Source organism: Mauremys reevesii, linkage group 22 (assembly GCF_016161935.1).
Source record: "Mauremys reevesii isolate NIE-2019 linkage group 22, ASM1616193v1, whole genome shotgun sequence".
In the NCBI taxonomy this organism is placed as follows: Eukaryota; Metazoa; Chordata; order Testudines; family Geoemydidae; genus Mauremys; species Mauremys reevesii.
This window is the reverse complement of record NC_052644.1, coordinates 9721104-9844275: the sequence shown is the minus strand read 5'-3', so window position 1 is coordinate 9844275 and position 123172 is coordinate 9721104. Positions and strand designations below refer to the sequence as shown.

At 51.4% G+C, this 123172-nt stretch overlaps 1 protein-coding gene across 6 annotated transcripts; it reads left to right on the top strand.

Moving 5' to 3' along the window:
• The first annotated feature begins 64693 nt into the window (after positions 1 to 64693).
• LOC120388075 (deleted in malignant brain tumors 1 protein-like) lies at positions 64694 to 111811 on the top strand. Of its 6 annotated transcripts, XM_039509632.1 has the most exons (15): positions 64694 to 64923; positions 72521 to 72547; positions 73543 to 73872; positions 74641 to 74970; positions 76124 to 76453; positions 77220 to 77549; positions 78257 to 78586; positions 81136 to 81465; positions 86369 to 86698; positions 87513 to 87842; positions 88696 to 89025; positions 89642 to 89971; positions 106641 to 106970; positions 108110 to 108223; positions 109194 to 111811. In XM_039509632.1, exons 1-15 carry the CDS (start codon positions 64803 to 64805, stop codon positions 109322 to 109324), a joined length of 4023 nt encoding a protein of 1340 aa, XP_039365566.1. In that variant the 5' UTR covers positions 64694 to 64802; the 3' UTR covers positions 109325 to 111811. The 6 variants fall into 6 exon arrangements, with proteins under 6 accessions (XP_039365566.1, XP_039365570.1, XP_039365567.1 ...); XM_039509636.1 differs by lacking the exon at positions 74641 to 74970 and having other exon boundaries at positions 73543 to 73722; XM_039509633.1 differs by lacking the exon at positions 74641 to 74970.
• The last annotated feature ends 11361 nt before the right edge of the window (positions 111812 to 123172 follow it).

Here is a 123172-nt window from a genome sequence, read left to right as displayed (position 1 = left end):
GCCCCAGTGAGGATGTGAGTGGTGAGGAGATGTCTGATCTTCCAGTTAGTCAGAGTGCAGGTGACCTGGCAGCTACTGCAGCATCCATGTCTCCATCTCAAATGGATGTAACCATGCACATTCCTGAAGAAAAGTGTAGATCAGAGAGGAGTGTGGTGGAGGCACAAGAAACAGCTGCTACTGAGTTTAGTTCCTTAAATCTAGATGATCCAGGACTGTGGACCCACTTGAGCAGTAGCCTGAGGGACTTCCTTGTACTGCATGGGCCACAGCAAGTGAAAAACGTCATCTTCCCCAAAGACAATGAAAATAGAAGTTTCCGTCCAACACATTCCTGGTGTGAAATCCTCAATGGTGACGAAGTGGAGAGGCCGTGGCTTAGGTACTCAAAAACCCAGAATGCTGCATACTGGTTTTGTTGCAAACTCCTCCAGTCTAATGTTCCAGCCACATTGCATTCTACAGGAACAAAGGACTGGAAACATCTGGCTAGAAATGTGGTATGCCACAGGAAGGCAGCAAATCACCAGAGAGCATTCCACAGGTGGAAAGAGCTTGAGATGAGCCTAAGGTTAAAGTCCACCAGAGATGATGAGCATCAAGAGAAGATTGCATCAGAGTTTTGAAAAGGCTCATTGCCATTGTGAGAGGCTTGCTACCCAAAACCCAGCACTGCGCGGCACTTCAGATCAGCTGCATGTGCCAAACAATGGAAACTTCTGCATAGAACCTCCTCACCACACAAGTTCCCCAATCCACCACCCTTTCTTCAATCATAATAATAATTCATAATAAATAAATGATGATTCATCAAAAGAAAGAAAGAACGTCCTAGTTCTTACATCTCCTGCTTTCTTTGTATATGTCAGTCTCCTTTAGATCATAGGGGCTTTGTATCAGGGAGTGTCCTTACTTTCTCTGTCTTGTAAAGCGCACACTAGTGACACTGACCAGATAAACAATGGAGACATCACGCACACACAAAAATAACCCAGCCTTCTGTCATAAAGACTGTTCTCCTCAGTAAAGCAAGCTATAAACATTAGGAAATGCACAGAGGACTAAAAGGCTGCAAAGTGAAGCTCTCTCAAGTTAGGGAATACCAGAATGAGCATTGCCTGTGCAACGTTAACTCTGCAGTAAATGAGGCAGGGATCCTACAGGCGACAGACTCCTTCAGTACACAGCCCCAGAGCAGAAAACCCTGTGCACTGAATAAGGCACAGGTCCTGTTGGGAAAAAAATACTATGGGATGGGGATGGAGGCTGGGAATAAGGTAGAACAGTGGGGGAAGACACAAGTAAAATTTCCACTTGTGAAGCTTGGTGGTGGCAGGAGATACATAACCCCAAGGCATAGGGAACCAGAGGTTGTAACAGGTGGCTATATTGTATAATGGGCACTAGGGTCAGCAGATGGTGAGGGGTGGGAAAGGGGTGTCTACGCGCTGAGGAGAAAATGATTATATGCTGATTACCTGTTACAGGAATCTGAAATCAAAGGCCCAATCTGCATAAAGAAACAGGCTGATCTGCCCAGTCTGGGTTCTGGTTATGAAACAGTTACAAATTGGTAACCTCAGGGAAAATCTAGTTGTGGGTTTGGAAGGACTGACACCTTCCGCAGCCTGAGGTGAACATCAGACCATAAGAATGGCCATAGTGGGTCAGAACAATGCTCCATCTAGCCCAGTGTCCTGTCTTCTGGCAGGGGTCAGTGCCAGGAGCCTCAGAAGGAGTGAACAGAGCAGGCAATTTGTGAGTGGTCCATCCCCTGCCGTCTACTCCAGGGGTCTCAAACTCAAATGACCACGAGGGCCACATTACTGACACCTCCCCCCTGCCGCCCTTGGCCCCGCCCCCACTCCACCCCTTCCATGCTCCCATTCCAACCCCTTCCCCGAAATCCCCACCCCAACTCCGCCCCCTCCCTGCCCCCGGGGGGGGCAGGAGGGGCGTGGGGTGCAGGAGCAATGAGGGGTGTGGCAGGGGGTCAGAGCAGGGGATCAGGCTGCAGGAGGGGTGCATCAGGGGGTTCAGGGCAGGGAGTTGGGGTGTGGGGTGCAGAAGGGGTACAGGGTGGGGCAGGGGGTCAGGGAAGGGGATCAGGCTGCAGGAGGGGTGCGGCAGGGGGCTCAGGGCAGTGGGTTGGGGTGCAGGAGGGGTGTGGTGGGGGGTCAGGGTGCAGGGTGCGGCAAGGGTCTCAGGGCAGGGAGTTCGACTGCAGGAGGAACTCGGGGTCCGGCTCTGACTCGGCACGCACTCGGGGCAGGGCAGGCAGGCAGGATCCTACCCTGCCCCTGCGTCGCTCCGGAAAGCAGCTGGAATGTAGGGGAAAAGAGACGCAGGGGTGTGTGTTGAAGTTGCTTCAGGCACCGCCCCCAGCATCTCCCACTGGCTGGGAATGGGGAACCGCGGCCAACGGGAGCTACTGGGTGTGGTGCCTGAAGCAACATCAACACACACCCCTGCGACTCTCTTCCCCCATGTTCTTTCTGTTTCCTGGAGCGGCGCTGGGGCAGGGCAGGCAGGCAGGGAGCCTGCCCTGCGCGCCCCCCTCCGGTGTGCGCCGGGCCAGAGCCTCTCTACGTATACACTTAGGGAGGGCGGGGGGGCTGCGAGGAACCGCATGGGGCCCGAGGGCCGCATGGGGCCCGTGGGCCGCGTGTTTGAGACCCCTGGTCAACTCCCAGCTGCTGGCAGTCAGAAGCTAGGGAGACACAGAGAATCAGGTTGCATTCCTGACCATCTTGGCTCATGTTGATAGACCAATCCTTCAGGAATTTATCTAAGGATTCTTTCAACGCCATTATACTTTGGCCTTCACAACACCCCCTACAATGAATTCCACTGACAGACTGTGTGCTGTGTGAAGAAGTACTTCCCTTCGTTTGTTTTAAACCTGTTGCCTATTAATTTCATTGAGTGGTCGCTGGTTCTGGTGCCATTGGAAGGAATAAATAACATTTCCTTATTCACGTTCTCCACACCAGTTATGATTTTATAGATCTTTATCATATATCTTCTTAGTCCTCTCTTTTCTAATCTGAAAAGTCCCAGTTTTACTAATCTGTCCCCATATGGAAGCTGTTCTACATGCTTAAGAATTTTTGTTGTCCTTTTTTTGTACTTTTTCCAATTCTAAAATATTTTTAAGAGATGGGATGACCAGAACTGCACACATTATTCAATATGTGATTGTACCATGGATTTATATACAGGCATTATGCTATTTTGCATTTGTTTCCTAGTGGTTCTCAACATTCTGTTAGCCTTTTTGACTGCTGCTGTACCCTGAGCGGATGTTTTCAGAGAACTATCCACAATGTCTCCAAGATCTTTTTCTTGAGTGCCAACAGCTAATTTAGACTCCATCATTTTGTATGTATAGTTGGGATTAGTTTTCCAGTTTTGTGAGATCCCTTTGTAACACCTTGCAGTCTGCTTTGGACTTAACTATCTGGAGTAATTTTGTACTGTCTGCAAATTATGCCACCTCACAGTTCACCCCCTTTTCTAGACAGGGCTGCCCAGAGGATTCTGGGGGCCCGGGGTCTTCGGAAGCGGGGGGCCCTTCCGTTCCGGGCCCCGCCGCCAAAGTGCCCCGAAGACCCATGGCGGGGTCTCCCCGCCGCCGAATTACCGCTGAAGCGGGACCCGCCGCCGAAGTGCAGCCCGGTCTTCAGCGGTAATTCTGCGGCGGGGGGGCCCCCCGCCGCGGGTCTTCGGGGCACTTCGGCAGCGGGTCACGGAACGGAAGGGCCCCCCGCCGCCGAATTACCGCCGAAGACCGGGCTGAACTTCGGCGGCGGTCCCGCTCCGTCTTCGGCGGTAATTCGCCAGTGGGGGGTCCGTGCGCCCCGGAGCGGAAGGACCCCCCCCCCGCCGGCGAAGACCGGGAGCGAAGAAGCTCCTGCGCCCGGCCCCGCAAGAGTTTTCTGGGGCCCCCCAGAGCGAGTGAAGGACCCCGCTCCAGGGGCCCCGAAAAACTCTGGTTGGGGCTCCTATGGGGCTCGGGGCCTGGGGCAAATTGCCCCTCTTGCCCCTCCCTTTGGGCGGCCCTGTTTCTAGATCATTGATGAATATGGTGAACAGCACTGGTCCCAGGACCAATCCCAGGGGAACGCCTCTATTTATGTCTCTCCATTCTGAAAACTGACCATTTATTCCTACCCTTTGTTTCCTATCTTTTCACCAGTTACTGATCCATGAGAGGACTTTCCCTCTTATCCCATGACTGCTCACTTTGCTTAAATACCTTTGCTGAGGGACCTTATCATAGGTTTTCTGAAACTCCAAGTACATTATATCCACTGGATCACCCTTGTACACATTTTTTATTGACCCCTCAAAGAATTCTAATAGACTAATGAGGCATGATTTCCCTTTGCAAAAGCCATGTTGGCTCTTCTCCAACAAATCTATTTGTCTGACAATTCTGTTCTTTACTGTAGTTTCAACCCTTTTCCCTGGTACTGAAATTAGGCTTACTTGCCTGTAATTGCCAGGATTGGCTCTGGAGCCTTTTTTTAAAAAAAAGAAATGGCATCATATTAGCTATCCTCTAGTCATCTGGTCCAGAAGCTGATTTAAATGATAGGTTACATATCACAGTTAGTAGTTCTGAAATTTCACATTTGAGTTCCTTCAGAACTCTTGGGTGAACCATCTGGTCCTGGTGATTTGTTACTGTTTAATTTCTCAGTTTGTTCCAATACCTCCTGTATAGACTCTCCAGTCTGGGACAGTCCCTCAGATTCATCCCCTAAAAGAATGGCTCAGATGTAGGAATCTAAATTGCTGCTAGTTTTTGAATCTTTGGTTAGTTGTTTTTCAGATGCTTTATTGGCCTATCTAATTATACTTGTACACTTGTCTTGCCAGTGTTTATGCTCCTTTCTATTTTCCTGAGCAGGATTTAACTTCCAATTTTTAAAGAATGCCTTCTTGCCTCTACCCATTTCTTTTACTTTGTTGTTTGGCCATGGTGGCACTTTTCTGGTGGTCTTACTATGTTTTTTTTTTGTTTTAATTTGCTGTATACATTTAATTTGAGCCTCTATTGTGGTGTTTTTAAATAGTTTCCATGCAGCCTGCAGTCATTTCGCATTTGTGACGGTATACTCATTTCACATAAAGGCTTTAGCTCTATAGGCAAGCCACTGGAGAGGACTTCAATAACTTGTAAACACAAGATTGTGTGGCTAATCCCACAGTGCAATGCCAATAAGAAATGCTGCCCAGGGTGTGGTATTTAAGCATAAGTGAGACTTTACTGAAGTTGAAGGGACACTGAATGTTTCTGCTGAGTTACAAAGAAAGGGCTTGATCTGACAGCTGCCAGTGATTGCTTGGCCCTGGATGCCAGTGGACGTTCTCACCAGAACAGACCCTCCCTAGTCTCTAGGTTTTGACAATTTTTGTCTAGCGGATGCCAGAAGGACTTTGCAGCTTTGGAGCGGATGCTATCTGAGTAACATCTTCTTAAATTCACTTCCAATTTCCCTCACAAACTCTACACCACTCCCTGACCTGATTTACCAATTTTCAGACCACTCTGACTTTTCATAGGGGTTTAAAGAAGGTGCCAAATTCAGCTTTAAGCAGGGACACATCTGCAACTTGAACTCTGGAGAGGTGACCGCCCAACTACCATTTCTCTCCTCTGTGACCCTGGCTTGGGTCTGATTTCAATGTTAAAACCACAATGTTCAGCGTAAGGCCTGTGACAGAAGAGCTGGGAGAGCAGCGTCCCTCTGGCCGCAGTGAGGCCGGTAGCAGACACGGCCCCGTCTCTCACAGGGGCTGTGGCTTTTCTTCTCTCTGAACCTTGGGGAGCACGTTGCAGATCAGAGAGCACCTGCAGCTTCTATGCTCCCTGCTCCCTGCAGACCAGAAGGGGAGAGGTCAGATCAGAGAGCCACGGAAACGTCTCTCCCTGAGAGGAGCAGAGACAGACAGGCCTTCCCTGCTGCCGAATCCCTGAGGGGCTGCTGCGATTCTCACCACTTCTCCCAATGGTCCTGCCACTGGGCCTCTGCCTGCTCTGTGAGTATGGACACAATTAGCTGGGTTTAGCTTGTCTTTAAGGGAAGACTTAGAACTGCTAATGAGTCACTTAATTATTTCTAGGACAATGGTTCTCAAACTTGTACTGGTGACCCCTTTCACATAGCAAGTCTCTGAGTGTGATCCCCCTTATAAATTAAAAACACTTTTAAATATATTTAATGCAATTATAAATGCTGGAGGCAAAGCGGGGTTTGAGGTGGAGGCTCGTGACCACCCATGTAATAAATTCATGACATCCTCAGGGGTCCCGACCCCCAGTTTGAGAACCTCTGTTCTAGGAGGTATGTTCAAGGTCTCCTCTTTTTAGCTTCCACAGCTCCACCAATTACCATTGGCATGCATTACCAAGGGTTGCAACAGATTCTCCATCACTGACAATTTTTAAGTCAAGACTGGGTGTTTTTCTAACAGGTCTGCTCTAGGAATTATTTCAGGGAAATTCTCTGGACTGTGCTAAGCATCAGACTAGATATTCACAATGTTTATCAACTGTAAAATGATTTCAACGCTTCATTCCAACTCATATTTCTGCTGCTGGCTTTGATTCAGACACAAACGCCACCAAATATGTTCTGTTTGCAGCCATGTAACCTATAAAGATGAGTTTTAGTATTGGCAGCAGGATTTATATTTTTATATTAACTTAGATTATTTTCTTTCTTTGTAAGTCTAGTTTGAGCAGAGCTAGCGTGTGTCCATCTCCCCGTGCTGGGAAGCTCTCACCCAGCTGCAGTGTAGATGGACCCAGTGAGATGACAGGGTCTCAGCTCACCTGCAGCCTCACCATTGTCAGGTCTGTTGTAGGCAGCGTGACAATAGAGAGCTTCACGGCAGGATCTGGAGGATACTGAGGTAGCTTTGTGGATGTTTATGGGGATTCCTCCCAAGTGTAGGGCCAAGAGATGGGTTATTGGGAGAGATTAACGAGTGTTTGTAGTGAGAGGGGAACGAGCCAGAAGAGAGTGAGAGACGAAGCAGAAGAGGGAGGGAGGGGATGAGCGTGGGCTCAAGGGCGATTAGGAGCAGGGATGAGAGGAGTAAATGAGAAACTTCTGTGTCTGTGATGGAGAAGAAGGAGAGAGCTGTAGGATGGGGAGAGGAAAGAAGCAGGGAGGGGGGAAGGTCACGTCATATTGTGCCAGCTTTCCCTCTAAATACCTTAGTGAGACCCTGTGCAGAGAGAAGAGGAGCGGGAGTGGGAAAGTCTGAGGAGGGTGAATAAAGGGCAGGGGTTGCTGGCGTTGCTATTGAGCCGAGGGGAGAGGAGCAGTTGCTTGACTAGGAGGATGGCAGAACTGATGAAGGACAGAACAAATGGGCGGTGGAGGAAACCAGCCTGGGGATGGGATTCCCACCAGAGACTCTCGGCAGCGCGAGACCGGGAGGTAGGGTGACCAGATTTGATAGGGACAGTCCCAATTTTGTGGTCTTTTTCTTATATAGGCTCCTATTACCCGCCACCCCCGTCCCAATTTTTCACACTTGCTGTCTGGTCACCCTACCAGGAGGATGCCCCCGTATGCTCATTGCCATACAAAAGCTCCATTTATTTTAAATTTGTGTAGCTCTGATGAGCTCCCAACTGACCTGGCTGCACTAACAATGGGAATTTATATTTCATTGCACAGGGGCGCTGGCTGCAAGCCAGGAAATCTGCAGCTCTCCCGGTGAGTGTTGATGCCGTGTAACAACGATAATTATAGAACAGAGGGGCCTGATCCTCGGGCACACTGAGGCCTGTTGAGGCCGTGTACAGATGCTAAAGGAGGGTGTAAATTCACACTCACTTTACCAGTGGACGGGGCTTTAGTGTAAATGAGAAGCAGGCCCTGTGTGTCCGGCGGGGAGAGAAGAGCACCGGGAATCGGGACTCATGGGGACATTTTGAATATCGCCACTGGCTGTAAAAAAAATCCCGATGCTGATTCATTGGGCCAGACTCCTTCTGACTTCAGGGGGAGCAGAGTCAGACCCATGGGATGAGTGCAGGGGGCCTTAATCCAATGTGAGTGTAAATGGGAGCATAGGTTACACAGGATCGGGTGTAAATTGGTCTGAAAATAGAGGAACGGTTGTAAGCTGCAAAGCAATGGAATTTGCACCAATTTGGCATCGGGTGAGGACCAAGTTCAGCCACTGGCATAATGGGAGCAATTCCCACTAAATTCAAGTGGAGTTCAACATGCTTCGGTAATGCCCTGCTTGGTGCATACATGTCCCACAGAGGGTGTGAGTATGTCACAGCCGCAACTACAGAGCCTCACTCACTCATGGGTTTAGCTCTGGAAGTCCCTGGCTTTGTCCCTGGGGTTCTGGCCATGATGACCTTAGTGTGTAAATGGGGGCTCAGCTGGGTTTCAGACCCAGGGTTCCTTGGAATGCAAGGCATGGGTTTTTGTATCTTGAGCTGATGCTCTCTCGCTGTACCTGTCCCAGACCCCCCCCCCCACCCTCCATGGAATGGCCCAGAGAGGACACACACACCCCAGAGGGTCCCACAATTCCTCTGATAAAAGCAAACTTCTCCTGAGCATCAGAGCCCTCAGCTTACATGATGGCCACCACCTTGGGCAACACACCAGGGGCTGAGCTCATCTCCCTCACCCTTTTTACAGATGGCAATCAGAGGTGTGACACACCTGGGCTAGTTCAGATAACAACATCAGTGAAGACACTGCAGCCTGAGATGCTGAGTTCCTCCTCGAGCAGCTACCCCATCCTGCCGTGGCTTCACTTCTATGGTTACTCAAGCTGGTGCAATCAAAGCCAACATGAGTCTGCTCCATGTACTGCAGCCACAACTTGGGATTGCAGTGTGGACGCACCCAAAGTGCCCGGCAGGGAGAACCAGCCCCTCGGGACATGGCTGCAGGTGGGGATAAATCATCAAGCGAAAGCTAGTGACTCCACCCAGCTGCTTCCCCAGGGCGTGTCCTGCCAGTCCCCTTCCCTAGGTGAAGCCTCTGGAGTAAACAGACGTAGCCCTGCTGGAGTCAGGGCAGCTTTGCTGATTTACCCCCACTGAGGAGCTGGCCCAAGGGGGATAAAAGCAGAGGAGCCAGTGGGAACAGATGGGGTGTAAAGCAAGAGGGGGCAGCTCCCGCTGAACTATGTGGAGCAGCTGGGTTTGAATTGACAAATCCCGCTGGTGAGAGGGAGACCCTTGTTCCCTGTCGCATAAAGTCCTAGGCCGAGGTGAGCCCGATGCAGGGTGACACTCAAGGGCCTGGTTATTCAAATGTCAGTTCCATGAGAGAGGAGCCGTTTCACCAGATAATGTTTCCTCCCTATCTAGGTGACCTCCCTGATCCGACACTGATCCTGAACAAGGGCCCTACCCCCCAAGAGAACACCATCATACTGATCTGCCTCCTTCCTATGGACACCTCGGCAACCCGTGTCATCTTCTGTAAGGATGGCAAGGAAATTTTAATGCTGCCCAAGGACAGAAACAAATTCATCGTTGAGTCAGCCCAGCCAGAGTCTCCAGAGAGTGCAGGGGAGTATTCCTGCCGCTACCAGCACAAGGACGACAGGAACCAGGAGAAGACTTCTCTCCCCAGTGCTTGCCGGTACCTGAGTGCGCCAGGTAACATGCTGAACGAACAGAGGGCTGCTTAGCATGCAGGGGGCAGGCATTAGGGGTGCAGTGGGAGCAACAAGTGGCAGCTAGAGTAAAAGTTTCAAAACTTCCATCTCTTGTGCTGATCTCTCCATTCCTGAACTCCAGCTCAACGCCAATTGTTTTGTTTTACTTTATTTAACGGTTGAACAAGATTCCACCAGCCCTTTCTGAGTTTCCCCAGATGAAAAGCAGGTTTAACCTGTTCAAAAAATTGATAAATCCTTAAATGATACATTTGTCAGGTGCATTGTCAGGAACGTCTATATGGACTTTGCTTGACAGAGCAGACGGAGGTAAACTAATTGGGTTGTGACCATTTGAAACCCCCCTGGGCACATGCACAGCAGGGAATGGTGATAAATTATAAACTACTTGTGGTTGCATATCTAAGTTCTGGACATCCATTACCCAGATCCATATTTTGCAGTTCTCCCCTATCTAACGAGCTTGGTCAAAGCCTGGGTTAAAAACCCTTCCATCTTTTCTTGGCACTGGGAAAGAGGACGTTCAAAATCCACCTCTGAATACTGCAGCTCTGGCCCATCTCTCTCGTTTATGTTCCATGGCTTATTTCATTAGAGACTCCATGGTAAAGAAACGGGTGCTCAGGCCAGGAACTTATTTAATATGTGGTGGCTTCTCCATGGCTTGAAGTCTCTAATGCAAGACTGGATGGGTCTTTCTAAAGGACATGTTCTAGCACAACAGAAGTTGTGAGCTTGAGATACAGAAATCGCTTCTGTTATGCAGGAGGTCAAATCATGAAAGTCCCTTCTGGCCTTAAAAGTCTATGAATCTATTAATAGATAGAGCTAAAATATTTTAGTCCTAGGACCAACTAGATCCTAATTCCTTTGAATGCAAGAGAAAAGCTTCCATTGAGTTCAGTGAGAGCAGAGTTAGCCCCTTATATCTATGTCTCTGCCCAGTATCACATGGAATAAATGTAGGTTTTGTATATTTTACTTTGTGAGCCCCGGCACAAGGTGAAAAAGGCATATCAATTACTCAGGGTCTGATCTGAAGCCCATTGAAGTCAATAGGAGTTTTGGGACCCAGTTTACTAGTGTTCTGACTAGCATCTGTTTTCTGGACAATGTATTCCTAATGTCCAGTTCACACCACCAGTTGCATAGCCTGTGAATTCAGCACATTAGAGTTTCTCAAATCGGCTTCAATGTTTCAGTGACTCCCTTAGTTTACCAGTGGTTTTCCTGGTCACATGCTTTAAAGCTTAAAGGACTAATCAAGCAAGGAGCTGAGCAGCTGCAAATCTCAGTAGGCCCATCTGGAGCTGAGGGCAGCCAGCACCTCGTGGGTATTTGGGCTCTGAGTTCATCTTTCCTTGCCTGGACTTTGGTGGAACTCTACTGATTCAGACCAACTGAGAAGCTGCTCCCTTTTCTACTTTCTGACTAACAGTAACGAGTTGTGAGCTGCTAGAGCCCTCTAGTCTGTATATGGCACAAGACGTTCTGTTATGTATTTGATCATTCATTTTCTTGGTGTCCCCATACAATGATTTCAAACAGTCACATGTGATGGCTCTACAATTTGTAGGATCCTGTGAGCAGGGCCAGCTCCAGGCACCAGCATTCCAAGCAGGTGCTTGGGGCGGCAATCTGCAAGGGGCGGCAGCCCATGTGTTTTTGCCACCTCAAGCAGCACGCCTAATTGCCATCGCAGACGGCGGGGACAGTCCATGTGCCATTAGGGTAGCACGCACGTTTCCGCGACATCGGCAATTCAGCAGCAGCTTCTATGTTCAGCTGCCTGCGGTGGCAATTCGGCGGCTTCTGTCTTGCGGCTGAAGACAGAAGCTGATGCCGAATTGCCGCCGCCGCAGAAACGTGCGTGCAGCCCTAACGGCACACGGACTGCCCCCGCCGTCCACAGCGGCAATTCGGCATGCTACTGGGGGCAGCAAAAACAGTAGAGCCGGCCCTGCCTGGGATAATTTAAAATCCCACCTTTGTGTTGAGATAAAGAAAACTCTTTTGCCTGTAAAAGTGGTGTTTTAACAACTATTATGATTTTTACTCAGGTCAGTGGAAAATAAGGGAAATTAAGTTACTGATTACAAAGAGATCTTTGCTTGCTTGCTTGCTTGCTTGCTTGCCCTAAACTAGAGGAAATAAACCTTTTTGGTGTAAAAAGTCCAATTGGGTGCTTGAATGTGTGTGTGTGAATAATTAAGCGCAGAATTCAGCTCCAGCTCTGAATTTTTTTACATATTTTTCGGTTTCAAATTTTAATAGATTTTTAGCTTAGACCTTTTATCAAGAGCCCAACAATTCTGTTGTTTAACCATTCACTCCGTTCATGATCAGAAGAGTTTATGATCATTTTCCTCAAAGTGACATGATCCATGTAGGCTGATTGATATTTTGTGACTTCCAGTAGACAGCCAGCAATGTACAGTTGTAGATTCATAGAATCATAGAATATTAGGGTTGGAAGAGACCTCAGGAGATGATCTAGTCCAATCCCCTGCTCAAAGCAGGACCAGCACCAACTAAATCATCCCAGCCAGGGCTTTGTCAAGCTTGGCCTTAAAAACCTCTAAGGATGGAAATTCCACCACCTCCCTAGGTAACCCATTCCGGTGCTTCACCACCCTCCTAGTGAAATAGTGTTTCCTAATATCCAACCTGGACCTCTCCCACTGCAACTTGAGACCATTGCTTCTTGTTCTGTTATCTGCCATCACTGAGAACAGCCAAGCTCCATCCTCTTTGGATCCCCCTTCAAGTAGTTGAAGGCTGCTATCAAATCCCCCCTCACTCTTCTCTTCTGCAGACTAAATAACCCCAGTTCCCTCATCCTCTCCTCATAAGTCATGTGCCCCAGCCCCCTACTCATTTTCATTGCCCTCCACTGGACTCTTTCCGATTTGTCCACATCCAGTCTGTAGTGTGGGACCCAAAACTGGATGCAATACTCCAGGTGTGGCCTCACCAATGCTGAATAGAGGGGAATAATCACTTCCCTCGATCTGCTGGCAATACTCCTACGAATGCAGCCCAATATGCCATTGGCCTTCTTGGTAACAAGGGCACACTGCTGACTCATATACAGTTTCTCATCCACTGTAATTCCCAAATCCTTTTCTGCAGAACTGCTGTTAGCCAGTCGGTCCCCAGCCTGTAGCAGTGCCTGGGATTCTTCCATCCTAAGTGCAGGACTCTGCACTTGTCCTTGTTTAACCTCATCAGATTTCTTTTGCCCTCCACTGGACTCTTTCCGATTTGTCCACATCCAGTCTGTAGTGTGGGACCCAAAACTGGATGCAATACTCCAGGTGTGGCCTCACCAATGCTGAATAGAGGGGAATAATCACTTCCCTCGATCTGCTGGCAATACTCCTACGAATGCAGCCCAATATGCCATTGGCCTTCTTGGTAACAAGGGCACACTGCTGACTCATATACAGTTTCTCATCCACTGTAATTCCCAAATCCTTTTCTGCAGAACTGCTGTTAGCCAGTCGGTCCCCAGCCTGTAGCAGTGCCTGGGATTCTTCCATCCTAAGTGCAGGACTCTGCACTTGTCCTTGTTTAACCTCCAATTTCTCTAGGTCACTCTGGACCCGATCCCTACCCTCCAGCGTGTCTACCTCTCCCCCCAGCTTAGTGTCATCTGTGAAATTGCTGAGAGTGCAATTCCTCCCATCATCCAGATAATTAATAAAGATGTTAAACAAAACCAGTCCCAGGACTGACCCCTGGGGCACTTCACTTGATACCAGCTGCCAACTGTACATCGAGTGGTTGATCACTACCCGTTGAGCCCAACAATTTAGCCAGCTTTCTATCCACCTTATAGTCCATCCAATCCATACTACTTTAACTTGCTGGCACGAATACTGTGGGAGACCATATCAAAAGCTTTGCTGAAGTCAAGATAGATCACATCCACCACTTTTCCCATATCCACAGAGCCAGTTTTCTCATCATAGAAGGCAATCAGGTTGGTCAGGCATGACTTGCCCTTGCTGAATCCATGTTGACTGTTCCTGATCACCTTCCTCTCCTCCAAGTGCTTCAAAATGGATTTCTTGAGGACCTCCTCCATGATTTTGCTGGGGACTGAAGTGAGGCTGGCCGGTCTGTAGTTCCCCGGGTTCTCTTTCTTCCCTCTTTTAAATCTGGGCACTATGGTTGCCTTTTTCCAGTCATCCTGGACCTCCCTTGATCACCATGAATTTTCAAAGGTAAAGGCCAGTGGCTCTGCAGTCACATCAGCCAACTCCTTCAGCACCCTGGGATGCATTAGATCTGGACCCATGGACTTATGCAAGTCCAGCTTTTCTAAATAGTCATAGAATCATAGAATATCAGGGTTGGAAGGGACCTCAGGAGGTCATCTAGTCCAACCCCCTGCTCAAAGCAGGACCAATCCTCAACTAAATCATCCCAGCCAGGGCTTTGTCAAGCCTGACCTTAAAAACCTCTAAGGAAGGAGATTCCACCACTCCTTAACCTATTTTTTCACCACTGAGGGCTGCCCACCTCCTCCCTGTACTGTGTTGCCCAGTGCAGCAGTCTGGGAGCTGACCTTGTCTGTGAAGACCAAGGCAAAAAAAGCATTAAGTACTTCAGCTTTTTCCACATCATGTGCCACTAGGTTGCCTCTGTAGAACTGATGAATGAAATTGTTTTTATTTGTTCACTTTATTAATGTAACTTCATAAGTAAAGTTTTATGAACCAAACAATATTCATTCATAAAACCAGGTTACCCCAATAACTGATTAATTGACAATTAAGCCGCTTGTTGTGCTCCCCCAGTTTGCACTCATTAGAAAAGTCCCCTGCTGCTCAGCTCAATTAAGCTGCTTGTTAAGAGCCACAGCCAGCTCCCCTTCTAAGTTTCACTTTCAATCCAATTGCTGCCTAAATCACTGAAACTTGCACTGTTTCAATATTGTAATTTCTGCTCACTGCTTGTCATTCCTTACACTTGTCCATATTGTAATTCAAACTCCATTTTACAACACTTATTCCATTTTGTGAAAGCCTGCTGCAACCTTCATTCTGCAAAGCCCTGCTGTAATCTTATTAGCTCAGTTTAGACTTGTGAATGAGGCATGTATGGATGATGGAATCAACCTCCTGATCCAGCCCATCCTGATGAAATAAAGTTCAAACACCAACGGCTGAAGATGCAGACAGCAGCCCTGACAAAGGAAGAAGAGTCCACCCTAAAAAGGAAAGAACAAAGGTACAACTGAAGAAAGATGAAAGCCAGATCCAAGGCTGAAAGTCAGGTCTTCAATTGGCGGGTGGTCAATCACAACGAACCCAGAGGCAGCGTGACACAGCAAGACCTATAGACTCTTGGTTCAAACTAAAAGCCTATAAAAAAAGACGGGTAAGATGGAAGACTTTGAGGGGTAACATTCTGCTGCCAACATGGAAGGGCATCGGTGCGTGCCCAACAGAGACCCAGCCCTTCCTCGTGCCTGGCTTTCCTGGCCAGTTAGCCACCATGAGCTATGATCCCAAGCTGCGAAATCAAGCCATGACCTCAAGCTACGTTCAGGACTGGTAACTATCCAGCAGCTGCAGAACATTTAGGGTGTGTGTATGTGTGTGTAAGTATTAGGTATTAGCTAGCAGTTATGGATCAAATTGTTATCATAATAAACATGGCATCTTTGCCTTGCCCTCTAAAACAATCTTGTGTAGTTTTGTCTGCATAACACCTCCCCCATTCAGTAAGGGTCCCACACTTTCCCTGACCTTCTTCTTGTTGCTAACATACCTTTAGAACCCTTTTTGTTATCCTTCACATCCCTTGCTAGCTGCAACTCCAGTTGTGCCTTGGCCTTCCTGATTACACCCCTGCATGCTCACCAATATTTTTATACTCTTCCCTAGTCATCTGTCCAAATTTCCACTTCTTGTAAGCTTCCTTTTTGAGTTTAAGCTAAGCAGAGATTTCACTGTTAAGCCAAGCTGGTCGCCTGCCATATTTGCTATTCTTTCTGCACTTTGGGATTGTTTGTTCCTGTGCCCTCAATAAGGCTTCCTTAAAATACAGCCAGCTCTCCTGGACTCCTTGCCCCCTCATATTAGCCTCCCAGAGGATCCTGCCCATCAGTTCCCTAAGGGAATGATTCTTCTGGATTTCTTCCAATTTCTTCATGACATTTACTATATTGGGTAAATAATCTGTCATAAAAAGATGACCTAATCAATCCTGATTGGATGAAACTCCACGGACAGTACTGTGGAATTGTCAAAGTACTTCAGAGGAAGCATGGCCATGAATCTTTAGAAGTGGAGGCAGATGGTGTCCCTGCCTAAACCATCAACTTCAGAAGCCATGTGACATCATGTCCTACGGCTACTCCCCTACAGCCTGGCCATCAAGTGGGTGATTGCCCTGTTATGTTACCAGCATATACTTAGAGAAGTTAGATAAAAACATCAGTACTCTTGTTGGAAGATTAAAGCATAATACAACTTTATTTCTTAGAATTCAGAATGATACCACCCAAACCAGAGAGAGACAAAGCAGGCTGCTCCCTAAGGCAGCAAGACACACCTCACACAACTTTACTCCGGGCTGGCTCTTACAATCTAGACTGACACAGATCACATGACTTCCCTCAGAGCCCACGAGCCTACAAGCAGTACTAGGAACTCCTTCACAAATTAAAGTGATAGCCCTCAATTCTGCCACCATTTTCAATACACCTCAGAACCCAGCATCTAAGACAAGTCATAGATAAGGCTGCAAGATTGTCATGGAGGTCACGGAAGTCATCTCCATGACTTCTGCAGAGACTGGTGCGGCTGGCTCCAGGACTGCCCAAGCACCTCAGGCAGCCCCTGGGCCAGCCTCACCGGCTGCTGCTGGGGCAGTCTTGGGTCACCACACCCTCCCTCCCACAGCAGCAGCAGGAGTTTGGGTGTGGAGAGGGCTCAGGGCTGGGGGTTGGGGCACACGAGGGGGTGAGGGCTCTAGGCTTACCTTGTGGGGGCTACCCAGAAGTGACAACATGTCCCTCCGTCTCTCAGCGCCTAGCTCTGTGTGCTTCCTTTGCGGGCAGGCACCGCCCCCACAGCTCCCATTAGCTGGAGTTCCCAGCCAATGGGAGCTGTGGAGCTGGCAGCGTGCAGAGCTAGGATCTTAGGGAGGGACATGTCACCACTTCCAAGAAGCTGGATAGGGAGTCTGCCACCCCAGGCAACTTCTCTCCCCCATCACCAGTGGGGGTCCCGGGTTCCTCCCACCTGTGGGTCCCCCGGACCACCCCCCAGCACTCGCAGTGCCCCCCAGGCCATCCCCCCGAGCACTTCCCCCCTACCGTGCACACCCGGGATGGCGGGGGGAATATGTTTATATATCATTATCTTAGTTGTTTGGTTTAATACATTGACATGACAAATCGTTTCAGTTTGTGTAGTGGGGTTGGGCATATACACCTGGAATTTTGTGTCATGTCAATGATCCTTAAGTCAGACATTGAGGAATAGAATCTAAGATTTATGGGGTGATTGTACAAAGCTGGTGTCTTAGAAAGAAACCCTGATCTATTGCTTTCATGCCCACGTAATACCATGGTAATTACTGACATTTTGCTTCTGATTTAAATACGGGTTTCAGATCATTGAAGGGAGCTATAATCTACTGTACGTCTACCCTACAGATATACCTGGGGCCAGCAACTCTGGAGGGGAAGCATCTGCCAAAGGTAACCAGTTTTCTTTAGCTCTGTGTGATTTCCCTGTAAGAAGGGGGAACCATGACACTGAGATTAGACAATTTTGGCGTGTCCTAATTGGGAGCAGCCCGAGGGTGACAGCCTAACCCACCGGTGAGAGTGTTACAAATTTCCCTCGCTGCCTAGCCACAGAGGCTGTAGCTTGTTACAGCCGATGACTTCAGAGCCTTGGTTCTTTAGTTCATGAAATAGCAGCTGATGTTTTCAGCTCTGGAGGTCCCCAGTTCAGTCCCAACATATCAACCCAGGTTCCAGTTGTCAGCACGTCTCAGAAAGGGCCCAAGGGTGCAGAGCAGGGAGCTGACCAGGGGCTAGGGTGGGACACTGGAGGTGAGGGGGCAAAGAGGCAGCAGTGAGGAAGATCCTTGCAGGAGCAGCCTCCCCCTGGCTTGTCCACAGGGCCGGCTCCAGGCACCAGATGAGAAAGCACATGCCTGGGGCGGCACCTTGAATGGGGCAGCATTCCGGCCAATCTTGGGGCAGCCAGCCCAGCCCTGCAGGAACACTGACCCTGGCTGGTGTGGGGGTAGGAACTAGCGATCCACGCTGCTCATCGTGCCGCCGGGCTCCCCCGGACGCGCCACTCCCTGCCGCCTGCACCGGCCTCCGCCTCCCGCGCCACTCTGAGCCCGGCCTGGCCAAGCAGCATTTAAAGGAGCAGCTGAGCCACCATCTTCTGCAGCCCCTGGGCACCGGAAGGAGGGAGGGGAGGGTTCTGCGGCAACCTGGTGGACACTGGAGGGAGGGAGGGTTCTGCGGCGGCCTGGCCGGCAGCGGAGGGGTAGGCCCCAATGATCCCGGCGCTGTATGCACTGTGCCGAGCCCCGCTGCAATGCCAGCCCCACGCGGAGGTCGCAGACCCCAGCCAGCGCTGCCTGTGTAGGCCCCTTCGGAGCCTGCCCGGCCGGGAGAGGCACCCCAAGGCCGGAGGGGGGATCCCCTCTCGCCCAGCTGCGAGCGGGCTGCAGCACCTGACTGCCCACGGGAGGGAGCGGGTGGGTGCTGCTTTTCACCCCCCTGCGAACCGCCATGACTGCCCTCCACGAGCTCCTTGCGGCTGCCGGTTTTTTGTTTTGGTTTTTTTTTTGCTTTGGCAGTCCGGCCACCTTTTTTTTTTTTTTCCCTGGGGCGGCAAAGAAGCTAGAGCTGGCCCTGCTTGTCCAGGATGTGTCATTGCTGGGTGAAATGCCCCCCAGCCAGGCAGGGAGTGGGACTTGTCTTGTGCATTTGCTCCCACACTCAGCCCCATGGCGCATGACCTCTCACCCTGCTCTCTCCCACGTTCCAGCACCTGCTGTTCTGCTCTGGGTCTGGATCCTGCGCTCCACCCTGGTCCTGCTCCTCCTGATGTCTGCCCCGATCTTCACCTGCATCATGGAGAAAAGAGCCATTGCTCAGCCTGACACGGAGCAACAGGAGAAGCCTGCTGAAAATGGCAGGGGAGAGCCCCCATATGCTGAGGGGAATGGCAGGGAAAAGGAGGCTGGAGGTTCTGGGGATCCGTGATGGTCCTTGAGGGCACCCAGGGCTGTGAGGCACTTCACTACCAGCTGCCCCTAGCATGGTCAAGCCTTGTCTGTGCCCACCAGGGATCAGCTCCCCGACTCCCCTGGCCACAGGCCACACAAGCCGTGCCCTCTAGCACTCGTGGGGTGGCCTCTCTCCGGGTGGCAATAGGCACACTCCAGCCCCAAGGCGTCCATATATTCCCCTGCAGCACCCAGCCCCTGTCCCACGGGGCACTCAGAGCAGTCACAGATCTGCTGCTTCCAAAGGAACAGGGCCCCCAGCTGACCAGCTTCACCTCCAGTCACCACCCTGATCAACACACAGCCCTAGATCCCTTCACAGTGACACCAAGGACAAGTGATTTCACAGAGTGTAGAGATTCGAGGGGTAGCAAGGAGACGGGTTGGAAAAAAATGGCTCCAAGGCAAATAAAATCGTACCACGCTGACTAGAGGCTGGACTCATTGAACGAGATACTTTTCTGTCTGGTAGAGCAACGCTCACCCCCCACAGTCCTTCCAGGGTTTTACTCCAGGCCTGGCTGTGATCTCCTGTTCCTGAGACAAACGCTGTCAGCTGCCTCCTGGGTGAAAGGGAGCTCTTGTCCCCTCTCCTCTTTCTTTGTAGGTACAGACCATTGTCTCTTCCCAGAAGAGGTCTCTCTTCAGAGACTTATCCTGGGGGTCCTTTGTCCTAGGCTTGGTCTACACTATCAGCGTACGTCAGTCTAACTACATCGATCGAGGGTGTGGAAAATCCACATTCCTGAGCTACGCAGTTATACTGACCTAACCCGCCGTGCAGACAGCGCTGTGCCGACAGGAGGGCTTCTCCCATTGGGCTAGCTACCGCCGCTCATGGAGGTGGAGTACCTACGCTGAGAAGCTCTCTCATAGGTAGCGTCTTCACTAAGCAGCGCGGTAAGTGTAGCCAAGCCCTTTGTAGATTCTCAGGCCCGCACCGGGCCCAGACAGTGAATACAGCCTGTCTCCACAGCTGTGCTTTTTCCTATGTGCTGATTGGCTCAGCCAAAGGGATTGCCATGGTGCAGGTGACAAGCTTCACTTCAGCACATCTGGAGTCTTATCTCTTACATTTCACATCTCTCTTAAGCTATGTCCCGTACAAACACCTTGCTACAATGATGGCACTCAGTGGGCTGCTGGCTCTTGATAGAGATCTCTCAGGCCACCCTTTGGTGAGCTATTGTGCAAACATCTGTCCCAGGGGACCCCGTAAAACGCTGTGCACCCATCTGCACCTGGTCAATTGGCACCCAGGAGTTCCTGGGTCACGGGGCAGACCAGAGCGTGGCTGGGATTAGAGAGGGATCAGTGGGCTGTGTAATTGTGCAGTGATGTGTCCATGGGACTCCAGTCACTAATGAGACTAGATGGGGGGAGTCACTGATAAACATGGGGCAACAAGGAGTAGCTCCAAGAAGCAGCCCCTAGGCACTCCTCAGTGATGAGATCTGAACTTTATCTGAGGGCACGTCTTCACTGACAACCTTAAAGCGCTCTAAAAACACCACCTCCACGAGGCGCATAGCTACCAGCACGGGGAGCACTGCTCCCACCTCCACGAGGTGCATAGCTACCAGCGCGGGGAGCACTGCTCCCACCTCCACAAGGCGCATAGCTACCAGCGCGGGGAGCACTGCTCCCAGAGCCAGAGCACTGTCTACACTGGCACTTTGCAGCGCTGAAATGTGCAGTGAATGGTGAGTGTGACTGAGTGCCTTTCTTAAAGATACAGTACACTGTTTCTGAGATTTCCCCAGCAGACAGCTCACATTGTCTGTCTCTCTCTCTCTCTCTCACACACACACACACAGTCTCTTTCACACTAACCTCCCAACACATACTCATATTATTGTTGTTGTTACTTCGTACTTCCTGCAGTGCACATATATTCTCTGTAATTTTATTCTTTCAAAGTATGTTATTTTAGTTTTTTGACTGGTCTATGCATTTCATATTTTTTATTTCTCTTACACTTAAATTTAATTCTTTGAGTAGTGAGTTCTGAAATGCCTAACCTGTCCTGGCTGGAGTGATTATCCCTATGGTAACTTTTTAAACATATATATTATATCTAGGTTATTTGTTTCTACTGGTGGCGCACACAGGCACATACCTCAGTGCACATAACAAAATTTATTCCGCACATGGATGGAAAAAATTAGAGGGAACATTGCTATGATAGCATCCGCTCTCTGTGCCCATGTTCTGGAGAGGTTGTGAGGAGACTGTGTAAAATAACCGTCTCCCCACCACCCTCCACTCCATGGTCTTCAGTCACACCGTTCTGTGTGTGTGTTTGTGTGTGTGTGTGTGTAAGTAAAAATACAGAGGAACTCCACGGCTTGCAGCAGTGTCATTCTGGGATCATGCTCTCATACCCAGGACAGAGTCCAGCCCCGTGTGTGAGTGACATATTCACTTAATAAGGGTTTAATTTTCATTCCTGCAGGGCCGGGCTTGGGGAGAAGGAGCCGGATCCAGCAGGAGAGAGCTGTGGGCCTTGCTCCCAGCCTGCTCTGAGCTGTTCTCTACCAGCTGTCCCAAAGGGTGCTGTTTGCCTGCCCTCCCTGGGGCTGGACCTGGGGTTATTCTCCCAGCTGCCCAGCCATGCCGAGAATGCAGCACAGTGACCACCCTTGAGACAGAAATGAGCACAGCACAGGAGTGACTGTGTCATGAGAGCAGCATCGCTCTGGGACTGTGTCTATAAATAGTGCCGTGGCTGAGGGGTTGGGGTTGGGGGAGGAGACGCGCCTGTGCTGGGAACAGCGACCACAACCTGTAACCACAGCCCAGTCTCCGTGCTTGTCTCACACACAGCACGGGGCTCTGTGTATAACTAGGCTTGGGTGGATGTGATTGTTATTGGTAAATATCAGTGAACATCAAGTTCCCTGCACCCACACAAACCCATGAGAAAATATTTCCATCGATAATAAACATTTGCAGATAAGCAAGTAAGAGAAATGCTGCTTCAGACATTGTTAGAGGTTGATTTGGGGATATTTACTGTGTATATTTTGACATGAGATGATGCCAATTTGTGTTTTAATGGTTATAAAGCTTTAACTTTTTGAATCTCAACATCTACTGTCATTAAATAATTATTGTCTGACTGCCCCCCCCCAGAATTTTCTCCACTGTGAAATATAAATCAATAAATATAAAAATGTTGCTGGAAACCCATGATTTTAGCCAATAGTGGGCATTTAAATTGATAACAAAAATTTAAAAACCCTTAAAAATCAACATTAACATTGTCAAGATTATAAAAAAAATAATTAAAATTGAATTCTACGAAGCCTATTTATAACCCAGGGCAGGGACCTGGGGGAGCCATCTGGAGGCATCCTCCAGAAACAGACACAGCACATGTTATGGGGTCAGTCATGTGACTCAGCCACACCCCCTCCCGAGTGATGTCCCAGCACCTCCATCGTGATCTGCCCATGTGATTTCAAACACCACATTTATCTTTGGCCTTTCCTCCTTGTTCTGGTGGCGGCAGGTAGGGAGCGATTGCCGTAGCATGTCTTTCACCCTCCAGGACTCACAGCCACCTCCCGAGAATGGGAATCCTGCAGGAGGCTTCCCCAACACTAGCATGATTACAGGCTCCAGCCGCTGTCTTCAGCAGATCAAAGGAAAGCTGGTGACACCAGAGCCCTTTTAACTGTTGGCCTTGCTGACTGGTTAAGACAATGGACTGCTAATCCGTTGTGCTCTGTATGGCTGCGTTCGAACCCCTCTTGTGGTCATTGGCCTTTGCTTCTTGTCTTGGCCATGGCCAGGTTTTTCCTCCGTTGCTCTTCTGGCCCTTCCTGCCAAAGCAACTCTTACAATAAACAGCAGAAGAAAAACTTCCAGCAAAAGGGATGCCATAGCATGGCTTGTGCTAACCGGGACTTGAATCCAGCTGGCAAGATGGGGACTCTTACTACATGTTTCTGCACCACCGCAGGCCTTAATGGCTATGTCTTCTATTCCTGACCTCCGCTGATCAAAGTGCAGCTGGTGGCAATGGGATCCTTTTGCATGATGATTTGGCCAAGTCATTAAGACAATGGACTGGTAATCCCTTGTGTTCTGAACATGTGAGTACAAATCTCACCTTTGCCCTTTGCTTTTACTCCTTGTTTTGGCTGTGATGGCTATTGGGGCCTTCCTCCATCCCTCTTCTGCCCCTTCCCGCCAAAGCAACTCTTACAGTGACCAAACGAAGAACAGCTCCTAACAAAGTGGTTGTGTTTTCTGTCAGTGGGGACTCTTGCATGAATCCTCTACACCCTGCCACATCTAGCAATGTGCATTCACCTCCCCCAGGTATTTCCCATGTAACTTTGTCTGGCGAGTTGTCTGAAATAGTCCTTTGAAGCTCATAATGCTTCTGAAGAGTTACACTGGCCACGCCTCCCCCTTAGAGAAATTTCATACAACCCCCAATAATACAGAAACTTTGCATTTTTAATACAATGGATTCCAATGTGACTTAAACTTTATTCAGGTAGGTTTGTCCAGGATATGCCAGGAAATTGCTGTATCTGTCCCCCACCCTAAATGCCTACAATTCCCAGAGAGGACTGCAAAAAGTCCACACAAGACAATGTGCCTGATGGCGGCATGAGGGATGCTGGGATGATGACCCCAGAGCCACACACCTCTTGATGATGCAGCTGTTGCTGTGAAAATGTGCAGCGCTGGCAAAGGCGGTTAAGTGTGCACATGCTCTAGTGCCCTGGCAGTGCTGGCGGCAGCAATGTTTCCATGAACACTTTTTTCAGAGCAGACGGCATGAAGTAAAATACAACTCACTGAAGATGAAGTGAGGATGAGGGAAGAGTTGGCTTGTTGTCTAGGATGGGTGTGTACAGTCCAAAGGATGTTCTGTTCCTTGTGCTTCTCCTGAGACGACCCCCTGCTCAAGAGGAGATGCTCCCCCACCGGCCTGTGCTAGCATCAGTGGGAGCTGAGTGACTACAGCTCCCCAGATGGGAAACGAGCCCCATCACTACATGTCTTTAATGCACTCTCTCAGAGGAGCCACACGTTCGCCCCTGCTCAATTCAGCTGCAGTGTAGCACTCCCAAGAAACCAGATAACGGTTGAAGGTCTGCCTTGCTGAGGGGCTCAATGGGGGTGGGTCTGGTTGCAGTAGCAGACTTGTAACAGGACTGAGCATCAATGGGACTTGTGCAAGCTGGGTATGTTTGTTTCGTGGATACTAAGTTTAACAAGACTCCACTATTCAAACCGCCCGTGCTCCAGGAGTATCAGATTTGGTGAGCCCCGACAGGAGAGGCTGAATTGCAATGAGCTGACCTCTCCGAGAGACGAACCCATCAAAGCTTCTGCAGACTGCTCCAGAGAAAGCTGCCAGGGAAGATTTCATTGTTTGTAAGAGCTATGGCTGGGACAGCATTACAGGACCTGTAGTGGAGGTAGGAGGACTCTGATACCAGCTAAAGAATGAGCATTTAAGAGAAGCCTGTGACTCCCTGGGCATTTCTGGGACAAATCACGGTGACACTGCAGCCAAAAGCTGCTTGACCTTACCCAAATATATGAGAATTAATTTCAACAGTGAAGAGCCAAAACCGCTGGAAGATCAGGGATTGTCTACACTGCTGGCATTAAGAGAGAAGATTCTACAAGCCATTGCTACAGCAAAAGAGGAGCAAAAGATCTGTCAGTCCCATCCCAGAAAATAAAACCAGTTTCAAAGAAAGACTTTACAATAACAGGACAGTTTGGGAGCTCCCTACAAAAAGGCAGGCTAAACCAAAGCAGTTTGGCTTATCAAATTGCAAATGGTGCTCCCAAGGGGAACACGGAGGCAGAGATAACGGAAACTGTCATCAGGGCAGTTTGCCCAGGAGTGAGCTTCAGGAGCTAGTTGGAGTGAAAAACTAATCCGAGACTGCCAAAACCGTGTCCCCCTTTCTCCAGATCATTGATGAATATGTTGAACAGCACCAGTCCCAGTACAGATCCCTGGGGGACCTTGCTATTTACCTCTCTCTGCTGGGAAAACTGACCATTGATTTATTTAGTAGACTAAATCCACTATACGCAATCCTTCACAGTTAACAGAGATAACAATGTGCTACCTACATCCCCACCACTGCCAGGCTGAACCCCATAGCACACCGGTGGGTTGCAGAATTAGCTGACTTTAACTTCATACAGTAGAAAACCTGAGTTTTCTCCGTGAGTACCAGCCTGTGCCGGGGGCAGGGGTCTGAGGCCTGAGCATGTGTCAGTGGGGCAGGATGTGAAATGAGGTTGAGTGTGGGGGTGGTGGGAATCTGAGACCAGGGCTTGTGGGACAGGGGCTCTCAGACCAGGGGCTGGGATTCCATTTGCAGAGATCTGGTCACTAATGCAGCTGTCTCCATTCTGAACTGCTGGCTGTTCAGGCAGAGTGGGGGCTGGGCCCTGAGTGCCAAAGAGGCCAGATGGCTGGGGGAATGTTTGCATTAATAATGGGGACCTGAATCAAGGAAAAGAGGAGGTGAGACCTGAACCTTCACCCCAAAACTGAAACAATATCCTGCATCCTGATCAGGTGCCCTGGGGGTCAAGCCAGAGTCACCCACTGCCTGCAAAGGCAACAGGGCCAGATTCTGATCTCAGCTCCCCTCAGCTCATTCTGAAGTCACTGACTGCCTGCAGTTAGATCAGGGGCTGCATTCGCATCTCTCTTCCCAGAGTAAATAAAAATAAATATTGCAACCTAGTCAAGGTAACTGGATATTAGACCTTGTTTTGGCTGAAAAAATGTGACTAGGGTTGCCAAGTGCCTGGTTTTCAACCAGAAAGTCCGGTCAAAAAGGGGACTTGGCAGTGTCCAGTCAGATGTACTGACCGGACACCAACAGTCTGGTTACCACAGACGGGAAGGGAGAGGTGCCGGGTCATCAACCCGAGCCAGCCCCCACTCAGCTGGGGCCGCCTCCTACATGCATCTTGTGGGCAGGTAGGAGACTTCATGTCAGGCTGCAGCTCCATAGTAGAGGGAGCCCAGTGGGAGTGGGAGAAGGGAAGTGGAGAGGAGAGGAGCCAGCTACAAGGAACGGGGAGAAGAGAGTGCAGCAAGCGGGAGGGGGGCAGGGGCGGAGAGGAACGAACAGGGGGAGGGGCTTGAGGGAAAGGATGGGGCAGGGGCGGGGCCTTGGGGAAAGAAGCTGGGCAGGGAGGTCCAGTTGTCTGCAAAGAGGAAGTTGGCAACCCTAAATGTGACCAATGCTGGGGGGTGGTTTAAGATGTATCAGATGCCTCCAAACACATTATTCAGCAAATTGTGAAAGTGGCTTCTTCAGTTAACCCCCATCCTGGTTATCAGGGGAAGTGAAAGTAGAAATAACAAATAATAATATTAAACAACCAGGAAATAGGGAACTTCATCTCAGTGGGTGCAATTGAGGAGTTAGGAATTGCAGACACTTGATAAGAAAAAACTAACAATATCAATGAAAAATCTGTGGCATTTTAGGATAAGGACAATAAGGAGTTCTTGAAACATATGGAGAACAAAATATCCTAGCAATCAGTTTTGGTGCAGCTGGAGATGAGGATGGTAAAATTGCAAATCATGATGCAAAAAAAGGAGAAATATTACAAATATTTCTGTTCTGCATTTGGGAAGAAGTGGAATGACGTATCCACATCCTCCAGTACTAGTGAAATACTTTCTATTCCAGCTGCACCTAGTGAGGATGTTAAACAGCAACTATTAGAATGAAACACTTTTTAAATGTATAACAAGATGCACTGGCTGAAACTTGAAGCCAAACAAATTCAGACTGAAAATGCAGCAAAAATTTGTTCAGAGAGAGAATAATTAACCACTGGAACAATGTACCAAAGGACATGCTGGATTCTCCAACCCTGGCAATTCTAAAATCAAGATTAGATTTTTTTTAAAAGATCTCATACAACCAAGAATAATTTTGAGGCAATTTTCAGGCCTGTGTTATACAGGAGGTCAGACTAGATGATCACAAAGGTCCCTTCTGGTGTTGGAATTTATGAATTTGTTAAATCAGCAGGACCATAACTGGAAATCACAGGTATTGAATGCACTGGCAAAGTAGCTATTTGTACCATTTATGCTGAGTTTTAACAAATCTTGGAACACTAGGGAAGTTCCAGAGAACTGAAAACAAACTCACGTTGTGCGGATATGTCTAAAGAATGGAATGCCCTGGTTATCCTGACAGTGATCCTGAGCAAAATCATGGAAAGGCTGATATGAGACCCAGTCAGTAACGAATTAAAAGGTGGTAGCATATTTCATGCCAGACACTATGGTTTAATGGAACATAGCTCTTGCCAAATGAACTTGAAATTGTTTTTTTTTAATGAGATTACCCAACTGGTAAGCGAGATTACCCGCTTCATCCCCCCACCCTCCATTGCTCACTCTCCCCCACCCTCACTCACTTTCACTGGGCTGGGATGGGGGTTGGGGTGCAGGAGGGGGTGAGGGCTCCAGCTGGGGGAGCGGCCTCTGGCTAAAGAAGCACTAACAGCCCCTCCCTCATCTTCTCACCTCATATCCCCAGCGGGGAGCAGGAGGAGCTGGGAATCCGGCAGGGAAGGGGTTATTTATTGAGGGGGCCCTATACAGCGCCCAGCCCCCCACACCCCACCCTGGGCTTCCCACAGACAAAGGCAGTACCTTCCCTGCACTGGGCCATGCTATGGCCCCATTTCCCCACCCCCTGGGGCCCTGGCAGGTGCTCCTTGAGCTGGTGCCACAGGGGCTGGTGTGCTCGGAGCCGGGGGTCGGGGGTTTTCTCCCAGGGGTCCGGCCGTCGAATTGGGAGCACCATGGAATAAATGTGAGATTCCCTGAAGCAGAGATTTCCTGGAGAAAGGGAGGGTGGGTTTTCTGCCCTGTGGAGCCCTCCAAGCAGATAGGGCTCTTCCCCTGAGGAGATCTTCGCCTCTGCGTGGCTGGATCCAGGCTCCCCTGTGAGCACAGAGAGACGGCAGGTTAGAGGGGCCAGTGTCACCCCAGTGGCCCAATCCCCCTCTCTGGGATGGGATTGGGGGGAGGGGAGGACAAGCCAGCTGGAATGTCCAGGCTAGGTAGGTTTCCAGGGGCTGGAGAGGTGGGAGCTGCTGGCCGGAAAGAGACCTAGTGTCTGTGTGCACTGCCCCCCCCACCCCCAACCTACCCACGTGGGGCAATCAGAATGGGGTAGGGGCAGGCATTGGGGTGGCTCCAGCTCACAGTGGGAAGGGGGATCTCTGGACATCACAGCTCTTTCATGGCAGCCCCAGCGTGGGCAGGGGTCACCCTGGTCTGAGGTACCCCCATGTTCATAGGGGCCTGGCAGACATGGGGGGGCTGTCCTGGGATGGGGGCAGGGATAAGAGATGGGGGGTCACATCACCTGGAATCTCCTTCCAGCAGTAACTAGCCGCAGCCATGATCAGCACCAGAGCCAGCAGGACGCAGGCGCCCAGGCCCAGACGGAGGATGTTGCCCCAGGTGAAATCCAGGCTCCTCGTTAGGACTGTGAAAGGACAGCACGGGGCTGTGGAGTTCTTGGAAGTATCAGGGCTGGATTCTGAACTCAGCTCCTCCAGGGTCAACCCAGAGTTACCCCCTGACAGCAATGGGGTGAGGGCCGGATTCTGATCCATTACCCCTGGATCTAGCTACCCATCTAGCTATTTAATGAAGGATAGATGGAAGAGGGCAGCTGGGCAGCCTCTGAGCCCAACTCCTCTGTGCATCCCCAGAACAGGAGCAGACCTGAAAGACCTCTCTGCTCTGCAGCTAACCCTCGGATCAGGGATCCCACCTCCGCCTCCCTCAAATCTAGAGTTCCCCTTTAATCTGTGATTCCACAGAGTCCCCATCCCATAAGAACATAAGAGTGGCCATACTATGTAAGACCAAAGGTCCATCTAGCCCAGTATCCTGTCTTCTGACAGTGGCCAATGCCAGGTGCCCCAGAGGGAATGAACAGAACAGAATCATCAAGTGATCCATCCTCTGTCACTCATTCCCAACTTCTGGCAAACAGAGGCTAGGGACACCATCCCTGCCCGTCTTGGCTAATAGCCATGGATGGACCTATCCTCCATGAATTTATCTAGTTCTTTTTTGAATCCTGATATAGTCTTGGCCTTCACAACATCCTCTGGCAAAGAGTTCCACAGGTTGACTGTGCATTGTGTGAAGAAACACTTCCTTTTGTTTGTTTTAAACCTTCCGCCTATTAATTTTGTTTGGTGACCCCCGGTTCTTGTGTTATGAGAAGGAATAAATAACACTTCCTTATTTACTTTTTCCACACCAGTCATGATTTTACAGACCTCTACCATAACCCCCCTTAGTTGTCTCTTTTCCAAGCTGAAAAAGTCCCAGTCTTATTAATCTTCCCTCATGTGGAAGCTGTTCCATGCTTCCTAATCATTTTTGTTGCTCTTTTCTGTACCTTTTCCAATTCCAACATATCTTTTTCGATATGGGGCAACCACATCTGCACGCAGTATTCAAGGTGTGGGCATACCATGGATTTATAGAGAGGCAATATGATATTTTATGTCTTATTATCTATCCCTTTCTTAATGATTCCCAACATTCTGTTCACATTTTTGACTGACGCTGCACATTGTGAGGATATTTTCAAAGAACTATCCACAACGACTCCACAATCTCTCTCTTGAATGGTAACAGCTAATTTAGACCTCACCATTTTATATGTACAGCTGGGATTATGTTTTCCAATGAGCATTACTTTGCATTTATCAACATTGAATTTCATCTGCCATTTTGTTGCCCTGTCACCCAGTTTTGTGAGATCCCAGTAACTCTTAATGGTCTGCTTGGGACTTACCTATCTTGAGTAGTTTTGTGTTGTCTGCAAATTTTGCCACCTCACTGTTTACCCCTTTTCCCAAATCTGTTATGAATATGCTTAATAATAATGGTCCCAGTACAGACCCCTGGGGGACATCACTATTTACATCTCTCCACTTATTCCTATCCTTTGTTTCCTATCTTTTAACCAGATACTGATCCAGGAGAGGACCTTCCTCTTATCCCATGAGAACTTACTTTGCTTAAGAGCCTTTGGTAAGGGAAATTGTGAAAAGGCTTTCTCAAAATCTAATTACACTATACCCACTGGATCACCCTTGGCCACATACTTGTGGATCCCCTCAAAGAATCCTAGTAGATTCGTGAGGCATGATTTCCCCACTCAGGTACCTGACTGTGTGGTCCCTAGGCTGATTGGATATGGTGATGTTTCAAGCCCAGTGAAGTCGTTTCCACCTGTAGGATTAGAATGAGAGCCTGTCAGGGCAGGGGGTGAAATAGGTGGAAAAAGTAACTCAGCAATTGCGCTCCTCCTCACTCGACGCAGCCTTTATGGTCACTGTAACCTCCAGGGGTTAGTGGATTTTATCAGCTGGGGAAGGGACTGGTTCTGGAGCTGCTGGCTGTGACATCTCTGGGCATCCTCTGATAGGGAGCATCCACCTATCACTGTTCCGCAGCTTGCCCTGGGGGCAGGGTTCTCCCTTCCTTCTGCCTTACATCAACAGCTGCTGCTGCTGTTTCCCCCGGCTGCATGACAAATCCACTGATTTCCTGATCCCTTGCTGGGCATCCCCTCTGTAAGGCCCCAGGGCAGATCCTGGCTCTGAGCATCCCCTTGGGGCATAGACTCTGTGAAGGCTGGACTGGGTGTGAGGCTGAGAGCGGGGACTCCAAACCAGGCCCCTCACCTCTCACCACCAGCTCCACAGGATCTCTGGGATCTAACCAGATGAAGGCTTGTGATGTGCTGCCATAAAAGCAGGTGTAGCTCCTGCTGTCATCCTGTGTAACATCGCAGATGAGAAACTTAGTCATGTCCCCAGTATTTTCTATGTGCTGCAGCATGGTGCGGTCTCCTCCTTTGTACAGAACAACCCCCAGCCCCTGGTACCTACACTCACACCGGATGGTCACAGTGCCCCCCATGGCCATTACTCCCCTGGGACTCACAGAGATGGAGGGTTTGGTATAGAGCTCTGCATGCACAAAGACACAGGACTTCTATGGGGGAGACATATACCCTTGCTCCTCAGTCTGTCTGTCATTTCAGAGAATCATAGAATATCAGGGTTGGAAGAGACCTCAGGAGGTTCTAGTGCAATCTCCTGCTCAAAGCAGGACCAACCCCAACTAAATTTAATCCCTCTGTGCCCAGCCCTAGGGCATTCAGCTGCCTCCCCTTGTCTAATGTTCCCTGCTTAATAAACCCAGGAACAGCACAGATCTGTGGAGTTCTTGGAAGTATCTGGGTTGGATTCTGATCTCAGTTCACCCAGGATAAATCTGGAGTTACTCTCTGATTGCAGTGGGGTCAGAGATGGATTCTGAATCATTGCCCTGGATCGATCGATCTATCCAGGAAAATCAATCAATCTATCGATCTATCCCCATCCACCCCCTCTATCGATCTATCTACTGAATGCAACTCTGACCAGGCAGGAGCTGGCTGGGCAGCCCCTAAGTCCCAACTCCTCTGTGCATCCCCAGATCAGGGGCAGCCGAGTAAAGCATCCCCCTATGAAAGGCCTCCCTGCTCTGCAGCTCTCCCTAGGGGCAGGGATCCTCCCTCTCCCCCCGAATCTGTAAGGTGCCCCATTAATCTGTGATTCCACAAAGTCCCCATCGAGGCCCCACTTTACCTGTGTGTGTGGTCCCTGGGCTGGCTGGAGTCGATGATGTTTCAAACCCACTGGAGTTATTTCCACCTGTGGGATTAGAAACCGAGTCTGTTGGGGAAGGGGGTGAAATGGGCACCCAGGGGGGAGTGATAAGGTAGAAGCAATGACTCAGCAACTGGAATTCTCCCTCTATAGCTCAGGATTTATGGTCACTGTAATATCATAGAATCATAGAATATCAGGGTTGGAAAGCACCTCAGGAGGTATCTAGTCCAACCCCCTGCTCAAAGCAGGACCAATCCCCAGATAAATCATCCCAGCCAGGGCTTTTGACAAGTCTGACCTTAAAAAACCTCTAAGGAAGGAAATTCCACCACCTCCCTAGGTAACCCATTCCAGTTCCTCACCACCCTCCTACTGAAAAAGTTTTTCCTAATATCCAACCTAAACCTCCCCCATTGCAACTTGAGACCATTACTCCTTGTTCTGACATCTGCTACCACTGAGAATAGTCTAGATCCATCCTCTTTGGAACCCCCTTTCAGGTAGTTGAAAACAACTATCAAATCACCCCCCCTCATTGTTCTCTTCTGCAAACTAAACAATCCCAATTCCCTCAGCCTTTCCTCATAAGTCATGTGCTCCAGACCCTTAATCATTTTTGTTGCCCGCCGCTGGACTCTTTCCAATTTTTCCACAACCTTCTTGTAGTGTGGGGCCCAAAGCTGGACACAGTACTCCAGATGAGGCCTCACCAATGTCGAATAGAAGGGAATAATCACGTCCCTCGATCTGCTGGCAATGCCCCTACTTATACAACCCAAAATGCCATTAGACTTCTTGGCAACAAGGACACACTGTCAACTCATATCCAGCTTCTTGTCCACTGTAACCCCTAGGTCCTCTTCTGCAGAACTGCTTCCTAGCCATTCGGTCCCTACTCTGTAAGAGTGAATGGGATTCTTTCGTCCTAAGTGCAGCACTCTGCACTTGTCCTTGTTGAACCTCATCAGGTTTCTTTTGGCCAATTCCTCTAATTTGTCTAGGTCCCTCTGTATCCTATCCCTACCCTCCAGTGTATCTACCACTCCTCCCAGTTTACTGTCATCCACAAACTTGATGAGAGTGCAATCCATGCCATCCTCCAGATCATCAATGAAGATCTTGAAAAAACTGGCCCCAGGACTAACCCTTGGGGCACTCCACTTGAAACGGGCTGCCAACTAGACATGGAGCCATTGATCACTACCCGTTGAGCTCAACAATCAAGCCAGCTTTCTATCCATCTTATAGTCCATTCATCCAGCCCATACTTCTTTAACTTGCTGGCAAGAATACTGTGGGAGACCATATCAAAAGCGTTACTAAAGTCAAGGAATAACACATCCACTGCTTTCCCCTCATCCACAGACCCAGTTATTTCATCATAGAAGGCAATTAGCTTAGTCAGGCATGACTTGCCCTTGGTGAATCCATGCTGACTGTTCCTGATCACTTTCCTCTCCTCTAAGTGCTTCAGAACTGATTCCTTGAGGACCTGTTCCATGATTTTTCCAGGGACTGAGGTGAGGCTGACTGGCCTGTAGTTCCCCAAATCCTCCTCCTTCCCTTTTTTAAAGATGGGCACTACATTAGCCTTTTTCCAGTCATCTGGAACCTCCCCCAATCGCCATAAGTTTTGAAAAATAATGGCCGATGGCTCTGAAATCACATCTGCTAACTCCTTTAGCACCCTTGGATGCAGTGCATCTGGCCCCATGGACTTGTGCTCATCCACGTTTTCTAAATAGTCCCAAACCACTTCTTTCTCCATAGAGGGCTGGTCACCTTCTCCCCATACTGTGCTGCCCAGTGCAGCAGTCTGGGAGCTGACCTTGTTTGTGAAGACAGAGTAAAAAAAAACATTGAGTACATTAGCTTTTTCCACATCCTCTGTCACTAGGTTGTCTCCCTCATTCAGTAAGGGGCCCACACTTTCCTTGACTTTATTCTTGTTGCTAACATGCCTGAAGAAACCCTTCTTGTTACTCTTAACATCTCTTGCTAGCTGCAACTGCAAGGGTGATTTGGCCTTCCTAATTTCACTCCTGCATGCCTGAGCAATATTCTTATACTCCTCCCTCTTCATTTGTCTAACCTTCCACTTCTTGTAAGCTTCTTTTTTGCGTTTAAGATCAGCAAGGGTTATACTGTTGGGCCAAGCTGGTATCCTGACGTATTTATTATTATTTCTACACATCGGGATGGTTTGTTCCTGCAATCTCAATAAGGATTCTTTAAAATACAGCCAGCTTTCCTCGACTCCTTTCCCCCTCATGTTATTCTCCCAGGGGATCCTGCCCATCAGTTCTCTGAGGGAGTCAAAGTCTGCTTTTCTGAAGTCCAGGGTCCGTATTTTGCTGCTCTCCTTTCTTCCTTGTGTCAGGATCCTGAACTCGACCATCTCAGGGTTCCCATCCACTTTTGCTTCCCCTACTAATTCTTCCTGGTTTGTGAGCAGCAGGTCTAGAAGAGCTCTGCCTCTAGTTGGTTCCTCCAGCACTTGGACCAGGAAATTGTCCCCTACACTTTCCAGAAACTTCCTGGATTGTCTGTGCACTGCTGCATTGCCCTCGCAGCAGATATCAGGGTGATTAAAGTCTCCCAGGAGAACCAGGGCCTGCAATCTAGTAACTTCTGATAGTTGCCAGAAGAAGGCCTCGTCCATCTCATCCCCCTGGTCCGGTGGTCTATAGCAGACTCCCACCACGACATCACCCTTGTTGCTCACACTTCTAAACTTAATCCAAAGACTCTCAGGTTTTTCTGCAGTTTCATACTGGAGCTCTGAGCAGTCATACTGCTCCCTTACATACAATGCAACTCCCCATCCTTTTCTGCCCTGCCTGTCCTTCCTAAACAGTTTATATCCATCCATGACAGTGCTCCAGTCATGTGAGTTATCCCACCAAGTCTCCAATCAGATCATAGTTCCTTCACTGTGCCACGACTTCCAGTTCTCCCTGCTTGTTTCCAAGGCTTCTTGCATTTGTGTATAGGCACTTAAGATAACTCGCTGATTTTCCCACTTTTTCAGTCTGAGACAGGAGTCCTCCCCTCCTCCACTCTCCTGCTCGTGCTTCCTCCTGGTATCCCATTTCTCCATTTACCTCAGGGCTTTGGTGTCCTTCCCCTGGTGAACCTAGTTTAAAGCCCTCCTCACTAGATTAGCCAGCCTGCTTGCGAAGATGCTCTTCCCTCTCTTCGTTAGGTGGAGCCCGTCTCTGCCTAGCACTCTTCCGTCTTGGAACACCATCCCGTGGTCGAAGAATCCAAAGTCTTCTCTCCGACACCACCTGCGTAGCCACTCGTTGACTTCCACAATTCGACGGTCTCTACCCAGGCCTTTTCCCTGCACAGGGAGGATGGACGAGAACACCCCTTGCCCCTCAAACTCCTTTATCCTTCTTCCCAGAGCCATGTAGTCTGCGGTCAAGGTCATTCTAGGCAGTATCATTGGTGCCCACGTGGAGGAACAGGAAGGGTGAGCGATGCGAGGGCTTGATGAGTCTCAGCAGCCTCTCCATCACATTGTGAATCCTAGCACCTGGCAAGCAGCAGATCTCTCAGTTTTCTCGGTCGGGACGGCAGATAGATGACTCGGTCCCTCTGAGGAGGGAGACCCCAAACACCACCACCCTCCTCCTTCTCTTGGGAGTGGTGGACGTGGAACCCCCATCCCTAGGACAGTGCATCTTATGCCTTCCAATCGGTGGAGTCTCCTTCTGCTCCCTTCCCTCAGATATATCATCTAGTCCACTCTCCACATTAGTACCTGTGGAGAGAACATGGAAATGGTTGCTCATCTGTATCTGCATTGCTGGTACATGGACGCTCCTCTTTCTTCTTCTGGAGGCCACATGCTGCCAAATTTCTTCACCACCCCTCTCTTCCCTCTGCACAGCCTGCTCGGATTCTTCAGAACATTGTCTCCGTAGAAGCATATCCTGACGTCTGTCCAGGGGAGTTAGTGGATATTATCAGCTGGGCAGGGTGCTGGTGCTGCAGTCACTGGGCCCTGACTTCTCTGTGTCCCCAGAGAAGGAGCATCCCCCTGGGAAGATCTGCAGCCCTCCTTGTGGGCAGGGATCCCCCTTCCCCCCCAATCTATAAGGTACCCCATTAATCTGTGATTCCACAGTCTCCATCGAGGCCCAACTTTACCTGCATCTGTGGTCCCCGGGCTGGCTGGAGTCAACGATATTTCAAACCCACTGGAGTTATTTCCACCTGTGGAATTAGAATCAGAGTCTGTTGGGGAAGGGGGTGAAATGGGCACCCAGTATGGAGTGACAAGGTAGAAACAAGACTCAGCAACTGGGATTTTCCTCCCACAGCTCAGGATTTATGGTCACTGTAATATCCATGGGAGGTAGTGGATATTATCAGCTGGGGAGGATGCTGGTGCTGCAGTCACTGGGCCCTGACTTCTCTGTGTGTCCCCAGAGAAGGACCATCCCCCTGGGAATCTCTGCAGCTCTCCCTGCGGGCAGGGATCCCCCTCTCCCTCCCAAATCTATAAGGTACCCCATTAATTTTTGATTCCACAAAGTCCCCATCAAGGCCCCACTTTACCTGTGTGTTTGGTCCCCGGGCTGGCTGGAGTCAATGATGTTTCAAACCCACTGGAGTTGTTTCCACCTGTGGGATTAGAATCAGAGTCTGTTGGGGAAGGGGGTGAAATGGGCACCCAGGGGGGAGTGACAAGGTAGAAACAATGACTCAGCAACTGGGATTTTCCTCCTACAGCTCAGGATTTATGGTCACTGTAATATCCAGGGGGGTTAGTGGATATTATCAGCTGAGGAGGGTGCTGGTGCTGCAGTCACTGGGCCCTGACTTCTCTGTGTGCCCCCAGAGAAGGACCATCCCCTTGGGAAGCTCTGCAGCTCCCCCATCAACTACCTCATGCCTGGCTGGGCATCCCCTGTGCGAGACACTAGGGCAGAGCCTGGCTTTGAGCATCCCACCAGCACACAGACCCCTGAGGGTCAGGCTAGCTGGGAGGCTAGGAGCAGGGATGCTAAACCGGGCCCTCACCTCTCACCAGCCACTCCCCCAGGGCCACTGGGATCTGACCGGATGAAGGGCTTTGATGTGCAGTCCTAACGGCAGGTGTAGTTCCCACTGTTGCCCTCTGGCACATTGCTGATGGGAAACTCCTCCATGTCCCCAGTGTTATCCTTGTTTGACCCTCTCCCCTGCCATTTATCCATGAACTGCAGGCTCCCCCCAGAGCCATCATCTCAGCAGGAGACCTTATTTGCATAGACACACCTACTTTGTCTAAGACATCAGCAGACAGACCTGTTTAGCCAAAGCAATCAGTTTGGTGTCTTTGGGGTTCAAATTCACTTTAGTCTTGGACACGGGGGTAAGGAAATGTTCGTAGCCTCACCGGATGTGTGATGCATTTGGATGCATTGAGCAGACGTTCAGTCTGTTTCTGTGAATTTGCAGTTATAGTTTCTTATGTGAGCAGGCTTTGAACGCGCTTTCCCAACACCTAGCAAGGAGCTGGGGAGAAGACCTCAGGAACTGACTGTGTTTGAACAGACACACCCACTCTGCCTAGGTGAGCAGCGCGATGGGGCTGCTGTCTCCAAATGATCACTTTTCTCTGGTGTTGGGTTGCAAATCACTTTGTTATTGAGGGGGCAGGGGTAATCAAGTGTCGTTATCCTTTTGTGAATCAAGGGGAGCAGAACTGGCCTTGTACGCCCTGAATGAGGGGGTCACTCTCAAGTTACTGTATTCAGTAAGCAGGAGGTAGGGGTGCCAAAGGTCAGTGGAGCTGAGAGAGGCTATTTGTGCCCATCTGGTCTTAGACTTTGTAGTGCTTAATAGCAGAGCTTATTAAGACCCAGTTGAGAGTCTCTTGGTTTGAATCACTAGAGCTGACATCACTGATAACCCGGTCTAAATATTAAGGGTACATTCAGACTACCCGCTGGATCGGTGGGTAGTGATTGATTTATCAGGGATTGATATATTGTGTCTCATCTAGATATGATATATCAATCCCTAAACGTGCTCCTGTCGACTCCGGAACTCCACCAGGGTGAGTGGCAGTAGCGGAGTCAATGGGGGGAGCCAGGGACGTCGATCCCACGTCGTGTGGATGGGAGGTCAGTCGAAATAAGATATGTTGACTTCAGCTACGCTATTCCTGTAGCTAAAGTTGCGTATCTTACATCGACCTGCCCCCCCCCCCCAGTGTAGACCAGGCCTAAGTCTTAGGCGTGTGGTGGGACAGTGTCTTTGGTGAAAGAGGTTGCCCAGCCTGCACTACCAATGAGGTTCCCCCACTAACTGCTGGAATCACTGGGGACTGAAATTGCTGAGAGCTGGAAGCTCAGAACATCCCAGAGGTTGCAGTAGAGAAGGCAGTGGCAGGGGGACTGACGGCAGAGCAGCTGAGAGTGGCAGAGGGAATGATGGTGGAGTGGCCGGCCATGTGAGTGAACAATGGCAGGCAGTGATGCAGCATGAACAGTGGCACAGCAACAGCTGCTGTAGCACTGCTCCATGCCCCCCCCCACCGCGCCCCCGAGGTGGGAGGTTAACTCACGCAAACACACTTCCTAACTCTGGGTCTTCGCTGACCAAGGACAACTGTGAGTGGGGTGCAGTGGAGGGAGAGGGCATTGACGTGTTAAAGGGACATTTGTTTGTCAGACTTTCACACTGCAAGGTGAGAGACTGAGGAAAAGGATGCAGCCAATGTACTCTGGGGTGGGTGTTTTATTCATGGTCAGATGTTTTCAAATCATGCTTGTGGTGTTTTTCCAAGTAGTGCCAGGTTCCTTTCCCCTTTTATTAAAAGTTTTCTCTTCTATACACTGACGCAGTGCTTGTGAGAGAAGTACTGTCTCTTAGAGGTACCAAGTGGTGGGGTGTAATTTTTTTCAGATTACTGGGTGGGGATTTGAGCTGGCTCTCTGTTCTGTTGTCAAAGGGAACCCAGCCCTGGTTGCTGCTGACTCCCCCTGGCAGAAGGGTTACACCTAAACAGTTTCTTATGTTGAATTTGAAATTATATAGGGATTACTTTTTTTTCTCGGTGCAGTGCAGAATCAGTCACTGTGTGCACGTTTGTGTTTCTAATCCGTGACTATGCTAGGCCCACAATACACAATGTGACTAAAGGCCAGTAGCACTGTATGTAATATTCCCTAGTCGATGTGGTCACCCTAAGATGAACCTCATTCACTCAGTCAGTGGGGTGGGGTGGGGTGATCCCTCCTTCTAGGGTTTTGGAAACTTGTGATTCTTTTCCTCTGGTGTTTTGGGAAACACTTGATAGTGATCAGTGGGGATTTTGGTTTTGAGCAGTGATTATTTGGTCTGAAAGAAACTAGATTAAGGGATGAGACATTGTTGTTGGACAGAATTGCTGTGCAGAAGTGGCAGCAGCAGCTGGAGCACTGCACTACCCAGTGAAATCACTCAGGGTTTAGCTACAGACTCAGGCTTGTGCTTCAGCACAACAATGGCCGTACAGACGTTCCTACTCAGGCTCTGAAACCTGGGATCCGAAACCTGGGATCTGGGTTTCAGACCCTGAGCTCTGGTCCCAGTAGGAACAACTACATGGCTATTTTTTGTACCATAATGAGAGCCCCAGTCTGTAGACCTGGGCTTTGAGATTCGTGGCTACTGGTATTTTTTACAATGTAGCCATAACCTAAGAGCTGAAATCACTTAGGGCTGGGCCCAGTGCAGAAACTTCAAAAGATGACAGGAGTGCGCAGAGGCATCATTCTATTTTCCCTGCATTCCTCCCATAAGGCTGGAGGTGAATGCACCTGAAGGCACCCCTAGACTCTAGGACTTCACTCATGGTGGACAACAAACCAAGAGTGTGGTGTCATGGCCAGAAAGGGGAGTGGTGTGTTAATGGGACATTTGTCCAATCGACGTTCACAAAGTGAGAAACTGAGGCAAAGCCACTACTCCAGGTACCGTGGGGTCCGGGATTCACTTATTGTTTGCATACGTTTGAGTCATTGTTGTCATGTTTTCTCAAATTAATGCCATTCTTCCTTCTCCCCTTAATAACTTTTTTTTTTGTCGCACACAGACTCAGTGCTTGCAAGCCAGGAAGTATTGCTTCTTAGAAACAACCAGGGATGCTGTTTACTTTTCCAAGATTTCTGGGTGGGAGCCCAATCCAATTTTGTGTTGTAATTTTGAGAGGAACCCCTATATATTGAAGCCAGAGCTTGCTGCACTCTGCAGCAGCTGGCAGAAGGGTTACGTATGTATAGCAGAGGACCTGAATCTCCTCCTTTGTACAGAACAATCCTTATGCCCTGGCACTGACTCTTTCAGAGGATGGTCACAGCTCCTCCCAGGGCCATCATTCCCCCTGGGGCTCACAGAGATGGTGAGTTTTGGATAGAGCTCTGCATGCACAAAGACACAGGACTTCAAAGGGGGAGACACAAACCCTGCCCCTCAGTCTATCATTCTGTCCTTCTGTGCCCACAGAGGGGTATTTTGGTACCTCCCCTTGTCTAATGTCCCCTGGGTAATAAATCCAGTGACAACACAGGTCTGTGGAGTTCTTGGAACTGGTGGTCCTGGTTTCTGATCTCATCTCCCGCAGGGTAAATTGAGAGAAACCCACTGAGTGCAATGGGGTGAGGGCCAGATTCTGATATATTACCCCTGAACCTATCTAGCTAGCTATGTAATGAACACAGTTCTGATAAGGCAGCTGCTGGCTGGGGACCCTTGTCTGTGCAGCCTCAGATCAGGGGAAACCTGGGGAACCATCCCCCTAGGAAAGACCTCCCTGCTCTGCAGCTAGCCCCTCCACCCCAAATCTAAAGGTGCTCCTTTAATCTGAGCTTCCCGGTACCTGTCCATGTGGTCCCTGGGCTGGATGGAGCTGGTGACGTTTCAAGCCCCGTGGGGTCATTTCGACCTGTGGGATTAGAAAGAGATTTTGTTGGGGAGGAGGGTGAAATGGGCATGCAGGGGGAGTGAATAGGTGGGGGAAATGACTCCGCGATTGGGCCACTCCCCCTTATCTCCCCCGTCAGGGCCGGCTCCAGACCCCAGCGCGCCAAGCATGCGCGTGGGGCGGCATTTTGCCGGCAGGGCAGTAGGCAGGTCCGGCGGACCTTCCGCAGTCATGCCTGCGAGAGGTCCCCCAGAGCCGCGGGACTGTGAACGGCAGCGTGAGCGGCGCGGCGCACCGCCCTGCTTGGGGCGGCGGAATTAGTAGAGCCGCCCCTGTCCCCCGTTTTATGGTCACTGTAACCTCAAGCAGGATTAGTGGATTTTATCAGCTCGGGAAGGTGCCACTTCTGCAGCTACTGGCCCCAACTCCTCTCTGCTCAGTTTGGGGAAAGAGATGTGACAAAGTGGGAATTTTCTGTAATATTTTTATGAGCGCTGTTTGTGTCTCAGTTTCTCCTGTGTGCTGCACTGTTGCCTGGTGGGTGGAAAGGGACTGCTTGCTCTGGGGCAGGCTAAGACACAGGTGTGAATGGTGCCTAGCTGCCTGGCACTACGTGGGTCACTGCAAAGGGCCTGGCTGAGGCTGACCCCATGGCAATGGAGAATGGAGAATCCATGACAAGTTCAATGACCGGGACTTTGGTGCCTAACAACCAAGGCTCATAGATTGTCCACGTCTCTGCAGGACGCTGAGCAGCATTTCCCCAGGTGGAGAATAAAGGATTGGGAGAGAGATGTGAGGTGGGGGTTTAAGTGCTGGCTGCTGGAGGCAGTTGGGGTACAGGTGGAGGCTGATGGATAGAGCCCTGGTGGATAAAGGTTTCTATCCATGGACAGAAATCAGTATCTGCTGAACCGCAGGACTCTCCCAGGAACAGCAGCGGCGAAAGGAGAACGTGGGCTGCAGCTCCCAGGAACCAGTGCCCCGCACTGGCAGCTTCTCCTGGTCGTGCAGCTGTACCACTCCCTGCCCCACCCCCAGTGGGGCTGTACGACCCCAGACAGGAGATGCAGCTATGTGGAAGGGCTGGGAGCGGGGCTGGAAGCAGGGCTGGGGGTGGTACAGCCACACGGCCAGGAGGAGCTGCCGGCCTGGGGCACTGGCTCCTGGGAGAGGTGGCCCCACATTCTTCTCCTTTTGCTGCTTTGGTTCCCGGAGAGCCCTGTGGTTCAGCGGATACGGATTTCTATCTACAGATATCCGCATCCACAGATAGAAACTTGTGTCCGTGCAGGGCTCTGCTGAGGGAGGAGGTCAGACTGAGTGACACAGGGACGGAGCTTTGAGCTCTGACTACCTAGAATGGGCTCTGCTGTAACCGTCATTTCTCTGTGCTCGCCAAGGGCATCCTGCACTGGGGGCCAGTTGACTGATAAACCCGCCCGTGTGACCACGCTGGCTGTGTGTCCCTGCACAGGCTGGTGGAGGGGTGTGTTGCTCCCTAAGATTGTACAAGTCTCCCTCAGGGGTTTGCCTCAGTGGGACTCCCTGAATGGAGCTCACAGAGAGGTGCAGGGGGGCTGACATCCCAGAGGTCCAGCCTAAGGAGGCGGTGAAGCCACAGGGTTTCCCCTGGAGGGGTCTGGCACACTGATGGGGTCCTCCCAGGAACTGTTCCATAGCTGGGACTGTAGCCCTGATCCTGTGGCTCCGTGACAAGGGAATGAGCCTTTCATATGGTTGGGGGACAGAGCTGCTGTGCAGGCAATGCAGGAGAGACAGTGGCAGTTGTCGTTGCCCACTCCCCGGTCCAATCACTACAGGCATGTCCACTGCACTAAAACCCCCACAGCAACACGCTGCAGAGACCAAGGCTGTAGACTCAGGCTCTTGCTTTGGCACTAAAAATAGCTGTGTGGACATTCCTGTTCGGGCTCTGATCTCGGCATGAGTGGGGACCTCTAGCAGGAATATTTACCCTCCCCCAACATATCACAAAAAGCAAAAGGGGGCGGGGGGGACTTGAGCTGCTCCAGGCCTAAGCAATTGCTTAGTCTGCTTATGCCTAGCGCTGCCTCTGCCCAGAAGCAATCCAGAGTCACCCCCTGACAGAAGGGGGGTCTGAGCTGGATTCCAGGCTGACTCTGATGTCAGATCCATTTCTCCTGTCATGGCAGTGGGTGGGTGAGGATCTTTCTCCTCTCTGCTCAGCAGGGCTCCCAACTGGGATAGCACGTTGAGTTTGGAATTTTGGGCTGAATTCAGTTTTCAGGGAGAAGATTTCTGGTTTAACCTTAACATTAATGTTCCCTCAGCTCTCCCCTGCCCAGCCCTGTCCCACCTCACGGATACTCACGGCCCGACACCCCGTCCTGCCAGAAGAGCCAGCACTCTGCAATGGAGACGGCTTGTTAGTGATCAGACCCCAGAGCAAAGGAGACACTTTCCCTCCTGAATTCTCAGGGTCCCCAGTGAGATGTGACACCAGCCCTGCCTTTGTCTCCTTTTACTCCCTGGTCTAAGTCTGACCCCCACACCATGGCCTCATGCCCTGGTCTCAGATTCCCCGACCCCCTGGGATCACGTCCTGCCCATCTCCAATACTCACGGAGGAAGAGGATGGTGAGATCACACCACATGATGGGGGCAGCGAGGGACCCGTTAGCACTGCCACCAATGTCCCTGCTTCACAGAGCCTGACACCCAAGTGAGTCCGAGTGAGGAACTGAGCCTCAGGGAGCCTGTGATGTCCTCGACCCATTTCTTCCTTTTTGTGTGGTTTCTCTGCAACATCCAGGGGACATCTACTGCAGTCGGAGCAAACGCAGGTCCCTGTGGTGCACAGCAAACCACATCCCCTCTCCAGGCTGACCACAGCCCCTGCTCCCAGCACCTCGGGAGCAGAGGACAGGGGCTCCCACAAGCCCACACCTGAGCTCACAGGAGTGAGAAGTCTCTCAGAAGATGTCAAGAGATGCCTGAGTATTGACAGCCTGCTCCCGACCTTCTCCACTGCATGGTCTAGCCAGGGTTCCCCCTCCTCTCCTTGTGTGCTGAATCAGAGCAATGAATCCAGCTAGACCAGAACCCCTGCCTCCCTGGTGCAGCATATCAGACCAGAGGAGGGTGACAATCCCCCAGAATGAACCTCACTGAGAGATGCTCTCCCGTGGGGCAGAGAAGAGGTCCTTTTCTGATCTGCAGCTGGGGCCCAGCTCCTACCACGGAGCAGGAGGGTTGAGGGGGCTGGTAAATTCCATTCTCAGGCAGCGTCTCTGCAGATGCTTTTCTTAGCTGAGTCTATCTCTGGGAGCTGGAGCTGGGGCCAGGGGGCGGGTGGCTGTAGATTCCAGCCCCTGCGTGGTAGGGGGCACAGTTTCCGAAAAGGAGAAGTGAGGAGATTCAGAAAAAGGATAAGCCACCCCAGAGCTGACTATTGATCTCAGACTGAGTTTATTTCCTGTGAAACGGACTGAAACCTGTTCCAGCAACGGTGAAATGGCTCTCGGATCATATAGGAGACAGGCTGGAGCTGTAGGAGCTGGGAGCGAGGATTCCTGGAGTCCATCCATGGCCCTAGTCAGGAGGAGTGGGGTCCAGTGGGTTAGAGCAGGGATGCTGGAAGCCAGGACTCCTGGGTTCTGTCCCCAGCTCTGGGAGGAGAGTGGGGACTCAGCACCAGCCTTTCTTTCATGTTAATCACAATTCCCTGTTTTCTCCACCTCAGCGCAGTAATTTGTGGGGGGAGAATGCCCTGGCAAGGGCAGGTGGTGCTGGAACCGGGACCCGTGGGCTCATCCAAGCCAGGGGAGTCCGTGGTCTCTCTTAGCCCTGTCCCTCCCCCACACCTCTCTCCCCTGAGCTGCTTTCCTGGGGTCTCAGTGCCACTGGAGTGAGGGGCATGACCCTGCAGAGGGAAGGACGGCTGGACAGGCACAGACAGATGGGGGGATCTGTGGCGATGGACAGACAGATTGTCCTGTCTCACAGCTGGGGACACTGAGGTTCCAAAAGGGAATTATCCCCCCTCCATGCAGAGCAGGGATCCCAGTTTTTCTCCCCTCCAGTCCCATGTCTCCCTGTCCAGCTCCTCCTGCAGTCACTGCCCTGACCCCCTGGGTCTCTGCTCTGAGCACCCAGCTGGGCAGTCTCTCTGGAGAGAGCCCTGAGCTGAGCACTGGGCCCTGGTGTGTGGGGGGGTCTCCCCAGTGCTGTATGGAGGGGAGACTCCCACCCCCCCGATCAGGAGACCTTGGCCTGCACCACCAACACAGCCCCCCTGGCCTGTTCTGCAGCCATGGCCCATTGCAAACTCCTGCCCCATGGCTGCCCCCTGGTCTCTATGGGTCAGGGCCTTGCATGGGGGTCTCTGGAGCTGGTCCCTGTCTCTGGCATGGTGCCGCAGCCCCAGGCTGAGGAGGATCTCTGGGTCTCCCCTCAGGGCTGTTGCAGTAGGTGGGTGAGGGGTAGCTGGAGCTGCTGAATGTGGGTCTTAGCTGGGCAGTTTTCTTGTGGGGATTAACTGGGCATGGGGCTGCCCTGGAGAATGGCACAGACCCACCCCACCCCCTACCCTGAATAAGGGCATCCCCATCCCCCAGTTACAGGGCCGTGGCTGTTTCCAGACCCCAGATCTGCCCCACACAGCCCTGCTCCTCCCCCATTCATCCCACTCAATTCACCACCCCTCAGACACTGACTTGGGGACAGGATGGGTTATTCCTGGGACAGCCCCTTGCAGCTCCTGTTGGGTCCCCCGCTCTGGTCCCAGAGCCCCAGGGAGCAGTTCTCAGGCCACCCCATCCATGGGGCTACATCTGCAAAGGCTGCTGGGGAAGCCTGGCCTAGAGGATGGCTGCAAGGGGGCCTGAGAGCTTCAGTGGGGTCTCTATCAAAGACCCTACCCCCCCAAAAAGAGGAAGGGATTGAGTCTCTGTTTTCGGGCTGGGACCCCCATAGGATTGTCTAACAGGGACCTCTCCCCAGAGTCCAGAGGGAGGTCTCACTCTCCAGCCAGAGCTGTGGGGCTCCCCACAAGGCAGGATGGGGCTTGGCCCACAGGGTCTCACCCCTCACTGCAGCGGGAATGTTCCTTCCCCGAATCAGGGTGTTTGGGTCAGTTGGGGACACGGAGCCTCGTGCTGCCATGGGGGAACGTCCAAGATGAGCAATGTCCCCACCCCACCTTCCAGGGACAGGGGGAGTCCCTTCTCATGCAGGCCAGGGTGATGGGGTGTCTCCTTCCTGGGGTGTCTCTCTAACCCCAGAAATTCCCCATTCCCCAGAGCCCTTCTGAAGGACCTCACCCGACACTGGGACCCAGGCTGGGGATCCCCACGACACAGCCTTGGGCCTAGGCAGGGCAGCCGGGAGGGGAACACCAGGACCCTGGTTGGGGAGCCACCTCCGACACCACGACACCAGAATCCAAGCCAGGGAGCCTCCCACCTCCCCATGACACCAAGATTCAGGCCAGGGAGCCTCTACACACAACTACAGAATCCAAGTCGGGTAGCACCCCTCCCCCCCCCCCCAATGCACACACATATTGCCAGGCCCAGGACGGAGGCTGGGAAGCCCTTTCCTCTCCCTCTGCCATCACCAGGAGACACGCCAGAAAGGTCCCCACCAGGATGCAGGCTGGAGAGCCCCCTCCACCCCCTAGTGCCAGGACCCAGGGGAGGAAGCCCACACCCACACACATGACACCAGGACTCAGACAGCAAGTTTGAAAAATCCGGACAGGGGGTCGTGGCAATAGGTGCCTATATAAGACAAAGCCCTAAATATCGAGACTGTCCCTATAAAATCAGGACATCTGGACACCCTGCTGGGGAGACCCCACTCACACACAACAGGACCCAGATGGGGAACCCCCCTACACACACACAGAGGAAGCGAGAACTCAGGTGGAGGACCTCTCCACACACACACACATGATGTCAGGACTCAGGCAGGGGAACACCCTCCAAACACACAAACTAGGGTGAACAGATGTCCCGATAAAATCGGGACTGTCCCAATATTCAGTTGTTAGTTGTTTGTCCCACGTCCTGACGGATGAATGGTTGGGACACCATTTGTCCCGATATTCTGGCTTGGTTTTTTTTGTTTGTTTGGGGTTTTTTTGGTGCTTCGGCGGCACTCTGGACCTGCCCCGCCCCCCAATGCATCCCGATATTTTGTTCACGTAATCTGGTCACCCTAACACACACACACAGAGGAAGCCAGGACTCAGGTCAGGGAACACCTCCCCCCCACACACAAACACACATGAAGCCAGGACTCAGGCAGAGGAACACACACACACACACACACACAGAATGCCAGGACTCAGGGGGATAAGCCCCACCCCACAGGATGCCAGGATCCAGCCAGAGATTCCCACACACCATGCTGGGACCCAGGCTGGAGAATCTCCCTGCCCACCCAGTGTGCCAAGATGCAAGCTGGGAGCCTGCCCCCCATGATGTCAGGACCCAGGCCAGGGACACCTCCACACACACACACACACACACACACATGGTGCCAGGACCCAGGCTTGGGGGACCCAGGGAAGCCCCAGAGCCTCAGGAGAGAAGGTATTTACCCTCCCTGATATCAGTTTGTGCATCTGTGTCACTATGTGCTGAAACTGGGGGCACTGGGAGGCAGGACTCCTGGGTTTCCTTCCCGGCTCTTAGGAACCTCAGAGTGACAGGTTTAATGAAGGGCAAATTCTTAGTATTTATTTAATGTTTCTGCTTCCGCCCCACCCCCGCCCAGTTTCTCCCCTCCCCAGGGAGCCCTGGTGTTTGGTCTGGGTCAGGACAGGAGCTGGGTATTCCCTTGCCCCGGCTGTGAGCCCCTCCCCCGCCCATGCTGCTGCCTCCATGCTCCCTGAGTCTGGGAGGAGGCGGGGGGGTCTGGCAGGGAGCCCAGAGCAAATCCCTGGCTGGGTGAGGTGGCTGGTGAAGGAGAGGGGCAGGCTGGGATACGGTTTCTGGGGGTGGGGAAGGGAATGACCCCACTGATGGGAGTCTCTGCTTCCCAGCCCTGGCAGTCCAGGGCAGGCTGGCTGAAGAAATGGGGCAGGTGGAGGGCAGCAAGGGCTCCACTCCCCTTTCCCCACTCCTGGCAATGGAGCAGGGTCCCTTTCCCAGCGGGGGACAGGGGAAGGTATAGCATTTGCAGGGCCCTGAGAATAGTGGGGGGGGGCATACCCTGCCCTTCTCCCCATAGCTGGGTCACTCCAGTTCCTTATGCCCATGACCTGCCCTACATTTCCTATGTGAGGCCCCAGCGCCCCCGCTAAACCTCTCCGCCCAGCATGGGTCTGAGGTGCCTCTTCCCAGGCAGTTATGGGTTTTGTCTCCTAGCACCAGAGGCAGCCACCCCACATATGGAGAGAGAATGGCCCTGCTGAGTCATGTGTCACAGTCCCTGTACTGCTCCCATCTGGGGAGATTCTCCTTTAGCCCCATTGCTGGATCCCGCACATGTGGCAGAGGGACTGAGATCCACCCCAACTGCCCACCCAACACCGGTACCTTCTGCCCCCTGCACTGAGATCTGATTCTGCCCCTTTGCCTCCAAATTCTTCTTCAGCTACTGGCCCCAGGAATAATTACCCCTGTACCCCCCATAATCTCCCCATCCCCCATCCCTCAAAAGCCCCCATCTCACAGCCTCCCCAGCTCACGCTCCTGACCCACAAACAGTCCTTGTCCTCAGGCCCACTGCTCCCCCATCACATCGGGCCCTCAATGTGCCCCTCATCCACAAATCCCTCCTAGCCCCTCCCAGAATGTGCCCCCCCCCCCCCGCCCCAAATCTCCAACGGCCTTCATCATTGTCCATTTCCCCCATGACCCCTAGGTCCTCACTGTGATAACCCCCCCCAGATTGCCCTTCTCCCCCATCCCAGCGCCTGCCCCCACCTCCAACTCACTCACAAAATCAGGTGTTTTGTCTCAGGTGTTTTATTCCTCACAAGGGGTTTGGATGAGCATTTGGGGCCAGCTCACAGTGACGGGGGACTCCCAGCCCCACACACCCCATGGGGGCAGCATGGCTCCTGCCAGAGCGGCCGTAGGTGCTGGAACTAGGGATGCTGGATGGAGGGGCTGCTGCACCCCCTGGCTTGAAGTGGTTTCCATTATATGCAGGATTTACAGTTTGATTCAATGGCTCTCAGCACACACACACCCCCAATACAAATTGTTCCAGCATCCTTGCTGGTGATGTGTCCATTGAAGGGCCAGAGGCCTGGGGCCAGCCAGTCTTGGTAGCCCAGCCACCTCAGCTGAGAAGGGGAGAGGAGGTCCCTAGGAAGAGCTGCAGCAGAGAAGCTTTGGAAAGTGCAGCAGCTCCATGCTGGGACTCGGGAGATGGGCCAGAAGTAGGGAGAGCAGGGTGGCGGATGGTGGAGACTCAGCATCAAGAGGAAAGCCCACAGGAGCCACTGTCCTTTGTCAGGGGAAAGAAGTGAGGCTGCAGAAAGCCATGGGGTTGCAGAGTGAACATTTCGCTGTGAGTGCTGGGGGGAAGGCAGGCCTGGGGTTGCTCTATGGCCACTGTCCCATATGAGGGGCAAGGAGCAGAGAAGGAACCCAGGAGGGGCAGGAGATAGGTGGACACTATTTATGGTGTTGCTTTGTTTGAAGGAAGACCGGGGATTGAAGAGGACTCAGGAGTGACAAAAGGCAGCAGTGTCTGAGGTGTTCGTACTTAGTGCGGGACTACAGTTCATATCTTTGAGACCTGTAATAATAAATTATCCCATGATCAGGGGTCCTCAGCCCAAAAGAGTGTCCAAGGAGTGTCTGGAGTGAACCTGAGGGGGGAAAACTGAAGCTGGGCACCTGCAGGGCCACTCCATGCCATGAAGGGTTGTACCAAGAGGACAACTCTAGGTCATCTCATTTTGGAAGTGGTCTGCTGTATAAACCCCATCTCTCTGCTGTGTCCATGGTCAGGGTCAGGGTGCTGGGTTTGTAACACTTAGGGTGACCAAATGACAAGAACAAAATATCGGGACACATGGGGGGGGCAGGGCCCAAGCACACACACACACAAAACAAAAAATGAAACAAAAAATGAACGCTGCCGAAGCCAAAAAAAAAAAAAAAAAAGAAAGAAAAAGAAATGCCCCGAGCCAAAATATTGGGACAAATGGGGTCCCAACCACTCATCCGTCGGGACATGGGACAAGCAACTAACAACTGAATATTGGGACAGTTGGTCACCCTAGTAACACTTATCTTGGTGTGGGCTGCGGCAGCTGAAAGCATTGGGCTGTACCACTGGAATGACACCCTAAAGGGGAAAGGCCTTGTGTCCCACTCCCCAGCCCCTGAAACAGCCAGTCCCCCACCTGAGGTGGGATCAGAGCCAGCGCCCCCTAGAAGGGAAAGGCCCCATGTCCCAGGGCAAGGGCTATATGGAATAGCTATGACTGGAATGATTAATAACTATGGATTCCTTCTGGGCCTCTAAAATGAGAGCGGCTGCACAGCTCTGGTTATCACAAAACTGGATCCACCTATGACAACAATAATAGAATTGTTCATATCAGGTGAGATGCTTTGTCTAAGGCCTCACGGATCAGCCTCAGAACAGAAACTAGGGCCAGGCTACACGACAGACGTCGTGTGAAACCCCCTGAGCGACATAGTTATACGGACCTAACCCCCTGTGTGGACAGCGCTGTGTGAATGGGAGAAGCTCACAGAAGGGGATTAACTAGACCAACAGGAGAAGCTCTCCAGTCAGCATAGTAGCATTTTCATTAGCGCTACTGTGAGGCAGCTGTGCCACTGTAGCACGGTATGTGAAAACAAGCCCTAAAGCGGCTAAATGAGAGTATTGTTAATCCCCTGGGCCAGAATATCTCCTAATTAGTGTATGGATAAAACCTCTCTCCCTCTCAACCTAGCTAACAAGAACTCCAAGTTAGCAATGCTTTCCTATGCAAAGGGTCCCACTGCACATTGTGAGTGGATCAAGTGATGGGTGGGGAGGCTGCCAGTTAAACAAACTCAACATGCGACTGTAAAATTGAAGGTCAAATAGGGCAAACTACCTGTTCTCCTAGAAATCAAAGCCACATGTTCCCACCCCAAATTATAAACTATACATAAATTCACCAGGGACCATGATCATAGAATATCAGGGCTAGAAGGGACCTCATCTAGTCCAACCCCCTGCTCAAAGCAGGACCAATCTTCAGACAGATTTTTGCCCCATATCCCTAAGTGGCCCTCTCAAGGATTGAACTCAAAAGCCTGGGTTGAGTAGGCCAATGCTCAAACCTCTAAGCTGTCCCTCCACCTGCTGAACTAGCCATCATCTTTCACCCCAAATTTGAAGCTTCACTTTTGTTTGCCAAGTGAGTCAGAGCAACATCCCTCGATATGTGGAAAAAGTCTCTTGTGCTGTTATAAATCCTAAATAATGTGAAATGCTTATGTATAATCAAAGAACACAGGGAGTCTGTCCTCCAGATTTAGAAGATTATAAGGATTTTCATTGATTTTCATTGTAAATAATTGTTGCAGTCTAGAAGTAATAGGAATGGCCTGGCCCAAGTGAGAAAAAATATTAAATGATATAAACCAGAGTGTAACTTTGGGATACTAAGATAAAATGCTTTAAAGGGGGGATCCCAACTGATAGTGAGTAAATAATAAAATACAGTCCTTGAAATTATTCAAATTTAAAAAGCCTTCAATGCGAAAAATATTGAAGAAATTTGTTATATGCCATCACCACCTCCTGGATACCAGTGGAAGCAGCAAAGAAACTGAAAGAACTAAAAACTAAGTACTCACTTGGCAAGTGTTCCAGAGGAATCAGAGGGGGCCCCCTTCTACATGCCCTGAAACAAAGTCACTACGTGTTCAAGAGAATTGACTGAATGCAACACAAGAAGCTGCAGAATCCTAAATGCAATTGATGCTCGGATTAGCCATGTGAAAAGGATTCAGCCCCATCCCAGCATTAAAAGAATAAGAAGAAGTGGTGAGATTTCATTGCAAAGTTTGTATTTCCCCTTCTGTTCTTTAATATAAATAACTATAGGTATCTTGCTGAGTCTACACTTACTAGAGAGACCTCAAGTAACCACATTTCTGATGTAAGTCCAAGCAAATTGAAAGAGACTGAAAAGAATTGTTTTAAGCAATTGCTTTTAATATGGCAAACTTGTCCCCTTTGGATAAGGATAAGTCCACTCAAAGAATAGTAGCCACCTTCTTAAAAGGTGTGTTAAAGACAAGTGCATCCTTGGAAGTGTGGTAAATGTATTAGGAATGGAAAATATATGATCATAAGTAAATGTAATAAGAAAACTTGGTAACTTGCATTGTTCCTTGATATAACTGCTGAGCCTCAGCTCTAGGGTGATGATTGCTTGCTCACAATTGGTTGTGTCTACGTTTGTGTGGTGAACAGTTGATTGTATACTAAGGTGGTTCTGGGTTAATGAATGAATTGTTGGTTGGTTAAGAATGAGCAAGAGTCCCGAGTAGAAAAATACTGTTCAAGTTAAATGTTGACCGGAAAATAACCCAGCATAAAATTAGTAAATTAATGCTCCCTGGACTCAAAAAAGGGGTGATCCTATTGGGTTCTGTTATATATTGGCAAACCTAGTTTGATTTCAGTTTGAAAATCAAACTGGCATGATGGCAAATTCATAAATTGACCCCTTTTCATGCGTACAAAATCCCCCCCCCCATCCAGCCTGTTCTCTACAAATTGGAGTGGATCAGAACTGGTGCTAGCTGCAGGGCAGGGGCAGAAACAGGCCTCAGCAGCTGGGCTCGGGTGACCAAATAGCAAGTGTGAAAAATCGTGGCAGAGGTGGGGGGTAATAGGCACCTATATAAGAAAAAGGCCCAAATATCAGGACTGTCCCTATAAAATGGGGCCATCTGGGCACCTCCATCCCCCGCCCCAAGGAAATCAGTAAAGGGGAAGTGATGTGTCAGTCGGGATCCAGCTCCCGTCTCCTTTGCTGGCTGCTCACAATGTGACTCTTCCCAGGGCTGTGATACCCCCTCACCCCCACTATATGGATGGGCTGTAACCACAGGAAGGGCTGTGACCCTCATGCCAGAGGCTGTGTGCCCCCATCCCCCCATGGCAGGGCCCCTATTCTCTCTCTACCCCCATGTCACCCCCTGTTCCTCTCTTGCCCCCCATCCCCTCATTTCCCCTCTCACCCATGCCATGGTGGCAGGGCTCAGTTAGTCTGTCTGTGCAATGGATGGATTCTGGGTTATTATGCAGGTGCTGTACCAGGGAAAGCCCCTCTGGATGAGCCTCCCCCATGAGCTGGGTCACGTCTCCACCAGACCAGGGGCAACAGGGGTCAGCAGGATGCAGTGCCCATCTATTGAAGAGAAATGGCCTGGGGACAGTGGGTTTGCTGGAGCAGAGAGAAGAGACTGTCTGAAGGGAAGGGGCCATGGAGAACAGTGAGATGTAACCAACACAGGAAGAAAAGATGGAGCAAAGCAAAGGGTTCTACAAGGATTCACAGGGGAAGACTCGCGAGAGCCACCAGGGAACAGGCAGCACTGGAGAGGAAAGAGGAAGGGACAGCTCAGGGCATAGCAGGCTGGCTGGGCTAGGGAAGGCCCTGTATTTCAGCTCACAAACCACACATGGTGGCAGAAGGACCCTGGGCAGCTTCAGGCAGCTGTAGTTTAAGCATTGGTCTCCTAAACCTCAGGTTGTGAGTTCAATGCTTGAGGGGGTCACTTAGGAATCTGGGGCAAAAATCTGTCTGGGGATTAGTCCTGCTTTGAGCAGGGGGTTGGACTAGATAACCTCCTGAGGTCCCTTCCAACTCTGTGATTTATCCTTATTGTTGCAGTCACAGCCACTCTCTGCCCAGCTGTCCTGACCCCAGCATCCCCTGGAGCATCCCACCCTTTAGGTCGGAGCCTCAGAAACGAGTGAAATGCATCACGGTGACCACCCCCAACCACAGTAAAATAGCAATAAAGCAAACAAAATACCCTGGAGCCAATCTCATGACTTTGGGCACCCAACTTGTGACACCTTAAAGGGGCAGTTGCTCAGCACTTTAAAAGAGCCTGATCTTCAACAAGCACTGAGAGTTAGGCCTCTCGAGAAGTCATCCAAAATCGGTCATCACTTTTGAGACTCTTGGCCAGGATTTTATCCTTGGCCACAAGAGCACTTGTAAAGTACTGGTGTCTCCAAACAACACTGAATTCTCTGGCTCTGCTTTAGGCTTAACACTTTCCTCCTGTGGGGACAAATTCTCCTCCAGTTTACACCAGGGCAGCACAATGAGAAGAACTTGTCTTTAGCATCAAAACCCTCTAATTGCTCTCCTAACTAAGCTCTCACCATGACGCTGGCCATTGTACCAGTAGGTGTTTCTGTCTCTCACAGATTCCAGCAGCGTCAACGGAAAAGTTACAAGTGCAAATGCTTCCCTGCTTCTAACTGTCCTCGATGATCTGCATGGCCCATTCTGGTGCTCCACTACTGACAGCTATGACCGGGACCACCAGTGGGTATTCTCTCCTGCCTGAGGCAGGTGAAGGAGGAGAAGAGGCAATGGGACTTTGGCACCACCTCAATGACTGCAATTGGATTCCACCCAGATTCTGATCCCAGTATTTATTATAAAGGCTAAGATTTTGTCATGCATATTTTTAATAAAAGTCACGGGCAATAAAGAAAAATTCATGGATGCCTGTGACCTATCCATGACTTTTACTAAAAAAATGCATGACAACATGGGGAGCTACACGCTCCCCACACCACCCGGGGGGGCCTGGCTCAGAGCTGCAGGGTCCCCTCACCGCCTGCGGTGACTCGGAGCTCTGGTGCACACTGGTGGCCCGCAGTGGCTGGGAGCTCTGGGGCACCCCTGCCACCCATGGTGGCTCCATGCTCCTGGGCACTCCTGCTTGCCCGCGGCGTCTGGGAGTTCCAGGGTTTCCCTGTTCCCGGCTGCCTGAAATGTGTTCTATTTGCTCCCCATGTGTTCTATTTGCTCCCCACTCCTGCCCCCCGCCCCAGCTCGGAGATGCGGGGCACCCCTGTAGCCCTCTGCAGCTGGGAGCTTGTCCCCACAGTTCCCAGCTGCCAGGGGTGGTGGGGGACCCTAAACTCCCAGGCATTGGGGGCTGAAGTCACTAATTCCATGACTTCTGTGACCAAATCGTAGCCTTATTTATTATTAGCATCACACTGAGATCAGGTCTCCATTGTACCAGGTGATCCACCACCCCAACCAAGATCAGGACCCCCTTTATGTCCAGTGCTGTGGAAAAAAGGAAAGTTATTTACTTATATTTATATATCATAAGAAAAGGGAACTATTAATAAAAAAAAGGTTTAAAGCAAAAAAAAAAAAAAAAAAAAAAGGAAGTTTTTCTTCACGCATGGAAAACCTTACAACAGAGGAGGTGAGAGGAGGGAGGAGCTAGACAATGTTTAATAGGGACTGGATAGGGGACTAATTCATGGTGGCTAAGTCCATAAATGGCTATAGGATGGATGGGGATGGAATGAATGGTGTCTGTGCCTCTGTTCAGATGAGGATGGGGATGGATGGAGAGAGGAGATTGCTTGATCATTGCCTGTCCTCCCTCTCCCTCAGGGGGCATTGGCATTGGCCACTGCCGGTAGACAGATACTGGGCTAGATGGACCTTTGGTCTGACCCGGTACGGCCTTTCTTATGTTCTTATGCTGCACAGACCCTGAATTAGATCAGGATCCCAGTGGGCCCCGTTGTGCCGGGTGCTGCCCAGACCCCTACTGAGATCCAGGCCCCATTGTGCCAGGCGCTGCCCAGACGCAGATTGAAAGACAGGTGATGGCTCAGAGAGCTCAAAGTTAAAATAGATGAACCAGATGAAGGACTGGAGGGGAAACTGAGGCACAGGGAAACAAAATGACTTACCCTGGTTTATAAAGCAAGTCATTACCTGAGATATGTAACCCCAGGTGTCCTTAATCCCAGACCAGAGCCCTAGTAACTGCCGCAAAGAAGGGACAGAAACTGGCAAAATTTAAAAATAAACCCTGAGGATCCTGACATTCTCCAGTCTCTGAAGATGTGACTCTTCCTCCGGCCCTGCCCCTCCCTGCTGCTAGAACAGGTTTATCAGCAGCCAGCTAAGGTTCTCTCTTGTCTTTTCCCCACTCCTCTTTTTTTGTCTCTTTTTACATTTTCTGTATTTTCACAGGGTTTGCTTTCTATTTTCCAATCACAAGCCTGTTTACTCTCCCCCACACGATTCCCCCACCCTACAGCCCCTCCCACATGCACCCCATCCAGTCTCACCTCTAAAATGTGTTCTTTCTATTTGCTTCCCATTAAATCTGCTGCAGATGGTATAACAGCACAACGATTTCACAGTTAATGATAGGAATGATTATACCTGCCTAGTCTGGGAGATTCAGAAATGCCTCTGTGACTGAGATGTTCATGTCCCATGGAAAGTCACCTACCCTTAATTATTACAAACTCTCTGAAACTTCCTAAATTACCTCCTACCCACTGTGTAGCATGTACCCGACACACAATGCGGGGGGTTGAAGCTTTTGTTGGCATAAATTTACAATGGAAAACGTTAACCTCTCCTTTTCCTTTCCGGAATAATGTAGCCAAATCAAACTCAGGTGCATAAAAACAAAATCTGTGTAGGTTCATAAATTTTAAGGTGCCAAAAGACCAGTTTGATTAGCCTGACCTCCTGCTTAATAGATTTACATTCAGGAATTCCTGCATCCAGCCAATAAATTGTAATAGCTAGTACAGATAAGAACATAAGAACAGCCATACCAGGTCAGACCAAAGGTCCATCTAGCCTAGTATCCTGTCTACCGACAGTGGCCAATGCCAGGTGCCCCAGAGGGAGTGGACCTAACAGGCAATGATCAAGTGATCTCTCTCCTGCCATCCAATCTCCACCCTCTGACAAACAGAGGCAAGGGACACCATTCCCTACCCAGACTGGCTAATAGCCACTAATAGACTTAACCTCCATGAATTTATCCAGTTCTCTTTTAAACGCTGTTATAGTCCTAGCCTTCACAACCTCCTCAGGTAAGTAGTTCCACAAGTTGACTGTGCGCTGTGTGAAGAAGAACTTCCTTTTATTTGTTTTAAACCTGCTGCCTATTAATTTCATTTGGTGACCCCTAGTTCTTGTATTATGGGAATAAGTAAATAACTTTTCCTTATCCACCTTCTCCACATCACTCATGATTTTATATATCTCTATCATATCCCCCCTTAGTCTCCTCTTTTCAAGCTGAACAGCCCTAGCCTCTTTAATCTTTCCTCATATGAGACCCTCTCCAAACCCCTAATCATTTTAGTTGCCCTTTTCTGAACCTTTTCTAGTGCCAGTATATCTTTTTTGAGATGAAGAGCCCACATCTGTACGCAGTATTCGAGATGTGGGCATACCATGGATTTATATAAGGGCAATAATATTTTCTCAGTCTTATTCTCTATCCCCTTTCTAATGATTCCTAACATCCTCTTTGCTTTTTTGACCGCCTCTGCACACTGCGTGGACATCTTCAGAGAACTAGCCACGATGACGCCAAGATTTTTTTCCTGACTCGTTGTAGCTAAATTAGCCCCCATCATATTGTATGTACAGTTGGGGTTATTTTTTCCAATGTGCATTACTTTACATTTATCCACATTCAATTTCATTTGCCATTTTTTTGCCCAATCACTTAGTTTTGTGAGATGTTTTTGAAGTTCTTCACAGTCTGCTTTGGTCTTAACTATCTTGAGCAGTTTAGTATCATCTGCAAACTTTGCCACCTCACTGTTTACCCCTTTCTCCAGATCATTTATGAATAAGTTGAATAGGATTGGTCCGAGGACTGACCCTTGGGGAACACCACTAGTTACCCCTCTCCATTCTGAGAATTTACCATTAATTCCTACCCTTTGTTCCCTGTCTTTTAACCAGTTCTCAATCCATGAGATCTTTTAGAAAGCTATCCAGTCACCATATCGAGACACCTAGGTATGTGCTGGATTCTCCATCATGTAAAAAATTGTTCCAGGAATTAATTATCTGCACCGTTACAAGTCTACATTTATGTTCCAGTCTACATTTGTCTAGCTTCAGCTTCCAGCCATTGCAGCTGGTTCTGCCTTTGTCTGCTAGTATTAATGCATGACACCGTCATGCATTCTCTCTCTCTCTCATTCCGCTCTTGTCTCTGCATACATGCACATGTACAGTTGGGACATTAGCGTATAAGACTGTGGGACCATTTTGCACATGAAGAAGAAAACATTCTTGCAAGTGGAAAGAGAGCAGGAGTGAGAAAGAGGGAAACAATTAACTAGAGTCCCAGAAAAGTTTGGCCAAAGGATTTGGCCCTGGGACTGTTTCCTGGCACCAAGTGGGGCTGCTTTCTAGGCATTGCTGCCCAGCAGAATGACTGCTGTGTGTTCCAGGTGAATGGAGCGGGAGGTGGACACTGCAATTACTCACCCTTGGGTGAGCAGAACTTCCACTGGCCATCATTGTCGTAGTTGGTGGTGGTCTTGGCTTCCCTCTCTAGTGCATGAAGAGTATGATTTCCCCTTGTAAATAAAAGAGAAGGAGCAGGTGGGAGAGGCTGAGTCTGAAAGTGAAACACAGAGAGATCAAAGTCAGACAAATTACAACCACAAGTGGCACAAAGCAGTGTTGCCTTATTGGAATCAATGGGCCAGATCCCCAGTTGGTGTAAAGCAGCACAGATGCAGTGAAACCCATGGAGGTATGCCAATTTACACCAGCTAAGGAGAGGAAGAGCAAATAAATCTGCAGTCAGCGACACAGGCACTTGCAGGAAGTTCTTCATTCTGATTTCAGAAGTGGTCTAATCCACAAATTCATCCTAGTCCTTTTTAGAAACTGGCTCTGGTAGTTTTTTTTATTGCAAATTATTTACACCAGAAATGCTGTGGGATTTAGCTGCATCATGGAACAAGGAATCAGATCTCAACCTCAGTTATTCCAGAGTCTCAGGGAAGGAGAACATCAAGCTGGAGCTGAGGGAAAGAATTTCTTAGTTGAGACCCTCCTTTCAGATCTCAATGTGTCCTCCCACACTAAGGATACCCCTCTGAGGGAAGGGGCCCTAGTTATTAGGAAGAGACAGACAATAGTAATGGGGGATTTGATTATTAGAAATACAGATACTTGGGTTTGTGACAACTGAGGGCTTGGCTACACTCGAGAGTTGCAGCGCTGGTGGAGGCTTTCCAGTGCTGCAGCTTAGTAACTGTCCAGACCTGCAAGGCACATCCAGCGCTGCAACTCCCTGGCTGCAGCGCTGGCTGTACACCTGGTCTGCTTGGGGTATAACGAGTGCAGCGCTGATGATGCAGTGCTGCTCGTCAGGTGTGGCCACACACCAGCGCTGTTATTGGCCTCCAGGGTATTAGGAGATATCCCAGAATGCTTTTAACTAAATTACTTTCTTTGTTTTGTTATGCTGCCTCTCTTTGTTTTGTTGTGAAATCGGGGCTCCTGGAGCTGCTTATCTAAAAAACAAACACAGCTCCTGTTTGCTGTGATCAATCTGTAACTGACTGTGAACAATCCATTGAGATAACCCCCTACCTTGCTGTGAATGAGGCAGGCAGGGGGATGAGTGTTTGCTTGAGGATAGAAACAGCGGGGGCAAGGGAGAGAAAGGGAGTCAGTTGGAGCAGCTGCTTATCTGGTCTGCAGGCTGTTTGCAGTTAAGAGTAAGGGGTCGGGAAAATTTTCTGATTTTGCAAGGCAGGGAGCTGATACACAGTGTCGGCTCCAAAAATCCACTCTCTCTCTCTCCCCTGTTCCCTGTCACACTCCACCCCACCCCCCTCTTTTGAAAAGCATGTTGCTGCCACTTGAACGCTGGGATAGCTGCCCATAATGCACCACTCCCAACAGCACTTCAAATGCTGCAAATGTGGCCACACTGCAGCGCTGGTAGCTGTGAGTGTGGCCACACACCAGCGCTTTCCCTACACAGCTGTACGACCAGCACTGTAACTCCCAGCGCTGCAACTCTCAAGTGTAGCCAGACCCAATTATGGGCCAAATGTGAAGGTTTTGAATGTACAAGACATTCAGAGAGAATTATTTGCAGTGCTGAGGAGGAGCTGCTGATGGTACATGTAACAACAATGACAAAATTAAATACATCAGAAAAAGAAGTCTGCCAAATAAGCATTGGGAACACTAAATGACTGAGGTGCTAAAGGAGCACTCAAGGAACACAAGGCCATTGTGGAGAAGCTAAATGAATTTGTTGCATCAGTGTTCACTGATAGCCGATAACAATGAAAGTTGATAGAAAGGGTAGGAAAAGGAGACGTATTGGAGCATGAGCTTTCGTGGGTGAATTCCCACTTTGTCGGATGCATGTAGTGGAAATTTCCCGAGGCAGGTATATATATGCAAGCAAGAATCAGGCTAGAGATAACGAGGTTAGTTCAATCAGGGAGGATGAGGCCCTCTTCTAGCAGTTGAGGTGTGGCAATATACAAAAACCTGTAGGAGAACACTTCAACCTCCCTGGCCACACAATAGCAGATCTTAAGGTGGCCATCCTGCAGCAAAAAATCTTCAGGACCAGACTTCAAAGAGAAACTACTGAGCTTCAGTTCATCTGCAAATTTGACACCATCAGCTCAGGATTAAACAAAGACTGTGAATGGCTTGCCAACTACAAAACCAGTTTCTCTTCCCTTGGTTTTCACACCTCAACTGCTAGAAGAGGGCCTCATCCTCCCTGATTGAACTAACCTCGTTATCTCCAGCCTGCTTCTTGCTTGCATATATATACCTGCCCCTGGAAATTTCCACTACATGCATCCGACGAAGTGGGTATTCACCCACGAAAGCTCATGCTCCAATACGTCTGTTAGTCTATAAGGTGCCACAAGACTCTTTGCTGCTTTTACAGATCCAGACTAACACGGCTACCCCTCTGAAACTTGAATATGTGTGAAGTGGGTTTCATAGCAGGCACATGACAGGCCTTTTGAAGCTGTGCTCTGAGGTGAAAAGACCACTATCTGCTGATTACCTGCACCTGGGAACCCCAGATCCAACTATCCAAGTGAACTGTAGAAAGGATGGTCTAAACTTTTCATGAGTGTGCTAGTTCTGAGCTGAGGCTGTTAGGAACTTGTGACCATGGAAGCGATTCCTTGTTGGGGTTTGAAGGACTAATCACGATCTGGAGCCCACTCTGGAGTTGGGATGATCTCAGGGAAGATGACTAGCATGCGTGTAGGTTCTGTTAGTGCTTTAACATGTTTTCTCTATAATGCTTTTACCCTGTGAGTTAATGTGCTTGCTTAGAAAGAGCTGGGTGCTAACTTATCAGTGTGCAATGACACTGCTGTTAGTCTCTGAAGAGAAGGCAAAAGGCAGCAAAGGCAGCCTGGAAACACCCCAGTCTGGAGGGCGGGAGACAAGGGAGATGACAGCTGGGGAGCTGGAGCCTAGACTGGGTGCCCTTGCTGGACAATAGAGAGGGGAATACAGGTGTAGTTGCCCTGAAGTGTGACAGGATTATTCCACCCTCTACTTCTGCCTGTTTGGAGTTTTAAAAAGGGAGATTTTCAGTATCAAAATGGCAGAGCAGACCCCTGGGATTCCCTGGGGAAAGGTTGACAGCTGCTGCTTCACTCCAGAGACTCTGACTTTGTTGGAGAGACTCACTCACTGGAATGTCCAGGCCAACATTCCAGTGGGGAAAACCATCCTCAAAGCTGGATCATAAAGACCCCAGCCTCGTGCACATGAGATCCTGCCCTGTCTTCCCTTCCCTCCTGTGCTCCTTTCCACCCTCACTATCTTCTTCCCATCCTCCCTCTCTCTCTCTCTCTGCTCTTTTCCTGATTCATTTTGCAAGAGTCACTTTCCTAGACTGCAAGGCCAGCAGGGACTCTTGTGACCACCCAGTCTGACCTCCTGCATAGCACAGGCCGGAGACCCTCCCCCGGCAAGCCCTGCATCTAACCCCTAGCTTGTGGCTGGGCTGGAGGCTGTCATAGAAACACATCCAAGATTACCCAGTCCCCTGCAGGAAGCCGCCTTCTTGTGTCTCTGCATGGCCCTTCCTCAGCTTCCTCCCCACTGAGACCCTCCATCACTTGTGTGACCCCAAACTGATACTGGCCATTCCTGGCCAGACAGACCCCAAACAGCCAATTCCATCCCCCCAGCTCCCAAACAGCCAATCACATTCCCCCAACTCCCAAACAGCCAATCCCATCCCCCCAGCTCCCAAACGGCCAATCACATTCTGGCCATCCCCACAGCTCAGAGAATGGACGGCTGCACGCCCCCAGTGGGAGGCAGTAAGCAGAGCTGGGCAGAGTGGGGCTGAGCCCATCTCCTGCATGCAGCAGAGGAGCAGCTCAGTCAGCGGGTGGCACTGCAAAACTGTGCAAGGTCTCCTGCTCCCCATGCTGGCTCCTCTCCATCCCCCATCTGCACAGGCTCCGGCTCTGTCCTATGCCTCCCCACTCCAGTTACCGCCTCCCTTGGTGGCGGGAGCCCACCCGCCATCACTGCCAGGAGTGGGAGTTGCCCAGAATGGGGCTGGCTCCCAGCTCCAAACACTCAGTCAGTGAGGAGGTGTAACTGGAGCAGGGGGGAGGGGAGCTGGAGCCTGTGTTGATGGGGCGGCGAAGCCTGGGGAGCCCTATGAGGCAGCAGCTTTGCAAGCAGCCTGCACCCCTTGCTGACCTGGCTCACACACACACACTGTGAGCTCGGAGCAGCACGGCCCTGGCTGGGGTCACATGCCTGGCACAGACCAGGAGGAAAGATGCCTCCTGAGGGGCTGAGCCAGCCAAACCAGCCTGGCCCATGTCACAGGGAGGGAAGAGAGAGAGTGGAGCGGCTCCCCCAGGCTGGGGTTTGGGACAGTCTGATTCAGCCCTCAGTACAGCTGCCCCCGCCTGACTCCTGGGTTATATGCAGGAGCCAGCTGGTTGCAGGGACCTAGGGTCAGTGTGGATCTCCCCTTCTCTGCCTCATGGGAAGCACATGAGCTCCCATTTCTGTCCCAGCCAATGCTGCGGGTCCCTCTGGCCCATCCCACAGACCTGTCCCCTCCCTACAGTAACCAGCCCCAGCTGTTCAGTCCTCCCACAGAAGAGCCCCCTCCCCCAGCTCTAACCATCCTCACCCACCGGCCCTGACCCCTCAGCTCTGCTGGAGACTATTGCAGATGGGAGCTCAGCACTATGGGGAGAGGGGGTGCCCCATGGCTCTATCCAAAGGCAGGGCAGGTTCTCACTGAGCCCCAGCCCGGCCTCGTGCACCCAGCGCTATGCCAGTGATCCTGCTACGCACTGAGCCCTGGTTTCCATGGAGCTGCCCATGGGCCTGTCCCTGTGCTGTGACAGTTCGTGCAGACTCAGAGGATGAGGGTGAGGGGTTCACACGGCTCCCCCCAGCCTCAGGGCACCTGACCATTTACCAGCCTCCTGGCTCCCCGCCATTGTGCTGCCCATCCCCCAGCCTGCTCCCATCCCTGGACTCCCTCAGTAGCTCTGTGTCATCTGCACCAGTCTCCCCCTCCCCCGCTCACCCTGCTCCCAGCAGGGGAATAAATGTGTGAAACACCCACCCCAGGGCAGGCCCAGCCCCGTATCTCCCTGCTGCCAGGGGCAGAGTCACCACTGGGGGCTCCTCTTTGGCCCTATCCACAGCAGGCCAGTAGCTGCGGTTGGAGGCTGGGCAGCTAAGACATTAACTAGCCTGGCTGTAAACCCTCGTGCAGGCCGTGCAGAGCCCTTTAAACGTGTGTGAGCTGGGCGAGGCCAGGCCCGGGGGCAGCACACGCGGTGCAGGGTGAGTTGTCAGAGCACTGCCTGCACCAGGCTTTGGAACGGGCTGGGTGGGGTGTCAGAGCGAACACCTCTGAACAGCCGCAGGCCCTGGCAGCCGCACGCCTCAGCTACACAGACGGGCACCGGCTCCATTCAGATTGGGGGTAAAGCTCATATTAGGCCTTGTCCCATGGGAACGGTCTCAGTTCTTGTCACTTTTGTCAGCTGCTCCATGTGTAGGGGTAAGACCATATCAGCAGTGAGGACCTTGGAAGCCGAACCCAGCGCCCGCTTCCATCAGCTCTCGGTTCAGTTTCAGGACAGGAGACCAATGAATTACAAAGCGTGTTTACCAATGAAATCTGCTAGGCAGACAGTGATCACCTAGATACCAAACACTTCCCTGTTCTGCTGAGATCACCAAGGATGGGCATAGACCAAACATCCACCCCGAGCCTTCAGGAGCTAGCCAGAGACTGAGCCGCGTAATGCTCGATCTGCAAGGAGGCAGCATCCTTTCGGGATTTGCTGAGATGATGACATGGGAATGTGGCTTGGGCATAATCTCAGGTGCGAATGGACCTGCTGTAGGTACACGGCGGTGACCCCACGGGGAGAGGCCAGTGCAGTGATGCCCCTTCTCTGGGCAGACAAGTGCTGTGTCTACTCCACAACTGCAGTAGTGGCACAGATCAGTGCTGCAGCTACGCCGCTGTGGTGTCGTGATGCAGATTCTACAGCAATGGAAGGGGCTTCGCCATTGCCATAGTTAATCCATCCCTCCAAGCTGGGTGAACCTAAGCTTTACGTGTCGACCAGACCAAGCCTCAGCCTCGTTCAACTGGAGTAAAGACGTTCACATGACCCTCAGCTCACTTTAACTGCATGGGCTCAAGCTCGCACGCTCAGTCCAACAAGTGCACCTGCCCTATGTCCACCAGGCCTCCATGGATCAGTTCTGCTGACTCCCTGTGAACCAGCTCCAGGAACAGCCCCTCCACCCCATGTGTCCCAGAACCAGCTATTCCGAGGGGGTTTGTTTGCTCATCATGTTCCAGGAACACGTATTTCACAATCCAATGATTTCAATAAAGCCACAGCGCAGGGCACAAAGGTCACTTCTCCTCTGTGGGCTCAGTTGCACACACCCACTGGGTCACTGCAGGGAAGCGAGGAGGGAGGGGTCTCTGCAGTGAGAGGCCCGTCACACATCCTGTCCCCTTGGGTCCCTGCCCCCTTGGGTGCCTGCCCCATCTCCCCAGCCTCCCAGCCTGTGACCATCATAGCTAGCTCAGCCTGCCACTCTCACAAGGACGATCGCCTGCCCTAACGCCTGGTCACACTGCCCCACAAGGACTGTGCTATGAACATGGCGTTTCCCGGGTGCCTCTTGCTCCCAGCAGGGCACCCCCTTGGCAGGAGCTCGGCTGCCTGCACGGGAGCTGGGAACACAAAGATCCCCATCCTCCTGGCCTGGCTTTGGGGTGAGTGGCCTTTTCCCTTTTCTCTGGTTTTGAATAGCCCTGGGGGCACCCTGTGATTCTCCAGCCCCACCCATCAGACACGGCATAGCTGTGTCCTGGGAGCCAGGACTCCTGGGGTCTAGTCTGTCTTGGGAAGTGGAACGGGGTCTAGTGGATAGACCAGAGGGGCTGGGAGCCAGGACATCTAGGGTATATTGCTGCCTTGGGAATGAGAGTGGGGTCTAGTGGATAGAGTGGGAGGTGGGGGGTGGTGATACCAGGATCTCTCTAGCTGGATGTACGATTTTACAATACAATTTATTTAACTTTTGTTAAGTGTTAAAAGAGTAAAAAGAAACTGGCATGTCTCTGAATCCTGGAGGTGTTTCCCAGCCACCCTGGGCTGGTCTCTTTAGGAACACGGGACACAGAGTGCGTCATATAATCCTAGTCACACACTTATCAAGCGCCATCTTCACATGAGTTAGCACATTCTCTCTTCACCCATTAGGAGGGGGTTCCTGAACCTTCTTCTCATTTCCAGCCTAACATGACTCCTGGCCAGTTTATCCCCATTTGTTCTTGTGCCAACAATTTCCTTTGGCTTTATTTGGAATTAATCCTGCTTTGAACAGGGGTCTGGACTAGATGACCTCCTGAGGTCTCTTCCAACCCTAATCTTCCATGTTTCTATGATTCCATGAGTAGCTCTTCTCACTCCCCGGGGTTCCCATGATGGATTCATACAGAGCAACCAGATCCCTGCTCAGCCTCTGCTGTGCCAGCTAAACTGGCCAAGCCCCTCTTGTCTGACCAGCCTCCATGCCCTGACCGTCCTAGCAGCCCTTCTCTGCACCTGGTCCCATCTGAATCCATCTGTCTTGCATGCAGGTGACCAGAACTGCACACAGGATTCCAGATGATCGCCCCAAATGACCTAACTCCTGCCCTGCTCTCACTGTGTTTGTTCAAAGTTTAAGGCACCATTTCTTAACTATTATTTATTATGCAAACACAAGAATTCACGTTATGGCAGCACTGTATGCCGAGCTCAAGGCCCTGTGGTGCTGGGCTCTGCACTGGCAGGGCAACAGGCCCCCAAGAGCTCAGTCTAAATAGAGAGGAAAGAGAGGGGCAGTAGGGACACACAGAGGGGCTGTGATAGCAGCTGTTGGGAACGGAGCCCTGGTCTCATCACTCCCAGCCCGGTGCCCCTCAGCACTGCCACTGTGCTTGGTGCTGTACAACGCACAACCAGAGACAGCCACTGGGCTAACAGTCAGCCATGAAATGTGCTGTCCCCAGACACAGCCCATCTCAGACTCAGGTAGGCACTGACAGAGCCTGTGGGACAAGCACAAGTTAATATTACAAATCTCAGCTCCCTCTCAGCATCCACCAGCATTTCCAGAGGGCCAGCAATCCACTTTGTAAGCCCCAATATAGAGACGATGGCTCTGTTGCCGGACACTAAAAGAAGAGCTCATCACTGAGAAAGTTTGCAGATGACACAATTGGGGGAGTGGTAAATAATGAAGAGGACAGGTCATTGGTTGAGAGATCTGGGCAATTTGTAAACTGAGTGCAAGCGAACAACATGCATTTCAATAGCGCTACATGCAAAGGTATAAATCTAGGGACCAAGAACATGGGCCATACTTACATGGTGAACTCTCTCCTGGGAAGCAATGACTGTGAAAAAGGTTTGGGGTCCCGGTGGATGAACATGAGCTCCCAAAAGATCTGCTGTGATCATAGGATGCATGACCAAGGGAATTTCTAGGACAAGCAGATAGCTTATTTTACCTCCACATTTGTCACTGGTGTGACCGATGCTGGAATCCTGTGTCCAGTTCTGGTGTCCCCAGTTCAAGAAAGAGGTTGAAGAATTGGAGAAGACTCAGAGAAGAGCCATGAGAATGAGGAGAGGACCAGAAAACCTGCTTTATAATGATGGATTCAAAGAGCTCGATCTTAACAAAGAGAAGGTTAAGGAGTGACTCTATCATAGTCTGTGAGTATCTACTCAGGGAACAAGTAGTTCATAATGGGTTCTTCAATCTAGCAGAGAAAGGGGGAACAGGATCCAATACCTGGAAGTTGAAGCTAGACAAATTGAGGCTGGAAATGACTCATTTATCAAGGGTTGTGGTGGATTCTCCATCACTGTCAGCTTTTAACTCACAATTGGATGTTTTTCTAAACAACCCGCTCTAGGAATGATTTCAGGGCAGGTCTCTGGCCTGTGCTATACAGGACTCAGACTAGATGATCACAGTGGTCCCTTTTGACCTTAGAATCTATGAATCTGTAAAACCCCCTGAGTCAGCCTGAAACTTTTTACCATCCTACCACACTGGGCTGGGTGTGGGGGGCTGGGGCAGGTTTTGTGGAGCCCATAGGATCTCACAAAAGTGCTGAAACACTTTGCATTCAAAGTTTCTCCCTTGATTTGAGAGGAGCGCTGCTGGGACCCCACTGGGATTACAAGTCTTGTAAAGAATTCATTCACTAGAATGAGCGTAGCACATCAGTTCATTACTTACTTATTAGCCATAATGGATCATAGAATCATAGAAGATTAGGGTTGTAAGAGAACGCAGGAGGTCCTGTAATCCAACCCTCTGCTCAAAGCAGGACCAACACCAACTAAATCATCCCAGCCAGGGCTTTGTGAAGCTGGGCTTTAAAAATCTCTAAGGATGGAGATTCCACCTCCTCCCTAGGTAACCCATTCCAGTGGTTCACCACCCTACTAGGAAAATATATTTCCTAATATCCAACCTAGACCTCCCACTGCAACTTGAGACCATTGCTCCTTGTTCTATCATCTGCTACCATTGAGAACAGCCGAGCTCCATCCTCTTTGGAACCCCCCTTCAGGTAGTTGAAGGCTGTTATCAAATCCCCCCACACACACTCTTCTCTTCTGCAGACTAAATAAGACCTGTTCCCTCAGCCTCTCCTCATAAATCATATGTCCCAGCCCCCAAGCATTTCCATTGACCTCCACTGGACTCTCTCCAATTTGTCCACATCCTTTCTGTAGTGGGGCCCCCAAAACTGGACACAATACTCCAGATGTGGCCTCACCAGTGCTGAAAAGAGGGGAATAATCACTTCCCTCAATAAAGGTAATAATAATTGGAGATATACCAATCTCCTAGAACTGGAAGAAGGGACCTTGGTGGGTCATTGATCCAGCCCCCACTAGCAGGACATTTTTTTTTTTTGATCCCTAAGTAGCCTCCTCCTCCAATTGAACAAACAACAAACCTTTTAGCAGGCCAAAATGCAAAACCACTGAGCTATCCCTCCCTGCAACCCTGGTAATTGGGTTGCAGCTTTAAACCCAATCCCAGGATGTTCTGGGCTCCCAGTGGGTAAATTGCTAGGTAACTTGGGGGAAGAAGGTCACCTGGAGTTACTAGTGTCCCTCCCCTTCCCAAAGACAGTGCATCATGCCTAGCCTGTTCCTCGGGGCAACAGTAGGGTTGGTGAGAGATGGGTTGCTTCTTAACAAGATAACTTAGGGTGGAGTAGGGTCCCATTTTACAATAACCCGCCCCTAATGACATTACAATAAGCTCAGTTTGTCCTTTTTATCCGATTTGGTGAATCTCTTCATGTCTGGCCCCTTCAGAGATAGGTTCTTTTCTAAATTTGGACTAGCCATCCTGAGTTGTTTTCCCATCAAGAGTTGTGCGGGACTATCTCCAGCAGCTGCTATCAGTGTTGATCTGTAACTCAGAAGAGCAAGGAATGGGTCTTCCTGCTGTAGGATTTTCTTGGCTGTCTGTACAGCTATTTCAGCTTCTCCGTTCACTTGGGGTTATGTGGGAGGCTCACGATAAGATCAAAATCATATTTAGTTTGGAATGACAAATTCTGCTGCAGTGAATTGTGGTCTGTTGTCTGTCACTAGTAGCTCTGGAATACCAAAGTGAGCAAAAGTGCACTTCAGTTTCTCCATAACACTGTGACATGTCTTTCAAGTACATTATCTCTATATACCTCGAAAAAAATAGTCCATGATGACCGGGTAATGACGGCCTCTGAATTTCCATAAATCTGCAGCTAGTCTCTTCAAGGTCTCTCTGGTAGAAATATTTGTACACTGTTCAGTTCAGCAATGTCTCTTAAGTTGATTTGTACTGGATCTCCTTTCAAAAGCCCAATATCATAAGAACAGAAGAACAGCCATACTAGATCAGAGCAATGGTCCATCTAGCCCAGTATCTTGTCTTCCAACAGTGGCCAGTGCCAGGTGCCCCAGAGAGAATGAACAGAACAGGTAATCATCAAGTGATCCTTCCCCTGTCACCAATTCCCAGCTTCTGGCAAAAAGAGGCTATGGATACCATCCCTGCCCATCCTGGCTAATAGTCTTTGGTGGACCTATCCTCCATGAAATTCTCTACCTCTCTTTTGAACCCTGTTATAGTTTGGGCCTTCACAACATCCCCTGGCAAAGAGTTCCGCAGGTTGATTTTGTGTTATATCATCAAATCCTCCAGTGAGTTCTTCCACCTTTCTCACTAGGCCCATCGTGGCTGACAGGCTGCTGCTGAGAAGGTTGATGGTCTGTGGTTCTTTGATCACATGCACTCTGAATGCAAAGCTTTTGTCTTAGTAAGTTGTTTCTGTGGTGAACTGTCCCAAGCACTGAAGAGTACCTCCAGGGCTAGTCACAGCCCTCAGGTGACTTCAGCTATGGGAGGATGTGAAAGGGTGCACTCACCCTGAACTGGCTGGGGAAGGGTTAATTCCTCACTGTGGGCAGAAGAGGCCACGGCCCCATGTCCCTACCAGACATGCACCAAGTGTAGCACTTCTATAAAAGGGAACATCACAGGTCAGTCAGGGCAGACCGCTGGAGAGGAAGGACTCACACCCCAGGCTCCAGCCTGGGAGCTCTCAAAGCTCCAGACTTTGGGACCCTGAGTCAGTTTTACAGTCAAGTGTCTTGCCATGAACATTCAGTTTCACTCTCCAGCTAGGCTCCATGTCATCACAAGTGATGGATCCCAGAAACAACGGCTCTGGGTTGTCTGTAATCTGAATCAGCTCCCTAACTGTTCTGGTGCTGCAAACAGCTGCAAAATGTCCATATTTCATGCAAATATTACCCTATGTGCCTCTGGCTGGACATGTATCAACTCTTGGGATAGGACCTTTTCCACATCTGATGTATGTAGTCTGTCCTTCTTAGCCTGGGTATTCTCTCTCCGTGCCTCAGGTGTTTTATGGTAATGACCTTTAATACTCAAGTATCTGTTTATAGCTTCTAAGAGCTACACCAGAGAGTTTACAGCAAGGTAAGGCAGCTGTGCCAAGCTCTCTAATGTAACCACTTTGAGCTGATGGGAGAGCTCTCCACTTGGCTTAACTACTCCAACCCCATGAGCGGCAGTAGCTACATCAGTGGGAGAGCTTCTTCTGCCCACATAGCGCTGTCCACACCGGTACTTAGGTCGGTGTAACTTACATCACTCGGGGGGGGGGCTTTTTACACCCCTAAGCGCCATAAGTTATACCACAGCAAGTGCTAGTGTAGACATTGCCTAAGCTAAGCCATAGCTAGTTTCAGGTTTATCAATTTGTTTCTGCCTTTGGTCCTGTTGTTTGACTAATTCAGACTGGTTTGCTATTTGAACAGCTGGGGCTAGAGTTAAATCTCTCTTCAGATGTAGCTGCTGTGAAATTTTTGTATCTGTTAGCCTACACAGGCAGGCTATTGGGTTATTTTCAACCTTTGCATCCCCAAAATCACAGTTTCACGCAATATATGTGGAGCTTTTATAAAACATTCCAAACTTGCCCCTGGTTCTTGAGTTCTCTGCTGGAAAGAAGCTTCCTCATAAGCCACATTTCTCCGAGGTATAAAGTATGAATCGAACATAGCCAGACCCTTTCATAGTCACTTTTGTGACCATCTTCAGTAAAGTCAAAGGATTTAAAGATATGCTCCGCCTCCTTCCTGTAGCCTACATTAAAGACAACACCTGCATGTCTCCAGTTTCCTTGTGCAGCTTGGCAGAAATGTGAATTCTTCTTTCCAGTGTGTCCATGGTGAAGTTTGTGAAAGCTGAAGTTCTCTGGGGCACTGAAGAGTGGCCTGGTGACGAGATCCTGCAACCTTTGTAGCTTTGTTCCTTCTGTTTATGTTCTTAATTTACTCCACACGCCATGTCCTGTTCCTCTGTAACAGACATGGACTGGTCACAGAGCTTGCTTTTACACACCACAATCCTTTAATGCTCTGCCAGGCATGGCTGATATCAGCTTAAAACAGGGGCAGACAAACTTTTTGGCCTGAGGGCCACATCGGGTGGCGGAAATTGTATGGCGGGCCGGTAAGCGGAGGCTGTGCCTCCTCAAACAGCCAGACATGGCCCAGCTCCCGCCCCTATCTGCCCCCCCACACTTCTCGCACCCTGACGGCCCCCCTGGGACCTCTGCCCCCTCCACACACACACCTGCTCCTTCTCCCCTGACTGCCCCCAGAACCCCCACCCCTGACTGCCCCCCGCTGTCACTTCCAACCCCTCCTCACATTCCTGACTGCCCCCCCGGCACCCCTGCCCCATCCAACCACCCCTTCTCCCTGTCCCCTGACTGCCCCTGGAACCCCTGCCCCTGACTGCCCCCGCCACCTCATCCAACCCCACCGCTCCTTCCTGACTGCCCTCCGGGACCCCTGTCCCCAAGCAACCCCCCTGTTCCCTGCTCTCTGACCGCACCGACCCCTATCCACACCCCTGCCCCCTGCCCACCAGCCTGAGCTCCCCTGCCCTCTATCCAACCCCCCCTGCTCCCTGCCCCCTTACCGTGCTGCCCGGAGCACTGGAGGCTGCTCACGCCACCGCGCAGCACAAAACACCGGGTCAGGCTGGGCTCTGCAGCTGCGCTGCCCCAGGAGCTCGCAGCCCCGCCACCCAGAGCATTGCGCTGCCGGCGGGGTGAGCTGAGGCTGCGGGGGAGGGGGAACAGCAGGGGATGGGCCGGGGCAGGAGCTCAGGGGCCGGCAGGAGGGTCCCATGGGCCGGATGTGGCCTGCAGGCCGTAGTTTTCCCACCACTGGCTTAACATAAGGTATTTTACACACATCACCACCTAGTGGCTGAGCAGCATAATACACTTTTGCATCCCATGGCAGGGCTTGTGGGGCTGACACACTCCAGGGTGTGGGGAGACTAGCCCCAGCCAGGCCTGAGGGGAGCAGGGTGTGTGGGCCCTTCAGCGATGCAGGCAGTGTGAAAGCAGGTGGCTCGGTTTGGAAGGGCTGGTGCAGTGTCACTGGTTCTCACGTCGCTCACCACGTCTTGTATTTTGCAGGCTACTTAGGGCTCATACGCACTGGAAACATTACAGTGTAGATGCTACCAATGCCGATGGGAGAGGTTCTCCCATTGGTGTAGGCAATCCAGCTCCCTGAGAGTCAGTAACTAGGGTGACTGAAATATGACCTGCAGCTGAGACCTTTTCTCCCAGTGCATCAACAGATGGCAGGGGAGAGCTCACTCAAGCCACTGCTTACGTCAGCCAGTGTTTGGAGATCCCTGAAGTGTCCAGTCATAGAGATAGAGACTTACCTCATTTCTTTGCTTTCTTTCAGCTTCCATGACAGGACTCCCCATGGCAGGTAAATACGAACATAGGCAGAGGGTGAGGGGTGTGTGCGGGGTGCACGTTGCAGGGTGCAGCTCTGTGTGCAGCTATCTCATAAATATGGGGTGGGGAAAGACAAAGTTAAGATTATTTAAACTAGTGGTTCAAATGTAGAACTAGAGACCTGGGTTCAAATCCTGCCTCTGCCAGACTCACCCTGTGGACTCAGCCTCACTCCGTGCCTCAGTTCTCCCCACCAGTGAATTGTTAGTAAGGCAGACTGTCACCACAGGACAGTGCTCAGTTCAGCACGGGGCCGGCCCTATCTGTGTGGACGCTGTGGAATACAGAGGAGCCGAGTCAGCCCCAGTCAGGACCAGTGGAGGCTTTGGGGGAGCAGAACTACAGCCCTGTGGGGCTGCTGCTGTTGGCTCTGGTCAGACAGGGGCATCGGAGTGCAGACAGGGAGGGAGCCCAGGCAGGGGCAAAGGGCAATTTGGTCTCCTGACCAGTTTTGCCCTTTGCCCCTTGGCTGGGAGCCGCTCATACTGAGGGCTGGCCTGCACACACCTGTCCTGTCATGGAGGGGAATTAATCCCAGCAGCTCATTTCAGATTTTGGGCATCAGAGAGCTGCAATGGCTGGGACTTCCACTCACTACCAGCTTGGACCCAGGGCCCCAGATGTGAAAGCCCAGTGCCTGTTACCCCATGCCAGCCACTGCCCCGGCCTGAGCTGGGGTCAAACAGGAACTGGTGCCCTCCAGGGGAAAAGCCAGTGTCCCCTCGGGGAAAGATCCTGTGTCCCATTCTCCATCCCATGAGTCAGCCATTCCCCCCTGCCTGGGGCTGGATCAGAGCTGCTGACCTCCCGAGAGGAACCCCACAGTGTCCCATTCCCAACCCCGCTGAGCCAGCCAGTCTGCCACACTGAAACTGAATGGGAGCCAGAGTAAATGGCAGGAGAAAAGCCCCATGTTCCTTTCCTCTAACCCATCCCTGAGTGTTTATTCCCTTGGGGTGTTTGCAGACTCAGGCATCCCAGAACTAACTCAGCTCCGACTGGTGAATGGCCCGAGTCGCTGCGCTGGGAGAGTCGAGGTGCTTCACAACCAGCAGTGGGGAACCGTGTGTGATGACAGCTGGGATTTAACTGAGGCCAGAGTCGTGTGCAGGCAGCTGGGCTGTGGGACGGCATTATCAGCCACACGTGAGTCTCGGTTTGGACAGGGAACTGACCATATCTGGCTGCATGAGGTAAACTGCACAGGGACAGAAACCGCCCTCTCCGAATGCAGAGCTAGGCCTTGGGGAGAGCATAAGTGTAATCACGTAGAAGATGCTGGTGTTGTGTGCTCAGGTAAGCCTCATGTCTTCTGTCACGGTAGGTGCTGCAGGGATTGGATTAGGAAGCTTTCAGCTCAGTCCCTGCTTCCCCGTCTGAGTTCCCGTGCCCCAGCATTGCGCTATGGGCCTGTACTGAAGGGAGCAGGTTGGGAACACAGTAGTGGGTGCAGTCTGGGCTCACCCCAGTCCTCCCGCTGGCTGACAAAAGGTCTGTGCTGCAGGGTATGGGGCTCTCTCCACACAGTCAGTGACACTCACAATTCCCCAGAGCTAAGCTAGGGAGCACGCGCTGCAGAGGGTAATGTGTGGGGTACAGTGAGAGGCCTTCTCCCCGCTCTGATCGCTCTGATCACCCACCCCTCCCTGGCACAATGGGGCGCTGGGTAAGCATGGATCCCAGCTGTGGGACTTGGTGTCAAACCGAGCTTGCAGCTGCTCCTGGGGACTACAAACCCAGGTCACTTTGTTGGGCTCCTAGCTCAACCATGCTGGATAATCTGCAACACAGATAATTACCCCTGAACCTGTAACGCCCCCCAAAGCTCTAACTGGATGAACATTTCCCCCTACTTCCTGTCATGCACGGTCACCATATTTCTGTGCCTCAGCTGCCCTGTCCCATCCCGAAGTGGCAGCATGTCAATGGTGGGGACTGAGCCCTTGGCATGCAGTGGCTGTGGGAGGAGGCCAGTCACACCCATCAGCAGTAGGTGATACAGTCATCAGCATCGCTTGTGATCAGCTGCACAGGAATCTTCTTGAGTGTTTAATGCATTTGCAGACTCAAACATTCCCGACCAAGGTCCTCTCCAGCTGGTGAACGGCCCGAATCGCTGCGCTGGGAGGGTCGAGGTGCTTCAAAACCATCAGTGGGGAACCGTGTGTGATGATGGCTGGGACTTAACTGATGCTGGAGTCGTGTGCAGGCAGCTGGGCTGTGGGACGGCGTTATTAGCCCAAGGGGGGGCTCACTTCGGAAGAGGTTCTGACACCATCTGGATGGATGATGTTAACTGCACAGGGACAGAAGCTGCCCTCACCGAATGCAGGGCTCGGCCTTGGGGAAAAAATAACTGTCACCATGGAGAAGATGCCGGTGTTGTGTGCTCAGGTAACCCTCCTCAGTCACATCACTGGGACTGCTGCCTGGAACAGGCTGGGAAGCTTTCAGGACAGTCCTTGCTTTCCTGTCTGAGCCAGTGCTGACTCCAGTGTCCCAGAGAGGTGCTGGGGGGCTGTGCTGCAGGGAGAGGTGTATGTGTCCCTGTGAGAGACCTTCCCCCATCTCTGCTTGCTCCAGTCCCAGTGCCAAGCTATGGCACAGTCTGGCACTCTGTGGCCATTGGTGCCACCAGTCACATTCAGTGTCAGCTGGAGCCTGTAGCTGTTCACTGGGAACCGTGGTCACTTTACCAAGCATCAGGCTCCTGACCCCAGTGTCCTGGGAAATTGGCAACTTAGCTATATGTTACCCTTGGCGTAGATGGGATTGGACACTGTCAGGGCCAGTAACACAGTGGTGTGGCCTAGTTGTCAAAGACAAGGTGGCATCAGGATCACGGTTGGAAATCACAGAAAATATGAAAGCCAGAAACAGAGTCTGAAGCCTTGTCCAAGTTCAAGCCACAGTCAGAGTTGGTCTCTGGAGTTAGGGTGAGGAGGCAGGAACAAGGGGCAGTAATGGGAGCAAGGAGCAGGCACAGGGCCAGGCAGCAGGAGCTAGGAACAAGGGGTGGTAACGGGAAGAAGGAGCAGGAACCGGGCGAGGAAACAGGAACCTGGTCCCTGGGGTCTGGCCAGCAGCAGCATTAACAACGAGTTGCTCAGACAAGGGGTAGGATGGGAACAGGAAGCTTTACACCTGGAGGTGTCCAATCAGCAGTTTGCTTCTAGTCATCTGCACATGGTGGGTGGGCCTCTGCTGCTGAGTCATTAGCTACTATTCCCTCATTTCACCGTGATGTGACAGGTAAGGCTGTAGTTCGGCAACCTCTCGTGGACCTGGGTTTGAGACCTGTAGTGCATGGGAGATGCCTAATTCTTTCCCATTTCCTGCATAAACAGCTGGGCCAACTTTGCCTACCATGTCTCTCAGCTGTCCTGATTCACCCCAGAGGTGTCAGCATGTCAGTGGTGAGGAGTGAGCCCTTGATGGGTATCTGTTGTGCGGACCTGTAAATGGGAAGCGCTACATTCTCCAGTGTCCATAGTGATCACATGCACAGGAACCTCCCTGAATGTTTATTCCCTTGGGGTGTTTGCAGACTCAGGCATTTCAGCAGTGGCTCAACTCCGACTTGTGAATGGCCCAAGTCGCTGCGCTGGGAGAGTCGAGGTGCTTCACAACCAGCAATGGGGAACCGTGTGTGATGACAGCTGGGATTTAACTGAGGCCAGAGTCGTCTGCAGGCAGCTGGGCTGTGGAACGGCGTTATCAGCCCCACATGGGTCTCGGTTTGGACAGGGAACTGACCGTATCTGGCTGCATGAGGTAAACTGCACAGGGACAGAAGCTGCCCTCTCCGAATGCAGAGCTAGGCCTTGGGGAGAGCATAAATGTAACCACGTAGAAGATGCTGGTGTTGTGTGCTCAGGTAAGCCTCATGTCTTCTGTCACGGTAGGTGCTGCAGGGAGTGGATTAGGAAGCTTTCAGCTCAGTCCCTGTTTCCCCATCTGAGTTCCCGTAACCCAGCATTGCGCCATGGGCCTGTACTGAAGGGAGCAGGTTGGGAACACAGTAGTGGGTGCAGTCTGGGCTCACCCCAGTCTTCCCGCTGGCTGACAAAAGGTCTGTGCTGCAGGGTATGGGGCTCTCTCCACACAGTCAGTGACACTCATAATTTCCCAGAGCTGAGCTAGGGAGCACACGCTGCAGAGGGTGATGTGTGGGGCACAGTGTGAGGCCCTCTCCCCGCTCTGATCCCCCACCCCTCCCTGGCACAATGGGGCGCTGGGTAAGCATGGATCCCAGCTGTGGGACTTGGTGTCAAACCGAGCTTGCAGCTGCTCCTGGGGACTACAAACCCAGGTCACTTTGTTGGGCTCCTACCTCAACCATGCTGGATAATCTGCAACACAGATAATTACCCCTGAACCTGTGATGTCCCCCACAGCTCTAACTGGATGAACATTTCCCCCTACTTCCTGTCATGCACAGTCACCATATTTCTGAGCTCTGATTCTCAGCTGCCCTGTCCCATCCCGAAGTGGCAGCATGTCAGTGGAGGGGACTGAGCCCTTGACATGCCGTGGCTGTGGGAGGAGGCCAGTCACTCCCATCAGTGGTTGGTGATACAGTCATCAGCATCGCTTGTGATCAGATGCACAGGAATCTTCTTGAGTGTTTATTGCATTTGCAGACTCCAACATTCCAGAGCCAGGTCCTCTCCAGCTGGTGAACGGCCCCAATCGCTGTGCTGGGAGGGTCGAGGTGCTTCACAACCATCAGTGGGGAACCGTGTGTGATGATGGCTGGGACTTAACTGATGCTGGAGTCGTGTGCAGGCAGCTGGGCTGTGGGACGGCGTTATCAGCCCTAGCGGGGGCTCACTTTGGAAGAGGATCTGACACTATCTGGCTGGATGACATTAACTGCACAGGGACAGAAGCTGCCCTTGCCGATTGCAGGGCTCGGCCTTGGGGAAACAATAACTGTCACCATGGAGAAGATGCCGGTGTTGTTTGCTCAGGTAAGCTGCCTCTCTCACGTATCTGGGGGTGCTGCCTGGAACAGGCTGGGAATCTTTCAGCACAGTTCCTGCTTTCCTGTTTGGGTCAGTGCTGACCCCAGTGTCCTAGTGAGGTGCTGGGGGGCTGTGCTGTTTCCCTGTGAGATATATAGCACTCCCTGGGCCAGGCAACAGGCGTCAGGAGCAAGGAACAGTAACTGGGCAAGGAAGCAGGAGTCAGGAACAAGAATCAGGAACTTGGGCAGGTCCCAGGGCTCTGGCCAGCAGCTGGCCTAGCAACTGGTTGTTCAGATAAGGGGTAAGACAGGACCAGGAATCTTTATACCTGGAGGTGTCCAATCAACAGTCTGCTGATAGTTACATGACCATGATGAGTCAGCAAGTGTGGCCTCTGGTGGTGGGCCATTGACGCTCTAGTTGGGCAATCTCGTAGGCCTAAGTTTCAGACCGGCAGTATCTGAGAGAGACATAATTCTTCCCCACTTCCTGCCTAAACTACTAGGCCCTCTTTCCGTAACCTGTCTCTCGGCTGCACTGTTCCACCCCAGAGGTAGTAGCATGTCTGCAGTAAGGAGTGAGCCCTTGATGGTCAGTCACTGTGTGCTGAGGCTGTTTAGACCTGTCAGTGGGAGGCGTTGCATTTCCCAGCATTGCTAGTGATAAGATGCACATGAATCTCTCTGTCTACTCCCTTGGGGTGTTTGCAGACTCAGCCCTTCCACATCTGGCTCAAGTGCGATTGCTGAACAGCCCAAGTCGCTGCGCTGGGAGAGTCGAGGTGATTCGTAACCAGCTGTGGGGAACCGTGTGTGATGACGGCTGGGACTTACAGGATGCTGGAGTTGTGTGCAGGCAGCTGGGCTGTGGGACGGCGTTATCAGCCCCAGGAGGGGCTCGATTTGGACAAGGATCTGGGCCAATTTTGCTGGATGAGATTAACTGCACAGGGACCGAAGCTGCCCTCTCCGAATGCAGGGCTAAGCCTTGGGGGGATCATAATTGTCACCACAGAGAAGATGCCGGTGTTGTGTGCTCAGGTAACTCTCCTTCACTATGCCCATGTGAAAAGCAGTTCGGGGATTCATTGGGGCACTCTCCCCTCACAGTGAGTCCTGATCCTAATGCACCATCTGATGCAAAAGGCTGTGCTGCAGGGAGTGGGGCTGGGCTCAGCGGAGGCTGCTGTCCCTGCAGATTTATGCGTAACCACAAGGCCCCAGGTCGCCTCTAAGGGCCTTGCTGCAGGGAGCAGGGTGGGGACCACAGGAGGGGGCTGCCCTCTCTCTGAGTCAGTGCTGATCCCAATGCAGGCTGAGATATATACGCCACCTCTGCTCACTCTGATCCCCCCACCCAACTACAGCACTGTGGGCGCTCTGTGACCAGTGAGTTCTAGTCAGACTCGCTTGGTGTCTTATTCTGATGAGATGGGAGGGAATAGCCTTGATGTGCTTAGACAGCTGCCAGTTTTGTATGCAGTGTAGTTGCAGCCATGTCGGTCCCAGGATACGAGAGAGACAAGGTGGGTGAGGAAATGTCTTTTATTGGACCAACTTCTGTTGGTGAGAGAGACAAGCTTCCAACCACACCGAGCCCTGATCTGAAGAAGAGCTCTGTGTGAGCTCCAAAGCTTGTCAGGAGAGGGGGTTGGGGTGCAGTTGGGGTGTGGGATTCAGCAGGGGGCTCAGCACAGGGGGTTGGGGTGCAGGATGCAGGAGGGGTTCGGAGTGCGGGCTCTGGCCCGGCACTGCTTACCTGGAGCAGCTTCGGAGTGCCAGCGGCGTGGCACCACTAAGGTAGGTTCCTTGCCTGCCCTGGGCCCACACCGCTCCCGGGAACGGGGAACTGTGGCCAATGGGAGCTTTGGGTGTGGAACCCACAGGCAAGGGCTGCTCACGGAGCCCTCAGACCCCCTACCCTCACCTGGCCGCTTCGAGGAGCAGCACGGTACCCACGGCGCCACTGGGGTGGCAATCCCACAGGCCGGATCCAAAGCCCTGAGGGGCCGGATCCTGCCTGCGGGCTGCAGTTTGCACACTACTGCTCTAGATTCCTGTAAGGCATTCAACTTGGCACTGCACAAGAACAATGCAAAATTGACATTGTACATGATAAATCAATTAAAAACTGGCCAACTTCCTGATCTCAAAATGTAATTGTGAATGGGGAATCATCATCAGGCAAATGTCTTTGATTGGGGTCCTGCAGGATCACTTCTTGCCTCTACACTATTTAACAATTTTATCAAGGGACTGGAGGAAAACATAAAAACATCACTTAGAAAGTTTGCAGATGACACAAAATTTGAGAGACTGGTAAATAGTGAAGAGGACCGGTCACTGACACAGAGTGATCTCAATCACTGGGTGATCTGGGTGCAAGCAAACAAGATGCCTTTTAACATGACTGAATGTAGAATTATACATCTAAAAACACAGAATGCAGGCCGTACTTACAGGAGGGGGGACTCTTTCCTGGGAAGCAGTAACTCTGAGAAAGATTTGGGGGTGGTGGGGTGGATAATCATCTGAACATGAGCTCCCAGTTTGACTCTGTGACCAAAATGGCTAATGTAGTCCTGGGATGCACACACAGGGGAATCTCAAGTAGCTGTAGAGAGGTTATTTTACCTCTGTAGTTGGTGCTGGTGCGAATGCTGCTGGAATCTTGTGTCCAGTTCTGGTGCCCACAATTCAATAAGGATGTTGATAAATTTAAGAAGGTTCAGCAAAGAGCCATGAGAATGATCAAAGGATTAGAAAACCTGCCTTGTGGTGATAGACCCAAACAGCTCAGTCTGTTTAGTTTAACAAAGAGAAGGTGAAGGGGTCACTTGAGCACAGTCTGTAATTACCATCATGGGGAACAGAAATGTGATAATAAAGGACACTTCAGTCTTACAGGCAAGTGATTAATAAGATCGAATGGCTGGAAGTTCAAGAGAGACAAATTTAGATGACAGATAAAGTGCAAATTTGTATCGATGAGGATTCATAGCTGTTGGAACATCTTATCAAGGGCTGTGGGGGATCCTCCCTCACTGGCAATTTTCAAATCAAGATTGGACATTTCTGAAAGATCTGCCCTAGGAATTACCCTGGGGCAGGTCTCTGGCCCATGCTACACAGGAGGTCAGATGAGGTGGTCACAGTGGGCACTTTGGGCCTTGGGACTCTATGAATCCCGCTGATCAGATTCAGTGTCAGATGGAGCCTGCAGCCATTCACAAGGAGTAGGGACCTTGGGTCACTTTGTCAAGCATCAGGCTCCTAAACCCATTGCCCCGGCCAATTAGCATCTTAGCTGATGAGCCATGAACCTTTAACATTTGGCACCGTTCTGACTGGCTGCAGAATTCTTCCCCCCATCCTGCCTAAATAACAGGGCCAGATTTCTCTTCCCTGTTTTTCAGCTGCACCCTAGTGGTGGCTGCATATCAGTGGTGGGGAGTGAGACCCTGAGAGGTGGTAGCTGTGTGAGGAGGCTGTTCAGACCCATCAGTGGGAGGTGCTACTTTCCCCAGCATCACCACTGATTAGCTGCACAGGAACCTCCCTGAGTGTTTATTCCCTTGGGGTGTTTGCAGGCTCAGGCATCTCACAAGTGGCTCAGCTCCGACTGGTGAACGGCCCGAGTCGCTGCGCTGGGAGAGTTGAGGTGCTTCACAACCAGCAGTGGGGAACCGTGTGTGATGACAGCTGGGACATAATTGATGCTGGAATCGTGTGCAGGCAGCTGGGCTGTGGGACGGCGTTATCAGCCCCAGGAGCGGGTCGATTTGGGCGAGGATCAGACCGTATCTGGCTGGACGATGTTCAGTGCAAAGGGACAGAAATTGGCCTTTCCGAATGCAGGGCTCGGCCTTGGGGAGACAATAACTGTCACCACGGAGAAGATGCCAGTGTTATTTGCACAGGTAACCCTCATCCATCACTGTGCCTGTTGCAGGGAGCAGTGTAGGAAGCTCATTACAGGGCATTGTCTCCTCACACCCATTACTAACCCCAGCATGGTGCTTAGGGCCTATGCTTCAGGGAGCTATATGGCGGTTCCAGTAGGGAGCGCTCTCCTCTCACAAGCCCTGGTGACCCTAATTCCCCTGTGCAGATCTATAGGCCTGTGCTGCAGGGAGCGGCATGGGGGCTCAGTAGGGGGCACTCTCCCCTTGAAGTCAATGCTGGCCCCTGCGCCCCAGTGTGGGGACGAGGGGCCTTTGCTGCAGGGAGGAGGGCTGGGTGTCAGTAGGGGGTGCTCTCCCCTTGCAGTTGTGCTGGTCCTAAGGCTCCAGTGCGGTGCCATAGGCCCCTAGTATGAGGAAGCCTTGTCTGTGCCCACTGGGGGGCAGTTCTCCAACTCCCTCGGCCACAGGCCACACAAGCCATTCCCTCTAGGCCTCGTGGGGTGGCCTCTCTCCAGGTGGGCAAGAGGCACACTCCAGCCCCCAGCCCTCCGAGTGTCCCCCTGCAGCTCCCAGCCCCTGTCCCACTGGGCATTCACAGCAGTCACAGATCTGCTGCTCCCAAAGGAACAGGGCCCTCAGCTGACCAGTTCCACCTCCCATCTCTGCCCCAATCGACACACATCCCTAGTTCACTTCATAGTGACAAGGACAAGTGATTTCACAGAGTGTAGAGATTCGAGGGGTAGCAAGGAGAAGGGTTGGAATGAAATGGTTCCATGGCCAATAAAATCGTACCACGCTGACTAGAGCCTAGACTCATTGAACGAGATACTTTTCTGTCTGGTAGAGCAACACTCACCCCACAGTCCTTCCAGGGTTTTACTCCAGGCTTGGCTGTGATCTCCTGTTCCTGAGACAAACGCTGTCAGCTGCCTCCTGGGTGAAAGGGAGCTCTTGTCCCCTCCCCTCTTTCTTTCTACGTACAGACCATTGTCTCTTCCCAGAGGAGGTCTCTCTTCAGAGACTTATCCTGGGGGTCTTTATCCTTGTAAATTCTCAGGCCCCCACAGGGCCCAGACAGTGAATACAGCCTGTCTCCACGGCTGGGCTTTGTTCTATGTGATGATTGGCCCAGCCGAAGGGATTGCCATGGCGCAGGTGACAAGCTTCACTTCAGCACTTCTGGAGCCTCATATTCCACATTTTACATCTCTCTTCAACTAGGTCCCATCCAAACATCTTGCTCCCATTAGATCGACCTCACATGCCACCTTTGGTGAGCTATTGTGCATATATCTCACCCAGGGGATCCCGGTATAACTCTAAGTATCCCTGTGCCCTCTGCCAATTGGCATTTAATTATCCCTGGGCCAGACCCCTCTGCAGCAGAAGGAGGGGCTGGGTAACTATAACTTCCATTAGTTGGATTTGGTGTCAATGGAGCCTGCAGCTGCTCACTCAAACTAAAAATCCAGGGCCAATTTCTCGAGTCCAGTTCCCAATCACCATGTTCCGGCGGATTTGCATCTCAGGAAATTAGCCCTGAACCTGTAACTTCCCCAACAGCTGGACATAGGACACTTCCTGTCTTACACCGCCTAAATATTTCCCTGTCCTGTTTCTCAGCTGCCCTGTCCTACCCCAGAAGTGGCTGCATCTCAATGGGAGGAGTCGTCTTCTTTTGAGTATTTCACAAGTTGATATCTAGGTAACCCTTCTGCCAGCTGGAGTCTGCAGTGACCAGGGCTGGATTCAATATCTAGGATTCTAGGGGTCCTTTTCAGCAATACCACAGAACTTGCTTGAGCACCCACCCAGTAACCTGGGACAATTACACACCACCCCTTTGGTGCTTCTACGAGGCAAAGCTTCCCTTCTTGGAAACACAGAGTCTCAGGGCAGAAAAGAAACTTTTTTAATAAAACCCAGCATTAGCTTGGGAAAACACCAGAAATAGATAAAACCATGAGCAAAACACCTATCCCAGAGTACACTGGGCAGTGTCTTGCCTCAGCTTCTAGAGTCCAGCAACCCAAAGTTCCTTTAAGGTGCCCCTCCCTTCTTTCTCCACCACATCCCACTCACAGTGGTTGTCCTTGGTTAGTGAAGACCCAGAGTTCAGAGGTGCACCTGTGTGAGTTCAGCTCCCACCATGGGGGCGGGGAGGAGAGCATCTGGCTGATCTGCTGTCTGGGTGCTTGCTCTGGTGGAGCTTCCCTGCCAGCCACTCACCACTCTGCTCACCCTCACCTTCTGCTGCCCCTGGCCTCTCCGCTGTGATCTCTGTAGGTCACTCTCTTGAGGCTCCATCCAGCTCTCAGTGACTGTCAGCTCCTAGTGGGGAAACCTCAGTGCTGAAGCAGGCTGGGCAGAAACACTGTCTCACAGCAGGTGATTTCAACTCTAGTGATCACTAAAACCAAAAAACCTCCTAATGGAACCTTAATTAACTGGGCAGATTGAACCATGGCTAGACCTCATACACAGAGCCCACACCCCCTCAGCAGGAACACCCATCTCCACCCCCTCTCACTCTTCATAGGAGTCTGGTGTCTGAGCCCCCTGGTCAGGGGCGGCTCTAGGCACCAGCAAACCAAGCTGTTGCCTAGGGCGGCCAAATCTAGGGGGCGGCAGGCTGGGCCGGTGGACCTGCCGCAGTCATGCCTGCGGGAGGTCCACCGGAGCCGCGGACGACCGGACCTGCCGCAGGCATGACTGCGGAGGGGGCGCTCGTCCCGCGGCTCGGCTGGACCTCCCGCAGGCATGACTGCGGCAGCTCAAGCGGAGCCGCCGGACCCGCGAACCGTCCGCAGCCGTGCCCGCGGGAGGTCCGCTGTTCCCGCGGCTCCGGTCGAGCTCCCGCAGTCATGCCTGTGGCAGGTCCGCTCGTCCCGGGGCTCCGGTGGACCTGCCGCGGGAGCTCAACCGGAGCCGCGGGAAGAGGGGACCCGCCGCGGGACCGAGGAAGGGCGGCGCAGCACACCGCGCTGCCTGGGGCAGCCTATTTTCTAGAGCCGCCCCTGCCCCTGGTTAGTGAGTTCAGTTCAGTTGTGGGTGACCCCCTCAGTCAGGGCAGGCTAAGCACAGTTCTGCTGCCCTTTACTCAGACAATCAGGACAACAACATTTCACTACCCCTGTATTCAGTACTACAGTGATTTGTAACCCAGCACCAGCCAACACAGCTCTGTCTGCTGGATACTGCTGGATACTAGGCAGAATGGGTGTGTTCATGTAAATAGTGTCTGGTCCTGAAGCCTTTTCCCCTCCCCAGCTCATCACTCGCTGTCAGGGGAGAGCTCATTCCAACCTTACTCACCTCTAGTTCAGGGATCGGCAACCTTTGGCACACGGCCCGTCAGGGAAATCCGCTGGTGGGCCTGGACGGTTTGTTTACCTGCAGTGTCCACAGGTTCGACCAATTGCAGCTCCCACTGGCCGCGGTTCACCACTCCAGGCCAATGGGGGCTGTGGGAAGCAGCGGCCAGCACATCCCTCAGTCCGTGCCACTTCCTGCAGCCCCCATATCAAAATCTTTGTTAAAGTCAAGGAATAACATGTTCACCGCTTTCCCTTCTTCCACACAGCCAGTTATCTTATCATAGAAGGCAATTAGGTTAGTCAGGCATGACTTGTCCTTGGTGAATCCATGCTGACTGTTCCTGACCACTTTCCTCTCCTCAAAGTGCTTCAAAATTGATTCTTTGAGGACCTGCTTCATGATTTTTTCAGGATTCAGGCGAGGCTGACTGGCCTGTAGTTCCCCAGATCCTCCTTCTTTGCTTTTTTAAAGATGGGCACTACAGTAGCCTTTTTCCAGTCATCAGGGACCTCTCCCGATCGCCATGAGTTTTCAAAGATAATGGCCAATGGCTCTGCAATCACACCTGCCAATTCCTTTAGCACCCTGGGATGCAATGCATCCTGTCTCATGGACTTGTGCTTGTCCAGCTTTTCTAAAAAGTCCTGAACCACTTCTTTGTCCACAGTGTTGCCCACTGTGTTGCCCAGTGCAGTAGACTGGGAGCTGGCCTTGTTCGTGAAGACAGAGACAAAAAAAGCATTGAGTACATTAGCTTTTTCCACATCCTCTTTCACTAGGTTGCCTCCCACATTCATTAAGGGGCCCACACTTTCCCTGACCTTCTTCTTGTTGCTAACATACCTGTAGAGACCTTTCTTGTTACTCTTAACATCTCTTGCTAGCTTCAACTCCAAGTGTGATTTGGCCTTCCTGATTTCACTCCCGCATGCTTGAGCAATATTTAGTACCTCTTCCTGTTTATTTGTCCAATCTTCCACTTCTTGTAAGCTTCTTTTTTGTGTTTAAGATCAGCAAGGATTTCACTGTTAAGCCAAGCTGGTCACCTGCCATATTTACTATTCTTACTACACATCGGAATGGTTTGTTCCTGGACTCTGGGTGAAGTTTTCGGGGAGCTATGGAGCCAATACATGTAAATTCAGTGCTGATGTGAGGCTAAGGCAACCATTAATAACAGGGGTGACTGTGTTCAGCTGCCAATCACCAAGATGCTTATGCCAGCATCTGCCCCGCAGCACTGCACAGTATCGCACTGAAGTGAATACCAGCGCCAGGAGTGAGGGTGTAAATCTGCTCCCCAGGAGGTTCCTGCCAGCTGTACGGGGATAATCTTTTTAAGTGCTCTAGTGGAAGCAGTAGGTCAGACTGCCGTCCAATCTGCCTAACTAGGTGACAGCTGGCTGGGAGGGGAACGAACAGACTTCAACATTACCCAAGTGATTAGCCTGCTCAGTGGTGGGGAGCCCTTGACAGGCAGTTGCTGTGTGCAGAGACTGGTCAGACCCATCAGCAGGAGGCGCTCCGTTCCCCAGTGACGCGAGAGATCAGAGGCCCAGGAACCTCCCTGAGTGCTTATTCCCTTGGGTGTTTGCAGACACCGACATCTCTGAAGTGACTCAGCTGCGACTGGTGAACGGTTCGAGTCGCTGCGCTGGGAGAGTCGAGGTGTTTCATAACAAGAAGTGGGGAACTGTGTGCAATGACAGCTGGGACCTACAGGATGCTGGAGTCGTGTGTAGGCAGCTGGGCTGTGGGACGGCGTTATCAACCCCCACTGGAGCTCACTTTGGGCAAGGATCTGACCATATCTGGCTGGGTAATGTCAACTGCACAGGGACAGAAGCTGCCCTCTCCCAGTGCAGGGCTAGGCCCTGGGGAGACAGTAACTGCACCCATGAAGAAGATGCCGGTGTCGAGTGCTCAGGTAACCCTCCTCCATCACGTCACTGTGGGGGGTGCAGGGATCGGGTGGGAAGCTTTCAGCACAGACCCAGCTCTCCTGTCTGAGTCAGCACTGACTCCAGTGCCCCAGCATAGTACTAAGGGCCTGTACTGCAGGGAGCCCATTGGGGGTCACAGAAAATGTTGCTCTTCCCATGGTGTCAGCACTGACCCCATTTCCCCACACAGTTCTACAGGCCTGTGCTGCAGGGAGTAGGATGGGGGCTCAGTAGGGGGTGCTCTCCTCTCACAGTCAGTGCTGAGCCCAGTGCCCCAGCACAGCATTTAGGGCCTGCGCCGCAGGGAGCAGTACGTGCACCTCTGTGAGAGACCCTCCCCGTCGCTGATCGCTGTGATCCCCCTGCCCCACTACAGCACAATGGGGCGCTAGGTAACCGTAGATCCCATTTGTGGGATTTGGGGTTGAATGGATCCTGCAGCAACTCAGGGATCCCTTTATGAAGTGTGGGGTTCCTATCCCCGTCACTCCGGGTGATTTACATCTCAACTAATTTGCCTGAACCTGTAACATCCCGCACAGCTGTGACTGGAGACAGGGTTCTTCCTCACTTCCTCTCCTACACAGCCCATGAATTTATGTGTCCTGACTCTCAGCTGCCTTGTTCCACCCCAGAGATGGCTGCATATCAGAGGTGGGGAGTGAGTCCTTGACAGGCAGGCGCTCTGTTTAGAGGCTGTTCAGACCTGTCAGTGGGAGGTGCTAAGTTCCCCAGTATTAGTAGCAATCAGATGTACAGGAACCTACCTGAGTGTTTATTCCATTGGGGTATTTGCAGACTCAGGCATTTCAGAGCAGAATTTGCTCCGTCTGGCGAATGGCCCGAGTCGCTGCGCTGGGAGAGTCGAGGTGCTTCACAACCAGCAGTGGGGAACCGTGTGTGATGACAGCTGGGACATAACTGATGCTGGAGTTGTGTGCAGGCAGCTGGGCTGTGGGACGGCATCATCAGCCCCAGGAGGGGCTCGATTTGGGCGAGGATCTGACCCCATCTGGCTGGATGACGTCAACTGCACAGGGACAGAAGCTGCCCTCGCCGAATGCAGGGCTCGGCCTTGGGGAGATAGTAACTGTCACCATGGAGAAGATGCCGGTGTTGTGTGCTCAGGTAACCCTCCTCCATCCCGGTAGATGCTGCAGGGAGTGGGGTAGGAGATCAGTAGGGGGCGGTCAGTTCAGAGCCCAATGTAACCGCACTGTGCTAGGGGCCCGTGTTGCAGGGGCAGCGTGCGGGCTCCTGAGGGACTGCTCTGCCCTTGCAGTCAGTGCTGACCCCCATGTGGGTGAAGGGACTGTGCTGTAGGGAGCAGTTTGGGGACCACACAAGGGGCCTTTCCCCCTGCAGTTAGTGCTGACCCCAGTGTTCCAGGGTGGTGACGGCTGTAGGAGGCAGGGTGGTGGTTTCAATAATAATGCCCTTCCCTTGAAGGCAGGGCTGGCCCCAGCACAGCACTTAGGGCCTGCGCTGCAGGGAGCAGTACGTGCGCTTCTGTGAGAGACCCTCCCCATCGCTGATCACTCTGATCCCCCTGCCCCACTACAGCACAATGGGGCACTGGGTAACCGTAAATCCCATGTGCGATTTGGGGTTGAATGGAGCCTGCAGCTGCTCAGGGGCAGTAGAAACCTGGGATCCCTTTATGAAGTGTGGGGCTTCTCCTCCCCACACTCTGGGTGATTTCCATGTCAGCTAATTACCCTTGAACCTGTAATATCCCCAAAGCTGTGACTGTTGACAGGATTCTTCCTCACTCCCTCTCCTGCACAGCCCATGAGTTTCTGGGCCTGGTCTCTCAGCTGCCCTGTTCTACTCCAGAGGTGCCGGAATGTCAGTGGTGGGGAGTGAACCCCTGACAGGCAGTTGCACAGGCTGTTCACAGCCATTAATGGGAGGTGCTCCTTTCCCCAGGGTTAATAGTGATCAGATGCAGTGAGTGTTTATTTCCTTGGGGCATTTGCAGACTCAGGCATTTCAGAGCAGACTCAGCTCCGACTGGTGAACGGCCCGAATCGCTGCGCTGGGAGAGTCGAGGTGCTTCACCGCCAGCTGTGGGGAACCGTGTGTGATGACAGCTGGGATTTAGCTGAGGCCAGAGTCGTGTGCAGGCAGCTGGGCTGTGGGATGGCGTTATCAGCCCCAGGAGGGGCTCGATTTGGACGAGGCACTGATCCCATCTGGCTGGATAACCTTCACTGCACAGGGGCAGAAGCTGCCCTCTCCGACTGCAGGGCTCGGCCTTGGGGAATCCATAACTGTAACCACGGAGAAGATGCCGGTGTTGTGTGCTCAGGTAACCCTCCTCCATCACTTTGGGTGTTGTGGGGAGCAGGAAGGGGGCTCAGTAGGGGGCGCTCTCCCCTTGTAGACAGCGCTGTCCCCAGTGCCCCAGCACAGCACTTAGGGCCTGCGCTGCAGGGAGCAGGACGTGTGCCTCAGTGAGAGACCCTCCCCCATCACTGATTGCTCTGATCCCCCTGCCCCACTACAGCACAATGGGGCGCAGGGTAACTGTAGATCCCCTTTGTGGGATTTGGGGTCAAATGGAGCATGCAGCCGCTCAGAGGCAATATAAACCCTGGGTCCCTTTATGAAGTGTGGGGCTCCTACCCCATTTTAGTGATTTTAATCTCAGCTAATTACCCCAAACCTGTAACATCCCCCACTGCTGTGACTGGAGACAGGGTTCTTCCTCACTCCCTCTCCTACACAGCCTGCGTGTTTTCATGGCCTGTCTCTCAGCTGCCCCTTCACACCCCAGAGGCTGCTGTATATTAGTAGGGGGGAATGAACCTGTGTCAGGCAATTGTAGAGACTGATCAGATCTGAGGTGCTATGTTCCCCAATGTCACTAGTGATCAGAGGCAAAGGAATTTCCCTGAGTGTTTATTCCCTTGGCACATTTGCAGACTCATCCGTTCCAGAGAGGGCTTCAGTCCGACTGGTTGATGGTTCAAGTCGCTGTGCTGGGAGAGTCGAGGTGTTTCACAACCAGCAGTGGGGAACCGTGTGTGATGACAGCTGGGACATAACAGATGCTGGAGTTGTGTGCAGGGAGCTGGGCTGTGGGATGGCGTTATCAGTCCTAGCGGGGGCTCACTTTGGGCAAGAATCTGACCCCATCTGGCTGGATGATGTTCAGTGCACAGGGACAGAAGCTGCCCTCGCCGAATGCAGGGCTCGGCCGTGGGGAGACAATAACTGTCACCATGAAGAAGATGCCAGTGTTGTGTGCTCAGGTAACCCTCTTCCATCACGTCACTGTGGGTGGTGCTGGGAAGCTTTCAGCACAGACCCAGCTCTCCTGTCTGAGTCAGCGCTGACCCCAGTGCCCCAGCATGGTGCTAAGGGCCTGTACTGCAGGGATCCAGCTCGGGGTCACAGTTAGTGTCTCTCTTCCCGTGGTATCAGTGCTGACCCCATTTCCCTTGCCTGTGCTGCAGGGAGTAATGTGGGGGCTCAGTAGGGGGCGCTCTTCCCTCGCAGTCATTGCTGAGCCCAGTGCCCCAGTACAGCACTCAGGGCCTGCGCTGCAGGGAGCAGTACGTGCACCTCAGTGAGAGACCCTCCCCGTCACTGATCGCTCTGATCCCCCTGCCCCACTACAGCACAATGGGGCGCTGGGTAACCGTAGATCCCATTTGCAGGATTTGGGGTCGAATGGAGTCTGCAGACTGGAGTCAGAGGCAGTAGAAACCTGGGATCCCTTTATGAAGTGTGGGGCTCCTCCCCCCGTCATTCCGGGTGATTTCCATCTCAGCTAATTACTCCTGAACCTGTAACATCCCCTAGAGCTGTGACTGGAGACACGGTTCTTCCTCACTCCCTCTCCTATGCAGCCCATGAGTTTCTGTGCCTACTCTCTCAGCTGCCTTGTTCCACCCCAGAGGTGGCTGCATGTCAGGGGTGGGGCATGAGTCCTTGATAGGCAGGTGCTGTGTTTAGAGACTGTTCAGACCTGTCAGCGGGAGGCGGTACGTTCCCCAGCGTCACTAGCGATCAGAGGCACAGGAATCTCTCTGAGTCATTATTCTCTTGGGGTGTTTGAAGGCTCAGTCAGTCTAGGTTTTGATCCACTCCAACTGGTGAATGGCCCAAATCTCTGTTCTGGGAGAGTTGAGGTGCTTCACAATCAGCAGGGGGGGAACCGTATGTGATGATAACTGGCAGTTACCTGACACTGACGTTCTGTGCAGGCAGCTGGGCTGTGGAATGGGGTTATCAGCCCTAGGCAGAGCTTGATTTTGGTGATGGTCCGATCCCATCTGACTGGATGATGTTCACTGCACAGAATCAGAAGCTTCCCTCTGTGAATGCAGGGCTAAACCTTGGGGAAAACATAACTATCACCACAGAAAAGATTCCAGTGTTATGTGCTCAGGTACCTCTTGCTTTCCCTTGCACTGTTGATGCTGCAGAGAGCCTGTTGGGAAGCTAAATAGAGCATGCTTTCCTGTCTGAGTTAGTGCTGACCCCAGAGCCCCAACACTGTGCTATGGGCCTCTACTGCAGAGAGGGGTATGTGTGCTGTGTGGAGAGGCCTTCAGCCTCATTTGATTGTTCTACTTAGGGAAGCAAAGGGACAGAATAAGAAATCTATGACCAGCAGAGTTAATGGCAACAAGAAGGTGTTTTTAAAATATATTAAGAACCAAAAGAATCCTAACAATGATATCGGTCCATGCTTAGATGGAAATGGTAGAAATATCAATAACGATGCAGAAAGAGCAGAAGTGTTCAATACATATTTTTGTTCTGTATTTGGGAAAAATAGATCATATAGTCTCACCATATGGTGATGGTAATGCTCTGTCCATTCCACTAATGTATCAGGAGGATGTTAAACAGAAGCCATGAAAGATAGATAGTTTAAAATTGCAGATCCAGATAATTTGCATCCAAGGGTTTTAAAACAGTACGGAGCATGCTGGACTGTTATTATTGATTTTCAGTAAGTCTTGGAGTGCTAGGAAAGCTCCAGCAGCCTGGAAGAAAGCTAATGTTGTGCCAATTTTTAAAAAGAGTAAAAGGGATAACTCGAGTAATTACAGGCCTGTCAGCCTAACGTCAATCCCAGGCAAGATAATGGAGTAGCTGATATGAGAGTCGAACAATAAAGAATTAAAGGAGGGTAATGCAATTAATGGAAATGAACATGGGTTTATGGGAAATAGATCTTGTCAAACTGAGCTGATTTTTTTTTTTGGATGAGATTACCAATTTGTTTGATAAAGGTAATAGTGTGGATGAAACAGACTGAGACTTCTGTAAGATACCACACAACATTTTGATTAAAAAAACGATAACACTATAAAATTAACATGGCACACGTGGCAGGGAGTGGTTCTTGGACCTATGATATTTAACATTTTTATCAATGACTTAAAATAAAATATAAATTCATAGGTGTTAAAATTTGCAGATGATACAAAGATTGGGGGAGTGGTAAATAATGAAGTGCACAGGTCACTGATTCAGCCTGATCTGGATTGCTTGGTAAACTAGGTGCAAGCAAACAATGTACATTTAAATGTAAATATCTACGTCTAGGAACAAAGAATGCAGATCATGTTTACATGATGGGGGATTATATCCTGGGAAACAGTGACTCCGAAACAGATTTCCAGGTTGAGGTAGACAATCCAGCATGAGCTCCCACTGAGACTCTGTGGTCAAAAGGGCTAATGCAATCCTGGGATGTATAAAGAGAGGAATCATGAGCAGGAGCAGAGAGGATATTTTACCTCTATGTTTGACACTGCTGTGGCCATTGCAGGAATACTGTATTCAGTTCTGCTGCCCACAATCCAGGAAGGATGTTGATAAATTGGAGAGGGTCATGGAAGAGCCACAAGAATGATTAAAGGATAAGAAAACCTGCCTTACAGCGACAGGCTCAAGGAGCTCATTCTATTAACAAAGAGAAGGGTGAGAGGTGACGTGATCACAGTCTACAAGAATCTACCTGGAGAATAAATATTTAATACTGGGCTCTTCAGTCTAGCAAAGGAAGGTAGATCAGCATCCAATGGCTGAAGGTTGAAGCTAGACATATTCAGAATGGAAATGAGGCATACATTTAGAATGGTGAGGGTAATTCACCATGGCACAAATTACCATGGGTGGTGGTGGTTGAGTCAAGAATGGATGTTTCTGTAACAGCTCTGCTCTAGGATCAGACTAGATTCTCAAAAAGGTACGTTCTAGCCTTGGAGTCGATGACTCTATGATCCCCTGCCCTGCTATGGCACAATGGGGCACTGTGTAATCACAGGCCCCACTGGTTTGGTATGGTGTTAAATTGAGCCCGTAGCAAATTACATGGACTAGAAACGAGGGTCACTTTGTCAAGAGTAGGTCTGGTATCCCCATTCTTGTGGCCAATTTGCATCTTAGTTAATTAATCCTGAACCTGTAATGTTCTTTGGGAGCTATGATTGGACACAGGCTGCTTCCTCGCTTCCTGTTCTAAACAGCTGGGCCATATTTCCTTGTCCTGTTTCTCAGCTGCCTGGCCCTACCCAAGAGGTGGCTTCATTTCAATGGTGAGAAGAGATCCTGGCCTCCCATTCTCATGCAGTTTCTGTGTCTGGAGCCTGTTCAGACTAACAGAGTTTAAGGCTGGAAGGGAGAGTTTTGAGCATTGAGTCAGGCCATCAGCAAAACTCGGCGAGAGAATCTCTCTTGTGCCAAGGCCACAACTTTTGTTTGAGTTATCACAGATTTTTAAGAAAAACGCCCAGTCTTCTTCTTCCTGTATAGACTTAAAGTGTCAGAGGATCTCACGTGTCCCTAGATACATTGTTCCAGTAATGAATTAACCTCACTGGTATCAATGCCCTGATATTTCTGAATATATCTAGCTTCAGTCACTGGATCTCGTTCTGTTTTTGTGTGCTGGATTCGAGAGCCCTCTGTGTCCTCTGATAGGTACTGATAGAGTGTAATCAAGTCATCTCTTAACTTTCTCTAAATTAAACTAAATAGGATGAATGGACTAAAAGGTGGATGAAAGAAAGCTGTCTAGATCGATGGGCTCAACGGGTAGTGATCAACAGCTCAATGTCTAGTTGGCAGCTGGTATCAAGAGGACAACAAGGCATCCGGTGGCACCTTAAAGACTAACAGATTTATTTGGGCATAAGGTTTTCTGGGTAAAAACCCACTTCTTCAGATGCATGGAGTGAAAATTACAGATTCAGGCATTATATACTGACACATGAAGAGAAGGGAGTTACCTCACAGTCGGAGAACCAGTGTTGACAGGGCCAATTCCATCAGGGTGGATGTAGTCCACTCCCAATAATTGATGAGGAGGTGTCAATTCCAGCCCTAATTAACGGTGTAAAATTTGAAAATCAAGAAGAAGACATCAGGACATCAGGAATGGCAACATACAAAAGCCAGTAGGAGAACACTTCAGTCTTCTATAGACATTCTACAACAGATTTAAAAGTAGCCATACTTGGACAAAAAAAACTTCAGAAACAGACTTCAAAGAGAAACCGCAGAACTAAAATTCATTTGCAAATTTTCAGTGGATTGTTTCTGTTCAAAGGAGAGATTGAAGATTCTGTAGCTAAGTGGGCAAACATGATCCTGCAATGTATAAGTGGGGGAATATCAAGTAAGAGAAGGGAGACAGTTATTGACATTGCTGGATTTCTGCAACGCAGTCCTGGTTATTTACAAAGCACGTACAAAGTCCCGTCTGGCTGAACACAGCAGAAATCAAACAAAAGGAGAGAGTTTCGTTGCTCACAGTTCAAAGTCTCTTTCAGCCCATTCTGACCCCAAAGCGCTTAGCATTTTTCCGAAGCTCACATGATCAGCGATTCTCTGGCTGTGTCTGGGCTTCTTTGCTCCTTCTCTGAATCACTCTCTGTAGCTTAAGACTAAGATAAAGATTCAGCATCAGCCCCATTTGTTGGTATTGGTGCTGTCTGCACTGATCACTAGAGCTTTCCCCTCCCCCCTGCCAGTTAAATGAGAATTTAAAACAATAACTTCCTAGGAACCCAGGTACTCTGCCATCCACACAGGTTTCCTTGTCACTCTGCATGCTCGAGTCCTATATTCACTCATGGAGACATCAGTCATAGTTGGATCTAGATTATCAGTGAGTTCAGGGTTCATGCCCTGTCGGTGAGGCTTATCTGTTGTGGACAGGCTGTCTGTAGAAGATAGCAATGTGCCGAGGTAAGCTGCATGCACTTGCTTTTGGTATCAGCAAGGATAAGTTGTTCAGCTTTTAATGACCATGTAAAGTCCCCTCCAAAAAGGAGTAAGTTTGGGATTCTTTTCCAGGATGCTTTTTCCAGTTGTGTAGCCACTGCTGCACCTTCTGTCATTCATGCACGGGCATTCCATTCTCCTCTCTCCTGGCGTCTCGTGTCTGGCACGCTCCCTTCCGGCTCATCTTTTCCTCCACCTCCTGGAATGCTATCCTCAGGCCACTGAGATAAGGCCAGGGTTACGCTACACAATTACTTTGGTATAACCATGTTGCTCAGGGCTGTGAAAAATCCGCACCCCTGAGTGACGTAGTTATACCGACCTCAGCTCCCCATGTATAAAGTGCTATGCTGGTAGGAGAGCGTCTCCCATGGACACAGCTACTGCCTCTCATGGAGATGAGGTTAATAAGCTGACCAGAGAGCTCTCCCCTCAGCTTAGAGCAGTGGTTTTCAATCTGTGGTCCGCGGGCCCCGGGGGTTTGCAGACTATGCCTAAGGGGTCAATAAAAGGTTTCGTTACCATAGAACCATGGTTTTCAGTCTGTGGTTCCTGAACCCCTGGGGGTCCACAAACTATGTCTGAGATTTCCACCTCCATTCGAAATATTTCAAGGTCCGAAAATGAAAAAAATTCGAAACCCCCTGGCTTAGAGCATCTTCATCAGAAGAGCTACAGCAGCTGACGCAAGTTTGTAGTGTTAACCTGCCCTAAGCGTCCACTGTATCTCTGATCTGTATGGGTGCCAGGGACCTGGCCAGTTCTTGCTGCTGAACATCAAGTCACTGGGAGGCCTGGGTTTGCAGGGTCCACAAATTATCCCAGAAGCAGAGTAAGGGATAGTTGCTTGATGGCTGTGCTAAGATACCAAACAATACCTTCATTTCCCCGTCTTGTTGGTCTTCATCGTCTCCGGCTGTAAGAATGGAACCAGTGGTGTGGTTTACTCTCTCCACTGCCCCTTTACTCACAGTATAGGCAACACTGGTTCTCACCTTCGTTATCTGGAGTTCTCAGCAAACCTCATGTAGTAACCGTGATACAAATTCATTCTCCTCATAACTGCAGACGCAGCCTGGTGGGATGAATTGCAACCCTACCTGTCTCATCAATGCAGTCGTAGCTGTTTCAGTCATTTTACTCTTCAGTCACTGCAGCACCACATGCTTTGGGAAAGTGTACTCACCTTGTACTGGAAGTGGAAGGGTTAACTCCCTGCTGTGAGCTGAGGAAGTCACAACCCCACGTCCCTACTGGGCATGCTCCAGGTGCAGCACTAGTATAAAAGGGAGCAGCCAGGCTCAGTTTGGGCTGACCATCGAGGAGGAAACATGTTCTTTGCTGGCTCCTGCCCAGGAGCAGCTGGAACCCCTGACTGTGGATGCCGGAGGCACCGAGACCTAGGGATATGCCCAAGTGCATGCGGACTCACAAGAGGGATCAGAGTCACTGGGAACCACATGCACCGAGAAGCCTGGAGATTTCAACGACAGCTCCAAGAGACATGGTAGGAAGTGGCCCGTGGGGAACTAGCCATAGTCCTGTAGGAAGCTGATGAGTTTCGGTTGAAGCCCCGCTGACTCTGTGGCGGAGAACTCCGCCACTGGTAGGGCCCTGGGCTGGGACCCAGTGGAGCAGGGTGGGCCTGGGTCCCCCTACCATGGTCGCCACATACGCCCACCACAGATGGTGGCCCATTGGCACTGACTGCAAGGCCTTACTGCCCTGAAGATTAGGGTGACACTACTGCCCTGCGAGTGAGGGCATCTCTGCTGACTCTGGCCATTGGGCCACACAGCCCTGAGACATTGGCAGTCCTATTGGCTCTGGCCTTTGGGCCATCCAGCCCTGAGGGAGAGGGCCTCTGTATAGGCCCTTACCTTTAGGTTTTCTACCCCTGAGGACAAGGGCAGACTAATTGACTCTGACCACTAGGCCATACCATCCCAGAGGCAGAGGCAGTTATATCGACTGTAGCCATTTGGCCACACTGTGCTGAGGCTGAGGGCAGCTCAAAGTATGGGATGCACTCACCCTGCACTGGTTGTGGTTCCCCCACCCCATCACACATGGTGCAGAACATGGGCACCGATCAAAGCCTGCTGATAGGCTTACACTAGGAAACCTGACAGAGGGACGGGTTTTCCCTGTTTGTTGTAGTGATTTGCATTGGGAGAATATTAGAATGAGAAGTGGAGTCTGATAAAGTCTCGCAGTGGTTACTTGAGAGCCAGCAACAACAAGCACCTCAGCAACAGCAGCACCAGGCGGAGCTGTTGCAACCGATCGCTCACTAGCAACAGCAACTGATGAGTGAACTATCCATGCAGCCACAGGCCCAGCAGGAAAGGCTGGTTCAGCAGATGGCAATGTTACTATGGCCTGGAGGGGCTTTGAGTGTCACCCCAACAGAGTCCAAACCAGGGTCCGTCCATGCTGCCTGGCCTCCCACTGCAGCTTGCCAAGATGGGGCCTTCCATGGCCACTCAGTGACCTCCAGAACACTGGGCTACCCTTCTAGCCCCATACCTGATGGGGCCAGCCCACCTGGCTTACCGAAAATCGGATCACCAGGATGCCTTGGATTATGTCAAGGTGAAGGAGGCCATCCTTGACCAGACCGGTATTAGCCCAGAAACATACCAACAGTGGTCCCATCGTGAGCGGTACCCCACCGGAGCTAGCCTGAGGGCAGTAGCCCAGTGCCTCAGAGCTTATGCCTGGAGGTGGCTGGAGCCCAACAAGGGGTCTGGAGCCCAGGTGGCAGAGGCTGTAACCCTCGAGCAGTTCACCCAAGTCCTCCTGGCCGGAGGGAAGGAATGGGTACAGTGATACCAGCCTGTGACACTTGTGGATGCCATTGTACTGCTGGAAGATGACTTAGCGGCCGAAAGTGTGGAGCAATCTCACACGACTGATGAGTTGGGGGGAAGAGAGAAGCCAGTCAGGGGAAGTACACACCAGACTGAACCTGGAGGTCCGTGACATTTGTCTGGGGGCTCAGGCATTACCTCAGACCTGACCCGGAGATTGATGGCCACCCAAGTCTCAACTCAGCAGGAGGAAGACCCCTGAGCAGAGACCAGCTTGGTAAAAGCAGATCCATCAGCTGAGGAAGCCTGGGACAGTTCTTGTGAGTGCAGCCAAGAGGGACATTTCCTCTGGGATTTTCACTATATGGATAGTAACTATGGACAGGTATGGGTATCCAGCCCACGCACTTGAAAGAGGGCCCCGGGGAAGCTACCAAGCTGTGACACTGGTTCCAACAGATGATTCCCTAACAAAGAAGGATTGAGGGGTCCCAGCACACCCCAGTGCTGCCCCCTTTTCTCTAGAATCTTCCACTCCAATGCGATGGCCAGGATTCGGTATTCACAAGGATTTGAATCTGTGGCCCCTGTCAAAGTTCCTCTTCTGCTGAGTTTTCTATTCATCTTCCTTCTCCTGAACAATCTGGAACTCAGGCCAGCAACTTTCTGGTTAGGATCATTTTGGGGTCATTCTGATAGTTGGCTGACCCTCAGCCCTACCACGAGCCTCTCTCTGATACGTTCTTTGCTCACCTCCCCATAGCCACAGTGTTCGATTAAGTTCTACTGGGCTCTTATAACTCATTCCCTGGCTCCCCCTTCTCTGGCTGGCATAAGTGAAATCGTACCTGCTCAGACACCAGAGTGCAGCGTGGCACGAAATGCTCATCCCATTCTTCTTTCACTGTCTTGAACGGTTTCATCTGAGCAGCCGTGAGGCTTCTGGGAGGGACAACGACTCTGCTGCAGGCCCATTGTACAGTGCAGGGCATTCCCTTGTTTCTCCTCTGATTGCTGAGCTCAGAAAGACTTCCACCCGAGGGAACTTCTGCAATCTGCCTACCCAGAGTGGCCACCCTGCAGGATGCTGTCAATCACATTCTGCAGGGTTGGCGTTTGGAAAAGGCTGGGTCAGAATGAGCCGTTTCTGCTGTTTTACCAGACTATAGACTCCTCCCCTTTTTCTGTGTTGCCTTTGTGTAGCCTAAGGTGATGTGGCCCAGTAAGGAAGCAGACAGATGTTGCTGTGGATCTCATCTAGGGTTGCCAACAGTCCCGTATTACAAGGTATGTCCCTTATTTAAACAGAAATTTGCCTGTTCCATACTGAGTCAGCGCAGGACACCTTTTATCCCGTATTTCAACAGCAGGGGCTAGTACTCATGGGTGCATCTTTCCACTCCCCTCCTGACCCTTCAGTGCTTCTCAGGGAAAGCAGACGGGGCTGCGCTCAAGGGCCAGGGGCCGGAGAGGAGTGGAAAGAGGCACCTGTGAATACTGGCCCCCTGCTGCTCAGGGCCCCCTGCTGACTCCAGCCCTTGAGCACGGCCCCGGCGCAGGCTCCGTCTGGCAGGGGAAGTGGACGGGGCTCTGTGCCCTGGAGCTGCGCTGAAGGGCCAGGCTCTGTCTGGCAGGGGGGTCAGTACTACCGGGAAGTAGCCTCCCAACTCGCACAGTCTCTGCTGACGTCCCCTGTAGGGTGCACAGCCCTGCAGCAGGCAAAGACCAGCAACTGCAGCCTCCAGGTCGGCTCCTGGCGCCCACCTGCAGCAGCTGCTGACCCAGCAACTGAGCCCCTGGGTTCTCCACAGCATCCAGAGCTGGAGAGAGAGAAGATGATCTCCTGAGGTACCTTCCAACCCTGCTATAGAGTGGGGAGGAATAGCTCAGTGGTTTGAGTATTGACCTGCTAAACCCAGGGTTGTGAGCTCAATCTTTGAGGGGGCCACTTAGTGGTCCTACTAGTGAAGGCAGGGGGCTGGACTACATAACCTTTCAAGGTCCCTTCCAGTTCTAGGAGATTGGTACATCTCCACTTATTACCTTTTTATATTCTATGATTCGAAGCCCTAGGAAGTGGTGGGGTGGGGTGGGGTGGGGTGGGGGAGGGACTTGCCCCCAGGGGTTCAAGTCAAGACTGGGGACATCTGAGGTCTGGCCTGTATTTTTAAATACAATGTTGGCAACCCTCATCTTAGCTTCTGCATCCCTTACTCACCCACCCTCACTCCCTGCTGCAGCCTGGACCCACCACAGCCCGTCTCTCTGGGCCCTCTGTGCATTGAGGCCTCTTCTCCGTCTGCTCGGCTGCTACCTCTGCAGCTTTTGGCTGTTCTGGCTGGGCTGGCCGGCCAGCTGGGCTGTTTTCCTTTCCCCCTTTCCCCTCCTTAGGGGGTGCTCTGTGATCTGTTGGGCTCTTCTTCCATCCCACCCCTCACACCCTGTAGAGATGACACAGACCCAGGGCTGTCTTCAGTTCCTGGTTACACACAGAGACTCTTACCTCTTTGCTCTGTGCCCCTAGTGATCGCTCTGAACGATGCCAACTAACACTGCAACCCCCACCAGCCCCAGCATAACTGTACTGAAGTGCACTGGCCATAGATTATATACACTTGGAACCCTTCTGCCCCTCTGAGTTGGCAGCAACAAGGGCCGGGTTCAGTATCCAGGGGATCTGTTTCAATAACTCAATGCAAAACCGGCTCGAGCCCCCACCCCTCCAGTGACCTGGGACAATTACATACCACCCCCCAGGCACCTCTAAGAGGCAATGCTTCCCCTCTCGCAAGCACAGAGTCTGAGTGTAGCAAAATCCTTTTAATAAAGGAGGGAAACAATGCGGCATTATGTTGGGGAAACACCACAAACAGGATTCATAACACAAACCATGAGCAAAAGCCCCACCCCCAAGTAAGTTTGGCAATGTCCTTTTCCACTCGGGGTCTTAAGTCCAACAACCCAAAAGTCTCTGTCCCTGGTCAGTGCAGCCCCAAAGTTCAAAAGTTTATCTGCAGAGTTTTACCCGCCCAGCCTGAGTGGAAATGGGGAGGGGCGCACGGGGTGTTAAGGGGCAGCTTACGTGGTCCAGGGCCGACTGTCCAACCTCTCCGTGGGGTTCTGCTGCTGCTCCACTCCACCAGCCATCCCGTGAGCCGCTCCAGCCATCCCACGAACTGCTCCGCTCTGCCCTGCTTCACTCCACTCACCATCCTGTGGGCTGCTCCAACCACCCTACAAACTGCTCTGCTTTGCCAGCCACTTAGCAATAGATCTTCAGGCTCCCCCCACTAGTTAACACGGCACTCGCTGATTCTGCCTGCAGCTGATTGTGGAAGACCCCTCGAGGCAACCCCTGGCGGTCTGAACTCAGTGCTCTTCTCTTCCAGCAGGGCAGTCTGTTAGGGTATGGGGTGCTGAAGAGCTGGGGCATCCAGCAGTGGGCAGCAAACCTCTGGGACACCCCATCACTTCTGTCAGGGCAGTTTTGTGTTTGCACATAGCGAGTGTAATCAGGTCCAGATCACTTGCACCTCTGCACCTTCCCATTTCTAATTCTGTGATAAATTCTCCTTTATCCATCAGTCTCCTGTAGGCCCAGCCTGAGTCAGGGGCCATACTTGTTGTGTTAGAAAATTATCACTGATCATTCTTAGAAACTCCAGGGATGTTTTTTCTCATGGCAGCAGGAGACTCCTGCAGGCTCCCATAGACTGATCCCCCAGAGCAATGTAGAGTGTCTTTCTACACATTGTAGCAAGCGTTCAAAGTGCTGTTCACCCTGGTCTTTGATTTGGGGGACGCTGCAGACCCCTCTTGCCATGTCTAAGTGGGAACAGTGTTCCCTACACTTTTCATGTCCAGCACTGTTGAGTGTCCACTAACTGTAAAGCAAGTCAGGGTGCCACCCCCCACTGCCATGTGACCACTCTGCTCTTCCTAAATGAGGAATGTTGCCTGTTTGTTGCCATAGTGGGGCCTTGACAGGTGTTTCTGGAACGAGGAGAAATTGATTTCACAAGTCAAGTGTTTCTTTGGTTCGCTCTGGTTTATTTACAAAGTTCTGTTTCCCTGAACACAGTAAAAAACAAAAAGCAGCTGGCATTTTCCTTGCTTTCAATTTCCAGTCTGCCTCTCCAGCCAGTCCTGTGTCTCAAGGCACTACATTCCCTGTGTCACTAGAGATCAGATGCACAGGAACCTCCCTGAGTCTTTACTCCCTTGGGTGTTTGTAGACGCTGGCATCTCAGAAGTGGCTCCGCTCCGACTGGTGAATGGCTCGAGTCGCTGCGCTGGGAGAGTCGAGGTGCTTCATAACCAGCAGTGGGGAACCGTGTGTGATGGCAGCTGGGGCTTGTCTGAGGCTGAAGTCATGTGCAGGCAGCTGGGCTGGGGACGGCGTTATCAGCGCCACATGGGGCTCACTTTGGGCAAGGATCTGACCGTGTGTGGCTGGCAGGGCCGGCTCCAGGCCCCAGCATGCCAAGCGCGCGCTTGGGGCAGCGTGCCGCGGGAGGCGGTTCCGGTGGACCTCCTGCAGGCATGCCTGCGGAGGGTCCGCTGGTCCTGCGGCTTCGGTGGAGCATCCGCAGACGTGCCTGCGAGAGGTCCACCGGAGCCGCGGGACCAGCGGACCCTCCGCAGGCACATCTGCAGGAGGTCCACCGGAGCCGCGGGACTGGCAACCACCAGAGCGCCCTCCGCGGCGTGTTGCCCTGCTTGGGGCAGCGAAATTCCTAGAGCCGCCCCTGGTGGCTGGATGAGGTTCAGTGCACAGGGGCAGAAACTGCCCTTACCAAATGCAGGGCTAAGCCTTGGGGAGAGCATGGCTGTAACCCCGGAGAAGATGCCAGTGTTGTGTGCTCAGGTAACACTGAGGGTGGTAGGAGCATGTGCTGCTGGAAGTGGGGTGGAGGCTCTGCATAGGGTGCTAACCCTGGGAGTCAGGTTAGGTATGTTGGTGTGTGTGTGCATTTCGGGGTTTGTGTGTGATTGTCTTTGTACCTGTTTGTGGCAGCGTGTGTGTGTCTATGTGTGTGAAGGGGTGTGCACAGGACAGTCTATGAATATTTGCATACATGCGTGGCAGTTAGGGTTGCCAACCCTCCCAGATGGGCCGGGAGTCTCCTGGAATCAGCCTCAATCTCCCAGAGGCTACTGAAACCAATCCGGGAGATTTTAGACACTAAAAGTCCAGCAGCACAGCAGGGCTAAGGCAGGCAGCCTACCTGCCCTGGCTCTGCATGGCTCGCGGAAGCAACCAGCATGTCCCTCTGGCTGCTGGCGCAGGGGTGGCCAGGTGGTCTCTGCGTACTGCCCCGTCCTGAGCACCGACTCCGCAGCTCCCACTGGCCGCAGCTCCCATCCCCCTCCTGCATTCCAACTACTTGCCCCAGCCCTAAGACCCCTCCCGCACCCAAACTCCCTCCCAGATCCTGCACACTGCACCCCCTCCTGCACCCCAACTGCCTGCCCCAACCGGATGAAAGTGAGGGTGAGGGAGAGCGAGCAACAGAGGGAGGGAGGATGGAGTGAGCAGGGCGGGGCCTTGGAGAAGCGGGTGGGGCAGGGGAGCAAGAGTGTTTGGGTTTGTGCAATTAGACAGTTGGCAACCCTAATGGCAGTATGTGTGCGTGTGACAGTGTGTGTATTTGAGGCAATGTGTGTGTGTGCATAAGGACGTATGGGGGTTGTGAATGGGACTCTGTGTATGTGTCTGCTTGTTTAGCAGCGTGTGTAAGGCGGTGCAGTATGTATGTGTGTTTGAGGCAATGTGTATATGTGTGCACAGGGCCATATAGCAGTTGTGCATGGGACTCTGTGTGTGTGTGTGTCTGCTTGTATAGCAGCATATAGTATGGGCAGGGCCGGCTCTAGGCACCAGCCCTCCAAGCATGTGCTTGGGGCGGCACTTTCTAAGGGGGGGCACTCTGCCCCCCTCACTCCCTTTTTTATTTTTATTTTTATTTTTTTTGCTTGGGGCATCATTGCCGGGAGCCGGCCCTGGTGCAGCCACTTGCCTGAGCCGGAATCCGCGCCCACTGCCCAACCCAGCAGCGCCCTGCAGAGCCCACTCGGAAATGCGGTACCGCCAGGAGTGGCAGCGGCAGCAGGACCCCTCCTCCCTCCGTCCCCGGCTCCTCACACAGTCCGGGAGCCCCTCTCACCGCCGCCGCAGCCCGGGCTTAGCTCCCGCTCCGTCCCCGGCTCCTCACACGCTCTGGGAGCTCCTCACACAGCCGAGCCCGGGCCGCAGTGGCGGCGAGAGGGGCTCCCAGAGTGTGTGAGGAGCCCGGGAGGGAGGCAGGATCCCCTGGAGCCGAGCCCGGGTTGCGGCGGTAGCGAGAAGGGCTCCCAGAGTCAGGGCTGCCCGGGCGGGGCGGGGGGGGGCAAGTGGGGCAATTTTCCCCAGGCTCCGGGCCCCACAGGGTATGTCGGAGGCTCCCCCCACCTTCGTCTTCCCCCATCCCCCGGTGTCTCAGCTGGTAAGGGGGCAGGGCTGCGAGCTGCAGCCGAGCGGTGGGAACTCAGGCCCCGCTGGAGACACCACGTGCTGTTGGGGAGAGGGGGTAAGTGGCATGGTAAGGGGCCAGGCCGGAGCCGGGCACCCCCCGACTCCATCCCTCCCATCCCTGATCCCCAGCTCCGAGCCCAGCCCCTCTGAGCTGGGCACCCCCGACCCCATCCCCCACAGCCCTGACCCCCAGCTCCGAGTCCAGACCCTCTGAGCTGGGCACCCCGGCCTCATCCCTCCCATCCCTGATCCCCAGCTCTGAGTCCAGCCCCTCTGAGCTGGGCACCCCCCCCGGCCTCATCCCCCCCATCCCTGACCCCCAGCTCCGAGTCCAGCCCCTCTGAGCTGGGCACTCCCCCAGCCTCATCCCCCCCAGCCCTGACCCCCAGCTCTGAGCCCAACCCCTCTGAGCTGGGCACCCTGACCCCATCCCCACAGCCCTGACCCCCAGCTCCGAGCCCAGCCCCTCTGAGCCGGGCACCCCCGACCCCATCTCCCACAGCCCTGACCCCCAGCTCTGAGCCCAGCCCCTCTGAGCCGGACAACCCCTGACCCCATTCCCCCCACAGCCCTGAGCCCAGCCCCTGTGAGCCGGGCACCCCCCAACCCAGAGCCCAGCTCCCCACCCAGCCCTGGGCAACAGCAGCACCACCCGCAACAGCCCATTGTATAATGGCAAATGTAGACAGACCAGTAAAGCATTTAATGTTTTTAAATAATGTATTTGGTGTTGTCATGGTCTCACCCTCACTTGAAACTGGGGGGTTTCAAGTTGAGGACCAGCATGTATTCCCCCACCCTAAAATCCTAGGGTAGGTCCCCTTTTTGCTGCCACCACTCGGTCGATTCACGTGGGCCGAGACACCCCTGTATTCCCCCCTTCCTCTTTCCAAAGATGTTCCCTGGGGAAACACAGATCAACTCACAGAGAGAGAAACCTCCCCCCTCCCCTCTCTGCCCGGAGATAAGCTTGTCTCACCACCGAGAGAGAGTTTCTTAGCCCCTCCCCCTGTATCCACAGTAGAGGGATTTAATCAAATCTTTATAGAAAGAATTTATTAAAAGAAAAACAAGAAAATACAGAATCTCTATGAGTCCAAGCTGGACACTCATAGGGTATAACCTTGCTAAGTTCTGGAGAGAATCCTCTCTCCTTCTCAGTACAAACAATACAGGCAGAATGAAGAATAATCAATAACAAACACACAGAATTGCAAACATAGGATTATTAGATGAGGACACAAAGTACCTTTCGAATACTCACTATCTTGACTAGAAGAAATTAGTTCAGAAAGGTGGAAACGGGTAGAAGACTTGATTAAAATATCTGAACCCTTGTAATTCCAAACGGCTAAGAACACACACACACACACAAACAGAAAGTTCCCTCCTAGGAATTTCAAATTCTCTTCCCTGATTGGTCCTCAGGTCAGGTGCCCACCAGGTACTATGTTTTAACCCTTTACTAACTATTTATGACAGGTGTATTTTCAAATTATTACAAATTAATTTTTGAATGTATTTCACTAGTTATTTTTTACATTTCCAAATACATGTTACTATAGTATTGCAAATTTTTTATGGAAGGGGCCTCTGAAATTGCTTTGCCAGAGACCTCCTGAATCCTCTGGGTTGCCCTGCCCAGAGTGTGTGAGGAGCCGGGGAGGGAGGGAAGCGGGATCCCCTGGAGCTGAGCAGGTAGCCCTGCAGCCGGAGATCCTTGCCTTCCCGCCCGCCGGGGCTGGGCCAGGGCACCGTGAGGCTGAAGAGAAGCAGGTCCGGGGGGCTCTCCAGGTCCTCAGCCACCAGCATGTCGGGGGTGAGGGCGGTGAGCACGAACTGATCCACCTCGGCCACCAGCAGCGCCGCCAAGCCCAGGGAGGGGGCCGTGTTCTCCGTGCCGCCCCGCAGCCATACCGCCACCTAACAGTGCTCCCGCTCCACACCGCCCAGCAGCTCCACCCGCATGGGGACAGAGTCGCAGCTGGGCCAGGGCTCAGCTGCAGTGTGCTGGTAGCGGATCCCACGTTTAGGGGGGAGCCAAGTGCTGGGGCAGCAGGGGGTGCGGGTGCACTGGTGGGAAGGAGGCGGAGCTCATTTCTGGGGTGGGGCAGCCAAAATTCTCTTTGATTGGGGCGGCAAAACACCTAGAGCCGGCCCTGCGTATGGGGGTTGCAGTGTGTGTGAGTGAGGGAGCGCACGCACACATGCACACAGGTGGAGTGATAGAGAAATGGCTCCTCTCTGCTCTGTGCAGACACTCACACCCCATCCGCAAGCCGTGCCGGGTATCCGGGCGCCTGGCGGCAGGGAACAGCCTCTCACGGCCTGGGCTTTGTGTTTCAGATCAGGGCCAGCTGAGCCTGCGGCTGACGAATGGCTCAAACTCCTGCTCTGGGCAAGTGGAGGTGCTGATTAACAACACCTGGAGTGCCGTGTGTGACGCTGGCTGGGGCCTGCCGGAGGCAGGGGTGGTGTGCAAGCAGCTGGGCTGCGGCCCGGCGCTGTCAGCCCCGGGGGCTGCTCAGTTCGGCCACGGGGCCGGCGACGTCTGGCTGGAGGGCGTGAGCTGCTTGGGACAGGAATCCCTCATCAGCGAGTGCCAGCTGAGCCGGCTGGGTCCTGGGCAGTGTGGCCATGGCTCCGAGGCCAGCGTGGTGTGTGCCGGGCAGGCCGGTGAGTGACCAGCGCCGTAGCCGTGCCCATGTTCCTGCAGACACGGGGTGGGCGGGAGTGACACCCTGGCCATGCCAGGGGGAGGCCAGTCTCCAGGTGGGCAGCGGCAGGGAACCTGCCCACCACACCGAGGTTACTGGCTGTCCCAGAGATTCCAACAGCCCTGCTCAGCCTGGGGTACCACTCCTGGGTCTCTGAGCAGCCTCCTCCACCACGGGGCTCCCGCTCCTGCCAGCCTGGCTCCGGCGCTGGAGGCTGCTACCCCTGCAGGTAAAGCCAGAGCACAGATCTGGGGGCCGAGTCTGGGGGGCAGGGCCTGAGGAGGATTATGAGGGACAGGGATTGTGGGAAAAGCTGGGAAGAGGCCTCTGGGAGCTAGTGCCCCCCAACCCCTCTAACACGTCCCCATCCCCTGGACTTCATGGGCTGGGAATGGTCCCTGGGGGCAGCCCAGCCCTGGGCCTACTCCCATATCCCAACTCCCTGCCCCAGCCCCGAGCCCCCTCCTGCACCCAAACTCCCTCCCAGAGCCCACATCCCCTCCCACACCAACCCCCTGTCTCAGCCTGGCGAAAGTGAGTGAGGGTGGGGGAGAGCCAGCAAGGGGAGGGAGAGGGGATGGAGTGAGAAGGGGCGTGGCCTTGGGGAAGGGGCAGGGGACAGGGGTGGGGCAAGGGTGCTTGGGTTAGTGTGATTAGACAGTTGGCAACCCTACCCCTTAGCCACCCCCCGGTGCAGGGCCCTGCACTGCCCCACACTCCGCACTCCTCCCCGGGCCCTGTGGCAGAGGGGGTGGGGTTGGCCAGCCAAGGTTCTGAAGGCAAGAAATACAATCCCGGGTGGGGCTGTGGGGTGGGACAGGGAGGTCACCTCAGGATAGGGGCTGGGGAACGGGGGACAGAGTCAGACCCATAGCGACGGTGGTGCAGGGGAGGGAGTCAGCCGTGGGGGGTCCTGTGGGGTGGGGACAGAGTTGGGCCATGTGGGGTTGTAGGGGAGGGGATGGAGTCAGCCTTGGCAGGAGGCTGTGGGGGGGGAGAGAGTCAGTCTCAGGGGCTGTGGGGCAGAGGCAGGGTCAGCCCCATGGTTGTGACAGATCTGTGCGGGGGGAACAACTCACTGCCTGGCTCTCTCCCCAGGCTCTGGGCTGCTCTTGTCCCTGCTCCTCGGCCTGGGGGCTGTCGTGGTGCTGATCTTCGTGGCCCTGCTCTGCTGGAGGATGCGGCGGGACGGAGCCGCAGGGAACCCCCGGGGTAAGAGCCCTGGACCTCGAGCACAGCGCCGCAAGGAAGCGGGGCTGGGATGAGGGTTGCCGTCCTAACCCAGGAGTCCAGCCCCTGCTGGCACCCAGTGCCCCTGGGCTGCCTCCCTGCATGGGGACCTGCTGCTCTCACAGTTACTGGGATCCCTGCTCTGGCTGCCATGCACAGGCCCAGTGTCCCGGCCTGCGGGTGCCCCATCCCTACAGCCCAGCCCTGGCAGTGGTGTAGGGTTGCCAAGCATCCAGTTTTTGATCAGAACCCACATTCAAAAAATGACCATGGCAGCTCCGGTCAATGGCACAGCAGGGGCCCGAGGCTATGGCAGGCTCCATGTGCTGCCTCCGCCCTGAGTGCTGGCTCCACAGCTCGCATTGGCTGGGAACCACGACCAATGGGAGCTGTGAGGGCAGTGCCTGCAGATGCAAAGTCAGCACACGGAGGCTCCCCGGCCACCCATGCACCTAGGTTCCGCAAGGGCCTGGTGGCCGCTTCCTGGGAGCCATGGTAAGCGGCGCCGGGACCTCGAACCCCTAACCCCCTCCCAGACCCTCACCCTCTGCTCCAACCTGCTCCCACACCCAAACTCCCTCCTGGAGCCTGTACCCCCCACACCTCCCAACCCCCTGCCCCAGCCCCCTCCTGCACTCCAAACCCCTTAACCCCAGCCCCGCCCCAGAGCCCAGATCCCAACCGGATCCCACACCCCCTCCTGCACCCCACCCCCCTGGTCCAGACAGGTGAAAGTGTGGGAGGGTGTGGGAGAGCGAGCAATGGAGAAAGGGGTCATGGACGAAGTGGGGGTGGAGCCTTGGAGGGGCAGGGGTGTTCAGCTTTGTGTGATTCAAAAGTTGGCAACCCTACAGTGGGGTCCCATTCACAAGGTGCCCTGGCACCTGGGTGAGGTTGGGCCATTGGCAAAGGTCAGTGGCCCGGGTGCTTCACCCTGTTCTCTTGCTTGCAGGCCATGTGCACCTGAAGGAGCTGAGGGCTCCAGGGACCCCACCCTGGTCCCAGGGAGAGGCAAATCCAGAGCCCTCCGAGGAGCCCAACAGTGAGATGACCTGGCTGGTGAGGGAAGACGTGGTGCTGTGAAAGCCGCGTGCCAGCCGGGCTGGGCTGGGCTCAGCCTGCAGTGAGAGACGGGCCGGTGGGATCCTGCTCAGAGCAGCCCCAGAGCTGCCAGCTGCCTGGACTGTGGGGATGCTGATGGGGCTCATCTGGGGGCTGGGGGTCTCCACTCCCCCTGTAGGGCCCCTGTCACCATTGTCCCCCCAGCTGACTTGGAAAACTCCCCTGCTCCGCCCCACCCCCAGCTTTCCCTGGTATCACTCCCAGCAGCTCCCACGCCCATCCCTGAGCAGCCTGTGCCCAGCCATGCAGACAGCATGTGGTGCGCCCGGCAGAACCATTGTCAGGTGCACAGAGAAAGCCGGCTCCTTCCCAACGAAGCAACCATCCCAACATTTACATGAGCTATGGGGAGAGACTGACTATGGGTGTCTGCCTGTGCCCGATGTGCCAGGCCCTGGTAAAGCCTGGTGTTCTCATATGTATGTGCCCAGTACAGCCTGATCTCGAGGCACCAGGCCCCGTCTGTCTGTCTGTGCCCAATACGCCCTGAGCTCAGAGCACCAGGCCCCGTCTGTCTGTCTGTGCCCAATAAACCCTGAGCTTGGGGGGCCAGGCCCTGTCTGTCTGTCTGTGCCCAATGAACCCTGAGCTTGGGGCACCAGGACCCGTCTCCTCTCTCTATGCCCAATGCACCCTGAACTCAGGCCACCAGGCCCCGTCTGTCTGTGCAGCAGCCAGCCCGGGCCCCCAGTAAATGATCATTACAGCTTCTAGAGTGTAGATAAGGTGCAGAACTACGTGCAGCTGCATGATGGTGCCTTGCTTAATGGAAAGGGATGGGCCGGATTACAGATACAGATACAAAGAGTTTGTCTCTAACCTTCCCTCCCCCACCCCATCCTTGTGCTGTATAAATACCCTGTGGTAATATTACACAGCTAGATACGGAGACAGCAGCTGCGTCCAGACATGAGCCCTGTTGCACATTTCCCAGAAGAAGATGTTGTGGAACAATCACATTATTCCCCCTTTTCTTTGCATTAGTAGCATATTGGCAGCTGAAACCTTTCTGATTTCTTGTAATTCCCAAAAGCTTCCACAAGGTGTCAATGGCTCCTCTCTCCTCAAAGTGCCCCACTCTCACCCCCTCTGCAGTAGGGTGACCATATGTCCTGTTTTGGCAGGGACAGTCCCTTTTTCAGCTCTGTTCAGGCCGTCCCTACTTTTTTTCAGTAAAACTAGACATTTGCCCTGATTTGTGAAGGCAGCGCTGCCTTCAGAGCTGTCCCCCCGGGCAGCAGTCCCCGATCTCCGCTGGACACTACAGGCAGTTCTTATGTCTGGGTCAACCTAGGACAGCTGTTCACTGCTTGCATTACAGGATAGTGAGGAGTATACTTAGAGGATTGTACCTCAGAGATGTATAATCCCTTCCCGAGCAGCCTGGTGTTCTGGTAAAATGAGTGTGCTGCACACATTACAGCGGGGCATTCCTCCCTGAGCTCAGTGAATGCAGTCGTGACTGGTAGGACGCACAGAGAGTAGGGTGACAGAGTGGAGAGCAGAGAGATGTGGCTGCTGCCAGGGGGATCAGCTCTGAAGTCAGTGATGCCCACCAGCAGCAGCAGAGAAGGTTGCTGCTGTCAGACAGTGCTAATTTCAGAACTGACCCCAAGGAAGCAGCCCCGCTTGCTGGCCGCAGGGCAGAGCAGAGAAGTAAGGGTGACATGGTATTGCCACCCTCACTTCTGCGCTGCCTCAGAGTCTGAGCTTCCCTGACTGTAAGGCTCAGAATAAAATGGTTTGACCAACTTAACCGGAGGCTGCATAGAAGCACTAAATTAATGTTCCCGTCAGCTCAGTGCGAGGTCAGCAACGAGAAAGTAGAAACTGATGGGCACAGATCATGGCTAAATGGATTGTCAGCATCAGCAGGGTTGAAGGATGCCGCACGCAGGTAATCCGATGCGGGTTAGTGGCAGTGCTCTGATTTGTAAATGCTGGGTTTTTTTCTGGTTAGTTGAGTTGCAGCTGCAGGCTGAAAGCAGCATGATGGTCTCTTCCCAGCTCCAAGGTTTGCCTTGCTTGGGAGCCTGAGTGTTGAGACAGTGTGAAATAGGCAGGGTTTTTAATTGCATGTTTTGTTTTAGCTAAGAGTCTCCCTGAGCCAAACAGGCTGCCTGCCGTAGAGGCAGAGGGCCGTGCCCAGATGCTGGGCTGGGCCAGTGTTCCGAGAAAGCCTTGTGAAGGAACACTTGCAAATCAGTTCTTCCCTGGTGTTTCAGTATCAGATTTACCAGGCCATAGAGATCTCTAGTGTAAACCCTTCAACTTGGAGATTAACTTGGCTCATAGCAAGAAATTGGTTCAGCAAAACAGAGACTGTTAGGAGCAGGGTCCCAGCTGGAGGCAGACTGACATCATGTATCCAAAACATCCCTACAAGGAGCACACACAGTTCATTGACACACATGTTCTCCTTTGGCAAGGGCTGGTTGTGTTACAAGTAAGGGTGGCAATACCACCATGCTACTCTTACTTCTGTGCTGCTGCTGGCGGGGGCGCTGTCTTCAGAGCCAGGCACGCCAGCAAGCCTCCGATGCTCTCCATTGCCCAGCTGTGAAGGCAATGCTGCCCCCAGTCACAGGATGTTGCCAGGTGATGCTTTTGTTCTTTTTGGAGGGGTGTGGGGGTGAGCCTTGTGCATATCTGTGTCCTTAGAAGAATCAACTGTTTGTGTGTGGTCATTTTTTGCTATAAAAATGTCTAGGAAACAGCTGTGTAATTGTAATGAAGACCTCCAAAAACAGTTCAAGTTTTTAAAAAAAGACACTTCAACACTGGACAACAGCAAAGTTGTATGTGAGACATGTGGAGCACATTCCTCCATTGCCAACGGTTGAAATGACATTACCCAGCACCTTCAAAGCAAGAAACACAGAGATGCTGGTAAAAATAAGTGTTTAACACTAAGTGTTTCAGGATTTTTTCTGAGGCAAGACACAGAAGCTGAAAACGTTTTTGCCAGTGAGGGAGTATTTGCTTACTACTCAGTGCGGCACGCACACAGTTTCCACTCTAGTGACTGTACATCACAATAATTGGGAAACTAGGCCAGTCTACGTTTTCATCTGCTCACACAAAATCCAAGGCAGTCGCTTGCAACGTCTTAGCCCCTTTAACCATTGAAAAAATGCAGCTTGAGTTGGACAGGAGTTTCTTTATTGCGCTTCGTGTGGATGTATCGATCAAAAACGAGCAAAAACTATTTCCTGTTCTTATATGGTATTTTCTCCCACTGGGTGGAGTTTGCACAAAAATTACTGATTATTCATCTCTACCCAGGTAAACATCAGATTTGCAGTGTGCATTCATCCAGCAAGTGATTAAGAAGTACTCTCTTAGTGGCAAGATTGTTGGAATTTGTGCAGCTAACACTAACACTAACGTTGGGGGTGCCAGACGTTGTGGGAAAAACAATTTGTGGTGAAATCTCCAGGCCAACTTAGGAAAAGAGATCTTCAGTATTGGGTGCGGTGCACATATTGTGCATAACTCCAAACTGATTGTCTTCCTTTAGATGTAGAGATCTTTGCTGGAAAGGTTTACAAATACTTTCATATCTACACAGAGCATGTTGAAGAGCTGAAAGGTTTCTGTGGATGTATTGAAATTGAGTTTACCAAATTACTAGAGAATGGCAGCACACAATTCCTCTCACTGAGACCAGCAACATGGGATTCTGTCAATTTTGATGGGCTTAAAGCGTATTTTCTTTCTCAAGTTAATGCCCGACACTGCTACAGAAGCTCTTCGATGCTCCTGCCACTCAACTGTGTCTTCGATTTGTCAGCAGACAAACTGCCATGTTTCAAAACCTAATGGAGATGATAGAGAAAAATGCTTTGTCAGTGGCACTTCAAATACATTCCCTGCAGGTTAACTTATTGGAGAGGCTTGGAGAAAGATGTGTCACCACAGAAGTGAAGAACCTACTGCACACTTTTGTAGAATGCAGGCAAATGAAAGAAAAGGAGTTTTACAACGTAGTTGACAATTTTTACACAACAGGCCTATCCTACTTAGAGACTGAGAGCACTGAAGACCTGCCTTTGAGTGCACCGAAAAGTTTGAGTGGGCTTTGCTAAGAAATATACAAGACAGCCTCCCTGCATGCCACATCAGAATTCCCACCTTATATATGTTGGATGAGAATCGTCTCTTTGACAAGTGGTCTAGTGCCAAATCAATTGTCTCCAGTTGTCTTTCAAACTGGAACCGTCAAAGAACGCCCATCACCGAAAGGTGGCAGAAGATTTTTCAAGAGCGATTGACCGTAATGCAGTCCAATACACAGATCTAGCCAAGGCTGTGGAATTTGTGCTGTGTCTGCCTGGTACTACAGTGCCTGTTGAATGTGTCTTTTCAATTATGAATGATGTGTGGTCTCCTGAAAAATCACATCTGAATATCTCCACCACGAAGGCGGTCTTGAGTGTGTGAGTTCACTTTTCTCTAGACTGCACTGCATTCTACGACAAGTTGCTGAAAGACGAGCAAACCCTCAGCCAAATAGCATCGTCAGAGAAATATAACGGGCATCAAGCAGCTTCACACCCTGAAGAACGGCAAGGCAAGGAACAATCCCAGTAACAACTGAGTTTTAAATAAAATATATGAACATGGATATAAAATATATGAAACGGCCTTATCTTGTTTGCATACTGTAAACTCCCCTGAGCACTGGCCATCTCTTACCCGGTGTCCCGTTTTCAGAGTAGGGAAATATGGTCACCCTACCCTGTAGTCACTGCTCGGAGCTGCTCGCCTGGCAAAGGGGGCGCTGTGGGGATGTCAGGCTTCACCCCATGAGGGGCCAGCAGGTCCCTTTGCACAGACTGAAGCCCCTGCTGGCCGGATCCCCTTCCTGTCCCCAGTGTGGCCCCAAGGCATGGGAGAGACCCAAAGGAGGGGCCTTGCGGGAAGCTGAGAGCCCCCTGTGTTACTGGCTCCCTCCCGTCCCTGGGCCGGGCCTGCACAGTCTATTCAGTGCTGAGTGTGTGCAGGGGTTGGGGGGGGACCCAGTGTGTACGGGTGTGGGGGTTGGAGAGCGGTGCTGAGGGGTTGCCAGGGCAGGACGGGCTCAGCTGCTGGCTGGATGAGTCCCAGAGAAGGCCTGGTCCAGAGAGTTGAGAACCAGCTCCCACCACACACAGAGGCCCCAAATGGGGACAATTTCCCAAACTTTCCCAGTACCTTCCAGTGGCCTGGCTTAAGAGAGGGGCAACACATACAGATTTGTTATTGTAGGGTCTCTCCTTTGAGCTGTACTGCACACACTGCCTTGTTATTGTAGGGTCTTTCCTTAGGGGTGTACTGCACACTCTGCTTTGTTATTGTAGGGTCTCTCCTTAGGGCTGGGCTGCACCCACTGTTTTGTTATTGTAGGGGGTCTCACGATAGGGCTGAGCTGCACACACTGCTTTGTTATTGTAGGGTCTGTCCATAGGGCTGAGCTGCACACACTGCTTTGTTATTGTAGAGCAGTGGTCCCCAACCTTTTTGTGGCCAGTAGCACAGTCATGGTTTCAGAAGAGTGTGGCGGGCGCCAACAATTTTTCAAGGCTTATTTTGTATTTCTACATTAAATAATATGAAAAATATCATATTTAATATACATAATATATGAATCCATACAATAAAAGGGTAACTTTACATGTAAAAGGTATTAATTAAATTATTTGGCAATTACTCATTCACCCGACCATGTGAATTTGCCCTTTTTTATCTACCTGTAAGAAAAATTAAGGAGTTTTTACAAAATAAATATCATAAACAGTTTTAATCTTATTTATTTTAAAAAAGTTAAACATTGTTGAATTGCTGGTTCAAATATATTTATTATTCTTATTTTAACATAGAATGAAGCCTGTAGCCCCGAAATTCTCTGCCCCTGGCAGGCGCGGGGCCCCGACTTCTCTCCGGCTTACGCCGCGGCCCCGCGCCTGCCGGGGACCAAGAACACCGGCGCCTGCAGCCTGCAGCCCCAGAGAAGCTGGAGAGAAGCTGCAGCCCCGCGCCTGCCAGGGACAGAGAACACCGGTGCCTGCAGCCTGCAGCCCCAGAGTTCCCTGTACCTGGCAGGTGCGGGGCCGTGGCTTCTCTCCCCTGCTGGGCACTAGGCGAGTGCACATAAATGCCCCGGTGGGCGCCATGGCACCTGCGGGCACTGTGTTGGGGACCACTCTTGTAGGGTCTCCCCTTAGGGCTGGGCTGCATAGGCTGCTTTGTTATTGTAGGGTCTGTCCATAGGGCTGAGCTGCACACACTGCTTTGTTATTGTAGGGTCTGTCCATAGGGCTGAGCTGCACACACTGTTTTGTTATTGTAGGGGGTCTCACAATAGGGCTGGGCTGCACACACTTCTTTGTTATTGTAGAATCTCCCCTTAGGGCTGGGGCTGCATAGGCTGCTTTGTTATTGGAGGATCTCTTGCAAACACTGCTCTGCCAGGCAGAAGCTTCATTCCCATGCTGGGGGGAGGGGCTGCAAGGACACTGGGCAGTGTTCAGGATGGCGGGAGGGAGCAGAGCTGGAGGGTGAGTGTGACAGAACATACCTGTGTCCACACCCTACACTGCACTGTAATAATCTCTGTACAAGGTATGCCTGGTGAGGTATCATTTGAAAACTCCTAGTTTGCTGATTGAGAATATCATGGCAAAGGGCTCGCAGCGGCATTAGATGTGAGTTATAAATGGAAGCTGAGACCATGACTAAAAGTATGTTTTCCAGAGTGGTCTGGGGAGTGGCCAAACTACTTCCTTGGAGCCAAAGGGCAAGCGGATGCCTCAGCCAGGCGTAAACACGGCTGATGGGCCAGGACTCGCTAAGTAGCCATTTTTTGGCAAGAAAGGGGCAGGTGCAAAAATCTGCATCTTAGCAAAGAAACAGCCTGGAGCTCCCTTCCACACAGACTCCCTGTCACCCAGCTCCCAGCTGGAAATGCTTCCCAAGAGCGGAGAGGACTATAACGAGAAGCGGCAGACACACCAAGGCACCACCTCTCTGTCCCGGTCTTTCTCTGGCATTGCACCTAAAAAGACAAAGGGAAATGGTCACTGGATTCTGGAACAGGGGGTCTTGACCTGAGAGTTTGTTCAGTAATCTGCTGAAAGCATGCGGTGAGAACTCTTTGCTTTGACTCTGATATAGTTAGTTAAGTTAGGCACCAGTAAGTGTTTTATCTTTATTTTTCTTGTAACCATTTCTGGCTTTTATGCCTTATTTCTTGTACTCACTTAAAATCTCTCTCTTTGTAGTATGACAAAGTTCCTCCTCTACCTTGTTGGGTCCTGCGCTTATTGGCAGATTTGCTCACCTCGGTGATCTTCCCCACAGTCTGGGTCAACTTCTCCTGTGTCTGATCAGGCATTGGGAGGTTTGGGGGGAACCCGGGCCCACCCTCTACTCCGGGTTCCAGCCCAGGGCCCTGTGGATTGCAGCTGTCTGTAGTGCCTCCTGTAACAGCTGCATGACAGCTACAGCTCCCTGGGCTATTTCCCCATGGGCTCCTCCAAACACCTTCTTTATCCTCACCACAGGACCTTCCTCCTGGTGTCTGATAATGCTCGTACTCCTCAGTCCTCCAGCAGCACACCCTCTCACTCTCCGCTCCTTGCGCCTCTTGCTCCCAGCTACTCACATGCACTTCCTCTCCTCTGGCTCCCCCTTCCTGACTGGAGTGAGCTCCTTTTTAAACCCAGGTGCCCTGATTAGCCTGCCTTGATTGGCTGCAGGTGATCTAACCAGCCTGGCTGCCTTAATTGGTTCTAGCAGGTTCCTGATTACTCTAGTGCAGCCCCTGCTCTGGTCAGTCAGGGAACAGAAAACTACTCATCCAGTGACCAGTATATTTGCCCTCTACCAGACTCCTGTACCCCACTGGTCTGGGTCTGTCACAGTAGTTAATAAACTTGTTTTATTTTTTATCTAATCCAGTGGGTTCAAGTTGAAGCATCTGAGTAACTCCATTTGGGGTAACAAGTTGTATGCATATTAATCCCTTAAAGGAATAACGGACTCAATATACTTGTACTGGCTGGGCAGTACAGGACACGTTTCTGGGGGGAAATCTGGGACTGGGAATGCAGGGGGGTCACCCTGTGGTAATCTTTAATGCTGATAGGAGTCAAGGCGTGGCTGGCTGTCTGCAGCCCACACAGACATAGCTGGGAACAACTTACATGTTGGGGACTGTTTGTGAGCAGTCCAGACTGGAGGCTACAGCAACAAGGAATTGTAAAGGGCACCTCAGGCTGCAGGGCCAGGGTGACACAGCCCCCCATCAGCCTGGATTGTTCCCCGGGATGTCACAATGGTGTGGCAAACTAGGGGTTATGCACAGCTTGTTATTTTGAATGAGGTTTACACTTTAAGCACCGGTAGAGCAATTTGAAGTGAGTCTCAAGTGCGGTGGCTGGGAACAGTCAAAGCGAGGTTACCGATTGGTGTTTTCTGTTTGCTTATTTCGGGCAAGGAAAATAGAAACAGTAAAGCATGACTATGACTGCCAGTGAAACAACTGCAAAGCTAGAACTGGCCAGGCTGGAGACAGAAGAAAGAGGAGAAGTCTACATTAGAAAATTAAGTCAACCTAAGTTACCTCAGTGTACAGTTGCCACAGTAATTAAATCGCTTTTGCATATCCATACTACACTCCTTGTGTCGTCGATGTGCATCCTCACTAGGAGTACTTGCATCGATACACAGAGCAGTGCCCTCACTGTGCAAATTGCCACCATCTAGCACAAGGTGTTTTGGGAAGGATCTTCAATGTCTCATGGGGACAAATAAGTCGCACAGAGGTGACTGGGAACATGATTTCAATGTCTCATGATGCAGTTTTCTCCATCCCATGTTTTGATCTGCATCCCATAATGTTTTGCACCTCTTTACAAAAGCCCCACAAGTCTGCACATCTGCCATCTCTGTGAGAAGACTGGATCCTGCACAGATCTGCACTGTTGTGATGAGCATTGTGAGCGCAACATGCCTGATCCTGCAGTATTTCCAGAGCCATGTGGAATATGGCAATTCCTTGCAGACTGGCTTGCCATGAGTCATGAAAGAAACAATTCACGTTTATCGTTGGCAGTCACGGAGCAGCTGCAGACAGTGGAGCACTGGTTCTGGACCTGAGAAAGAAGCACTGACTGGTGGGATCACATTCTTATGCAGGTATAGGATAACGAGCTGTGGCTGCAGAACTTTTGGATGCACAAGGCCACATTCCTGGAATTGTGTGTGGAGCTCACCCCAGCCCTCTGGCTCAGCAACACCAAAATCAGAGCTGCACTTACAGTGGAGAAGCAAGTGGTGATTGCTGTGGGGAAGCCTGCAAGGCCAGATTACTACTGATCAGTCAGGAACCATTTTGAAGTTGGGAAATCCACCTTAGGGGTTGCTATGATCAAGTGTGTAGGGCCATTAATCGTGTCCTGCTATGAGGGACTGTGATTCTGGGCAATGTGCAGGACATACTGGGTGGCTTTTTCAGCATTGGGGTCCCCGAACTGCGGTGGGGTGATAGCTGACATGCATATCCCCATTTTGGCACTAGACCACCTTGCCTTCATCAACAGAAAGAACTGCTTTTCTACAGTATTGCAAGTGCTGGTGGGTCACCATGAACATTTTACTGACATCAGTGTGGGATGGTCAGGGAAGGTGCATGACACAAGCATCTTTAAGAACACAGGCCTGTTCAGAAAGCTGCAACAGGGACTTTTTTTCCAGACAAGAGGATACCATTAGGGATGTTGAAATGCCAGTAGTGATCCTGGGGGACCCAGTTTACCCCTTAATCCCGTGGTTCATGAAGGCGTACCCTGGCCACCTCAACAGCAGCAAGGAGCACTTCAACTACAGGCTCATCGGGGCAGAATAACAACTGAATGTGTCTTTGGCTGCTTGAAAGTCCAGTGACTCTGACGACTCACTAGGTTAGACCCCCATGAAAATAAATAGCCCAGTAGTTATAGCTGCCTGCTGTGTGCTTCATACTATCTGTGAAGCAAAGGGGGAAATGTTTTCACCAGGGTGGAGAGTGGAGGTGGGAAGGCTGTCTGTTGATTTGAGCAGTCAGATCCCAGGACTATAAGAATCGCTCAGTGGGGAGCTATAGGGCTCAGGGAGGCACTGAAACGTTGTTTTAATAACAAGCCACAGTAACTTGTGTTGCTATTGTGTGGTGTGCCTGACATTGATTTTTTTGCACCCCACTATGGACTTTGTAATGAGTGCCGTGTGTGTACTACTGTAACATTGCAAATGCACCTATTGCTATTATCTATGAATGATGTCAGCCCCAGCTACCATATGCTGCGAACTAGTAAAGATTAATTGTTTCTGTAAATAGACTTTATTCCAAACAGAAGGAAACAGACATATTAATAACTGGATTAAACTTTATAAATACAAGGTGTAACCGGGGTCCTAGTGGGAGCCAGCTGTGGTCAGTCAATCAGGGTGAACTGCAAAGAATGGGGCAGACAATCCCCATAAAGCTGGTGGATATTCCAATACTTAGATTCACCAAAACAGCCTAAAACAGCTTCTCTATTACCTTACTGTTACTCAGAAGTCCAAACAACACAGTTCCTTTAAAGTGACCCAGCCTCAGGCCTCCATCCAGGTACCCACGTCAAATATGATGAAAATTTCTCTAGCAAAGGATGTTAGGTCAAGAAAAGTGTGGGCCCCTTACTGAATGAGGGAGGAAACCTAGTGACATTAGAATTAGGGTGATTCATGCTAAATAGGCTAGAACTTTGAAATGCAAACCTATATTGTTAGAAGTAATACTCATTGTGTGTATCTTAGATGCTACCCAGAAACAGACAGTTCCTGCCTGTCACTATAACTATTGATTCAGGGATCAAAAGGGAATATTAACATTTGGATGAATCTTGGGTAAAAGAATGTCATTGTCTATATGTCTCTTTGAAGTCTGTAATAGACTGCCTAATGGATAAATTGCCCTATGTTAATTTGTGTAACTAATTACTGATGGTGTTTAGAAAGGAAAAGGTTACATCAAAGGCCTATTGTTCAGTCAGGACTGTGTGGTCAAGTGGTTGCTAGAACTCTGTATAAAAAGGCCCTTGGGTCCTGATTCTGTCATCCAAAATCTGCTTAGGCTTCATCAGGGGAAGTTTGAGTCACAAGACTGAGGTCCCAGTTATGCTTAGTTAATAAGAGATGGCTGTAGGATGTACCCAAGATTCATCCAAATGTTAATATTCTCTTTTGATCCCTGAATCAATCGTTATAGTGACAGGCAGGAACTGTCTGTTTCTGGGTAGCATCTAAGATACACACATTCAGTAAGGGGCCCATACTTTTCTTGACCTTCTTCTTGTTGCTAACATACCTGAAGAAACCCTTCTTGTTACTCTTAACATCCTTTGCTAGCTGAAACTCCGAGTGTGATTTGGTCTTCCTGATTTCACTCCTGCATGCCTGAGCAATATTTTTATACTCCTCCCTGGTCATTTGTCCAATCTTCCTCTTCTTTAAATTGTTTTATGTGTTTAAGACCATCAAGGATTTCACTGTTAAGCCAAGCTGGTCGCCTGCCGTATTTACTATTCTTTCTACACATTGGAATGTTTTGTTCCTGCAACCTCAATAAGACTTCTTTAAAATACAGCCAGCTCTGCTGGACTCCTTTCCCCTTCATATTCGCTTCCCAGGGGATCCTGCCCATCAGTTCCCTAAGGGAGTCAAAGTTTGCTTTTCTCAAGTCCAGGGTCCATATTTTGCTACTCTTCTTTCTTTCTTTCTTTCTTTCTTTCTTGTGTCAGGATTCTGAACTCGACCATCTCATGGTCACTGCCTCCCAGGTTCCCATCCACTTTTGCTTTCCCTGCTAATTCTTCCCTGACTGTGAGCAGCAGATCTAGAAGAGCTCTGCCTTAATCTGGTTCCTCCAGCACTTGCACCGGGAAATTGTCCCCTACAGTTTCCAAAAACTTCCTGGATTGACTGTGCACTGCTGTATTACTCTCCCAGCAGATACTGGGATGATTGAAGACCCCATGAGAACTAGGGCCTGTGATCTAGTAACTTCTCTTAGTTGCCAGAAGAAAGCCTCATCCACCTCACCCCCCTGGTCTGGTGGTCTATAGCAGATTCCCACCACGACATCACTCCTGTTGCTCACACTTCAAAATTTAATCCAGAGATTCTCAGGTTTTTCTGCAGTTTCATACCAGAGCTCTGAGCAGTCATACTGCTCTCTTACATACAATGCAACTTCCCCACATTTTCTGTCCTGCCTGTCCTTCCTGAAAAGTTTATATCCACCAATGACAGTACTCCAGTCATGTGAGTTATCCCACCCAGTCTCTGTTAGTCCAATCATATCATAATTCCTTGACTGTGACAGGACTTCCAATTCTCCCTGCTTGTTTTCCAGGCTTCTTCCATTTGTGTATAGGCACTTAAGATAACTCGCTGCTCATCCTCCCCTCTTGCTTTTTTTGCCTCTGTCTTCACAAACAAGATGAGCTCCCAGACTACTGCACTGGGCAGCACAGCATGGGGAGGAGGTGACCAGCCCTCTGTGGAGAAAGAAGTGGTTCAGGACTATTTAGAAAAGCTTGATGAGCACAAGTCCATGGGGCCAGATGCACTGTTCCCGAGGGTGCTAAGGAAGTTGGTGGATGTGATTGCAGAGCCATTGGCCATTGTCTTTGAAAACTCATGGCAATCCAGGGAGATCCCAGATGATTGGAAAAAGGCTAATGTAGTGCCTATATTTTAAAAAGGGAAGAAGGAGGATCTTGGGAACTACAGGCCAGTCAGCCACACCTCAGTTCCTGGAAAAATCATGAAGCAGGTCCTCAAGCAGTAAATACTGAAGCACTTTGAGGAGAGGAAAGTGATCGGGAACAGTCAGCCTGGATTCACCAAGGGCAAGTCATGCCCAACTAACCTAGTTGCCTTCTATGATGAGATAACTGGTTCTGTGGATGAGGGGAAAGCAGTGGATGTGTTATTCCTTGACTTTAGCAAAGCTTTTGATACGGTCTCCCACAGTATTCTTGCCAGCAAGTTAAAGAAGTATGGGCTGGATGAATGAATTATAAGGTGGATAGAAAGCTGGCTAGATTGTCGGGCTCAATGGGTAGTGATCAGTGGCTCCATGTCTAGTTGGCAGCTGGTATTAAGCGGAGTGCCCCAAGAGTCGGTCCTGGGGCTGGTTTTGGTCAATACCTTCATTAATGATCTGGAGGATGGCGTGGACTGCACTCTCAGCAAGTTTGCAGATGACACTAAACTGGGAGGAGTGGTAGATACACTGGAGGGTAGGGATAGGATACAGAGGGATGTAGACAAATTAGAGGATTGGCCCAAAAGAAACCTGATGAGGTTCAACAAGGACAAGTGCAGAGACATGCACTTTGGACGGAAGACTCCCATTCAATATTACAGACTAGGGACCGAATGGCTAGGCAGCAGTTCTGCAGAAAAGGACCTAGGGGTTACAGTGGATTAGAAGCTGGATATGAGTCAACAGTGTGCCCTTATTGCCAAGAAGGCTAATGGAATTTTGGGCTGTATAAGTAGGGGCATTGCCAGCAGATCGAGGGATGTAGTCATTCCCCTCTATTCGACATTGGTGAGGCCTCATCTGGTGTACTGTGTCCAGTTTTGGGCCCCACATTACAAGAAGGATGTGGAAAAATTGGAAAGAGTCCAGCGGAGGACAATAAAAATGATTAGGGGGCTGGAGCACATGACTTCTGAGGAGAGGCTGAGGGAACTGGGATTGTTTAGTCTGCAAAAGAGAAGAATGAGGGG

Excerpts from the sequence above, each read along its gene's own strand:
- LOC120388075 (XM_039509632.1), top strand. The coding sequence starts at position 64,803 with ATGAACATGGCGTTTCCCGGGTGCCTCTTGCTCCCAGCAGGGCACCCC. Across the intron at positions 64,924-72,520 it reads CCTCCTGGCCTGGCTTTGGG|CTTCCATGACAGGACTCCCC; the intron begins GTGAGTGGCCTT and ends GCTTTCTTTCAG. Across the intron at positions 87,843-88,695 it reads TGCCGGTGTTGTGTGCTCAG|ACTCAGGCATTTCAGAGCAG; the intron begins GTAACCCTCCTC and ends GGGCATTTGCAG.